The sequence below is a fragment of the Ailuropoda melanoleuca genome, chromosome 19 (genome assembly GCF_002007445.2).
Source record: "Ailuropoda melanoleuca isolate Jingjing chromosome 19, ASM200744v2, whole genome shotgun sequence".
In the NCBI taxonomy this organism is placed as follows: domain Eukaryota; kingdom Metazoa; phylum Chordata; class Mammalia; order Carnivora; family Ursidae; genus Ailuropoda; species Ailuropoda melanoleuca.
The window spans coordinates 32,551,631-32,695,809 of record NC_048236.1 but is presented as its reverse complement, the minus strand read 5'-3'; the positions used below and the strand labels follow the sequence as shown (position 1 = coordinate 32,695,809).

The following is a 144,179-nucleotide window of genomic DNA, read 5'->3' as shown; positions in this document are numbered from 1 at the left end:
GATCCAAGGTTGTCAATTTTGAAGTTTTATTTATGTATGTAAAAAGAATAATATTGTGGTGCTCTTTGGCCGTCAGTAATTCCTTTTTCCAAGTTCTGACAAGGCTCCCACATTAAGAGCTCTATATACTCAAATCAAGTGTTTCTTTCAAGGGGTGGAGAGGACAATTCATCTACAATTGAGGCTGTGCCACTGGGTTCCGTGCTATGGGCTTAAAAGAATACGATGTAGCGGTCTCTTCCAGGGAGGAAACAAAAGAAAAAAAGGTCTCTCCCTTTCCAGAGGAAGATAGTTAGAGGTGGGATGTTCAGCTCCTGGAGTGGAACTTTGAGGAAAGATGCGGGTGGGACTGGCTAGAGTGGCACAAGGGGCACAGTTACACTTCACTACATGCGAGTCGGACACCACTTCAGACTAGCCACCAGGGCAAAGACCAAGAGAAAATAGTTAATAAATGCCAAGCAGTCACACTGCTAAGAGTACTTTCTCCTAGGGACGTTATCTTGAGTTTTCCTACTCAAGGAACATCCCTTGTAAGGAGCTGATCTTTAGTTCAACAAAATATTTACCTGAACACAACTGTTTCATCTGGAAGATCTTTTAATTGGCAAGTTAAAGTGCCTCTTGGTCTGTCACTATACACTTAAAAATGGTTACGTGTGTTTTACCACAATTTTTAAAAATTAAAAGTTAAATTTTTTAAAAGTGTATTGTTCTTTCACCTGACTTCCCACCGCAGTCATAGGAAGTAAAGGAGTTATCCTTCTTCACGTAGCTAATAAAACAGCTATAATTTAACCTTGAACACCCCCCCACACACACAAAGAGATATACACACAAACTTTCTATTAAAATTCATAAGGCTTTCCATCCTAGGACCCTTTTCAAACTATCCTTTCTTTTAAGAGGTTTTATAAGTGAAATTGCTTCAGGGTTTGGGGTCACACCTGAAATGTGATCTGGCCCTGGGTTTGTTTCTTCTGAGTATCCCCTCATACTCACATAATTGTATTCATTCACATCTCACTAATAAATATAAAAACAGAATTGGGCCCAGGCCTGTGCTCAGGCTTGTTCTCCCTACAAATCCCCAAATCTAGAGTCTCTGAGGAAGTGAGATCTTTGAGGAAGTCATGTGTACATATCCCATTCCAAAGGGAACTTTGCTGGTGGTTGGTTCCACAAACTGTTTTGATAATAATATAAAATGTTCTCAGTATTTCTCCATCCCTAATATATACTGGTAGCCAGCTTCCCGAACTCCTGCTTTTTTCACATGTGGAACTATCGCCATCTGTGTCAAAAACCTCTGTCCCTTGGGGCACCTGAATGGCTCAGTGGGTTAAGCATCTACCTTCTGCTCAGGTCCTGATCTCAGGGTCCTGGGATGGAGCCCCGAATCTGCTTTTCCCTCTGCCCTCCCCCAGCTCATGCTCTCTCTCTCTGTCATATAAATAGATAAAATCTTAAAAAAAAAAAAAACCATCTATCCTTAGATAAAAGCAAATAAAATGAACTGAATGGGAAGCCAGGTTGAACTGTACCATTCATGAACTGTGTGACTAGGCAATTATCTCCTTGACTTTTAATTTTCTTCTTCATAAAATGGGGATAATTCAAACTTCTTGAGGGTTGTTGCAAGGATGAAATAAAATAATGAATACAGAGTGCTGAGTGCTTAGTCAGTCTGTGTTGCTATTATGAGTATCTCCTGAGCCCCTCATTTCTATTTCTGAATTATAAAATACTTGTAAATAAATTCCCCCATACATTCAACATTTTTTTAAGTCCTTTTCGGAGCACCTACTAATGTCCTTAGAGTAGCAGAGAAGACAAATGCTGCAGAAGCCCAGAATGGGGAGCGGTCAAGTCTGCCCAGAGTGGAAGGAGGGTGAATGAAGACATTTTAAGAGAAAACACTTGAGTTGCACAAAAGGGGAGAGTGCAGGCAGCTCATGGTGTGCTCCTCGGGCCTCTTCCTTATGAAGAGGGTGCCCAAGGTATCCATGAACCTCTGGGCTGGAGGTGAAACCCTGCTTCCTTCGGATGGACGGAAACCCCTCTGTGATAGGACTAAAATACAGGGTGTTTCTCCTCCTTTGGGGAAATAAAATTGTTGTTGTTCCCTCATTCATGCATGTTTCTCCATGCTTTTCTTTACTCACCAAACATTTATAGAGCATCAGTTAAGTACCAGACACTGTGATAGATGCTAGGGACGGAAAGAGACAAGAAACTCAGCCTAGTAAAAGCGACAAACAAGAAAATCAAAGATTATAGTACATTGATGAGAGCTCCAAGAGAAATGCACTCAGGGGTACTGGGGGAGTAGTGTTAGGGTGATCAACTATTCCAGTTCACCTTCTGTCCCCATTTTAGCGATGAAAGGGAAACCCCTCAGTCCTGTACAAACGGGGATAGTTGTTCTGCCTAGTTCCAGGCCAGCGTGGGCTCCCCTCATGCAGCCTGGGGTAGGACATGGGAGTATAGTCATATTAGAATTGACGTCCAGCATACGTTGAATAAAATACCAGATGGACGAGGACATTGAAACCGTTTGTTAAGTGAATTAATTTAGCACATGGGAACTACATTACATTAAATGCTTAGGAAAATCCTGGTGCCCACAGTTCCTAGAGCTGTATGAAGGTTAGGTGATTTAAATACTTTTGAGCACCTGTTATCTGAAAAGACAATTCTGACAAAGTCATTGCCTACAAGAAGCTTACAGTTCAATAAAGGATAAAGCTGTGTATAAAAATCATGATAGCGTAAGGTAGAGAACAACCTGAAATCATATCTAAATTTCCAATAAGGAGTACCTTTGGAGGGCTCAGGGATGACTACCTGGGATGAGTGTGGGAGAACAAAGGAAAATAGCAGAGAGGAGCGGAAAGAAGGCTCTCAGGCCAAGAAGCAAGAGCTCCTCCACAGAAGCAAAGCAAAAAACTCACCTGACACCTTGGGCCCCAGCAGAACCACTGAAGTGTGGGACAGAGAAACGGTCTACACTCTCCTACAAGCTTAACTTTGTCTCCCTCAAAATCTCTCACTCCTGCAAAAGATTTCCCAGGAACTCAGAAAATATGCTCTTTTGGAGTTAGTTGGACTGTGGTTACACTTTTTTGTAAGTAGAGTCAATTTACTAAGGTGTTTGTTACCTGAGAGCTTTCTTTACAGTGCTAACGGGGGTTTAGTTGAACAGGCTATGGTCGCTGTAGTAATTATCCCCAATGTGTCTGTTAACCAGTTTATTTTTCAGGCTGATTCTGCATGATAATTGGTAGCAAAATCCAAGCTTCCCGATTTCTTTTTCCCAGTTGCTAGTGCTCTGAACTCCCATAAATTCAACCACCCCATTCACGGTTGCTTCTCTCTTGGTTCCCCTCCTCCAACTCTCGCTACCACAAAACATAGTTAGTGTTCATGTCTCATTTCTCAGCAAAACGATGAGATGTGTAGAGTGCATTCACATTAATAATATTTTAGCTAACAACACTTTGAAGAGTCTACGGACCATTTACCAAGGAAACTAAATTATTTCAAATACTTGTGTCAAAGTAAATGAACCAAGGCTTTCCTGATGTAATAGCCCAACATTTTATTATGGGTATAACCACAACTCCCTGATCTCCAAAATTCAGCAATCCTTATTAGGTTCTTTCTTCATTAGTGACAGTAAAAAATGTCCCCCTATAGATTTTTCCATAACTGTTAGTACTGGAATAGGGCATTTTTTTTCCCTAAAGTAATCCAAACTAATGTGAAATCCTTTCCTAATAATACAAAATTGTCTTTAGAACACCTTAGAATTATTGTAAACAATAAGTAGAATTTATTAAAGTTATGAATCAAAGAGAAATGTTGTGTGCTCTGGTTGTCATTAAAAAAAAATTTAGAGGTTAATCTTTTCCCCATTTTTGGGCTTAGCCATGACTCTGGGGTTTTGTTGTTTTGTTTTTTTTTTTTTCTCTCCTAATAAGTTCTCTTTGGTTCCAAGGTATTCCCAACCGCTGAGAGTCACAAATTCTGTCTGAATAGGAGGGTGACCTTTTCAGACAGGAGCCAATGTTTGTAAGCTAAAATACGAAGGAAGGGGAAAAGAGTTTACTGAATGACTGTGTGCTGGAGGAAGACCGCTCATTCCAAGCAGCCCCCCCTCCAGCCCTATTCCTACCGGCGTCCAAGTGTCCCAGCTCCATCTCTCCATTCCTCCCTGACCTCACTGGCCTAGTAGAACGCCAGCTGCAGACACGTCGTCTGCTTAGGCTCTTTGATGTCTAAAATTCTGCCTCAGTGTCTGCTTGTCTCTTGCAGGGAGGAAGCAGCATCTGGCACCTCAGTTCTGTGAAACATCGCTGACTGCTCCTGGGAAGGGGAGGCAAGAAGCAGCCAACCTGCCTTAGGAAGGCAAGTGACCTGGGTTACTCCTACCTCCTGCCAGTCACACAGATTACATTTTTCTGGATATGACCAGATGTCCTCAATTCCCTAGGCCTGAATGCACTTAACCTTCCTTCTCCAGACTGCTTTATATTCCTTACCCACCCCTTCTCTCCTCCATTCTTAGCTCTTAAAGAAAATATCACAGACACTGCAGGTGTCACACGTCTTCTGACTTTTCATCACAGCTTTGCATACCCGTTTCACATAGTCTCTTCCTTTCTCTCTCTCTCTCTCTTTTTTTAACCTCACAATTTTGCTTTCTGGCAACCAACCAAAGATTTCTCTGTGTGACTTAAAAGAAATATTACAAGAAAAACCCTCTCCTGGTACAAGAGCTACAAAATTATTTGCATATGTAATCTCTCCTGTGCCTCCTGCTAGCCTGGGACTCTTCACCTCCAATCCTCATGGAGTACCAAAAGAATAAATTATGGTACTACTGATAGAACATTAAACTGACAATCTTCTGAAGCGCTGGCAGTCTTAATGGAAATCAAAGAAAATTCAAGATTATACATTTTCGTGTAAATGTATTTCTTTTTCCTGTCTGCCTTCTCACATATTATCGGTTTTCTTGCCTTCTTATTCGGTTTCCTCTCTGAAATAGGAAACAACACATCTAAAGCTGACTTTGAGCCAATCTGCTCATCAATTGAACTATATGTGCTGATAGGGATTAAGGTATGGCAAATCCATTACAAGGTATTTAGGCTTATAATTTAAAGATTTAGTTAAATTAATAAACTGTAGCAATTTTTAAAAGACTAAATGGATTACCTTACCTAATGTTTTGCCTCCTTCCTGACTACTTTGGGAAGATGGGAAAAATGAAAATAAAGGTGTTTATATAGTGCCATCTAGTGGCAGATACATCCAAAAAAAAGCCCTGTTCCCTCTTGGGATTGTTTAAAGGAACCCTTTCACATAGGGTTCCTACCAGCGTCCAAGTGTCCCAGCTCCATCTCTCACTGGCCTAGTAGAATGCCAGCTGCAGACACGGTCGTCTGCTCAGGCTCTTTGATGTCTAAAATCCTGCCTCAGTGTTTGCTTGTCTCTTGCAGGGAGGAAGCAGCATCTGGCACCTCAGCTCTGTGAAACATCGCTGACTGCTCCTGGGAAGGGGAGGCAAGAAGCAAATGGCAAATCAGTTACGAGGTATTTAGGGTCTGGTCCAGGTTTAATTCTAGTTTTGTTTTGCCTCCTGTGAGGAAAATGCAATCCTGGGGCCTCTTTTTGGTGCCACTGAGAGTTTAAAGTTTTACTCTGGTTTGTGGAGAGCCAAAAAAGATGAAAAATCTGAACATCCAGAGCAATTACGGCTTTAGTATTTTAACTAAGTTTTTCCTTGCCATCCCACCTCTGACTGTCTTGCTAAAACAAAACACTGATTCTGCTAAGAATAGGAAATGTTAACAATCTAAGAAAACTGCAATGATCATGCTACTTAAAATAGAACTCTGCTCCCCTCTTCTGTCTTAAATCTGTAGCTCTGAAATTTTAAATATTATGAATATGAAGAAGCAAATGTTTCTTCAGTTACATTTATTAAAGAGATGCACATCTATAAGGACAATTAACGGAACTTTCGAAGTTGGCCCACCGTTAGCAAAGTTCAGAATCAATAAAAAATCCTCCCCCTCCAAATGAAGAAGGAAAACAAAAAAATTTTTTAAAGATTTTATTTATTTGACAGAGAGAGATACAGTGAGAGAGCGAACACAAGCAGGGAGAGCGGGAAAGGGAGACACAGGCTTCCCGCTGAGCAGGGAGCCCGACAAGGGACTCGATCCCAGGACTCCGGGATCACACCCTCAGCCAGAGCAGACGCTTAATGACTGAGCCACCCAGGCGCCCCAAGGAAAACAAAATTTAGAAAAACAATAGTCTAGTCAGAAACTACTATCTAATTGTTTTCCAGAATCTGTCTTGTCCTTTCAAAGACCTGTCTCTAACTTGTAGTTCTTCTGACTGTGACATCCTTCCAGGACCAAGTCTCTTTCCTGCCCCACACTTACCAGCTGCGGTTTCCAACGCACTTCCCCATTTCTTAGCAGGGCTCTCCTCACCTGCCTGTGGCAATCATCACCTGCTTCCCAAGTGGCAGTGGGGACGGAGGTGGAGTCTTAGCATGTTGACCTCAGAGATTTGAGTTTCTTAGGACCTCTTCCTGTTGTATATTCTTTCATTCTGTCATGAGCATGTGGATAAACTAATAGTCGTGAATTTGAATTGAAATATAAAACATGCTGAGCAAATCTAAAATGCTTTGAATAGTAGGAGGTAGTTAAAAGGATGATGCTCAGACATCATATGATGTTGGCTGAGATATTGTTGTATCTGCTGAGTCGAGGGGCTAAATCTGTAATTTCCCAATGCGACCCATCATCTGGAAGTTTCTCCGTAAATAAATGTGATCTTCTCGTGGCTCCCTGACACTTAGGAAAGTGCTTCTTTAGCCTTAATTTTTTCTTCATTAAGATACTCATAACTGGGAAAATGAACATAATTTTTCAGGATGGCTGATTTAAGCATGCTACACTTTTACCATGTTAATTACAAGGAGGGCAATTTAATGAGCTACATCTGCCTAAAGCAGTTTCAATTCAAAAAGACTCAAAACCTCTGTTCTTAATTTCAGCTCAACTACCATAGAATTTTCCATTCAGAAACAGGATAGTGACCTCTTGATCTCTATGGTTTCAGTATTCCCGAAGCCCTCAATTCAAAGGCTCCTGTTTTAGTGGTGGCATTAGCAGTGGTTTTATAATTGGTACTTAGAGTTGACATGCGGTGAAATTTAAATGGTTGTTGAGATCTTTGTTGATTAAAGATTTTTAAATTAAATACCAGTTTAGTATCTGGTGTTACTTGAAAGGGCCAATCTTCCACAGCAGGAATTTTAGTGGAAGAATGCCAAGCAATGCTCACTTTATGTCTCACTTCCAACTCTCTCTAGTGGTGCCAAGTTTATTATAGGTTAGAAGCTGAACAGGATCTAGCAGCCCACTTCTAAAATGTAATCTTAATTTTCATATAATTTCATGAAGGCAGTTTAATTATTTTATAATTACATAACCAGAACATGATGTGATGCAAGGTTGTGATGAATGTCTATCTTACCACCTTACCTATGGCAAAAAAATTTAATCAAATCATATACAGAGATTCAATTAAAGCAATACATAATCTGTGTTGGCATCTCTTTCTCTCCTTTTGAGGTGATACAGTAAGAAAAGCCTTCCTTCCATATTATTCTGATTTCTCTTAGTTCTTGAACTTTCTAATTACCAGTACAACACTCTTTCGTGCTGCTCTTGAAAGTAGAATAATGAGACCCAGTAGTAGGATAGAATAACAGCCGGACAAGAGAAGACCCTCCTCAGCACGTGTCTGCTCATCTCTTCTCCACTCTTGTTAATGACACACAACTGCAACAGGCACAGACGCTGGGCAGTGGGCTTCGTGCCCTTACTCCACTTCAAAATAAAAAAATAAAAGCATGTCTGTGATATCCAAATAATATTTCTAGAATGTACAGATTTCCATTAAAATTTCATGGATTTTTATGGACATATTAAGAGGTAAAAGAACATTTCACCTTATGAGACAACCTCAGAGAACTCTAAGGTGCCCATGATTCCTTATTATATAACAGTTCTCCTTATTTGTAAAGGGGTTTTTAATGCTTCAGGTACTAAAGAGACAGTGACATGGGGATGAACATAAACAGATATTTTTCTCTTGGCAGTCTAGAATCCATGGTTTATAGTTACATTGTTGAAAGGCAATATAACTGTATGTTTTTTTAAAAAGGGGTTAAGGTGATTTTTCTGTGTGTTAGGGACAGAAGTGAGAGGAAGGTACATGGGTAGGAACTGGGAAGGGCAGATATTATGGGCTTCACTGGGAGAGAGATCAGAACCTGCTTGGACACAATGTTCTGCAAGGAGAGACCTCAGTGAGAGAGGACACGGAAGTGTTGCTGACAATCTGGGTGCTAGGGCTGTGGCACCAGGATTCTATATGAGGTGTGTGGGCTGAACATAGGTAATGGGAGGAGGGGGGACTACCTGCCAGAAAACAGATTTGAATATCTATGAACAGGAGTCATCTGCATTGCCTTTGATTATCTGCAAATTATAAAATGGTAAAATAGCTCAAGGATAATGAAAGGCTCAGTGACCCTACAGAATTAGCTGATTCACCTAGTTTTCCATTGAAGTCATCCAGTAATCTTTTTAGTCCATTTCAAAGTCTTCTGTAATTTTTCCCTGCATTGGCAATCATGAAAACAAGAGATTGCTTTCAGATGCTCTACAAAATCCTATTCATCCCTAAATTTCTTCATAGATAACTCGAGTTTTTTTTCTGATCCTCTCAACTAATTGTGATCTCCCCTTTGTAGCTTCACAATGCCCTTGTCTCTCTTTCATGGCGGTATTTCATTTTACCACTAGTGATAATATGTATCTATCTAATTCCCCATAGTGGATTTTAAGTTGCTTTTTAGAAATCCTCTTCAGTAGCTGTCAGAGTGCCTAAATATGTCATGTGCTCAATAGATATGTTTCATTGATTTTAACGGAATTCTAACATCCATTCAGCTAGTCCTGATCGGCTTTCTTATAGGTAAAGATGGCAGCTTCCTGCAAAGTAAGATCTTAGGAGCTGAGCTTTATATGGAATCATCTTCCACAGCATTAATATAAATTGAATAACTCCAGGCCATGCTTGCTTTGGATCCAGTCTATTCCCAAATCTGTCTCACAAACTACGATGAGTGCCTAAAAACACTCCCATCATTGGATTTACTAGTGAATTTGGTGAATTAAGACATCATCTTGAAAAGGCTATCTCAGTACTGAAAACCCCATTAGCCATTAGCTCCCATTAATAGTTCAACATCGAATAGTTTGTTAATTTGATAGGTCTCAAAAGAATGGTAAAGAAAAGGAAGGCTTTTGTCCCTCTTTCTTTTAAACAGTAAGTGAAGAAATAGAACACCTGTGGTTAGGGATGCACTGGGTCTGCAATGACTGAAGATGAACAGAAGTCCTTCACAGTCATCCTTATGATAACATGCTATTCTTTTCTCCAGTGAAATTAGAAGTTTAGAAAAAATATTTCCATGAAAAGTGTGAATGAAAAATTTAAAAGACATTTTAAAGAATGTGTCTTATTTTTTTGAAATATACAGGTTAGCTCACAATCGTCAGCTAATATTTATAGGTTGGTATTACACTGAAATCTTTTTTATGACTTTGGGTATGTGAACAGATTGAGGGAATTTAAAATACTGCCTTCAAAACTAGAAATGATTGCATTGAGACCCAGAAACAGTTGGCATCCTTGCATAAAAGACACTTGATACCAATTATTTAGGCACTAAATGGGTCTCGAGTTCCAGATTAAATTATCCACAGTTTTGATTCAATTAGCTTTTGATTCAGTGCCTATATCTTTAATGACAAAGTTATTCCAGGAAAAGTTGAGCCCTGGAAAAGTTTTACCCAGCTAAGATTCCCCCGAAGGGAGGATGTGAGTCACACAGTACTTACACTGGCAAATAAAACCACACTGCATGTCTGTTCCCTGTGGATTTTAATTTGCAGCAACAATAAACTGCAAGTAATGGACTTTGGGTTAAATGGTTAAATATAAAGTTCAAATCAAAATTAAGAGATCTTGTCTTGAAAGGTGAGGTAAATGCCATAGGCCAAATGATCGAAGAAGCCTTACAGAAATGCCTCCCCTCTCACATCTAGTTTTATCTCCCACCTCACATATCTTCATATGAATCTGTTCACTTTGATTAGTGCTTTCAGCTCAGGTTGGACCTTGTACTCACAACCGCAGGGGAAAGGGACAGTAATTATGACCAGGAGAAAATTTTAAGTTGTCAAATATGAATTTCCCAGTCAATACCTCCCCTTAGGGTATACTCACCATGCTCAGGCTGATTTCTCCCTCTTTATTTGTTCATTATCTTATTCTTTTATTTTTACATCATTCGTGTTTATTCATTCCTTCAATAAGCACACACCTACTGAGAACCTGTGGTGTTTCTTAATGGAGATGGTATAGACATTTGGGGCAAAATAATCCTTTGAGATAATACTTTGTACAGGATTGTCCAATATATCGCAAAACAGTTATTATTTCTGGGCCATATCCATAAAGTAGGTCTAATCCTGAGCAACCTAACCCTACTCCCCCCCCTTCCATTTCCAAACATCACTAGAGAAGAATCCTGGGTATGACCCACTACCAGAGGATATTGGGAAGAATAAAATAAGATTGTAGACTTCAAGAAGTTGGTTGCCTTGTGGGGAAAACAAGTAAGCACGTACAGTACAGTGTGATACATGCTATGAGAGAAATAAATACACAATAATGACACTCAGGGATATTGAAGAAGGTTTCTCAGAGAAGAAAATGATTGAGCCAAGTCTTTAAGAATAAGTAAAAATTAACTAGATGAAGAAGGCTTCTAGGCATGAGAAGAGGTCCAAGGGCCATGACAGCATTCAAAAAATGCTTTAGGAGAACTGCAAGCAAATTTACCAAGACTGTTGCATGGAGCTGGATTTGGGGAGGTGGTGACTAATTGTACAGGAGGTGAGATTGTAAGGAAGGTGTCACAGGCCAGGCTAAAATATTTAGACTTTATTCTCAGGCGTATGGGGAATTGGAAGTGACATGATCCTATTTGAGTTTCAAAAAGATCACCCTGGAAAGGACGCTAGAATGTTGATCAGAGGAAATAAGATGGGGGACAGGAAAAACCATTTTGAGAATGTTGAAGTAATTCAGAAGAGAAACGAAGGATGTTTCAATGGACTCCAGTGGCTGCAGTAAGGACTGCCAACACGCTCTGGCCAAAGACCACCAGAAACACACCTTTGATTGACCACCTTGATTTTATTACTCAGTTGCAAAGGGGGAGAACACTCACCATGAGAAACCGAGAGGTGTTTCAGTAAGAGGGCTTTAGAACCCTGTTTATCAGATTTGAGCTTTAGTTGGGTAATTTTGGGGAGAGCCTAACAAAATGGGGATTTACTCACTATCAAAAAGGGCAATTCTATGGCAAGGTGTATCAATAAATATTACCTATAGGGAGGGCAGGCTAGAGGGAGGATTGGTAGAAAAGTAGCAATCACTCACATTAGCTGAGAGAGGAAGCGTTCCATATTTTGTGGGTTTCAGTGGCCTTGTTTTTTTTTTTTTTAAAGATTTTTATTTTTATTTATTCGACAGAGATAGAGACAGCCAGCGAGAGAGGGAACACAAACAGGGGGAGTGGGAGAGGAAGAAGCAGGCTCATAGCAGAGGAGCCTGATGTGGCTCGATCCCATAATGCCGGGATCACGCCCTGAGCCGAAGGCAGACGCTTAACCGCTGTGCCACCCAGGCGCCCCATCAGTGGCCTTGTTTTTGTCTCACTTTATTATGTTTTACATTGTGTGTAGACTTCATGTACTTGGTTGTGAGGGGAGATAAGCAAGATAGTAGTTAAATCTCATTGGTTTGAGTTTTATTCTTTTTTGTGAAGAGAGGTACTTCATCAAGTTAAACTGAGGAAAAGCACGTAATAGTGTAATGTGAGGGAGGGAATACTTAATGTAATAATCCTGCAGAAGTTGGACAGCACAATTTTCATGTGTGCATTCCATGTATTTGTTTGGTTTCTTCTATTTACACCTATCAATCAAGACAAAGAAAATTGCAGAACATTTTAGTTCTATAATATCTATTTTCTTCTTTCCAGTAGCTCCTAATTCCCACTGGGAATCCATATGATCCCAGGAAAATTGATTCCATTTCTAGCTCTAATATGGAACACAGAACTGAGTTTAAACTTTTCAGTCCATTCAAGTTACCTGGCTAGAGTGATTGGTTCAATGGTTGTACCTAACCTAGGACCTTACTGTGAATACTGGGACACATATTTGCTTTTTCTTGCTGGATATGAATGAAGAAGGATTATTTTGAAATTTTAGAATCCTAAGCCTTCCAATGGGGAAAAAAAAAAAATAGGTCACATACCAAGAACTGGGAACAAGAATGGCATCAGAATTCGCAATAGCACTACTGAAAACCAGAAGGCAATGGAGCAATGCCTGGCCTGAGCATGAAGCCAACTCTGAGGAAGGCAGAGTGAAAAGACAAAAAGAAACTCGGTCTTGCTCACATCATTTGAGCTGCGAGATCAAGCCTCATTTGAAGGCAGTATTACATTGATTGGACTTTTCCATCCAAATACCCTTTATTATTGAAGGAAGTATATGTTAATCATTCTATTCCTTGTAAACTTGACTCTAGCCTCACCAAAGTAAAGAGTGAAGAAAGCTGATTTGTGGGTTGATCCAGGGTTATGACTGAGGTGAGCATGTACAATTAGGTCAAGGGAATTAAATGTCCTGGCAAAAGAATGATTAGACTGATCATTTGGGGATTGACTCCATAGCCATGAATGTACCTGGTTGACCCCTACTAAAACTGTCCTTTTTTCTATCTTACTTTCCTAGGGCAAAATCTGTATTTTCCGTGCTGTTCTCTAATCTAATTAAACTCGAATAAAAAGTTATTTATAAGCATTGCATTGTGCTAAATTTTGTGAGAATACAAAAGTCTAGGTTCTTGTTTCTAATGTTTGTACTATATAATTATCTAATATTTGTACTATATAATATTTATACTATATGATTTAGTACAAATACATGTACTAAATATATTTGTACTCTATTACACACACACACACACACACACACACACACACACACACTTCATCCATACATTTATTCAACTCTTAAAAGCAAGACAAGGCAAAATATGAAGAGCTCAAGTGAATTTTACAGATGGGAAGTGCAATGGGATTTGAGAAGAAGTGGAAGGCAATCTGTGCTTTTCAGCTAACGTGGGGTGATTAGAGAAAATTCCCTAGGGCTCTCTTTTCTCTAATTTAATCCCCTAGCATTAGAAAGGGCAGCAGGCTTACTATTTCTGATGAGTGATGAAGGATCTCTTTACTAGCTCTGTGACCTTGAGAAAGTCACTTAACCCCTTTGAGCATCATCTTTTTCATTTTAAGCCTATTGATAATAGTTTAAGTCCCTACTTCTTTCTCAGGATTGTTGTAGAGAAGCAAAGTCATAATGGGAAGCAAAGGATGTCAAAATACCTTCTCAACTGGAAAGCACCAAAGAGATGGAGGCGATAATAATGATTAATAGTGGAATGGCGGCCCTTGGCTGACTCAGAGCTACCAACTTCCCAGTTGTTTGGTTTTTTGGTTTGTTTTTGTTTTTGTTAAAAATTTAAATAGGGGCGCCTGGGTGGCACAGTGGTTGAGCTTCTGCCTTCGGCTCAGGGCGTGATCCCGGCGTTGTGGGATCGAGCCCCACATCAGGCTCCTCTGCTGTGAGCCTGCTTCTTCCTCTCCCACTCCCCCTGCTTGTGTTCCCTCTCTTGCTGGCTGTCTCTCTGTCGAATAAATAAATAAAATCTTAAAAAAAAATTAAATAATGAATGGTAGAAATCTTAGGAGATATAAAAGGAACAGTGACAAAGCTAAGAAAAAGAAATTGTTATACACATCATAAAATGTATACCAATGATGATCCTATCCTCTCCATTTGGGGGAGCCTCATGGGGCAATGACATTAAATTTTAGAGAGTGCTTATTTGGCTTCATTTTACCCACAAATGTAAAACTGAGATCAAGAGACAGATGTAAAATAAAACTGGCCGTCTCCATTTGGGACCAGATAAAAATTCCATTCAAATGAAGTTGTCTGTATGGTTCTGCTCTTGTAAACTTTATAAATTGACTTCTTCACATTATAACCTAAGTAAATTAGGTACAAAGTCCCAACACTAGCAAAGATCCAAACCCACATACGCATTTGATAGAAAGCAATAAAAAGGGGAAATTGTGACCATGAGGTCCCACCCTGGTTCCCTTCCTCCTTTTGCTTTTACTTAGACCAGGATCATTTCTGTCAGTCTTATTCCTTTTTTCAGAACTCATTGCTCATTCTTTTCTCTTGCTTTCTTCTCTGGTCCTTTGCCTGTCCTCATGTCCATTCCTGACCTGCTTACAGTATAGGGTAATTGTAAAGCCCTCAACATCCCCTTCGCAGAGCACTCATTTAAGGTGTGCTTGAAGCAGGAGCATTTTCCAGGGTTTTCCTTCCATCTAAGAACCAGTATGAGCCACTTTTAGGGGGGTTTAAAGGGCCAGTGCTGCCTATCATCAGTGAAGTATGGAAGAAAAATCCAAGTTCTGGACACAGAAATACACACAAGAGTTCTGGCTTCTTAGGGATTTCAGAACAACAAAAGACCTTAGAAAGAGAGGGTCATTAACAATTGCAAGGCAACATGAGCTCCAGTTCTCTCTGCTTCTCGAGGTAACCAAGCATCTATAATCAGGCTTATAACAAAGACATTCTTGAGGAGAATCATATGTCCATTTATTAATGTGTAGCCTGATAGTGATTTCTCAGTGGGCTCAGTGTGTAGAGACACATTTTAGCTTTATTTATCACTCCTTTAAATGCCTCAGAAAATTCAGATGCAATTAAAGCGATGAGAATAAAAATCAGCCAGTGTTCAAAGCTGTAAACACAGAGCCCATATTGTCTAGTTAAAGCAGAAAAGGAATGTGTTAAGATGTTGGATACCTTACCAATCTGGAAGAGGGCCTTATCGCCAGGCTTACAGGCTACACGGCCTGCAATAATTAGGCTGGGCTTTCCAGTGAAGGCTCTATGCCTCCTGCTTTCTGGATGAAGGAAGGAATTTTGGACTTTTTGCATTGTCAAACACAGGATAGGGGCCTCAACCTCTAGTGCCTTCATCCTAGATACCTTGGAAACCTGGATGCAAGGGGTGCCTGGCTGGCTCAGTTGGTAGAGCGTCTGACCCTTAATCTGGGGGTTGTGAGTTTCAGCTTCACACTGGGTGTAGACATTACTTAAAAAAAAACTCTACATGCCTTTTTAAAAAACTTTATTTCCATTTCTTTACTTTTTAGAAAAACTTTATAATTTGTGATAGAGATTCCCAGAAAGTTGCCAAAAGTAGTTCAAGAAGGTCCCTTGTACCTTTCACCCAGTTTCCCTTAATAGTTACATTTTACATAACTATAGCACAAATTCAAAACAAGGAAACTGATTGGAGCAATCTACAGAACTTATCCAGATTTTGCCAGTTTTACATGAACTCATGTATATGTGCGTGTATGTCTGTGTATACAGGTCTATGCAAATATATGGATTCATATAACCACCACCACCATCCAGATATGAAACTGGTGCATCGTCACAAAGATCTCCTTTCTGTGACCCTTTTATAGTTATACCTACTTCCTCCTGTCCCTGACCCCTGGCAATCATTAATCTATCTCCATCTCTATACTTCAGTCATTTCAAGAATGTTATATAAATGGAATCATATTTGATCTTCTGAGTTTGGCATTTTTCACTCACCATATCGCCCTTCAGATCCGTTCAGGTTATTATGTGTTACCAATAGTTAGTTCCTTTTCATTGTCCAATAGTATCCCCCAAGGTCCAGATAAATCATTGTTTAACTGTTCACCTATCGAAAGACATTCTGGTTGCTTCTAGTTTGGGGCTATTATAAACAAGGTTGCTATGAATATTCTAGTGTAGATTCTCTGGTCAACTTTTAAACCAGTATCTTCCTCAGGTGACTTGGCTTGTTAAGCCCAGACCAGAGTTTTGCTCCAGCTTCTCAGTAGATCTCCTTTTATCATCATTAGCCCCTACAGGTCATTTTCAGTATAATTTCTTTTTTTCTTTTTTCTTTTTTTTTTTTTAAGATTTTATTTATTTATTTGACAGAGATAGAGACAGCCAGTGAGAGAGGGAACACAAGCAGGGGGAGTGGGAGAGGAAGAAGCAGGCTCATAGCGGAGGAGCCTGATGTGGGGCTCGATCCTGTAACGCCGGGATCACGCCCTGAGCTGAAGGCAGATGCTTAACCGCTGTGCCACCCAGGCGCCCCTTTTTTCAGTATAATTTCTAAAGTTTACAAAGTAGACAGTAGTAAATAATGAACACCCGTGTCCATCACTGAGCTTCAGTGGTTATCAGCAGTCTGCCATTATTTCCGTTCCTACCTCTGCCTACTCTTCCTACCAACACTTAATTATTTTGAAACAAGTCCCAGATAATGTTATTTTATCTGTGAATATTTTAATATGTACCTCCAAAAATTAAGAACTCTTTAAAAAAGATAACGAAAATGTCATTATCCCAATGTCTTACTGTGGGTTCCTCCAAAAGCCAATACTGAAACAAAGGCTTGAAGGCAAATAATCTGTTTCAGGGAGGAGACATCAATAGGGAAGTGAAAGAAAAAAGGGAAGGTTGGAAGTTAGATGTGGGCAGAAGGCTGCTCTGGAAAGCATGGACTCCTCAGCACTTGCAGGCAGCCATATAAGCAGGCAAAGAACGTCCTCAGGCAAGGACTTGTGTGTGCTGGCAGCTGCATTCTGTGTCGCACGCACCGAAGGGTAAGGGTGAAGGACTGTGGGGCCCAGGAACTGACAGCATATCCTACACAGGCTGAAAAACTAAACAAGTAACTAGTCAGTGTCCACATTTCCCCCAGTGTCTCATAATATTTTACAGTTTATGTGTCCAAATCATGATCCAAATAAAGTCCAAAGAGCATAATTCTATTTATATGTTTTAAAGTCTCTTTCCTCTAACTTTTAGTTTGAAATTTTTAAGCATGTAACACATTTGGAAGAATTTTACTGTGAACAACTATATATCCATCAAGATTTTAGCATTGATATTTTATTATTTTTATTTATCTTTTTCCTTTGCTTGGAAAGGAAATTTCATGTATGAGTGAAATCATATGGTATTTGTCTTTCTCTGACTGATGTATTTCACTTAGCATAATACTCTCTAGTTCCATCCATGTCATTGCAAATGGGCAAGATTTCATTCTTTTTTATGACTGAATAATATTCCATTGTATATATTTACCACTTCCTCTTTATCCATTCATCAATAGTAGACACTTGGCCTTCTTCCATATCTTGGCTATTATAAATAATGCTGCTGTAAATATAGGGGTGCATGTATCCCCTTGAATTAAGGTTCTTATGTTCTTTGGGTAAATACCTAGTAGTGCAATTGCTGGATCATAAAGTACTTCTATTTTTAACTTTTTGAGGAACCTCTATACTGTTTTCCACAATGGCTATACCAGTTTGCATTCCCACCAACAGAGCCAGAGGGTTCCCCTTTCTCCACATTGTCACCAGCACCTGTTGTTTCTTGTGTTGTTGATTTTAGCTATTCTGAGACATGTGAAGTGATATCTCCTTAGGGTTTTGATTTGAATTTCCCTGATGAGTAGTGATGCTAAGCATCTTTTCTTGTGTCTGTTGTCCATCTGTATGTCTTCTTTGGAGTAATGTCTGTTTATGTCTTCTGCCTATTTTTTTTATTGGATTATTTGTTTTTGGGTCATGAGTTGTATCAGTTCTTTACATATTTTGGATACCAACCTTTTATCAGATATATCATTTGTAGATACCTTTTCCCACTCAGTAGGTTGCCTTTTAGTTTTGCTGATTGTTTCCTTCACTGTGCAGAAGTTTATTTTGATGTAGTCCCAATAGTATATTTTTGCTTTTATTTCCGTCGCCTCAGGAGACATATCTAAAAGAAGTTGCTACAGCCGATGTCAAAGAAGTTATTGCCTGTGTTCTCTTCTAAGATTTTTTTGGTTTCAGGTCTCACATTTTGTTCTTTAATCCACTTTGAGTTTATTTTTGTGTATGGTGAGAGAAAGTGGCCCAGTTTCATTCTTTTGCATGTTGCTGTCAGTTTGCCAGCACCATTTGTTGAGGGGCTGTCTTTTTTTTTTTTAAAAGATTTTATTTATTTATTCGACAGAGATAGGAACAGCCAGCGAGAGAGGGAACACAAGCAGGGGGAGTGGGAGAGGAAGAAGCAGGCTCATAGCAGAGGAGCCTGATGTGGGGCTCGATCCCACAACGCCGGGATCACGCCCTGAGCCGAAGGCAGACACTTAACCGCTGTGCCACCCAGGCGCCCCATGAGGGGCTGTCTTTTTCCCATTGTATACTCATTCCTCTTTTGTTGAAGATGAATTGACCATATAATTGTGGGTTTATTTCTGGATTTTCTATTCTGTTTTATTGATCTGTGTATCTGTTTTTGCCAGTACCATACTGTTTTGATTACTATTACTTTGTAATATAATTTGAAGTCTGTAATTGTGATGCCTCCTGCTTTGCTTTTCTTTTTCAATGTGATGACTGCTTTTTTGTATTCCTGATACTAGTAATTGAAATTCTTTTTGAGACACAACTACCCATGGGTGTCTTCACATTTCGTCACATTTTGTGAGCTCAATCACTGACAACTTTGTCCTCAACTATCTTCTCGAGGACATTGTTGCAGAAAAGAGCCTTGGTAAAGAGTGACTGTGGCTCCCTCCAGAGCATAGGATAGTTTTGTTTATTGTCCAGTGTAATAAAGAGAATTGTTACTTCTGGGGTAAAAGACAAGCAGGTTTGTTTGCGGTCTATTTAAAAATGTTAATTTTCCTATGTTTGGAGTTCCTCAGCTGGTTTGCCAACCCACATTTGCAATGTCTACCCAGGCCACTGTGTGTCATTCTTGAGGGCCTTAGGGGCCAAAAGGAAGTGATGCAAACATAAAGCTCATGTTGCTTGCCGCACCGTGAGTAATGAAGTCCTATCTCTGACCCAGGAATCTCTGTTGGTTGACCAGCATCCGTGAAACTGGCAGGCTAACTTGTTAGCTTTGCAAATAGGGTACAATCTTAAACCGTTGAAATTTTTGACACTCCCCAATTTTCATTTTTTTCTTGACAACTAACTCTAGCAAGGAGTTTATGAATTTTGTTGATCTTTCCAAAGAAAAACTTTCAGCTTCATTGATCTTTCCAAAGAACAACTTCAGCTTTCTTTCCAAACAACAACTAGCTGATTTTCTTTATTGCTTTTTTATATTCAATTTAATTGATTTTTGCTCTTTATTTTTTTCTTCCTTCTGCCCACTTTGAATTTACTTTTCTCTTTCTCTAGCTTCTTAGTGTGGAAGCTTAGGTCATTGATCTATCTCTCTTTCTTTACTAATGTAAGTATTTAAAGCCATAAATTTCTGTATATAACCACTGCTTTAGCTTCATCATAAAGATGTTGATATATATTTATTTTCATTCAGCATAAAATACTATCTAACTTCCTTTGTGATTCCAATCCTTTTAAATTTATCAAGACTTGTTTTAAGATCTACAATATGATCTATCTTACTGAATTGACCATGTACACTTGAAAAGAATGTGTATTCTACAGTCATTGGATGTAGGGACCTATAAACATCGATGAGGCATTTGTCAGTGTTCTCTAGAGAAACAGAGCCAATAGAACAGAAATTTATATATACACATATATATGCATATATATGTGTATATATAATTTATAATATGCATATATTAAGCATGCATATTTTATATGCATATATATAATTTATATATATTATTATTGTATATACATACTTATTTATTATAAGAAATTGGCCTGCATGATTACTGAGGCTGATAATTCCCAACATCTGCAATTGGCAAGGTGGAGACCCAGGAGAGTGAATGGTGATCAATACAAACCTTGTTTTATGTGTGTTTCTGTTTGAAGACACTTTCTTTAATGTATATTGTTGATTCATTAACATTGAACTGGTGGCCAGTAGCACAACTCATGCTTGAACAAAGCTATTTAACACATGCATTTTCTCCAAAAAGATATTATAGCCTCGGGCTTAGAAACACTAGACTACGTTTGAGAGCCATTTCAAAGAGTGAAATCATCAAGAAAAGCACACAAATGCAAAAAACATGGCACTAAATAGACGAGGAAAAGATACCTATTTGCATGACAGCTGAAACAAGGAGGCAGAGTATTCTCTTGTAAGAACTCAACTGGGAACATGCTGTGTGTGCACTAGGCAACTCAAATTTTTCGTTGTTCTGCGTATGTCCCTGAATGACTGCAAAAGCACTGTGAGTACTGACTTCAGAATTACAAATAAATTTCAGCAAGGGGGATAATTCACAAATATGTAATCTGTGAATATATGCATGTTATTTTATTGCACTTTCCTTTACTGCATTTTGCAGACATTGTGTTTTTTATAAACTTAAGGTTTGTGGCAACCCTTCAGGTCTATCAGCACCATTTTTTTCCCCACCAGCATTTGTTCATTTTGTGTCTCAGTATCACATTTTGGTAAATCTTGTAATATTTCAAACTTTATTATTATTATTAATATTATTATTGATGATGATGATGATGATGCTTGTTATGGTGATATGTAATCAGTGATCTTTAATGTTATTCTGGTAGTTCTGTTGGACACCATAAACCACACCCATATAAAATGGTGAAGTTAATTGGTAAATGTTGTGTATTCTGACTGCTCCACCAGCCGGTCATTCCCTCCAACCCTCTACTTCTCCTCAGGGCTCCCTATTCCTGGAAATGCAAATTATTGAAATTAGGCCCATTAAGAACTCTGCAATGGCTTCTAAGTGTTTAAGTGAAAGGAAGAGTTGAATGTCTTCTCACTTTAAATCAAAAGCTAAAAGTGATTAAGCTCAGTGGAGGAAGGCAGACATAGGCCAAACACGAGGCTTTTTGAACCAAAGAGTTAGTCACTTTGTGAATTCAAAGGAAAAGTTCTTGAAGGAAATGAAAAGTGCTACTCCAGCGAACACACAAATGGTAAGAAAGCAGAACAGCCTTCTTACTGGTATGGAGAAAGTTTTTGTGGCCTGGATAGAAGACGAAACCAGCCATAACGTTCCCTTCAGCCAAAACCTAATCCAGAGCAAGGCCCTAACTCTTCAATTCTACGAAGGCTGAGAGAGGTGAGGAAGTGGCAAAGAAAAGTCTGAAGCTAGCAGAGGTTGGGTGGTTCATGAAGTTTACGGGAAGAAGCAGCCTCTGGAACATCAGTGTGCAAGGTGAAGCAACAGGTGCTGATGCACAAGCTGCGGCAAGTTATCCCAAAGATCTAGCTAAGATCGTCCATGCAGGCGTCTCCGCCGAACGAGACTTTTAATGCAGACAAACGGCTTTCTATGGGGAGAAGTCAGTGAGGGGCTTCAGAGCTTCAGAGGACAGGCTGACTGTCTTGTTAGGGCCTAATGCAGTTGGTGACTTGAAGCTGAAGCCAGGGTTCATTCACTTAACCATACTAAAAATCCTAGGGTTCTTAAGAATAATGCTAACTCTCCTCTGCCTGTGCTCTAAAACTGGAACAAAGCCTGGACAGCAGCACATCTGTTTACTGCGTAGTTTACTGAATGTACGTTTTAAGCCCACTGTTGAGACCTAGTGCTCAGAAAAGAGGGTTCTTTCCAAGTATAGCTGCTCACTGATAATGCACGTGTCCACCACTGAGCTTTGATGGACGTGCACAGTGAGGTCCATGTGGTTTTCACGCCTGCTAGCACAACAGTTACTTTGGGGCCCATGGATCAAGGAGTCATTTTGACTTCCAAGTCTCATAATTTAAGAAGCCACATTTCATATGGCTATAGTGCCATAGATAGTGATTCCTCTTATGGATCTGGGCAAAATAAGTTGAAAATCTTCTGGAAGGGATTCAGCATTCCAGATGCCATGAACGTTCGTGATTCATGGAAAGAGGTCAAAATAGCCACATTAGCAGGAATTTGGAAGCAGTTGATTCCAACCCTCATGGATGACTTTGAGGGGTTCAAGACTTCACTGGGGAAAGTACGTGCAGATGTGGTGGAAATAGCAAGACAACTAGAATTACAGTGGAGGCTGAAGATGAGACTGAATTGCTACCATCTCATGATCAGACTGGATGGGCTGAGGAGCTGCTTTTCATGGATGAGCAAAGGGAGTGGTGTCTTGAGCTGGACTCTACTCCTGGTGAAGATGCTGTGAAGCAAATGACAACAGAGGATTTAGAATATTTTATAAACTTAGTTGATAGAGCAGTGGCAGGGCTTGAGAGGATTGACTTCAATTTTTAAAGAAGTTCTTTTGTGGGTAAAATGCTATTAAATGGCATTGCATGCTACAGAGAAATCATTCCTGAAAAGTTAAGTCAGTTGATCATTGTTGACTTGTTTTAAGAACTTGCCATAGCCATCCTCACTTCCAGCAACCACCACCCTGATCAGGCAGCAGCCATCAGCACTGAGGCAAGACCATCAACGAGCAAAAAGATTGTGGCTTGCTGAAAGATCAGATGATGGTTAGCATTTTTTAGCAATAACACATTTTCAATTTTTTTTTTTATTTTTTAAAGGAAGTTCTATGCCCAACATGGGGCTTGAACTCATGACCTTGAGATCAAGAATTGCATGCTTTACCAACTGAGGCAGCCAGGCACCCCAATAAAGTATTTTTTAAATTAAGGTATGTACATAGTTTGTTTTTTTAGACATAATTTCATACTCAATAGACTGCTGTAGAATGTAAAAATAACTTTTATATGGTCTTGGAAACCAAAAAATTATTTGACTCTTTTTATTGTGATATTTGCTTTGCCGCAGTAGTCTAGAAGTGCAGTATTCTCTGAGGTGTGCATGTAATGGAGATTGACCTTATTTCCTCAAGTGTTTTCCATTTCTTATGTTCTTCCTTCTGCATTGAAATTTTGAGTTTCCATCTGCAGCATTCCCCTCAGGCTGAAGAACTTTTTTTGGGATTTCTGGTGGGGGCAGTTCTGATGGCTATTTCTTTTAATTTTTGTTTCTCTGAAAATATCTTCATTTGCCTTAAATATTGTGGAAGATTTTCTGGGTTGACAGTTTCTTTTTTTGCTCTTTAAAGGTATTGATCTACGGTCATCTTCACAGTTCCCATGTGAACTCCATACTGTTTTAAATCATTCTTCCTTACATAGTATTCCATTTTTTTCTCTGACTGCTTTCAGATTTCTCTTTATCTTTGGTTTTCAGCAGTTTGATTATGATGTTTCTAGGCATAGTTATTTTTTAATTTATTGTGCCTTGGGTTTGCTGAGCTTCTTGCATTTGTAATTTTGTGTCTCTCAGTATGTTGGCCTTCCTCAGATATTTCGTAGTTCTTGCTTTTGTGCTCATCTGTGTACTGAGATTCTTTTTTGGTTCATTTATTTTGGGAGGAAGCTTGTTGCACACTATCTCTGGGGGGAGGATTAATACCTGTGGCCACTGCCTGAATACCTGTCTTTTCTTCAGATGTATGCGGAAGGGGTGGGGCATGCTGCAGAACAGGAAGAGCTAGGAGCTGGTGTTCTGGGTTTAACCGCTGACTGATTGTTCCAGGTTTCACCAGCCACATGGATTCTGGCCTATGTATTAAACTGAAGGTCCTCTATATTCTACCTATGGATAGATAGCCCTGTTGCCACATGGGATGGGGGATGGGGGACTTCATTGGCTCCCCTGCTCCTGCTGTGAGACTCTACTTTGTGGTTTAGTCTGGACTCCTTCCTGCTTCTGAAGGTCACCTCTAGATGTGGAACACTTTTGGTGCTGCTTTTACCTTTTGTAGCAGTTCTGTCTTGTTGTTTGGGGCTGTTACTCCTTTCTTCTGTCCAGTCCAGCTTCCTATCCATTTTTCAGGGAGTTCTTATAATTTCTGGATCATCAGCAGCTAACCTTCTTGTTTTCCAATGCATTTATGAATTTAATTTTTAAAAATATGTGTTTTCTGCCAGGTCTAGGGGTTTGTGGCATGAAGAGAAGGTTGTATTATGTGCCCACTTTGCCATTTTAAATCAAACTTGCTTTTCTTCTCCTTTTTAAAAAAGGAAGCAGTGGTGTTAACAGCTTGATTTAATTATGTAGTTAGGTAAAGAAGGAACACAAGCAATTCCAAGGAAGGAACACTATGAATTCTTAGTCATTGTAAAGGTGAGAGAGAGTTTAGGGAGTTCACATTGTCCTGGTTATGAAATGATGCTAACCTTGCCAAATTCACAGGTTTGTTTGTTTCATGTAGGCTTTGAATTTGCCTTGAATTGTCTTAAGTTTTAGATTCATTGGTGGACTCTGCTTTCAAGCCTATACAGTTCTAAAGTTATATTCAAACACTGCCGCCTTGTGGGTCATTCCTTTTGTCTCCCCATCCCACCCCTCAAATGCTTCCTCACACGAGTACAACCAGAAGAGTTGAGATATGTCAACTTTTATTAAGTGCTAAAAGCTCTCCTGAGAGCTTGACAGATATCTCATTTAAACTTCATAAAAACTTCATGCATCAACTATTATTAATTACACGGTAGAGATGAGGAAACTGAGGCCTACATGGGTTATGTAACTTGCCTGAGGTCTCACATAAGAAGAGGAGTAAAATTTTATATTCAGGCAGTATGCCTCTGGAGTTTCTGCTTTTACTGCATCCACATGTAAATAATAAATTTAAGAATAATACGGTGTGACACAATAATATTAATAAGTTACAGAAGTTAAAGATCACGGGATAACTGTTAGGAAGGGGCATCGGAAAAGTCTTCACAGATTTTTAAGGAGGTAACCTCCTCTACGTGAGGATTTGAAGGATAATCATTGCATAGGAAGAATGTAGCTGGCACCATATCCCCTGGATCTAATAGTAGAGAAACCCCCTATTTGTCTGTTATTTTGCCTGCCCCGTACCCTGCCTTCTTTGAGGGGGCTAGCTACTCATTACTCTGCTTCAAACATATGACTCCCATAGAGGCTGTCAAGCATTATACCCTTGACTCCCCACCTAATCTGAGCCAATATGAACCCACCAGGGGCTCTGGAATTTTTGTGCTGAAGACAGGGGGCACAGTGCTGTGTTCCCTAATGGAAAAGCTGAGGTGTGTGTCAGAAAGCTGCAGCCAGCCAAGTGTTCTCACATGGAAAATGGTCTGGAGCAGAAGAGAATGGGGCCAAACCATAAGGTTCCAGTCATCTCTAGGCCAGCTGCACTGCTGACCTTCTTATAGTAATAACCATTTTTGCAAAACCTCATCGGGTTTGGGTTTTGATCCACTGCAACCATACAAGTTCTAATATTCTTGTTACCAACAGACATAGGGGCAGCACTACCTATATACAACTTGAATGACAGCACAATATATTTTGATTATGAAGGATAGCACTGTTAATTTATTTTGGAAAAATGGCATTTAAGGAGCATTTCAAATGCTGTGTTGCTTAAAAACATTTCTGCAGTGCTCTATTCTGGCTTCATCTAAAACTCCATTCCTGATGTTTGGACTGTTCTCCTTCTTCTCCCCATTCACTTCACTGTACTCTTCTAAAGCCATCTCTGGATGTATTTCTTGCTTTAAGTCTACTTCAGAAATTCCAGTCAATTTTTTTGGTAAAGTTTGATTTTCTAAATCAACATTTAATTATTGCAAAGAAAAATAAATTATAAAATTGGAAGAGATCGAAATTAAAAATCACCCCTAATTCCACCACACCGAGATAATCATTGGTATATTGCTCTTCTTTCTTCTATGTGTAAACACAAACATGTTTAAAAAGCCCCACAAAATGGCTAATTTTGATCTCTTCCTCCCCTAATAACATCTGCAATGCATTTTTCATTTAATTCTATTTAATTTGCATTAATTCCTAATCATTTCAATAATTCTTGCAAATAACCAATATCTTTGAAGGCATTCAGCTTTCTAGAGAAATTAGGAGCAATTCCACATCATTTGGACTGGAATGTTCTTTCTTTCCTGCTTCATCTAGTTATCACCTACTCATTCCTAGGAAAATAGTTCAAGCGTCACTTTTTGGGAAGTCAGATTAAACTGATAATATTCTTTGTAGTACTTGTAAAGGTTGCAATCTATTCTTAAGTTTGGGATTATCTGGGCTTGACAATTGTTAAAATGAATGAATGACTCCTTGGAATAATTCTGCTGCTATGGAAATATGCTTTTTTTCTTTTAAGATTTTATTTTTAAGTAATCTCTACACCTAGCATGGGGCTTGAACTCACAACCCCTGGATCAAGAGTCACACACTTTCCTGACTGAGCCAGCCAGGTGCTCCCAGAAATTTTGATTTATAAAAGGAAGATTTCTTTTTCATGAAGTGCTAGGCACATTATGTGCTGTATATTTGTATCTATACAATTTTTCACAAATGTGAAAAATTTGCTTCTAAAATACATTATTTCTCCTATTTTACAAACAAGGGTAGTAAGTCTTCAGAAAAGCTAATTAACTTGCCAAATAAAAGAGATCAATAAAAGATTTGAACTCAGGCCTATGGATCTATTTACATTATTATCCTTACTTGCCATTACTGTTTTCTTTGTTCATTAATATAAAAGTCATCATATATAGCTCATTCTCAAAATCACTTAATTTTTTACATTACAAGCTGGTTTTTGTTACATCAAAGTAGGATATAGGACACCTTGAAAAAGGGCAAAGAAACAGACCATTGTATTGGGAAGGGCAGCAGGGGAGAGCTATTCTCCCTTTCCCTTTCACTAACCAGCTGTAGGGCTTTGAGCTTCCACAAGGAAGCTACAAAAAGACAGTAAAGCAGAATTGGCTGCCCTTAAGCCGACACGTAGTCCAACGCCTTCGTTTTACAGATGGCAGAGACTAAGTAGCGTGTATAACTGACAACGTGGCTGAGTGTACAGCCAAATCCTAACTGCTAGTGTTGTTTGTTCTGAGTCAAACTACCCCTCCTTGAACAAACATTTACTGAATGCCTGCTGTATGAGGCATTTGGTCGCAGGGATTCCCATTTGGTATGCTAGCATTGATTTCCTCCTCCTCCTCTTAATATTGCCACTCCCCCCCGCCCCCGGCTTTTTCTTTTTTCACTCCAGCACTTTTAAAACCGCCTTGGAAGCGGAGTTAAATGGGGGAAAAGCCTAGTGCAAGCCTGGCGTCAGGCACTGACTGACGTGACCCTAGTGGGCAGCAAGTCCCAGTAGCAATCTAAGAAGGCAGTGCCGCCTTCGGACCAAGGGAGTGACTCTCAGACAATCCGGGTGTATGAGCCGGAAGGGAAGGGCGATGCTGCGTCTCTGCGGGACAACGCCTTTGGCTTTCCAGTGACCCTACTGGTAGGGCAATGGGAGAACTCCTCCGTGCAAGAAGTCTAAGCTTCTGCTGCATGGTGACCGGCTGCCCGAGGCATTCGGCCAGGTCTCCACGGTTCTCTCTCCACCCGTGTTGATCCGGAATTCCAAGTCTGCAGCTGACGTTTCTACCTAGGCCACAGCTGACCCTGAAAGGGACGTTTCCACCACCGCTGTTGGCTGAGAGCCCTCAGCTGCTGCGTTTCCCCTCCCCCGGCTTGCGCCGGTGGTCCGAAGGCCGGCAGGGTCAAGTTCCCTAAGGAATCCCGGGCAAGGCCATAGCTTAGGTGCTGCCACGCGAGGCCTTCTGGGCAGACATCAGCCAATCCTCATGAGGCGTACACGAGCCCCAGCCAATCAGCGCCTGTCTTATTCCTGGGTACCGCCCGCACCGGCCTTTTCTCCCTGCCCCCCTTCCCGTGCCTGTAGTCGCGGCTGAAGGTGCAGCCGCCGTCACAGCTGATCCGGCTCTGGGGACCCGCTTCCCCCTGGCTCTGTTCGGTTTCTCCAGTTGTCTTCACTGAGGATGAGTCCGTGCGCAGTTGTGCGCCCGTCTCGCGGAGTACACCGGCGCACTTTCATCTAGCGACTGGTGAGGGAGTGCTCTGCGCGGCCTCACCGTGCGGAACGGCGGAGGCGGCGGTGTCTCATCAGCTGGCCGGGGGTGTGGGGTGTGGGGGGGGCGAGGGGACAGTATTCAGTTTCCGGAGGGTGCGGGTGACCGGGGACGCCATGGCGCGGATGGACCGTGGGGAGGGAACCCAGGGGCTCCGAGACTGCCGCGCTTTGAGCGAGACGGCGCGGAGCGGGCCAGGTGGCCGGGGTTCCAGCACCCGCTTTCCCGCAGCCTTGCTCAGCTTATGAATGGCCTGTTCGGCGACGTGCTACGTTGCTGTCGTGTCCGACACGCCCTCCAGCGTTGCTGCCTTGCTAGTTTCAGTAGTTGTCGGTGTCACTTCCCTTCAAGCCTTGAATTTGGAGCCGTTCCTTGAAGCGTTATCCCTTCGTGGGGTCACACAGTTTTACTCCACTATGGGGATACTAACTCTGAAATTCTGTGTGAACTGACCGTTGTGTGAAAAGGGACCTGTTCTTTTTGGGGGTGGGGGAGACAGGATAGAGGCTTTTTATTGTATCACGTTGTCTGGTTTTTAAAAAGTTTTAGTTCAGCGGCGAAATAGGTAAGCCCGGACATCCTCGACTACTGTTCTCCAACATAGTTAATAAAATTTCAAGGAAGCAGAAGTTGATGTAGCACTCCCCTTGCCCCCCGTCCCGCCATGCTTCGAAGTAGGACGTTTGAAATTCGAAATGTATCAGAATTACTGAAAGAATGTGACTTTTATGAGTGGTAATGTTTCTCCGCCCATAATGTACCAGTTGACATCCTTGCATAGCTACTTCTTGATCTTCTCCTTTTTCTGTTTTGAATTCCTTGATTTTTATTGGTTTTAGAAACAGACATAGGTTAGATGAGGGCAGAAAGGCCTGTTTTCTAAAAAGAATTTGTTACAGATATTTGCAGAAACTTGAGTCAAAGCAGAGTTTACCTCAAGAAATTTTTAAAAAATGGCTGTTCCATTATTTAAATTAAAAAGAACCAAACACTTGTATTGAGGGTTTTTAGGATGCTAAATTATGTGAAGGAACTTACTACATTCTTTTACTCTCATTATGCTTTACTACCATACAAAGTTCAATAGACCAAAAATAAATTTATCTATTATATAAAGGAGCTCAGTATTATTTGGTTTATTATTATAAATAATATCAAAGTCAGTTTACTATTATTAATAGGTCATTAATTTTTCCCTACATGTAGAGCTGTGCCTGCCCCCTTAAATTTGCAGAATTTTTCTATTGTGAAAAAAGGTATTGCACCGATAAAGTATTGAAGTTTCTATCTTTTGTACCAAGAGATTATTTGAGATAACGTTTGACTAAAATACAACAGTGATAAAGCAAAATTACTAATTTCCTAAAGAAGTAAGTGCTTGTGTCTTAAAATTGTTATGTGAACTATTTTCAGGGCTTACAGAAGGAATTAAAATTTTTTTAAACTCAATTATGAGTTATAATTTGTAGCTTTGTAACAGTTAATTTAATACAGATACAAGTTTAAAAGGAAGATATTTTGGTGTTAGTGTTTTTACAAATCTACTTATTGAATATATATATATATATAGTGAGAAATATGAAGAAATATGACTTCCCTGTCCCCCTCCCCCCTCCGCCATAACTTAAAATCTTTGTGTAGGCAAGGTACATACTAACAGGGCAAGTTATTATCATCAACTTTGCAGATGGTAAAATAGGATTAGAGAGGTTAAGTTATTTGGCCAAGGTTTTAGGTAGTAGGAACTCAATTCTTTTGACTACAAATAAGGGTAATTTTTTTGTACTACACTATTCTAGTTCTCATTTAAGATTTCCTAACTGCTTTTTTTTTTAATGATTTTTTATTATATTCCTAACTGCATTTTGAGAGAGAAATTTGGGTAGAGTAGAATAGATAGAATCTAGAGTGTATTTTTTGTATTTGTAACTTCGGCTAGACTACTTAACCTTTCACATTTCCTCAATGTAAAATGAAGGTGCTCATACATAAAGGGGCAGTATGAGGCTGAAATTTATGTTGGTTGTCCATATCAGAATTTAAAAGATGACAGATACTCTGACTCATGGACACATTGGCAGTCTTGTAAAGGTTTGGGTGAAAAGCTTTCCAAGCAGAAAGGACTCTAATTAAAGTTATGCCATTTTCTGACCTATACACCAATATACCGCTTTCTCTCCCCCCCCNTTCTCCCCCCCCCCCCCCCTCTTTTAAACATTTGTTGGATGCTTACATATGAATGAACTGTCTCGTTTATTTTTCAGAACAACTCAATAGCTAAATAGTTGTTACCACTTTTTTCTAAGTGAGAGAACTGAAGCTTAGAAAATTGTGATGTGCCTAGGATCATTTAGTTAGTGGTGTACCTGGGTTCCTACCTCTGGTGTTCTGAATTTAGAGTCTGAATTTTACATGCCACATGGTCTCCAGGCTTAATTGATATCCTCTTTCTGAAGTCACAAAGCTAACCTTAACACACGGAATGTAGATATTGGGCTTGGATTTGTCAGAGAATGAATGGCATGATCAGATTTGTGTTTTAGGAAGATACCTAAACTCCTAACCAAGGATAAGTGGAACAATTATGAGTCATTGTTGAGGGCTCAACCTCTACTGGCTAACGCCTTTGTGGTGGGCCAGTTCCCAAGGTTGAACAATTGCCTGTAGCTAGCTGTACTCCTACAACTCAGTTTCCCACCAGCATTTCATATTCATCACATATAAAACAACTTTTCACCTGTAATTTTTATTTGTTGCTTTTTAAAAAGTTTGTTTTGTTTTTCTAATTTCCAAAGTATTTACTCCCTACTCTACTTCTTGGCTGCCCTATATATAATCAGGCTAGAAATTTGGGAGTTATCACCACATCTTGTCAATTCAAAAGCTTAAATATCTAAATGTGTCTCTGAATTGCTCACTTTCTTTATCCCTAAAGAAAGGCAAAGAAAGCTGTCCATAATCTGGCCAATGCTTGTGTATATGTTAGGCCTCACTGTTTTCTGTCTTTTGAATTACTTGGAATTTTCAGAATAGACTAAAATGATTCTAATGCTTTTATTTATATTTATTCTTTGCTCTGCCTTGAATGCTCACCCACCCTGTATTTATCAGGCAAACATGTGCTCATCCTGATGTGGGAAATCTTCCCTATCTCTCTCTGGTCAACTCTGTTATTTCTCTGAGTCACTTGTTTTATCTTTACCATAGGTTTATAATCCTATGTTTTTATTACTTGCTTAAATAAAATCAGTCTCCTCTATCAAACTGTGACCCTTTGATGGTGGGGAAACTATAATAATAAATTTTGTTCATTGAATACAGATGTTAAATGAGCTATAGTTTTCACTTAAGTATTACCCATGAACCTGTATTTTTATCATGTTATCTAAAATATTTATGTCATTTATTTTGTATTCCTAGTCCCTTGTGATACTGTGGATGTACTAGAGAGGCAGTGTAGTATAGTAGAAATAGCTTGGATTTTGTTATTAAACAGATCTGCACTTGAATTCTAACTCCTCTTTTAGTGGTGCTATGATTTGGGTTGCTTACTTAACCTCTCTGTGATGTAACATATCCAGTATATATTAGGTGCTTAATATTTATTTCCATTGCTTTCTTTGCCTTCAGTAAGCATATGTTGAATGCATAAATATTTACACCGGTAATTGGAAATATAGGCTGGAATTTAGGAAAGATGTGAGGGTACAAGACATATTTTGGGGTGATGAGCATGTAGGTTACAGTTAAAAGCTAGAAAGAGATTGAAATTATCCGGGAGAATATGAAGTAGAGAGGAAGAGAAGACTGAAGATGGGACATTGAGAGAACCACAAAATTTGAAGATAAGGGGAAGAGATAATGTCTTTGGAAGAAGGGGTGAGAGAGAGCCCATGCTTAAATGCTTTAGTAGTTCCATATGCTTTCAGTATCCCTTCCTACATACCTTAGGAGAATGCGGTATTAATGAACAAAAGCAGGGAAGTAAAGTAAAATAAGAACTGAAAGTATCTAAAAGTATTTGTAGGTTTGGAGATCATTTTGGTCACCTTAGTGTATATGGTTTGATTGGAGAAATATGTATGGAAACCAGGTAGCAGAGACAATGAAACTCAAATGTGAATTTTGAGATTAAATTTGTTACCCTTTTGTTACTGAAGAAATAATAGTAATAAAAGCTACTGTATGTTGAATGTCTGTTTTGTGCCAGGTACAAGGCTAAGCAATTTCATTTATCATTACAGTAATCCTGTGAGGTTGGTGACATTGTCTCTGTTTTCAGATGAAGAAATGAGACATTATGTAATTTTTAGAGTTACGTAACTAGTAACAGCCGGCATTGCTGTATTTGAATCCAAATATGTAAGACTCTAAGAAACACTAGCTCTTAGTCACTCCATATTTATGTTCATAGTACTCTGTATGTTTCTCTATATGTTATAGTATGCTACCGTTTTTACATTTCATATTCCCCCTTTTTTCCATTTTAATTGTTAATGTATAGTAACAATTAGGGAATTTTCTTCAGTTTACCTTAATTCTTTCATGTAGTGTTTGAGTTATTTGCTAGTAAATAGTTCTTTCCAAGTATTATGAATACACTGAAAATACAAAGGTGGAAAAATTTTTGAGCCTCAAAAGAATGAAATTAAGTACAGTTGACTATTTTGCCATGTATCTTGTTTTCCAGTTTTCACATATTAAGCTGCTTGAGGCTTTCATACGTTTTTCTTTATGTCAACTAAGAAACACTTTGTTTTTTATACCAATCAACAGTTTAAGGTGGCGATAAATGTTACAAGGCTTATATCAAATTATAAAACATACAAATTAGTAGAAACAACTGGAGCTAACTGGAATCCTCTAATTCTGCGCTGTCACCTGTAGATGGGGAAGTCAGAATAAGGAAGAATTAGTTATATTTAGGACTTCTGACTCTTAGAGTGGTTTGTAGTGGGAGTTGAAAGCAGATCTGCAATGTTTCATATCTATGGTGTGCAGAAGTTTCCCCTACACATGTAGTAAACTCATATATGTTCCTGTAATAGCCTCCTCATAACTGTTTTTCTTTGTCATTCAAGGTATATATTTAAAAAATTGAAATGAAAAAAGTTTTTTGGGAATTTGTATTATTTTTAAAATTTATTCAATTTATTTAAAAGAAAAACCAGTTCATCCATTTCTGCCCTCCCACCCCCAATCTGGTATAATAAGAGAGTAATATGCTATTTGCTTTCATCTGATTTATTTCACTTAGCATAATGCACTGGAGGTCCATCCATGTTGGTGCACATGGCAAGAGTTCATCCTTTTTAATGGCTGAATAATATTCCATCGTGTGTAACTTTTTTATCCGTTTACCCATTGATGGACACTTAGGTTGTTTCCATATCTTGGCTATTGTAAATAATGCCTCAGTGAACATGGGGGTGCATATAGTCTTTTCGAGTTAGTGTTTGTTTTCTTTGGATTAATACCCAGAAGTGGACTTGTTGGATCATACGGTAGTTCTATTTTTAATTTTTTATTTTAATTTCCATAGTGGTTATATCAATTTACATTCCCACCAGTAGTGCACAGGGTTCCTTTTTCTTCACATCCTTGCCAACACTATTTCTTATTCTTTTGATAATAGCCATTCTAAAGGAGTAAGGTGATATCTCCTTGTGGTTTTGATTTGCATTTCCCTGATGGTTAGTGATGTTGTTTTTTATATACCTGTTGGGCATCTGTATGTCTTTGGAAAGTCTATGTAGATCTTTTCCCCATTTTTTAAATCGGGTGGTTTATTTTTTTGCTCTTGAATTGTATGAATTCTTTGGGTATTTTATATAGATTAGCCCTTTATCAGATGTATGATTTGCTAAAATTTTTCAGGGAGCTTACTGCCTGTGTTTTCTTTTAGGAGTTTTATGGTTTCAGGTCTTACATTTAAGTCTTTAAACCATTTGAGTTAATTTTTGAGTATGGTTTAAGATAGGTGTCCAGTTTCAAGCTTTTGCATGTGGCTGTCCAATTTTCCCAATACCATTTATTGAAGAGATTGTCTCCTTGTCATTATATATTCTTGGTTCCTTTGTTGTAAATCATATATGCATGGGTTTATTTCTGGGCTCTCTATTCTGTTCCATTGATATATGTGTTTCTTTGTCTGCCAGTATCACACAGTTGTAATTACTAGTTTTGTAATATAGTTTGAAATCAGGGGGTGTGATGCTTCCACCTTTGTTCTACTTTCTCAAGATTGCTTTGGCTATTGGGGTCTTTTGTGGTTTTAGGATTGTTTGTTCTATTAAGTATTAATGATCAATACCTTGGAGAAGAGAATTTACATAGAATTTCTATTATAAAAGCTTTAAAATTTAACCATTATGAAATGGATTGACTAGTTATATAAAATCCAGAGGACTAAAATTAAATAGAATAAAATGCAGAGTACAAAAATACTGAAAGAAAAATAATTAGGAGATGATAAATAAAAAGATGATAGGGAAATGTTGAGTGTAAAGTAGTCTACTCTAGATATAAAATTTCTAATATATAGGTGGTTAGTTTTCTAACAGGAGGTAAAAAACCTGAAGAATAGTAGTTCATCAAATAGTTGACAAATTGTATTTCATTTCTCCAGATCTGAACAGGGCAAAGCAGACAGGGTAGCATATTGGAAAAAAGGAAGCTAGAGGCTCTTATGTGGTGGCTGAGTTTTCTATATTTTCCTATCACCTCTCTAATCAATATATTAGCATTTATTTATATTTTTTAGATATTTATTTTTGAATAGGTATTCATGCTCATAGTAAAGCATTCAAAAGTGGTTTGAAGTAAAATATAAGTAAGTTTGCCTTCCATTTCTGTCTCCAACCATTGGTGCTGTTCTCCAGAGGAACCACTCTTAACCATTTTCTTGTGTATTCTTCTAGATATCTTTCATGCTTATTCAAGCATAAACATGTAAATACATATACAAATTTTCCGTAAATGGTATTACATATACATCTTATTTTAAAGGACATGGTACAATGTATCTTGCAGATGATTTCATATCAGAAAATATATAGCTGCTTCATTCTTTTTGATACATGAATAATATTCTGTTGCATGGACATAATTACTCTATTTAGGTTTTTTTCCACTCTTTACTGTTTCAAACAATGACTCAGTGGATATTCTTGTACTTATGCCATTCCCCACATAGGTATGGTGTTCCAAGATAAATTCCTAGAAGTAAAAATGCTTGGGTCAGAAAAAAGGTGTATTTTACATTTTCATAACTATACTAAATTGATCTCCAAAGAAATTGTATGAGTTTATATGCTTACCAGCAATGGAGTAGAGTACGTATTTTCTTACAATCTTGTTGGTACATAGTAATATCAACTTTTTTGATCTTTGCTATTTTGATAGATAAAAAATGATATCATTATAGTTTTTTTTAAAGTTTTTATTTTAATTCCAATTAGTTAACAGTGTTATATTAGTTTCACGTGTACAATGTAGTGATTCAACAATTCCATGAATCACCCTTTGCTCTTCATTGACAAGTGCATTCCTTAATCCCTATCACCTATTTAACCCACCTTCCCTCTGGTAACCATCAGTTTGTTCTCTATAATTAAGAGTCTGTTTCTTGATTTGTCTTTCTCTTTTTTCCCTTTGCTTATTTGTTTTTTTCTTAAATTCCACATATGAGTGAACTCGTATGATATTTGTCTTTCTTTGACTGGCTCCACTTGGCATTGTACTCTCTAGCTCCATTCATGTTGTTGCATGGTATCTCATTATAGTTTTAATTTACATTTCTTTTGAGTGAGGTGAGTCTCTTTTTAAAAATCTGTTTAAATTTCCTTTTTTTTTTTTTAAAGAAATGTCATATTCTTTGAGTTTTATTCTGTTGGTCTCTTATTTGTAGAGACTATATGTTAAGGAAGCTTTTTCTCCTTTTTTGTCTTAGTATTTTTTTAATGTAGGCTTTAAACTGATTAAATTTATTAATCTTTTATAAGCTTGAATTCCAGATCATACTTAGAAAGGCCTTTTGTACTTTGAAATTGTAAAAAAGGGTCTCCCATCCTCTCTTCTAGTACTTTTGGTATTATTTTTGTTTGTCATTGACCCATCTGGAGTTTATATTCGTGTAAGGTATAAAGTAAGTATCTAAAGTTATTGTTATCCCAGATTGATACCTAGTTATTTTGATACCTGATACTTAATTATCATCTCCTCCTATAGTCCTATGGTGAAGGACTTTCCAGGCGCAGAGAACATTATCACAGTGCCTGGCTCTTAGTAAAAACTGAATGATGAGAAGATTGGTTATTGTGGTGGGTGGTGGTGGATGGTGTTGGGCAGTGGTGGTGATGAAATAATTTAGAGGGTAAAGGTTTGAGATGGGATTGCTATAAAGATGGTAGATTTAAGGGGTGCCCGGGTGGCTCAGTCGTTAAGCATCTGCCTTCAGCTCAGGTCATGATCCCAGAATGCTGGGATCGAGCCCCCCACATCGGGCTTCCTGCTCAGCGGGAAGCCTACTTCTCCCTCTCCCACTCCCCCTGCTTGTGTTCCCTCTCTCGCTGCCTCTCGCTGTCAAATGAATAAATAAAATCTTAAAAAAAAAAAGATGGTAGATTTAAGTGTGCTTATATCTTGTGGGGACATAGCTAGCAGAGTGTAAAAATATAAGGGAGAAGGAATGAAGCTTTTGGATAGAAACAGGTGGACTCCAGAGTACAGGTACAGAGGTTAACCTTAAGCAGGAGAATGGAAAAAAGGATGTGAAGATGATTAGTATAGTTCTAGAATACTGTGGATATGAAGATGAAGAGTTGATACACTTTTATTTATTTTTTTGAAATAGGAATTAGAGGCACTTTATTTGATTTTGGGGGCACTTAAATATAGAGGTAATTGTAAAGTACTTGAGGAGAGCAAGAGGTAGATTTTGTGTTTTTTACACTCTCTTGTTTTCCCTTTCTTTTATAGGTCACCCTTGCAATTATGGATATTTGAAAGGATCAGACAGTGTGGAGGGGGAGTCCCCTCCTCACTCCCCCTTGGTGCTCGACTCCAGGAATAATCTATAAACTGTGGAAAGTTTTTTTTCCTTAATAAAGAACTTGTATTTGATATAAACTTTATAGAACTATTTATAATTTTTTGATTTAAGTGCCAAAATAAATTGTACAAAGATATATAGTTTTATACTATTGCCATTGAGGATTTAAATTATAATCCTAAACAGGTCATTTATTCTCTATAAATCTTTCTGAATAGCACCTTTTTGTCCTGGGTTTTTCATTTTTAAAAATTAGTCTTAACTGACTACTCCGAAGAGCTAAACTAAGCAGTATAAAAACCATTAGGATGAATTCTTCCATCCCTGACTGCACATCAAAGTGTCGATCCCTGAAGCATGCTTTGGATGTCCTCTCTGTGGTAACAAAGGGGAATGAAAACCAGATTAAGGCCTTTCTCTCCAGTCATTGTTACAATGCTGCAACTATCAAAGATGCTTTTGGCAGAAACGCCCTCCACCTTGTTTCCTCCTGTGGAAAGAAAGGAGTGTTAGATTGGCTTATTGAGAAAGGAGTGGATCTGCTGGTGAAAGACAAGGAATCAGGATGGACAGCTTTGCACAGAAGCATTTTTTATGGACATATTGATTGTGTTTGGTCTCTATTGAAGGTAAGTGTCATTTTTTATTTAAAACTATTTGGTCTGGCATATGTTTTTCTTAGTCTTTTTCAAACACCCCATTTATTTTCCAAACATTTGCGTTTGTTCTTATCAGTTGTTTGATATCTTTTACTATTGTAACTGACTCATCTTTAGAATTCAAATCCCATATATATTTCATTTGGACTTTTTATGATATAGAATTTTAAACATATACCAAAGTTTACAATACATAATGGACTGTTGGCTAATTATGTGTTATATATGTCCCCACTGCCTTTGTTTATCTCACACTATTTTGAAGTAAATCCCACATATTTTATCATTTAATCTGTATTATGTATCTTTCAGTATTCTTAAGAAAAATGGTTTGCTTTTCTGTAACTTTTATTAGCTACTTTAAAAGGCACTGGTTATTGAAATACAACATTTAGGGACTGTCTTTTGTATAGTATGTTTATTTCTTGTTTGGCTAGGATAAAGTGTTTATAGTTGTAAAAAAATTAATAATTACAATCAGTTTAATTAATTTGAAATTTCTCATCAAGTAGATTCAGTCTTGGTTTGTTGTAGTGTATAGTCAAATAACGAAGTATTTTGAGGTACACCCCAATGTCATTTCACTAATGAATGCACATTAAAAACTCCCAATCAGAAGTCATGAGTTTTAAATTGAATTTTTTTTTTTTTTTTTTGTACAGGCATTTTATCATGTTTGTAGAGGACACAGAGAAGAACAAAACACTTCCTGTCCTCAGGAAACTTATGGTCACATTAGGGAGCTTATCTTCAGTATCTTCCATCTATTTTTGATTTTTAAAAAGTTTACTAATAGTACTGTGAATTCCTCTTACATCTAAAACATTTGATTTAGATGGTTTAATTCTCTTACTCTAATCTATTTTATACAGAAAGCTAGGTTGGTAAGAGTTAAAGCATCTTATCAGCTCTACTCTTAACCCTTTCCCACACCTAAAACCTCAGCTTTTTTCCAGTTTCTGCTAGAAATTTGGATGACTGCCAGTCCTGTCAATCTTGAGAGCATCCTTAGATTTTCTGTGGTCATAGGAGTTGCCATTCAGGTGTCAGGATTTGGGGCTTCAGTTTGAAATAGGGTCTGGTCTGAATTTTGAAACTTCCTTCCCTGGGGGTTTCATTTCCCTTTAGAAATCCTCAGTCATTCTTTCCTCCTTGGCTAAGAGAAGCCAGGAAATTTGTTCCTTTGGCTTGACCGTCTTTTATTATCATCAGAGTCCTACTGATCAATGATAGATACCTGACAGTGGATGCATTGCACTGATAAAATTTCCACACAGAAACCTTTTCCTATCCATTTAGTATTCACATCTCAACATAGCATATCCTGTTTTTCTTTGACCTTTCAACATCATTTAATTGGAAGAGCTGCACTGATTGGAGTGTGCATGTCAGTTCCACTTCTGGACAACTGTAGCATATAAGATATTATGACAGCTATAGCCCTTAAGGTATTATGGTTGGCAGAGAGAGACCATACACAAATACACATTTTAAATAAATTGCAGTTGATAACTTTATAGCTATAAGACTTTTTAATTGCCAAAACAAATTGTACAGTAAATATACACCTACACTGTCAGTTCCTAATTGCCAAAGATTAAAAAACAAAACAAACAAAACAAAAACCTCAGCAGAAACTACTTGTCTACCAAAAGCTGGAGGAGAGACAGCCTATCTTATGCATGTCTTCTTTGGCTCCTCGATTCCATGACAAGATGAGTGGCTGGCAAAGACTATGTTTGTAGGGTCCTGCTGTATCTGTTATTGCTATACCATTGTTTTTTCATACTCATGGTTTACTTACTATTCTGGAAAAACTTGCTTTAATTTTCTTCATTTGTAAATAGAACTAATTTAATCATAAGGTTGTGTGGATTAAATGCTATACTATTCATAAAGTATTTGGAACAAATGTTTTTTTTTGAGTGCCTGGTGTGTGCCAGGTGCTAATCTAGGTCCTAGGGATACGTAATGAACACGACAGACAGAATCCTTTTTTTTGTTTGAGTTTTTATTTTAGTAGAAGGAGATAGACCAAAACCAAATAATTAAATAAACAAATAGAACAGTAAATGTTGGTGTATTAGAGTTCTTATTTCATAGAAACAGAAGCTAACTAAGGTTCCCTAAGCAAAAGCTGTTTTATTAGGGGGCTATAAGATACCTCACAGAATAGAACAGGCTGTGAACCAGAGCAATACAGTTAATTGTCAAATCATAAACATGAAAAATCTCTTCAAACTAAAATGGAACAGTTATAAACTAAGTAGAACTGATCTGAAGTACCCTCCCACCTTTCTGCCCCAGGATAGATAGCAGGACCAGTTTACTAAAACTATTCCTAGTTCATAATGTTAAAACCATGTTATTTGAATAGAAGAGAATGCTTATTTTTCTGTTTTCTCTAGTATGAAGGCATCTAGCCAATGTATCCAAAAGTACTATCAAAGCTTTAAAGAACAGGCTTGAAACGTCCCAATTTACCCTACTGGAAATTACAGTCTCAAGGTCTTTTGATTCTGACTTTTTGGCAGTATATGGGCAGCAATAGTGAGAGAGCCATATTAAACTCATTCAATTTAGCTCATAACCAGTTTGGAAAAATTAGTGTATCTTGAACCACTTCATATAATTTTGGCCTCAGCTGTTATTCTAGCTAGTTGTTCAGAGGCTTCTAGCAGCTTTGTATAGGTATAAATCTGCACCTTGTTTCTAGCATCTCCTGCTTACCTCTTATTTTATGCCCCAGAGCTTGGCATTCAGCATGACCAACCAGAAGTACAGGAGAGTTAAATCCCTTTTAGAGTGACTCTTTGCTACTGAAGAATGGGAACTCGGGGGTAAACCCTTACCCCTTTGATTCCTCGACTGGAGAATTATTCTGTCGTATATTGTATAAGGTTCCCAGAATTTCCCGGCAGGATCATGCACAAGCCTTAGCAGTGTCCTACTCGATAACACATCCTTGTATTGGTTTTTCCTCCTTTTATTTACTCTTCTGGTCCTCACTTTGTAGGGTCTCTTCCCAAGGAAATTTACCTGAATGCCAGTTGTTATCTTATGCTTTGCTTTTAAGGAAGACAGTCAAAGCAAACAAAAACAGTTCTCTGTATTTGCAGGCAGACCTATCCAGTAGTGTTACTAGTGGTTTGTAGTGGAATAGCTGTGTCTAAAGTGCATCTGCTTCTTGTTGTAGAGCATTCTCACGAAACGCTCAGGCTTATAAGCCTGGTATATACTTAGATGCTATTTAACAAGGTAATGAATTTACCTACTATTTTGAGGATATGTAAAGAGTTGACCTTTAAATAGGATAGACTACATACTGGTCCTGCAACCTTTAGAGTTTAAGATGAGTAGAAAATGTCAGAGTCTACCGTTATCTATGGAGTGCTAATGGCCAAACAAAGGTAGTCTTACGCAGTTGGGGCTACGTAGGATAACGCAAATGTATGTAGTCTTACTAGGGTCCAGTTGGTATGTATAAAGTTTAGGAAAATTTATAAAACTGGCAAAATAAACTGTCTAGGGTTCTAAGTTTCTGGATCCCATTTGTCACCTTCATAGCTTAGAGCACTTTGTCCTGGAAGCTACCTTTGTTTCTCTTAAAAGGTTAAGCATCTTAGATCACTTTTTTTTTTTTTAAACTGGTTAGCTCATTTGAGTTTTTTTTTTTTTTTTTTTAAAGATTTTATTTATTTATTCGACAGAGATAGAGACAGCCAGCTAGAGAGGGAACACAAGCAGGGGTAGAGGGAGAGGAAGAAGCAGGCTCATAGCAGAGGAGCCTGACGTGGGGCTCGATCCCATAACGCTGGGATCACGCCCTGAGCCGAAGGCAGACGCTTAACCGCTGCGCCACCCAGGCGCCCCATCATTTGAGTATTTTTTGCTCATTGACAACCGTTGTGAAATCAAGTGTTATAACCATCTGGAACACAGTGAACTCAGAATTGGTTTTAGTTTATTAGGAATCCATTGTTACAAGGTAAGAGGAGATTCTTCTTTCCTAAGTAACCTAAAACAGAGGATTCCAACACGTCACAGAGTTTAATAACTTCATAGTTCTCTACCTGTGACTACCCAAGTGTACAGACAGGCAGTGATGACTTGCACAGGTTAAAATAGAGATAAATCTAATTACTGGATGTTTTATTAAACTATCAGGAAATACCAAAAGTTACTCTTGAAAAGAACATTTTATATTTACTTATTTATTTATTTTTTTAGATTTTATTTATTTATGTGACAGAGAGACAGCCAGCGAGAGAGGGAACACAGCAGGGAAGCGGGAGAGGAAGAAGCAGGCTCCCAGCGGAGGAGACCGATGTGGGACTCGATCCCGGAAAGCCGGGATCACGCCCTGAGCCGAAGGCAGACGCCTAACGATGCGCCACCCAGGCGCCCCAGAACACTTTATATTTAAAAGCTGTAGTTAAGTAACAGCAATATGAATTGAACATTGCTCTCTGTCCCTCCTGCCTCCCTTCCATTACATTTTAAAAGATAGAAAAGTATGGTGATAAGGATAGGGTGTGCTAACTGCCTTAAGTAAGTGAGACAGAAAATGTCCTATTTCATGTTTGATTCTGAACTGTGAAGGTATAAAGATTACTTTAAATTAATCCTTAAAACACATACACACACACATTCTCAGATTTTTTAAGGATACCATTAATTATATGTGATTTATAAGAAGCCACAATTAAACAATGCTATAAAAAATTTAAATACAAAGATGAAAACCTATATCTTACAAATAGAAATAAAGGAATATAATTGTCTTAAATATAAATACTAGATATAACAAAGTTCAAGGCAAGAAGAGATGGGGATTACCTGATCACATTATATTTATAAACAATAAATTCTGATATAAATATTGTTGTGCCATTACCTTGAAGTCTTTATAGCCTTTAGCATGGCTCTTTAAATACGTGAAGTATAGTGCATGCACAGACAGAGAGACCAGAGCTAGGGCCTTCTAGGTAGCCAGACTTGCCTTAAACCGTAGAAAATTTTCACGTTTAGTTCATTTTGATTTTAAATGTTACTTATTTTATTTCTTCAGGTTTTCTGGTTCTTATTTTAAGAATTAGATATTTGGGGGCGCCTGGGTGGCACAGCGGTTAAGCATCTGCCTTCGGCTCAGGGCGTGATCCTGGCGTTGTGGGATCGAGCCCCACATCAGGCTCCTCCGCTGTGAGCCTGCTTCTTCCTCTCCCACTCCCCCTGCTTGTGTTCCCTCTCTCACTGGCTGTCTCTATCTCTGTCAAATAAATAAAATCTTTAAAAAAAAAGAATTAGATATTTGATTTTTCTTAGTTCTCGTGTGTGTGTGAAAAAAATGTGGGTGGGCATAGAAGGTAACGTATATATATATATTTTTTTTTTCCTTTTTCTTTTCTTCTTTTTTTTTTTTTTTTTAGCATGGTGTTAGTCTGTATATTCAAGACAAAGAAGGCTTGTCAGCTTTGGATCTTGTAATGAAGGATAGACCAACTCATGTAGTATTCAAAACTACTGGTAAGAAAATTCCACAAATATATTCCATTAAGGTACAGCTTAGAAAATTTTAATGAAACTTTGTTCTTATTAAAATACCTGAGAAAATTTGTTTGTGTGTGGATATCTGCAAAGAACTTTTACCTTGGTGTGTGCTATATGCTAGCTGATAATTTTGGGTTTTTATTCAGAACACTGATTTATTTTGCATTTTCAATTTCAATCTATACTATGTCTGTAAGAGTGAAAACACACCCTAAGTGGGAAGACAGAATTGTAACTACCGTAAAGTAATTAATGTGCCTCCGGAAAGTAACATCACTACTTGAGGTAGAGGGGAAAAGGAAGTGATTCTTCTATCCTCACATCCTTCTGATTTTATTTATTTCTTTAATTTGTTTGCCTTTGAACTTTGGAAATGGAAATTGGTGGAAAAGGAGAAGAGTTTTAAATGACGCTACTCTATAATTTGTATTTAAGCAGTGAGCAAGCTAAGTAAGGACACATTTCTTCATTTTTATTTCTACCTTGGATGCTATATTGCAAGTTACAGTTATAATTCCATTCAAGAAATTTATATGCCTTCCAGAATAAAATGAAGACTTAGATCATAAACTTAGCTGTAATTAAGTTTTATCCCACTTTAAAATATTTATTACCCTGAACATGAGGGTGATTTTTGCATCTATCAAGAGCAAACTATTGAAGTTAACGTTTCTGTAGGAACAGTAACTAATATCAGATTTGCTTCATCTAGAACCCTTACATGTATGTATATAGTATATAAATAATATTACTATATATATTACATATCTATTAGTAACATTCTATATTTAAATAACTAATTATTATTTTCATGGAAACTAAGTGGATACGGCAGGTGGTGTTTTACTCATTTGGCTGTTAAACTAGCTGCTGATGAAACAAGGAACAAGTGTTAGATTCCTAACACTGAGATAGCCTTGTGCTGATTTGGATTTTCAGGTTTCTATTCCTAAAATTAGATAATATGTTAATAGTTTCATAATGTAAAAGATAATGTTTGCAGCCTCTTTCTAAATATGCTGGTAAAATTAGTTCCTGTAAAGAGTCTATGTTTGAGGTAAATTGATGAGTAGAGTATATGTATAATTGAACTCAACTGATAATTTTTACACTTTTGTACTTTAAAACAAATAATTTACATTTTTAGATCCTACGGATGTCTACACTTGGGGAGATAATACAAATTTCACCCTGGGTCATGGAAGCCAGAATAGCAAACATCATCCAGAGTTGGTGGATCTGTTCTCCAGGAGTGGGGTTTATATCAAGCAGGTATTTTGAAGTACAGTCTGAGTACTTTCAGAGAGTAAAAAGAACTTTTGTGTTTGATAGTTTATCTTTTCATTTGGACTATGTTAACTTTGTTGAAGGGATAATAACATTTTAATGAAGAAATCAACAGAACTTCACGAATTCTACTTTAGATTTTGTGTTAGCTTTAATCATATTGAGATTGTGTTAAATACCATAGAACTATGAGATGTTTGTGCAAGCAGTGTTAGAAATTAGAAGGCACTATAAAGATACTACTTTTAAAGGTAGAGCTTCTATTGATTTTCTGATATTTGTTTTCATTTCACAAAAATTAGAGTTCTTATTTGTTGTTGAAACTCAGTGTTACTAGTTTTAGGTGAGCGAACCTGAGTTCTTAAATATAAGTAGTTATAAAATTTTAGTTGATATAATTGGAAGTTTTGGTCTTTGGTCTTAGTTCATTATGTAGGATGATGTCTTCCACTTCCATAGATTTTGCTACTGTTGACATACTCATCTTTTCCCATAATGCAGTGTGTGTGCGTGTTCACCTGAGTTTAACTAGGTCCTTAGAATCCTTAAAGTGCTCTTCCACCCATTAGCAGCTACTAACGGTTGATCACAGTTGGGGTGCTTATTTACAAAAGATACCTGTTTTCCTTTTCTGAGTTAATACATGATGTAATCACCTTTCATGAGCTGAGATTTTTCAGGAGCAAGGATTTTTAAACAAGAGTGAAAGGAATAACTGATAGCATTAGGAAACCAGAGACTGATCATACCTTCTGGTCCTCAGAAATACGTGCTGTAAAGGAAATGAGCATATACATCCTTGGTTCGGATGAAATAGTACACTTAAGGAGAAAGCGACACTTAAGGCAGCGAAGTGAGTATTCTGTGAAGAGATTAAGGATATAAGGAATTTTATTTGCCACGGACTGAGGGTTGAAGCAAGCACTATGGATACGTAAGGAAGGAAAAAGTGTAAATTACAGTCGGAAAAGAGAAGGCAGGTTTTATGGGAATATTTACTGAGCACCAGTTATATAGAGAGCCCCATTAGTCACTGAAATGGGCTGATTCTGTATTGCCATGGTGCAGAGATTATTAATCTCAGCATAATATATTCAGAGAATTAAGATGAAAAGGCATAATCACTTATCTCCTTAAAAAATTCAGAGGTTTTAAGGTTGGAACACTTAAACTCTGGTATTGGTTGTTGAATATAAGTCAGAAATTATAGAATGGCATTCTAATATTGAATATAAAATTGAACAAAATGTATTATTTCTGGCTTTAAAAAATGATTTTTCCTTTACAAATTCTATGTTTGTATTACAAATATGAATATAATTTGGGGTGTTATTTTTAGGTATTTTTGGTGTAGTTAAATGAAATAGTGACTTTTTGTATTACTTATGATAAGTATATGTATTCACAGTACTTACCAAGTAGTTAAAGGGTATGTATAAGTAGAGCTTGTAATTCAGCTTCTAATTTCCTTATTGTCCACAAGAGCTTGATTTTTGGGAAATAATTATAAGATTTCTTTATTTAGTAATCATTTTTTATATCCAAAGTTAGAAATATTTATAGATGATGTAAGAAATGTGAATGGGTGTGCTTTTTAAAAGTAAGAAAAAAGGATTAAATAGTATTAAGGTAAAATTAATATACTGAGTATCAGATGCTTTGAAAAATAGCAAAGTGTGGTGTAGAGGTTAAGTATGTACATACGTGCAAACAGGTATATTTCGTTTTATTGCACTTCACTTTATTGGACTTCATAGACACTGGATTTTTTACAGATTGAAGGTTTATGTCAGTTCTGCATTGAGTAAGTCTTTCATTGCCATTTTTCCAAAAACATTTCCTTACTTTGTATCTCTGTGTCACATTTTGGTAATTCTTTCAATGTTTCAAACTTTTTCATTAGTATTATACAGTTGACCCTTGAAGGAAATGGGGGTGGGGCGCTTGACACCCCCGCCCCGCAATCAAAAATCCGTGCATAACTTCTTACTCTCCAAAAACAGCTAATATTGACTGGAGGTCTTAATGAGAACATAGTCAATTAGCACATACTTATATGCATTATACACTGTATTCTTAGAATAAGGTAAGCTAGAGAAGAGAAAACGTTATTGAGAAAGTCATAAGGAAAAGAGTATACATTTAAAGTACTGTACTGTATTTACTGGAAAAAATCTGCATATAAGTGGATATGCACTGAAGTTCAAACATGTGTTGTTCAGGCATTGACTGTATTTCTTCTGGTAATCTGTGATCAGTGATCTTTGATATTACTATTGTTAATTGTTCTTGGGTACCACAAACTGCATCCATATAAGATGGTAATTGTGTGTGTTCTCACTGCTCCACTGGCCATTGTTCCCTTATCTCTCTACCTCTTCTTGGGCCTCCTTAATTCCTTCAGACACAAATTATTGAAATTAGGCCCGTTAAGAACTCTGCAATGGCTTCTAAGTGTTTAAGTGAAAGGAAGAGTTGAATGTCTTCTCACTTTAAATCAAAAGCTAAAAGTGATTAAGCTCAGTGAGGAAGGCAGACATAGGCCAAACACGAGGCTTTTTGAACCAAAGAGTTAGTCACTTTGTGAATTCAAAGGAAAAGTTCTTGAAGGAAATGAAAAGTGCTACTCCAGCGAACACACAAATGGTAAGAAAGCAGAACAGCCTTCTTACTGGTATGGAGAAAGTTTTTGTGGCCTGGATAGAAGACGAAACCAGCCATAACGTTCCCTTCAGCCAAAACCTAATCCAGAGCAAGGCCCTAACTCTTCAATTCTACGAAGGCTGAGAGAGGTGAGGAAGTGGCAAAGAAAAGTCTGAAGCTAGCAGAGGTTGGGTGGTTCATGAAGTTTACGGGAAGANCAAGTCTCATAATTTAAGAAGCCACATTTCATATGGCTATAGTGCCATAGATAGTGATTCCTCTTATGGATCTGGGCAAAATAAGTTGAAAATCTTCTGGAAGGGATTCAGCATTCCAGATGCCATGAACGTTCGTGATTCATGGAAAGAGGTCAAAATAGCCACATTAGCAGGAATTTGGAAGCAGTTGATTCCAACCCTCATGGATGACTTTGAGGGGTTCAAGACTTCACTGGGGAAAGTACGTGCAGATGTGGTGGAAATAGCAAGACAACTAGAATTACAGTGGAGGCTGAAGATGAGACTGAATTGCTACCATCTCATGATCAAACTGGATGGGCTGAGGAGCTGCTTTTCATGGATGAGCAAAGGGAGTGGTGTCTTGAGCTGGACTCTACTCCTGGTGAAGATGCTGTGAAGCAAATGACAACAGAGGATTTAGAATATTTTATAAACTTAGTTGATAGAGCAGTGGCAGGGCTTGAGAGGATTGACTTCAATTTTTAAAGAAGTTCTTTTGTGGGTAAAATGCTATTAAATGGCATTGCATGCTACAGAGAAATCATTCCTGAAAAGTTAAGTCAGTTGATCATTGTTGACTTGTTTTAAGAACTTGCCATAGCCATCCTCACTTCCAGCAACCACCACCCTGATCAGGCAGCAGCCATCAGCACTGAGGCAAGACCATCAACGAGCAAAAAGATCGTGACTTGCTGAAAGATCATAGTATGGTTAGCACTTTCTAGCAGTGAAGTATTTTTAAAATTAAGGTATGTACATCATTTTTTTTTAAAGACAGCGCTATTGCATACTTAACAGACTACAGTATAATTTTAACATAACTTTTATATGCTCTTGGAAACTAAAAATTAATTTGACTCACTTGAGAAATTTCCCCTATTGTGATCTGGAACCAAACCCACAATATCTCTGAGATATGCCTGTATTTAAAACTGCTGTTGGTTTTCTGTTACTGCATTCTGATGAAGTTCAGTCATTTAAGTAGGAGTATGTGAACATACAGTTGTGTGTGTCAAGAGGGTATGGGGGTTGTTGGAAAGATGGCAGGTAGAAAAGGAAATGGAGAAGAGTAAAACTTGGAAATAAATATAAAATTATTTAAAGCCATGCAATGATATTAAAGATATATTAGACAAAATCAGAGATTTTAAAAGGACATACTATTTACCAATCCCTGTATAGGTGATGTTTTTAAAAAAGACGCTTAAGACATTTCCATTATTTTCTTTAATAACATATATCAGTATTCATTAATCTTTGTGTTTCATGTTGCACTGCCTAGTTCTTGTTGTTTGAGATTCTATAAAGTTGGGAAACAGGTGGCTACTGCTTTTTGTAGTTGAACATTTGAAATTTGCATTTCCTTTCTTCAGCCTATTTTGTGGGAGACATAGGCTTAATTTCTTTTTTGTTCTTTTCCCATTTGTCAGTGTTTGTAGACATGGTTTTAAAATAAAGCATATATATTTTTAATTTTTATTACAGAACATGTTTCAAAGTAGAGAGAACATATAATAAATCCCCATGTACCCATCATCTAGCTTAAACAGTTAGCAGTATTTTGTAATTTTTTTTTTTATAAAATAAAGGATATTTTATTCAGAGAAATTTAATATTCTTTTGTTTTCTCTTAGGTGGTGCTTTGTAAATTTCACTCCGTGTTTCTGTCTCAGAAAGGGCAGGTTTATACCTGTGGTCATGGTCCCGGAGGACGTTTAGGCCATGGAGATGAACAGACATGCTTGGTAATTGAAATGTTACATGTTTTAGGTAACTTCAGTAAAATTTCCATAAAATGGAAACTTCAGTTAACTAAGAAACATTATTTTTAATCTACCGTAACCAGAGGATAATATAGTAATTGATAGTAGAGTTAAAAAATCAATTAGTTGTGTCACTTAGGTGGCTCAGTTAGTTAATTAAGCCTCTGACTCTTGGTTTTAGCTCAGGTCCTGCTCTCCATGTCAGGGAATAGAGCCCTGATATGGGCTTACTGTCAGCAGGGAGTATGCTTCCTCCCCCCTTCTCCCCCCGCCCCTCCTCAACTTGTGCATGTTCTCTCTCTTTCTCTCTCTCTGAAATAAATAAGTAAATCTTTAAAAGAAAATCAGTTTCTTGGTATATCATGTTCAAATTGAAGGATTTAGATATGCTGAATTCTAAAGCATCAAAGGAAAATTATATTTTGCATTTGGCAAATATTGAGATGGGAGAGCATATAAATAAGCTTTAAAATATTCCATAGTTGAAATTTTAAAAGTCAGACTAATTGTTTTTTGGTTTTTTTTTTTTTTTTAAGATTTATTTATTTGAGAGAGAGAACACACACTCGTGCGCAAGCAAGGGGAGTGCAGAGGGAGAGGGAGAAGAAGACTCCCCATGCAGGGAGCCCAACACGGCTAGATCCCAGGACCCCAAGATCATGACCTGAGCTGAAGGCAGACACTTAACTGACTGAGCCACCCAGGTGCCCCATAAGTCAGACTATTTGCAAAACCTGATGTTTATTTATTTTTTTTAACTTCTCATGAAGGTATTTGTGGTCTAAAAGTTGAGCCAGGGGGCGCCTGGATATCTCAGTAGGTTAAGCCTCCAAATCTTGGTTTCAGCTCAGGTCATGATCTCATGGATTATGAGATTTAGCCCTATATAGGGCTTTGCACTCAGCGAGAAGTCTGCTTAAAGATTCTTTCCCTCTGTTCCTCCCCACTCTTGCGTGTGTGTGTGTGTGTGTTCTCTCTAAATAAATAAATCCTAAAAAAAAAATTAAAATTAAAGTTGAGCCCGTATTTTCATTGTATAATCACTAAATTGAGTCTTACGGTACTGAAACGTAGTGCTAATTAGAAGAAACCTAATAATTATTGCATTCAATAAAGTTGCCTCAGTAGGTTATTTTAAGGTAAATTTTTTGGACAGGATTCCTGGTGTATTTATCTATTAAAGGGTGCTTTAAAAAGAAGAGAGCTATGACAACAGTTTCCATTTTTCATGGATTTATTATGTTCTAGGCGTCAGTGATGCTTTTCATACAGTATCATTACCTTGACTTAAGCCTCATAGCAACCCTGTGAGATTATAGACATTATTCTCTTCATTTTATGCAATGTCAGAGACTGTTGTTTTTTATACTTACAAACTCATTTACTACTCACACCTGTATTTTCCTGTATTTTTATTTTTCAATACATCAGTGAATACTTCGGCTGAAGAGCTCCCTTTTTTTTTATACCAACCAAATTTGCACTTGGTGTATAATAAAGGCTCAAAAATCATTTGTTGGATTGAATTATTTTACTGAAATGTCGTACTGGGGTTTTGTATTTTACTCATAAACCAATGTCCATATCCTGTTACAGTCACCTTCCCTTGCTAAATTGTAGAGTTACCTATGATAGATCAGCCATTTATTAGTCATGTCATTTTGGATATAGTATCACCAGATTCTACTTATATTTTTTTTATAAATGGTTAATATATTACACTAAAGTTAACTTTATTTTGTAGATCCCTAGGCTTGTGGAAGGACTGAGTGGTCATAATTGTTCCCAAGTGGCAGCTGCTAAGGATCATACTGTTGTATTGACTGAAGATGGATGTGTTTATACATTTGGCCTGAATATTTTTCATCAATTAGGAATTATTCCTCCACCTTCCAGTTGTAATGTACCCAGACAGGTACGCTTCCTTTTTTAAAACAAGGTGACTATTTGCTATAAAACCTGTATGGACAAAAAGATGACACGTATTCATATGCAACTTATTTTACTTGTATTTAATGGTATATACTTTATTTTTCACAGGAGACATTAAGCATAGTACAAACTGGCGTTTGTTTGGAGTAAGAGAGAAGGCACTTGGGAAATTAGGCCCTAAAGTGCTTTAGTTTGAACTTTTCAAGTATTTACAAGCAGAGGGGGGTCCACAGTTTTGGGGTTTGAAAAAAATAATTTTGAGGCCCTCCTTTAGAAAAAAAATGAAGTTTGTAAATGCAAAATGGCCATGTAAGTGAGTTGCCCAGAAGACTAAGCTTATTGGCCTCATGGAAAATCTGCCTCTGTACCGAAAACATATGTGGCAAATTTATGTGAGGGGACATGGGTCCAAAAGCCACTGTTCTTTGTTCTGATTTCCCCATCCCATTTGCATATCCACTACCAGAAGGTATCCTTTACTCGACTTCACAGACCTAGTTCAAAGAACTAGGACTGGTGCTCTAAATTAATATGTTGATAGAACCATCACTCAATAACAAATGAGTTTTCAGCTCATAAAATTTTCTGTTTCAGAGGTGAAGTTTCTTTACTGGTTTAATCCTCTGAATTTAAAATTATTATTAGATATACATTTTTTATTAATAAGCTTTTAAATCTAATGCTTTTCCATTCTGGACTAATGAATCAATAGGAATTACTGAGAAGTTGTTAGAGGTAGTCTCCAATCTGTGGCACCTTTCAGTTGGAAGATCCATTTTCTACAGTTGTGGACTTTGTGGATATTTAACCATTTTGTAGATTTCTTTACAAATGGTAGATTTCATTCCTGTTTTCTTAGGCTATCTTGGAGCTTTAGGTTGATATGGACATATTCAGTATTTTCAGTTACTTTCGGACCCCCAGGAGCCATTTGGCAATGTGCAGAGACATTTTAATTGTTACAGCTGGGGGTGGGAATGGGAGTGGTGCTACTGACACCAGTAGCTAGAGTCAGGGGTGCTGCTAAACCTGTAGTTGACAAGGTAGTACCTACAGCAGAGTCGTCTGGCTGAAAGTGTCAGCAGTGCCACTGCTGGGAGACCCTGAATATGGCCAATATTTTTTCTTTTCTTTTTTTTTCATTTTATTTTTTTTGATACAGTAAATGTACTCTTTAATCCCCATCACTTGTTTCATTCATTCCCCAGCCTACCTCCCCTGTGCTGACCATTAGTTTGTTTTCAGTAGTTAAGGGTCTCTTTCTTGACTCGTCTTTGTCTCTCTCTTTTTTTCCTTAGCTCATTTTTTTTCCCTTAAATTCCACGTATGAATGAGATCATATGGTATTTGTCTTTCTCTGGCTGTTTCCCTCAGGATTGTGCTCTCTAGCTCTATCCACGTTGTTGCAGATTATAAGATTTCACTCTTTTTTATGGCTGAATAATATTCCATTGTACACACACACACACACACACACACACATCTTTATCCATTCATTTATCAATGGGCATTGGCCGTTTCCATAGTTTGGTTATTGTAAATAATGCTGCAATAAACAGGGCTGCATGTATCCCTTTAAATTAGTGTTTTTATATTCTCTGGGTAATACCTAGTAGTATGATTCCTAGATCATAGGGTAGTTCTGTTTTTAATTTTTTGAGGAGCCTCCGTACTGTTTTCCACAATGGCTGCAATAGTTTCCATTCCCACCAGCAGTAGAAGAGGGTTCCCCTTTCTCCACATCTTTGCCAGCACTTGTTATTTGTGTTTTTTAGCCATTCTGACAGGTGTGAGGTGGTATCTTATTGTAGTTTTGATTTGTATTTCCGTGATGAGCATCTTTTTATGTGTCGACCATCTGTATGTCGTCTTTGGAGAAATGTCTGTTCATGTCTTCTGCCCATTTTTTAATTGGATTATTTATTTTTTGGATATTAAGTTGTATGAGTTCTTTGTATTTTTGGGTACTACACTTTTATTGGATATAGTATTTGCAAATATCTTCTCCCATTCCATAGGTTGCCTTTTAGTTTTGTTGATTTTATCCTTCATTGTGTAGAAACTTTTTACTTTGCTGTAGTCTCAGTAGTTTATTTCTGCTTTTGTTTCCCTTGCCTCAGGAAACATCTAGAAAAAAGTTGCTATGGCCAGTGTCAGAGACCTTATGGCCTGTGTTCTCTTCAAGGATCTTTGTGGTTTCAGGTCTCACATTTAGGTCTTTAATCCGTTTCGAGTTCATTTTTGTTTATGGTGAGAGAAATTGGTCCAGTTTCATTCTTTTGCATGTTGCTGTCCAGTTTTCCCAGTACCATTCGTTGAAGAGACTTTTTCCCATTGTAAACTTTCATTCCTCCTTTGTCGAAAATTAATTGACAATATAATTGTGGGTTTATTTCTGGATTTTCTGTCATATTCCATTGATCTATGTGTCTGTTTTTGTGCTAATACCATACTGTACTCATTACTACTGTTTTGTAATATAACTTGAAATCTGGAATTATGATACCTCCAGTTTTTGTTTTCTTTTTTGAGATTGCTTTGGCTGTTCCTGGGATACAAGGGTTGTTCAATACTCATACAGAATCAGTGTGATATGTTACATCAATAGGAGTCATGTGGCTGAATATGTCAATAGTGCCGCTGTTGAGAGACCCTGAAAATGTCAAATTGAAAAGTACTGTATTTTCTGATAGAATGAGAATGCCTGTTTTGCATATTGCTTGTTGACAGGTTGGCTGATTTGGTTTTTCTACGATGTCAATTTTTTAAATGTTAAAACTCCTGACTAAAGTGGCTACATCAAAATATCTTGTGTTCTGAGAAGAGTTGGAATCTCAGTGTTAGTGCTAAGATCTATAAGTGAATTCTGCTATTAGAACTTAAGGGGGGGGGGGCCTGGGTGGCTCAGTCGTTAAGCCTCTGCCTTCAGCTCAGGTCATGATCCCAGGGTCCTGGGATTGAGCCCCGCATCAGGCTCCCTGCTCCGCTGGGAGCCTGTCTCTTCCTCTCCCACTCCCCCTGCTTGTGTTCCTCTCTTGCTGGCTGGCTGTCTGTCAAATAAATAAAACCTTTAAAAAGAAAAAAAGAATTTAAGGGGGCACTGGTAGTTAGTATGGCATGTATTTGCTACTCTGGTCTACTGGGTCTTTTAAAAATTGTACTAGTTCTTAATAATATAATAAACCGCTGTCTTACTTGTCTTTTTGAATAGATGCAGGCAAAATATCTGAAAGGAAGGACAGTCATTGGAGTAGCAGCAGGCAGGTTTCATACAGTGCTGTGGACTAGAGAAGCTGTTTACACTATGGGGCTAAATGGTGGACAACTGGGTAAGAAATCTTGGTGACAATATCTGAAAAATAAATTGAATTTTTAAAATGGATATTTTGTGATTTACTTGTGTAATTTTTTAGGTTATTTGCCAGATCCCAATGGAGAAAAGTATGTAACCGCTCCTCGTCAGGTCTCTGCCCTTCATCATAAGGATATCACTTTGTCTTTGGTTGCTGCAAGTGATGGGGCCACAGTCTGTGTTACGACAAGGGGAGATATTTACTTACTTGCAGACTATCAGTGCAAGAAGATGGCTTCCAGGTATGTGTATTTTTGTAAAGAAATATAACTTTAATAATAATTCAGTTGTTCCAGCAAAACTCTTATCAGCTTTATGCTATGCTCTGGAGTGTCAGAGGAAGAAAACTGGACAGAGAAAATGTAAAACTGAAAGGGAAAGTCAAGAGTTTCTGCCTTTGATGAGTTTAGTCTTTGACATGCATCCAGGGAACATATATAGAAGTTCTCTATAAATTGTAAAACAGTATTTCTGAATTATATTTAATATATGGTTAAATGTGACCTCTAAATTTCCTTCTTTTTTTATGCTTCAGGTGCATAGAACTAGATTAATCATAATTCTGGGTTTGTGATACAATCATCGTTGGTTCTTGTGTACCCTTTTTTTGTTATGCACCTATTTATTTTGAAAAAACAGTTACATATCATGGATTCTCAGTCCCTGTGTTTATAACTAACTGATATATTTTTTATCTTTATATTTGTGTAGCCTTTTGTTACCTGAAAGTAGGTTATGGTACTATGCAGTAAATTAGCAGTTGGTTGGCACATCAAAAAAGCTAGGTAATGCAGGGACTCGTGAAGCTAAGGTTCAAGTATGGATGGGTCTGCCAGTTGGAGTACCCTAGCTTTTGTGCATAAACCATGCCCATAATGTGTCGTCTGTGATTTCATTTTGAACAGTTTAAGGAGCAAGCTCTTAAAAACAATTGTGAGGTAAATTAATATGGTAAGAGTCCTTTACTTTTCATATATTTCAATCTTATATAATTGATCCATTTCTGATTTGACAGCAGTTTTTTGTTATGCATTTTTATTGTGTCATTCCAAAGTATTCAACTTTCCTAAAAAAATATTCTTTTCAGACTAGTATTTTATTAGTTTATTCAATATCTCATTCTATAATTATGGCAATAAATATAAGTAGAGGAATAGATTTTGGAACAAATAAGATGAAATCAAATACCTGGAAGAGTATAGCTCAGTTAGTGGAAGCAATAATGTGCTGGAATTCTAGAGATTAGTTATCTGATTTTTAAATAAGCAGTCAGGGTTTTAAATTGAAATTGAAATGCAACAGAATGTGCCTTTGCATTGTAAATGAGATGGTACTTGATAAAAGATACCATCCACGAAATAAGCTGAAATAAGCTCATGAGCAGAGAGTGTCAACCATCGGTTTGTCACAATTCAGCTTCTGCGTAACAATTGGAAGGGTCTCAGGTGTAGGTCATATTTTAGTTTTAGAAACGTGAAAATGTGAACATAAGTGTTTCTTAGAACTGGCAGACTAGGCTTTTTATCTGAGCATGAGGTGATTTGTGGGATGTTAGGTTTTGTTATTGAATAACATTTACACAGCTTGCCCTGATAACATTAAATTACATAAATGTAAGTTATATCCACGTTTTAAATAAGAAATTTTTTTGTTATAGATTGTTATCTTGAAAACTAAAAATCTTTTAATGCAGGCAAAATATCTGAAAGGGAGGACAATGATTGGAGTAGCAATAGGCAGGTTTCTCACAGTGTTATAGGCATATCACATGTATAGGTATAATGAAATGGCTCGTGGATGAGTTATTAAATTAGTAATATTACTGATGATTTTCCTGATAGCTCTAGCAGTTTAGGGTTGCCCATATTTGAAATTAAGGATTTCTATTTCATTTTGAGGTTTAAAGTTTTTCTTGTCTGTTAATATGCAAAAAATACACTTAGGAGTTTTTAGTCTTAATCACTTATTTCAAGTAGAGTAAACATGTGCATTCTCAAGTGGGGCTTTAGGTGTCAAAAGTGTGTATACATATGGGTAGAGGCATTTGGGAGGAAAGGACTTGCTGTAAAATAAACAGCGATTGTATAGGCGAAACTTACAGAAGGAGGGGACTAAGGTTGCCACAGGTCAAATCATCTTACTTCACCTTTCATAATAATCACCCTAGATTATTTTTTGATTAGTCATTTCTTTAAAATTGAGCATGTGGGAAAAAAAATTGGGCATGTGTATTTTAGAGAACATATTAATGAAAAATTTTCTTTTCCACCTAGACAACTGAACTTGAAAAAAGTTCTTGTTTCTGGGGGGCGAATGGAGTACAAGGTTGATCCTGAAAATTTGAAAGAAAATGGAGGTCAAAAAATTTGCATTCTTGCAATGGATGGAGCTGGAAGGGTGAGTGTATATTTATGCCAAAGTGTATTAAAGTAATTTTGTTCTGAGTTGATAGCTATGAGGGACCTGATAATGTGAACATGCATTACTACGATAATGATGATTCCTGTTGACTTTGTTTCTCTACTTATTTTTGACATCCAGTACTAATTAGTGTGGAGCTGGTACTTCAAAGAAAGTTTGATGACATTCAACTCATGTTACACAGTGCAGCTTTGTTAAATGTAGTTTAAAATTTCATTTTCTGTGCTTAAAATGGAAATAAGTAAGGGGCTTTGATGGATTATTTGGTATGTATACTGAGTACTGATGAAGATATCGAATTGCATAGATAGGAGATATTTTATATAACTGCTCCTTAAAAAAATTAAAAGCTAAACAGGCGATATTAAAAATCTGATGCATAAATAATTAGAAAATTTTTCCCAGATTTAGTTTTGAGCAAATGTACACATAATGTATATTTTTAGAGATTATAGCTGTCATATATAAAAGATAATACATTCCTAGATCACTATAGGAAGAATCTCTAATCTCTTTTCATTTAAGTAGAGTTCAGTTTTAGTTCCCTATGCAAATATATCAATACATTTCTCTAATGAAATTGTTAAATTAAAAATATATTATACATAGTAACACAAAGAATTTTACACTGTAGCTAGAAAAACAGATTGCCTTCTGCTTTTTGCTTATCAAATAGAAACATACAATGAGAATGTTTTCTGAGGTTTATAAAGTGCTATAAAATTTGACAATTTGGAAATTGAAGAATTAATCATAAAGCTCCACCTACTGGTACTTAATAGGTATAAATCTGTAGTTGGTCATTTTAATATAGGGAACTATAGTAGAATTAGACCTCTAATTTTGTACTAATGGAAGCAGTGGCATGGGATTACATAAAATAGTGGATATAAAAAACATTTGACTCTAGGATGTTGTTCCATTTATATTAATATGGATCTAGTTTATATCTCTGGATTGTTACTTTCTGGAAAATTAGAATTTTATTACGAAAACCAATCTCTGAAGCAATCAATCAGTATAGTCTTTTTTTTTTTTTTTTACACATAACTTCTGAGTGACCTTGGCAGATACCATTTTGTGTTTTAGTATTCTTAAATTTGAGGGGAATTGAACTTTTAAGAGTCAGCAGTATTAATTTTTCAAATGAAATCTTTCTTGGAATGCAAATATATGAAGCAGACAAGAGTTACTATTCTGGATAAAGCTGGATTGGGAAACTCAACACCATACCTCTCATTATTCTGTCCATCCCTGAGCAGCAGTTCTAAGTCATTTCTCAGGAATACTAAGGTTTGCAGAACCCTTTGAAGCCATTGAACTCTATTATGATTTTTCTGTTAAGATTTTGTTTTAGTTGTATAATTGGGTTATTTTACATCTCCTTTTTTTCTTGAGAGTTGAAGTTTGGATTTTCAATAGGGTGATTTTCATTCTTGCAAACAGATGGTACTACAGCAAGTCTGATATCTAAGTTTTAGCTTTTATATTTTTTTCTCTAGTGTTGTAGCAGATCGGTACGTGAAAAACAAGTAGTACTGAATATTACTTCTTAAGAGGAGTGTCTTTGAAATATTTTTAATGCTTCATGTTTGCTTGATGTAATTTTTCTGAAAGATAGAGTTCTTTAAAAAATAAATTGATTTTTATAGTAATCTTTTTCTGTGAAAGAATGAACATGGAAACATACTAATCAAAGCTTTTATTTTAGAGATATTATCTCTTGATTTCAGTTTTTGGTTGTTCTGATGCTGTATGGGAATATATATTCCAATGTAATTTGGGTTTATTTTAGGTATTTTGCTGGAGATCTGTCAGCAGTTCTCTGAAGCAGTGTCGATGGGCCTATCCACGCCAGGTCTTCATTTCTGACATTGCTTTAAATAGAAAAGACATTTTATTTGTCACACAAGATGGAGAAGGATTTAGAGGGAAATGGTTTGAAGAAAAAAAAAAGAATTCTGAAAAGAAAGGTCAGTTCATATATATGAATAGTGCATAAAGTACCTTTCAGTTGACCTTTAATTTCACAAGTATTTATCATTAGGTTTGACAAGTGTTACTAGGTTTTACCCTTAAGTCTCCTCTTTTGATTTTGGTTTGTGTGTGTGCAGGTAAACAATGAATTCAATTCACTTAAATCTGGTTTTCCACTGTTTATCTGTCTCAATATCCTGAGGTCATGGTGCATACCTATCAGTAATAGTAGGTCACTATTAGGCTCTAGGGCCAGCGAAGTGTAAAATTTAAAGAAGAAACTTCCCAGATGCTTTTGAACCATCTTTCAAGCTCCATTTTTTTCTCTTCTTCCCTAAATTGAGAATTGAGTGGCTTATACTATATATATAAATTTTTTTACCCACTTGTATATATAAAATTAAAGTTGTTGAAAGGTACATTTCATGGCTTAAAGGGAAATTATGGGAAGAATAAAGTTTTTATATTAATGAGAATTTTAAAAAATAAAAGTAGTTATATTAAACAGTTGCTGAATAGAGAAGTTTTATTTCATTACTTGATGAATATAAAGGATAGCTTTAAATTAAGATGCCATCATTGAGAATAGAAGTTATTCATATATAGTTCAGTCTTAATTTTATCAGATTATAAATTTATAAATTTTTGGATTGCTTGCATTGTTTTTTAACTTAGGTTACCAACTTTTTTCTTTCATCCATAATTATTACCTGTTGATTTTTCTTCTGGAAAAACTAGAATTCATTTACCTCTTCACAGTTCATTGACCCCACCCTAACCATACTCAAACGGACTACTGCAATAAATGTTTCCTTATTTGTACTATTATTTCTTTTTATCTGTTCTTAATTGATTATCAGGATGATCTTTTAAGATCTGACTCTAATATTCCTGTGTTTAAAACTCTTCAATGGTTTCCTCACTTCCTAAACATTGTCCTGAAAGCTCCTGCTCTGACCCTTGTCTATGTCTGTCTCTGAACGCCCTGTCATTTACCACTCACCAGTCACGTTGACCTTCAGGTTTTCAATTTTGTTCAGTAGTCCCAGGGCTTTTTCTAATTTTTCACATCTCAGCTTTATTTCTACTTCATCAGAGATATTTTCACAGATTCCCTCAATCTAAATTGAAGTACCCTGTTTTACTTTTCATATTCCCTTTGCATTTTCATGATGCAAGTCATTTTTACTTGTTTTTATGTATTTATCTTTGTGATTAACTTTTCTAATGCTTGCCTCCCATCAGACTTTAAGATGACAAGGACCTTAACTGTTTCACTGTATCCTTAGCATTCAGAATATTTCCTGACACATAGTAGTCCCTTATTAAGTCATCTGTTGAATGAATAAATCAGTTATTGTATGCTAAAACATATATAAGGAACATTTATAATTATTCAGAAAATTAAAAACATACACTTCAAAATCATAAAGCCACAGTGAAGTGATTAGCGATTTGCTGTATTTCTTTTTTTTCTTACAGATCATACAAGTCTGTAAACATTTAAAATGATTTGCTATGTGTCAGATATAGGGCTACACTTTATTGATAACATATATGTAAGATGGGCCCCTATTTTCAGACATTGATAAGTTTGTAAGGACAATAGACATATATATATAACTCTTTACAAATACTAATATGCATATGTTAGGTTTTTTGAAAGCGTAGAAATTGCAATAATTGCATGTTTGGGGAAGATTAGCGAAGCCCCATAAGACTGAAATATAGTGAATTTGAGAGAGTAACCAAAATGCAGGTTTGATCTGTAAATGTTGGAAGTCTTGGAATTGTATCTTAGTCATATTTAGTGGTCTAAAACTGAATTCATGATCTCATGCTCCCACGTTTGCTTTTTAATGTTTTCTATCTAAGTAAATGGTTATCTTTGACATCTCACATCCCCCCACCTCTGTCTCCCATCAGTCACCAAGTTTGTCGCTTGTCTCGAGTCTTTCTGAAATCTCTCCACTTTTCTCCACTTCATTGCTACAACTTCAGTGTAATTTATTCTTTTTTGGACTCTTACTAAAGTAGTTTCCTAAATGATATCTTTGTCATTATTTTTAGTTATTTTCAACATTCTTCCTATTGCAGCCAGAATCATTTCTTTGCATGCACGTTTCATACTTTTGTTTCATAGCCTTAATCTGACTTGTAATGATATAATCATTTGTTTAAATGTCTGTCTTCTCTGCTAGGTTGTGTACTCCGAGACGGTAGGGACATACCTATCTTGTTCACTACCGTATCATTAGGGACAGACTGAGGATCACTATAGTATAGTAGCACAGTGTGGTCACCCACATGTTTGGAAACAAGTGAACACGCAAAGAAATTATGAAAATGCTAAGTTTACATATTTTTAATGCAAGCTGAGGAATTTTAGAAGCCAGATTTTCTTTTTAGAAAGATAACTTTTGTTGCAATGTGGAAGATGTTTTTGTTGAAAGGGATAAAACCATGGATAATTTAGAATTGACTAACAAAAATTTCCTGTACAATACCTGTACATAGGGTGCAAATTGTGTTCAAGAGAGAGAGGATATAATTTTTCAAAAGGACCTATTATATATGAAAGATATTTCCATATTTTTAATTGTTTTTCTATTTTCTTTACTCCTAAACCATTTTAAGAGTTTCAGTAATGCCTCCATTAATGGAAGTTTATTTTTCTTTTTAGCAGAGATTTTATCAAATCTTCATAATTCCTCATCAGATGTGTCTTGTGTCTCTGATATAAATAGTGTATATGAAAGAATTCGACTTGAGAAACTTACTTTTGCCCATAGAGCTGTTAGCGTCAGCACAGATCCAAGTGGATGCAACTTTGCAATCCTGCAGTCAGATCCTAAAACAAGGTACACTTGTATATATTAAATTTCATTTTTAGAAGGAATAATCCCTGGGTTTTCTTTTTTCTCAGTAGCTTCTAGAGCACATTTAATTGAAATGCTTTTGCTAAGACTTGTAGAGGCTTTAGACATAAAATCATGTTACCTGGATAACTCAAAGGTGGAATTTGTTATAGTGGGAGTGATAAGTGTTTCTCTTAGTTTGTAAACTGGTATTTATTGAAAATATTGAAGATATATGTGTATATGCACAAATTTTATATCTTAGTACTTTATGATGTATTCTAGGTTCTCAGATTCTGAGAAATATAAATATTAAATAGTTTGCAAAAATTTCTAACACCTGAATATGATAATTAACAAAAGAAGAGGTAGTATAGAGTGATCTGTAGGGTGGGTAATCTCAGTGCAGATCTTTTCTAAGTCACATTAGTAGAGAGATGACAGGTTAAGATAAATATCAAGGGTCCTGTTGGAAAGAAGTCCTAGAAGTAGGGTGACCATGCATACTGGTTTGCCTAGGTCTATCCATATTTAGCACCAAAACTCTCATCTCCTGGGAAAGCTCTCAATCCAGAGCAGACCAGGAGAATTGTTTCCCCTACCTGGAAGGGTGAAATGTGGATTGGGAAGGTGTGATAACCATCTTACAGTACTGAAGAACCAGGGTCATGGACTGATTGTATGTCTGTATGTGTATTTATCTTTACTTTCCGAGTTTCTCACCTATTCTGAAATTGACTTGAAGTATTTGCTCAGTTCTTTGTATATTTGGTTTTCTTCAGTTAAAATGAAAAGATACAAAAGGTTGAGAACCGTACTCTTTTTTGGATGTTTTTATTTTTATAATCATTTATGTTTAGTTATAGTCATTTAAAAAATTTCTATGAAATGGTCATTTGAATTTATATTCTGGTGTTTCCTTGTAGAAATAGAAAACACTGCTTTCAAAGGAAAACTTAAGTCTTGCCATTTTAGTTCAGGAGAAAAATATAAAAAGGAATATACATTTTAAAGTGTGATACAGTATCTAAGACTTCGCAATATTCTTATATTTTAGGAAATGCCAGATTTAAAATCTTACAAGTTTAATAACTAAAAAAGAAATTGTACTTTAAAAAGAGAATTGATTAAGGATGCTTTTTTTTTTTTCTTGAAAGTAAAAATGATTTTTGTTTCATTTCTAGCCTTTATGAAATTCCATCTGTATCCTCATCATCCTTTTTTGAAGAGTTTGGCAAACTCTTAAGGGAAACAGATGAAACGGACAGCATACATGACGTGACATTTCAAGTTGGCAATAGAATTTTCCCTGCACATAAATATATTTTGGCAGCGCATTCTGACTTTTTTCAGAAGTTGTTTCTTTCAGATGGGACCTCTTTAGACTTTACAGATGTTTACCGGAAAGATGAAGATTCTGCAGGGTGCCATCTCTTTGTGGTAGAGAAGGTTCATCCTGACTTGTTTGAGTACCTTTTACAATTTATATACACAGATACTTGTGACTTTTTAATTCATGGCTTCACACCAAGAATAAACTTAAACAGAAAGCCAGAAGAATATCAGGGCACTATGAATTCTCATTCAAATAAAATGAATTGCCATGAAGATAATCAGAAGTCAGCATTTGAAGTGTACAGAAGTAATCAAGCTCATACAGTTAATGAAAAGCAGAAAAGCAAACCAAAATCTTCCAATAAAGGGAAAAGTAATGGGGAAGATGATCCTGTAAGAATGTTGCAAAATGTTGCAAAGAAATTTGGTTTCAGTAATTTGAGTAGTAGGTATGGCTCCTTAATATCTATTCTTGAACCTCATTATGTCCTCTTAAAAATTCTTATCTTTTTCTTTGCTACTCTTCTTCTCCCTTCCCTCAACTCCATCCCCCACCTTCCTTTTTGGATATGTTTTTTTTCTCCATTCTCTGCTAAAACTATTTCTGTAGGACTCCCTGGATTAAAACTGTAGGCTGTTAGTGGGTTTGAACTCTCTATGGTGTTTGTGTAACAGGGATCTGGAATGGTAGGCAGTGTGGTACTGGAAAGAGTACTGTCTTTGGAGTTAGACCTATATATATGTATGCCTCTTAGCTCTACTATGACTAGCTGGGGCAGACTTCTTCGTTTCTTTGAAATTCAGGTTCTTTATATATATACAAAAGGGGAGGGAGAATAGTGATCGCAAATTGTTGGTGTAGTTCTGCCATATAGCACATGTGAAGTGCCTAAGACAGCTTTGTCATATAAATCAGATTCTTTGAAATTCGCTTTTTTTAAGGTATGTATATTGCTTGTGGCACTACAACCTAATGTGTGGGGCAGGAGCAAAGGAGGAGCATGTATCAGGTTTCCTATTTAAAAACACTGAAGGGCTTTGTGCTATGGCTTTCATATGTTTTCTGTCAGTACCTATATTTAATGTGCTGTTGACCCTTGAAAAACATGGGCTTGAACTGTGCAGATCCACTTGTATTAAGACTTTCTATGATAAATTCAGTACAGTACTGTAAGTGTATTTTCTCTTTATGATTTTCTTAACATTTTCTTTAGCTCCCTTTATTGTAAAAACACAATATATAATGCATATAACATATAAAGTATAAACATACAAATCTACTGTTTATGTTATTGGGAAGGCTTCCAGTCAACAGTGGGGTATTAAGTTTTGGGGGAGTCAAAATTATATGCAAATTTAAGCTCTGGGGGAGGGGTTGTAATGGTGACTCTGACTCCTGCATTGTTCAGGGATCAACTGTACTTCTTTATCACAGAGTAGAGTTTGTTGAGATACTTTTCTAGGCGATATAAATTGTATAATTATGTTCAGGTGTAAGGTAATTTGTTGGATTTCTGTTGTTTTTTTGGTCCATCAATTGTTAATTTTTATCTGTTCTTGAATAGGTTAGATGGAGTTAAATTTGAAAATGGAAAAATCAATGTTATTGAGAAGAAAACTGGTAATAAATCAAAGCTAAATCAGAAAAAATGGTAAGTTAGGAAATGAAGATAAACTTTTCATCTCTAGATTTTGAGACCTAAGTATGATAACAGAGCTCTTATTAACACATGAAGCAGAATATATGAGTAGATAACCCTTTTATCTTTACTGGTCTTCATTTCTAGAAATGTTGGAGAGATGTTGAGGTAAATGGATAAAATATTAACTGCTCAATAAGACATTGAAACAGTTCATTTTTAAATTTTTTAATGAAAAAATTTTTTTTTATTTTTCCTTGTCCAAATTTTGTATTTTTCAATATACAGGAAATGATATTAACCCAAAACCAAACTAATTATGCCTCTTCATCATTATGATGATGATTTTCTTTAGTATAAACTTTTTCAGTAATAAATATACTATTCTAAATATGTTTGTGATTAGAAGTTTTTGTTTCTAGGTATTTGTATTTTGTAGGGTAAAAGTTTTGGAGAAAGAGAAACTGGAGAGATCTAGACTGTGCTTTAGCAAATAGGTTGAAAAAGAAGTGAATTAAAGACCTTTGACTGTGATGTCACTTACTATCAATATTATTAAATACCTGGTCTGTAACGCAAAAGGAAAATTAGAAGACTTTTTGAATATTTATCTGTATTCAGTTCCCTTTAAATATTACCTTTATTGTAAGGCCCTGACTATCTTTCCTCAAGTGGAAGAAGACGAAGTACTTTATTTGTGTGTATACCCTCAAGTTTTTTGTTCTCTGCTATCTTTAATTAAGAGAAAATCAACTTAAGCCAAATCCTATAACAAATTTTCTATTTGCTAAATATGTAAAGAACTCACTCTTACTTCAATTAAAAAAATTTTTTTTATTCCAGTTCATTTCTGTGTGATGTGACCATGAAATCAATGGACGGAAAGGAATTTCCTTGTCATAAGTGTGTTCTTTGTGCTAGACTTGGTAGGTATACTTTTTGTTAGTTGTTGATTTATTTGTTTTGGTATTGTTTCACTTTTTTAATGAATTGTACTTTTTCTTTTTCCAGAATATTTTCATAGTATGCTGAGTAGCTCATGGATTGAGGTAAGATTTAAGTTGAAGCCACATGGCTGGTAATCACACTTCTTTTTATTTTGGGGAAATTACATATGAAAGAAATTTAGAATGGGAATCTGATATTTTAACTCAGTTTTACTTTTGTTTTAAACTTTATGCTGAAGCCTGCTGGAAAATAGCAACATTTAGAATTAAAAATTGTTACAGAAAAGCTTCTTAGGTCAGAATTTCCCCTTTATTATTTGGACATGTGTTTGGAATACCACCAGTGTGACTGGTTTTTGCTTCAGTTTTTCTTGATTCTCCATGTTACAAGGCATTTTAAAATTAAATGTATGTCATTTTAGATTTGTGTTTTATATATGTTACGTTCTTTTGCATTTGATGTGATTCCTATTCAGAGTTTTCTGATCCAGTCAGAGTGCAGTATTTTTTTGTAGTTTAAAATTAATTATTTTACTCTATTTTTTTCAGGCTTCCACTTGTACAGCTCTGGAAATGCCAATACATTCTGACATACTGAAAGTTATTTTGGACTACCTCTATACTGACGAAGCTGTGGTGATAAAAGGTATTAATAAGAGGACATTTTAGATATTTAAGATGTAATTGAGTAATGGCAAAATCAACATGAATCTTCTACTCTAATTGAAATAAGCCATCAACAGAGGCTTAATTTAGAATCAGCAATAGGGATGTTTACTAATATTAAAGGAGTGGAAAAGAAAATTCTCAATACCTATGTGAAAATGAACTCTGTAAGGATTATATATAATGGTTGAGATTAGATTTAACAGTTTCATACCCAGCTACTTCTATGATTGAGATGAGGAACTGACAGTAGGGAATAGTTTTGACAAATACTTTACAAAAGTTTTTTCTTGTTTGTTTTCCCCCTTGTCATAATATCTCTGAAGTAAAAGAAACAGACTAAGAATTGAATCCAAATTTATGGAGAGATTGCATTTATATGCTTTTTCAAGTAATTACACCAATGCTTTAGTTACAAAGTGTCTTCAGTCAGGCATGATGGACTATTGTGTTTACTTGTATGTGTATACCACATTTTTTTTTATCCATTCATGCGTCAGTGGATGTTTAGGCTGTTCTATATCCTCACTGTTGTTCATTATGCTTCAGTGAACATGGGAGTGCAGATATGTCTTCAAGATTGTGATCTCAATTACTTTGGTTAAATATCCAGAAGTGGGATTGCTATATCATATGGTAGTTCTTTTTTAATTTTTGGAGGAACCTCCATACTGTTGTCTAGTGGCTGTATCATTTTACACTCCTACCAACAGTGGACACGAATGTTCCCTTTTCTGTACATCCTTGCCAACACTTGTTATCTTTTGTTTTATTAATAGCCATTCTGACAGGTGTAAGGTGATATCTCATTGTGGTATTGATTTGCATTTTCCTGATAATTAGTGACATTGAGCACCTTTTCATGTACCTGTTGGCCATTTGTATGTCTTTTCTGGAGAAATGTCTATTTAGCTCTTTTGCCCATTTTTTAGTTGAGTTATTTGTTTTCTTTGCTATTGACTTGTAGAAATTCCTTATATATTTTGGATATTAATCCCTTATCAGATGTGGTCTGCAGATATTTTCTCCGATTCTGAAGGTTGCCTTTTCATTGTGTTGATTGTTTCTCTTTGCTTTGCCCCACATGAAGCTACACTACAAAGTTTCATGTAATTCCACTTGCTTATTTTTGCTTTTGTCGCATGTGGTTTTGATGTCATATTCAAAAAATCATTGGCAAGACTAGAATCTTTTACCCTATTTTCTTCTAGGAGTTTTACAGTTTCAGGTCTTTTGTTTACATCTTTAATCCATTTTGAGTTGATGTTAGTCTATAGTGTAGGTCCCGTTTCATTTTGTTGCCATGTGGATGTTCAGTTTTCCTAGCACTCTTTATTGAAGAGTGCTATTTTGTATTCTTTATATCCTTGTTGAAGATTAATTGACTGTACAACGAGAGTTTATTTCTGGGCTCTCTGTTCTCTTTGGCATATATGTCTGCTTTTTATGGCAGTAAATTAATATTTGATTACTGTAGATTCGTAACATAATTTGAAGTCAGGAAGTGTGATGTTTCTAGCCTTGTTCTTTCTTAAGATTACTGTGGCTATTGAGGATTTTTGTGGTTCCATGTAAATTTTAGGATTATTTTTTCTATTTCTGTGTAAGATGCCTTTGTAATTTTGATAAGGATTTTATTGAATCTGTAGATTGTTTTGGGTAGAGTGGACATTTTAACAGTATTCTTTCAGTTCATGAACATGGGATATCTTTCCATTTATTTTTGTCTTCAATTTCTTTCATCAGTGTTTTATAGTTTTCAGAATACAGATCTTTTATCTCCTTGGTTAAATTTATTCCTTAGTGTTTTATTATTTTTAATATAATTGTGAAAGAGATGTTTTCTTAATTACTTTTTTGGATAGTTCATCGTGTATAGAAAAGCAACTGATTCTTGTGTTGATTTTGTATCTTGCAACTTTACTGAATTTGTTTATTCTAATAGATTTTTGATGGTGCATTTAGGGTTTTCTATAAGATTTTGTCATCTGCAGAGATAGTTATACTTCTTCCTTTTCTATTTGGATGATGTTTGTTTATTTATTTATTTATTTATTTATTTATTGCTTCATTACTCTTGCTAAGACTTCCAGTACTATGTTGGAATAGGAGTGACATGAGTGGGCATCCTTTTCTTGTTCCTGATCTTAAACAAATAGCTTTCAGGTTTTTACTGTTGAATATGGTGTTAGTTGTGGATTTGTCATAGATGGCCTTTATTATATTGAGGTACATTCCTTCTCTACTTAATTTGTTGAAAGTTTTTTTATCATGAATGGATATGAATTTTTTCTTATGCATTTTCTGCGTATACTGAAATGATCATATGATTTTTGTTTTTTATTCTGTTAAGGTAGTACCACATTTGTTGCTATGCATGTATTGAACCATCCTTTCATCCAGCCATAAATCCCACTTGATCATGGTGTATGATCTTTTTAACATGCTATTGAATTTGGTTTATTAGTATTTTATTAAGCATTTTTGCAGGTATGTTCATCAGGGATATTGTACTATGATTTTCTTTTCTGGTAGTGTCCTCGACTCCTTTTGGTATCAGGATAATCCTGGCCTCATAAAATAAGTTAGGAAGTGTTCCCTCTTCTTCAGTTTTTGTTTTTGTTTTTGGACAAGTTTGAGAAGAACTGTTGTTAATTCTTCTTTAGATGTTTGGTAGATTTCATCCATGAAGCCATCTGGTCAAGGGCTTTTCTTTTATGGGAGATTTTTGATTACGGATTCAGTGTCCTTACTCTGTTATTGGTCTGTTCAGATTTTTCTGTTTCTTCATGATTCGTCTTAGTAGATCATGTTTCTAGGAATTAATCTATTTCTTCTAGGTTATCCAATTTGTCAGCTTACTGTTTTTGATAGTAGTCTCTTATAATTTGCATTTCTGTGATATCATTTGTAATGTCCTCTTTCATTTAGAATTTTATTTTGGGGGGGATCTTTTTTCTTAATCTGCGTAAGGGTTTGTTAATTTTATCTTTTCAAACAAACTCTTAGTTTTGTTTATCTTTTTTGTTTTTCTAGTGTCTCTAGCTGATATATGTCTGCTCATTTTTTTTTTTTAACATTTTATTTGAGAGAGACAAAGAGAGCACGAGTTAGGAGTGGGGCAGAGGGAGAGGGACAAGCAGACTCTCTGCTGAGCGCAGAGACCAGTGCTGGCTTCAGTCCCAGGACCTGGAGATCATGACCTGAGCCAAAGTCAGATGCTTAACCGAGCCACCCAAGTGCCCCTCTGCTCAGTCTTTACTATTTTCTTCCTTCTGCTGACTTTAGGCTTTGTTTCTTCTTTTTATAGTTCCTTGTTGTATAAAAACCCTCAATTGTTCTTTTGAGATATTCCTTTTTTGTTAAAGCATTTATCAGTATTAACTTCCTTGTTAGTTCTTTTGCTGCATCCCATTAGTTTTGGTATGTTGTATTTCCATTTTTTCATTTGTCTCAAGATATTTTTTGCTTCCTCTTTGATTTCTCCTTTGACTTACTGTGTTAATTTTCACATATTTACACATTTCCCTATTTTCCTCCTGTTACTCTAGTTTTGTGCCACTGTAGTTGGAGAAGATACTTGGTATCATTTAGTCTTAAATTGTTAAGACTTGTTTTGTGGCCTCATATATGATCTACCCTGAAGAATGTTTTATTTGTGTTAAGAAGAATATATATTTTGCTGTTGTGAATGGAATGTTCCATATATGTGTGTTAGGTTCATTTGGTGTGTAGTGTTGGTCAAGTCTGATGTTTCCTGGTTGATTTTCTGTCTCCATGGTCTGTCTGTATTTGAACATGAATATCCATATTCAAGTTCTCTTATTACTGTCCTGATGACTATTTCTATTTTATGTATTTAGGTGCTTCAATGTTGTATGCTTATTGTATGTATATGTACAACTGTTGTATCCTGTTGATGCATTGACCCCTTTATTATAATGACCTGTTTTTCTCTTCTGTTTCTGACTTGAAGCCTATTTTGTCTGATAGAAGTGTAGCCACTCCAGCTCTCCTTCTGTTACATTTGCATGGAATATTTTTTTCTGTCCTTTTACTTTCAGGCTATGTGTATTCTTAAAGGGAAAATGAGTCTCTTGTAGGCAGGATATAGTTGAATCTTGTTTCTTTATCCATAGCCACTTTGTCTTCTGATTAGAGAATTTAATCATTGATAGGTAAGGACTTAATGCCATTTTGTGAGTTTTCTGACTTTCGTAGTTCCTTCTTTCTCTCTTATTGCCTTCCTTTGTGATTGAATGATGTTTTGGTAGTGATATGCTTTGATTCCTTTCTCTAAATCTTTTATGTATCTACTGTTGGTTTTTCCTTTGTGGCTGTCATGAAGCTTACACATAACATATAAAACAGTGTGCAGATGACAGTCTATTTTGAACTAATCACAACTTAATTTCCATTGTATATAAAACCTCCACATTTTACTTCTCCCCACTCTGCCGTTATTTCTTAAAATATTCTTTATACTCTTTTTTTATTTTCCCATGCAACTCGTATATGTATCTTGATATGCTATATGGTGTTCCATAGGTCTCTTATGCCCTGTTAATTTGTATTCATTGTGGTTTTTTTTTTTTTTTCTGTTCTTCAGATTGGAAATTTCAGTTGACCATAATTTCTGTCTGTTCATTGATGTTCTTGATTTCAGGAGACATTATCCACATACTTTCTCTTTATTTTTTAGGCATAATTTCCTTTAATTCTTTGGACATATTTAAAATAGCTGATTTAAACTCTAATAGTTCAGTATCTTGGCTTCTTCCGGCTTCCTTTTAGTTGCTTTTTTCCTATATGTGGGCCATACTTATATTTTTTTTTTGCATCTTTCATAATTTTTCATATATTTTAAACAATATGTGGTAACTCTTGAAATCAGATTCTCCTCTTCCCCAGGGTTTATTGTTTGTGTTTGTTCATTGACTTTTCTGAACTAATTAATTCTGTAAAATCTCTATTCTTTGTCTTGTGTGACCACTGAAGTTTCTGCTGTGTTAGCTTAGTGGTCAGCTAATAATTAGAAATTTCCTTAAATGCCTAAAACCAATAAATTCCCAGCCTTTGCCACGGAGGTCTTTGTGTATGTTGGGGCATGCCTTCATTTCTCAGGTGGGCAATTTATGACTCTGCTTTAGCTCTTACTGCCTGCTGTAGCAGAGCCTCACATCCAGCCAAAGGTAACAATTTAGGGCCTTAAGTTTTTCTTTGGCAGTATATAGTTGTCTATATGTGTGTGACCTTCTAGATTCACAGCAGTGTGTTGAACTTTTCAGAACCCCCTATGGACATCCGTGTTAGTTAACTGGAACTGCCATAACAAAATACCATGGATTAGGGGGCTTGAAGAACAGAAATTCATTTTTTCATAGTTCTGGAGCTTAGAAGTCCCAGATTAGGGTTTGGCAAGGTTGGTTTCTGGTGAGGACTTTCTTCTTGGCTTATACATGGGGGCCTTCTTGTTATGGCCTCACATGGCCTTTTCTCTATGCATGTGTGTGTATGTTTGTGTGTTGGGGCGGGGAGGGAAGGAAATAGATATCTCTTTGATATCTCTTTTCGTAGGAGGACCCTAATCCTATGGACCCTAATCCTATTGGACCAGGGCTCTACCCTTATAACTTCATTTATCCTTAATTCTTGAGAGGCCCCGTCTCCAAATACAGCCACACTGGAAATTAGAACTTCAACATGTGAATTTTCAGGGAACACAAACATCCAGTTGTAACATCTCTTTTCCTACCATTTTTATTTTTTTAACTTTTTTTTAAAGATTTTATTTGATAGAGCACAAGCAAGGGGGGTGGCAGGCAGAGGGAGTGGCAGGCAGAGGGAGAGAGAGAAGTAGGCTCCCCACTGAGCAGGGAGCCCAAAGTGGGGCTCAGGCTCAGGACCCGGAGATCATGACCTGAACCAAAGGCAGACGCTTAAGGGACTGAGCCACCCAGGTGCCGCCTACCTTTTCTTAAAAAAAAAAAAAAAACCACTTCTTTGATCTGCTTGTTTTTTGCTCCATCTGTTATCATCCTCTCAGTCAGCTTCAGTGTTAAACAATTGCTACTGATTGTTTTTAATAAATGCCCTGAGGGAAGAGGCTGTTCAGACCAGTAAAGCTTTGAGTCTGGTCAAAATAAAGACAAGCCCTGCAAGGGGGATTTCCAGGGAACTGCCAAGCATGTCAAATAATGACAGTTCTTTGATAGTGTTGCCTCATAACTCTTGTGCCTCCTTCAGTGGCTGTAGTTGTTTGTTTCCACTGTGATTGCAGAGTTATTGGTTTTCAAGACTATTGTGAAGGAGGGGAGAGGAGGATTTAAATAGAAAAAGCTATAGTGTTCAATCGCTCGCTGTTTCTACCAAGATTCAGCCATTTTTCTTGAGTCAGCACTCCCCAGATTATTGCAAGCCTTTGGCTAATTTCTCAAATTCTGAAAAAGTTGATTTTGACAGTTTTCTTAGTATCTTCATTGCTTTTGTGGAGAAGAGGAATTCTGGAAGTAGTCCTTAGTTTGCCATTCAGTGACTTCACCTCTTCCTCCTTGTTAAAAATGGTTTTTCTACATTTTTTCTTCTTAGTCTTTTTTTCCTTCCTATTGTGGTTTTGTTTTTGTATTTATGTTGTTATTCTGGCAGTATGTCAGGGTGATTGCTCAAGGCCATTAGTAGTACTCAGGACTGAGGTTATTTTAAATTAAGGAACTCCTGCAGTTTAAAAAGAAAATGTACTCTTAGGCTTCTTTATTTAAAACAAAAATGATAAAGCATTATTCACCTCTCTCTCTCTCTATATGTGTGTATATATTTGTTCTTAACATATGTATATGTATTTAACATATACCTACATAATAATTTTGATGCTGAGATTTGAATTTCCCCTCTATGTATTAGATTGAGAAATGTTTAATATCTGGGAAATTTTAAGTTGGTCAGGCATACTAGTAGCCTTCTAGACTAAAAAGATAATTCAGGTTGCCCATTTTATGTCCTAGTGTGAACCAGGGCATTTTGGTGTGTTTCTTTCCAGTCTTCTACTTAAAAGGTAGAAAATTCTCTCATTATTACTATTTATCATAATTGCCATTGCAACATTCTGAAAATAGTCATAATCCTCTTCTTTGTGTCTTCATTACTTGGAACTTTTTTCATAGGTATAATGTTTACAAAGTAATAGTTTTGCTTGTTTTCTTTTTTTTTTTTAGAATCTCAAAATGTGGATTTTGTTTGTAGTGTTCTTGTGGTGGCTGATCAGCTTCTTATAACTCGATTGAAAGGGATTTGTGAAGTAGCATTAACTGAGAAGCGTGAGTATGTTTGAATTTGAATATTACTGTGTTTTCAGGTTAATACAGGATTATTCACTGACTTTATGATTCCATTTGTGGGAAAATGCACCATTATTTTTTTGAATCATGAAAAATGTTAAAACATTTAAACTATTTGGTGTCATTGTAAGCACATTCTTATTTCAGAGTGTTAATATGTGAAAATATGTATATAATTGAAATATGTTTTTTGAAATGTAAAGCCTTGAATAATGATAGGAAATTTATTTGGAAATTTCAAAGATGAGTGTTTGAAAGAAATTTTTTTCTTTTGCCCTGGTCTTGACTATATGTCTCTGTTTAGCTACCTGTTAGTTACTACTTGCTGGAATTTTTACATAATTGTCTCATTTATGTATTTTATCAAAACACATCTCTTTTCTCTTAAACTCTTACTTCTTTCTCTGTTCATTATTTCGCTTAATGAATACTTCATTATTTCAGTTAATCGCATTGCTGTCTTTTGAACATTCAACTTTTGAAACCCAAAGCTGTTCGTTGTGTTGTTTTGTTTTTTTACATCCAAATTCTTTCAGTTGCCAGAACAGATGTATCTTAACTATATTTATTGACCACATTTTCTCCACCTTTTTATTCTGTCACTGTGCTAGTTGAGGTCACTGATATCCATCCCTTCTGTGTAGTGTCACAGTGATCTTTTAAGTCCTCTGTATCTCTACTTCTTTTTTTTTTTTTTTAATCTTTCTGGTGGAAGTAATGAATGTCTTCCTCTCTTTAGGTATTTTTAATTGCTTACTCTAAGATAAAGGTTAGGTTTTCTTAGCCTAATATAAAAGATTCTAATTTTATCGTTGTTCATTTTCATTGTCACATTGCCACTTTAGGAAGTATGAAGGAATTTCCTGTCAGAATTTTCCAATTTGTACTTGCTGATAGTTTGTCTTAGTTCTAGTGTCTTACTTACTTTTCTTGAGCTTTATGGTATATCTTCTCCTTGGTAATCAATAAAGAACAACAGTTAAGCTAGAAAATGGAAATGTTTGTTGCATCCTTTATTTTAATAATATAACAGGAATAAAGTATACATATTGGAGATATTTTCAGCTATTCAGTTGAGTTTCCTGGCACTGCTTGGGTATTGTTTTTTGGCCCATGCTGCACAACTGTCCTATAAATGAATATCTTGATCATCCTAGAACCCATCAAGAGCAGGGTTCAACAGAAGTCTGGTCTCTTAGTATTGGGCAGTCCTTTTTCCCAACTGAACAGCTCTAAAATTTTTGTATGATCCATTTTTGTGAAGTGGGAGACTTACTTTGGGTTCATAATTAGTTGAAACTTTAGGTTTGGGTAGGAACGGGACAAAGACCATTATTTATTGCAGTTATACTTTTGACAGAGTTACAAGGAAGAAAGAAAAACAAATGTGGAGTAAGCCAGGTATAGAAAACAGTTGTGTTCCTCTGTTGGTTAGAACTCACAATAAATAAAGAATAGAGGGGTTTGGGAAGCCAAAGTTATAGCTAGGTAAGTAGAATATTCTGAGATGGTCTCTGGCAAAATAGGACACGTCAGATATAAATTTACTAGGATAGTAATAAAATCCAGAATCTTTTATACAGTATGGCAGATTGTGCACTGGCATGAATAATAATACAGTGATATCTAAATGTAATTATTTTCCAAATACATAGTGTATGTGTTTATGTAAATACACCCACATAAATTCTGATGGATTACTCAATGTAAATATATGTAATAGACTGATGTAATCAGATTCTCTTAGTCGTTTTTAAAAATTACCCTTAATGTTACCCTTGACTTTTTAAAAATTTTTTATTTTTAAACATATTTTAATTTTTAAAGTAATCTCTGTGCCCAACATGGGGCTCAAACCACCCCAAGATCAAGAGTTGCAGGCTCTACTGACTGAGCCAGCCAGGCACCCCTAGTTTCTCTTAGTCTTAAGATCTTTTTAGTTTTATAGAAGAGAGAATAACTATTCTGTGCTATATAAATGAAAAAGAAAGTTGTTTATCGATGGAAGTTAAAACTATTCTAAAAATGTTAGGTGGAAGATTGTCAATTCTTACATGCTTGCTTTTAGGTGACACTGTAACACGCCATCTGTATTTTCTTTTGGTTTGCTTATTTCTCCTCATAACCAATCATTTAAAATTACTTTGGCACACTGGGATGGAAAATAGCATTCTGAATTTGCCTTAGTATAAGTTATTTTGGCAAAAAGCTACTTTCAGTTTTCCTTGTTCTTAATGTTCAAACCTGACAACTTTAAAAATAAGTATGTTTTATTTGCTATAGTGACATGGCTTTCATCTCATTTTGAGTATCTTTTCTTTGTAGTTACCCTTAAGAATGCTGCTATGGTACTGGAATTTGCAGCAATGTATAATGCTGAACAATTGAAACTGTCTTGTTTACAGTTTATAGGACTGAATATGGCTGCTTTACTTGAAGCAAGGTAGGTTGGGTGCATATATTATATGACTGTTGCAAAAGCAATTATATATAATAGCAGATATGTTACTAATTTAAAAAGGCATAATGATAAATTACAGCTTTGTAGAAAATAAAAATGTAAGGGGATTCAGTCATTCCATCAGTGTTTGAGTGCCTAATAAATGCCAGCCACTGCTAAGATAGAACAGTGAACAAAACAGACAAAATTCTTGCCCTCAGTGGAGAGCTTCCATTCCTGTTGGAAATTTGTGGGAAAATATTATTACAAGTAAATTTATACATATGCATATCTCTTTGCTTGTCTAGGCTCATTTACAACTATGTAATTGTTACCTAGGCTTTTAGAAACTATATACAGCACATAATTATTTTACATGTAAACATGTGAAAAATTTGTTACTGGTTGATTTCTTTTTCTCTTTGGATATTTCTTATATTCATATTGCTTCTTTAGTCAGACTTAGACTGCAGCAGATGGCCTGAAAAATTTAGTTGGTTTAGTTTGTTATAAGCTGGTATGAATATTCAAGTCTTTATGTTGAAATCAATGAGTGATGAAATGATTCTTTGAAAAATGACACATTTTATATAAAAAAATCAGCTAAATATATACACCCTATTTTATAAACTAGTATTTCATATTATTGATGTTTATGTGGATTGAAAAAATTTGATAAATGCTAATAATCTAGGAGTTGTAGGTATTTTAGAAGTAGAGGGATCTTGGAAATTTCATCCCATTGTTTTCAACCATCTTAGTGGCATTGTTTAATGAAATAAATTTACAGATTTATTTTTTAATATAAGGTCAAATTTTTATTACTATAAAGTCAGAGGTGAGAAAAATGAGTGTTTTGGTGAATACGAGGAAGCTTTAGATGAGACTTCTTCATGTCACTTGGTTTGAAACTTCAGTATCATTTTTTTCTTTATTTTGTTTTAGTCATAATAATGGTAACTAATACTAGGTGCCAGGGAGCATTCTAAAGGTGTTATGCAGATCTCAGTTATTTTCATGGAAACTTTCTGATAGTAGATTCTGTTTATATCGTCATATTACAGATGAGAAAACCCAGGAACCCCCCCTTTTTTTTTGTCCTAAGAATGAAAGTTTGATCCATATAATTTATTATAAAGGGTAACCGATTTTGATATCTCACCTTTCAAAGTTGAGATAATCTTTAATGAAACTAATTCTAGAATGTGATTGAAATAAAAGTGTTCTGATTTTTAGAGGTGAATCTTAGAGGTGAATCACTAACATTCTTAATAATTGCTACTTAGGGTTCAATTCAGAAGTTCTTTTGGCAATATGCTTTGTTATTTTGTGAAAATGCTTTTCAAATGCAAATTAATGTTATGGGATATTAGATACTGTGATTTTATTTCATTTTCATTTTTTAAAAGATTTTATTTACTTACTTGAGAGAGAGAGAGAGAGCGTGCACACAAGTGGTGAGGAGGAGCAGAGGGAGAGGGAGAAGCCGACTCCCCACTGATCAGGGAGCCTGACGTGGGGCTCAATCCCAGGACCCTGAGATCATGATCTGAGCCAGAGGCAGATGCTTAACCAACTGAGCTACCCAGGTGCCCTAGATAATGTGATTTTAAAATGCCTCTGGTATTTTAGTATCAGAACCTGGCTAGGGTTTCAGAATAAATTTCTTCGCTGACATTACATTAATAATTGTAATCAAAGCAGTTTTTTTTTTTTTTACTTTGCCTTGCCAAATTAAGCTCAATCAGTTTGTCAGATAAGAATTAACCAAAAAGCAAAACAAGCACCAAATCTAAAATATGATATTGGAAAACGATGTGTCTCAGTACCATTGTTCAGTTATGTTGTGACAGGTGTGTCAGGTGAACTATTAAGAATGGCACATGTGCTGTGATAATGTCTACTTGTGTAATTTTACATGAGTAGGTATGTGTAACTTTCATTAAAACAAAGATTTGTACAAATTTAACCATTCCTTATCAAATATGTGTTTCCTAGGAGCGTAAATAAATATGTACAGAGATGTTAAAAACAGAGAGCTACACCAAAATTGATATAACGTCACAGGTTAATTGTCAAAATGTTAAAAACTGGTATGGTACAGGTTTGAATAGGCAAGCTGTTTTGCATTTGTAAAAAATAGTTTAAAATATATTTTAGAATGTAAGCTTTGATTCAAGTTTTCCACTGATGCCTTAACAGTATCTCTTTGGAACTTGAGAGTTCCTTGAAATTTACTTTGAATACAACCGATCTAGTCCAAACATTATTTTATGCGTCATGAACATATTACAGTCCAGAGAGGTAAAGTGAGTTGCTCAGTGTCATGCAGATAACTGGTAGCAGTGATAGTTCTAGATAGAACAATGGCCCATCAAGATACCTTAATTCTATCAGTATAATGTTACTTTTGTAGCTAAAGATTGGAAAGTTGGAAAATGAATACATACACGTTGTCCCTGATTTATGATGGTTTGACTTAGGATTTTTCAACTCTACAGTAGTGTGAAAGTGATACACATTTAGAAGAAGCTGTACTTTGAATTTTGAATTTTGGTCTTTTCCCCGTGCTAGTGGTAAGTAGTATGATACGGTCTGGTGATCCTGGGCAGTGGCAGTGAGCCACGGTTCCCAGTGACATACAGGAACACAAGGATATAAACAGCTGACTCACTTGTTTTTTACTTTCAATACAGTAATTAATAAATTACATAATGTATTCAACACTTTATTATAAAATAGGCTTTGTATTATTTGATTTTGCCCAACTGTAGGCTAATGTATGTGTTTTGAGCATGTTTAAGGTAGTTTAGGGTAAGCTGTGATGTTCAGTAAGTGGGTATATTAAATGAATTTTTAACTTAAGAGATTTTTAACTTTTGATGGATTTATTGGGATGTCGAGGAAGAACTGTAGTTGCTATTTTGCTACAATATAAATGATAGAAAAATCTTCTCTAAGAGTTGAGTTTTATTGAAGATATTTGTCTATATGTATTGCTGTTTATTTGAAATATATAACTATACATGCAAAAAGAACTTGTAGCAACTGGCATATTGATTTAAAAAATAACTGTTACTTATTCAGCAGTATAAAATGTCTCTACATATTTGAAAATCTTGGTAAGTATTAAGTTACTTAAGTCTTAAGATAGAATTTTGTATCTTGTTTTTTAGGTCTCTTGATGTTTTAAGTGATGGTGTTTTAAAGGATCTTTCTGTGTTTTATAGAAAAATGGTAAGATTTATGTTTTTTTCAATAATATGATCAAAAGTAAAGTACTGTTAGGTCAGACTTCTCAGTGGAATAATGTCCTAATGAATTCTTATATATTAGGATCTTTCAAAAAGGACACGTAAATTTTTTTACAGATCCCATGGATTAGTATGATAATCAAAATTGAAAATATTTAATGATATAATTATCTATTTTAATTCCTTTATAAATGAAAGTTCTTGAAAAGTTTTTGAGTCTTTCATTACTTGTTAATTTACCAAAGGTCAGGACAGTACAAAAACATGGATTTACATGATCCCTAAGAAATGGGTTAATTTGTATTTGATAATAAAGTAGAGCTTTTTTGAAAAAATTTTTTTTTTGACAGTTTTTTGGAATAAATGAATGAAACTAATCAGTTTTTTCCATTGTTGTAAACTTAGGAAGTCATTAGGCATTCTAGACTTTTCCTTGTTAATGTGACCACATATCAATATAAACAAGTGGAATATACCTATTTTTTTAAAAAAGTCTTTACACATTTTATATTTAACAAGGGACACCTTTTTTTTTTTTTAATAGATTCCAGCAATGGATAGAAGAGTCATTACACCGTACCAAGATGGACCAGATATTAGCTATTTGGAAGTAGAAGGTGGAGATATCCTTTTGAAAGAAGAGATAAATTTGGAACAAAATTATTCGTAAGTTCTGTTTCTCTTTTTTCTTTTCTTTCTTTTCTTCCTTCCTCCCCTTCCATCTCCCTCCCCAATCTTTTACACTATTAACACTTTTATGCTGAAAGACAAAAATTGGAGCGTCGTGACGTAAGAAGTATGTATTTATGTTTGTTCTTAGCCTTATTATAAGAAAGTAAGTGCATAATTGTTTGCAGATGTAACAAAATTAACTGTAAATATAAAAGGAATACAACCTTCAAGTTAACATATCTGGTTAAATATGTGCATTTATCTTAGCTACTTTCCCAAACTCTGCTGAAATTATAATAAAAAAATAAAGGCATATTGCACTAGAGAGAACAGGAAAGGAGAAAACAGCAGTAAGGAGATGTACAGTTTTGGAAGTTGGAAAGCAGTTGCTGGGAGTAATGACTTAGAACAGAAAAAATCTAAAACAGCATCCCAAAGAGGCTTAAGAATTAGAGGTAGCAGGTTTATGAAGATCAGGTGAGTGGTTAGATTTGGAGAAGAGCGTTTTTTTAAAATTCTTGCAAAGAGCATTGACCTCTCTCTGAAACCCATTCACCCAAGTGATTGCTCCTCCCATCCATCTTGACAGAATGATTTGCCCTCTGGAGAGTTTGAACCTAAGAGGAGTGCATCCCCACTATGGATTTTTTTTTCTGTAGAGAACCTGACTGGTTCAAGAGATAGGACCTATAGTGACTGACATTTGGGAATCCTCCAATAAAATATCCCAGGGTCTACATTATCTCCCTATAGTGTGGCCAACCATTTAACAACCCCTATTTAGAATTTCCAGTCTGCATCTTAGGCTTACTTATCAACTGGTTAGAGAATTACTTTCCTTCTACTTGATAAATGACTTGTCAAACTCTTGGGCATTCAAGTCATTTAATATACACACACACTATGTATACTAACTATGTAGCTCACTGAAAAACTGGTCTTGGGTTCCAGAGGTTTAAACCCTTTTTCTAGAGTTTGTTAGCATTTGGGTCACTCGAAGTTTCTGATATCTGATTATTTTACTTTTCAAAGTATTTCCCTATATACTATCTTTTTTCTAATTTTCACAGAGATAGTAGGGTTAGAACAAGTAAGACTATCACATTGAATTTCAGTGAAATGGAATAACTTGCTCTGGGCCATGTAGATAAATGCAACTAGAGCATGCATATTTTTTGTGTTCTCTGATTAAAATGCTATATATATATTCTTTTGCTCAAAATACATAGTTCTGTTGTTAACCTATAACTTATTTCTAAAAAAATGAATTTTGTATTTGCTTTTTTCCTAGGGAAAGTATGTTCAAGAAGGCAAAAACAAAAGCAAAAAAGAAGCCACGTAAGCGTTCAGATAGTTCAGGAGGTTATAACCTTTCAGATGTTATTCAGAGTCCACCATCTACAGGTTAGTAAAGTGTCTTAGGATATATTTCCTGAGCTAATCATTCATGTCTATGTTCTTTAATTCATTTAACATGTATTAAATACTATTGTATGCCATTTGCCAGACCTACTGTAATAGAAAATAGTCTTTGTCTTAGGGAGGTTACAGAAAATGATAGTATATATATATATTTTTTTTAAAGATTGTATTTATTTATTCGACAGAGATAGAGACAGCCAGCGAGAGAGGGAACACAAGCAGGGGGAGTGGGAGAGGAAGAAGCAGGCTCATAGCGGAAGAGCCTGACGTGGGGCTCGATCCCATAACACCGGGATCACGCCCTGAGCCGAAGGCAGACGCCTAACCGCTGTGCCACCCAGGCGCCCCAGAAAATGATAGTATATTTTGACAAATATTCTGATTGAAGTTTGCTTTGGGAACACAAAAGAAGAGCCCATAGTAGTCTGAGAAGATCAGGGAAGACCTCTTAGAGGAGAATAATATGTGAGTTGCATCTTGAAGAATGAGGAGTTGGCCAAGAAAAGGAGGCAGGGTGATAGACATACTAAGCAAAGGGGGCAGTATGCTCCCAAGACTAGAGGCACTAGAAAGAGTTGCACATTTCTTATGCCTGTGGTTCAGCATGACACAGCCATATAGGGTATGTGCATATAGGTGGTAGTTGAAAACTGGTCAGATTTTGGAGGCATTTTATGCTAAACTAAGGAATTTGAATTTTATTCTGAAGACTATGGGTAGTTGATATATATATTTGGGGGAGGGGGCAGCGGAAGAGGGAGAGAGAGAGAGAGAATCCCAAGCAGACCCCACGCCCAGCGTGAAGCCTGACCCGGGATTTGATCTTAACAACCCGAGATCACGACGTGAAGTGAAATCAAGAGTCAGACGTTCCACCAGCTGAGCCACCCAGGCACCCCTAGTTGATGGATTTTTCAGGCATATGATGGGGTGGGATAAAATTTATGTTCTTAGAAAGACCACTCTGTTTAGTGGCATAGAGGTTTAGAGATACACAAAACATGACAGAGATACTGTTAACATATGGATTCATTTCATTTATATCAGTAATCCAATGCACATGCCATTCATGTACGTTAGGAGGTTATAATCCTGTAATATAATACAACACATTTCATATCTTTGCGTTATGTGAGCTCTTTGAAAGTAAAGCTTATGTAGTTTTACTAAAGTTTTTTATTTTGAAAATCTTACTGAAAAGATGAAGGAAAATGAAAATCTGTATACCCTTCATTCAGATTTATTGTTACCCTCTTACCACATTTAATTTTCCTTACAGACTTTCTGTTGCATGCTCTCTTCCCTCATCCACCAGACATTCTATACATTTTTGTATAGATGCACTTGGAAGTTGTAGGCATGACATTTTAATATAAATTAGTATTAATATGAACCTCCTAAGCATAAGGATATTCTTCTGCATAACCATGATATCCTCATCACATCTACAGTAACATCACATCTAAGACAACTGACATTAATTTACTCATATTAATATTGCAGTCTCTGTGCAGATTTCCCAAGTTGTCAAAGAATGTTTTTATAGCCTTTTTTGTTTTAACCTTAAAAAGGACCTAGTATCCTATGAAGATAGGCCTTGCCTTTGCTTATTATAATAAATGTCTCTCTAGTCTCTTTTAACTAGAGCAGTACCTCTCACACCTTTTTGTTTTGTTTTAAAAAATTCAGGCCAGTGGTTTAGACTATTCCACATTCTAGATTCATCTGATTAGATCCAGATGAAACTGTCTAAATTTTAGTAGTTTCTTTAAATGAAAATATGGAAGTGTGACCATAAAATAATGAGACTACAGTATGGCTTTAAGAAATGATATGTGTTTCTATAGCAGTAAGACATAAACAGGTGCAATTTCTATCAGTATTTTCATTGTCAATTAGCCTGATAAGATAAGTTTGAAAAATATAAGTGCACACTGTTTGTATCCCTGGGGGGGGGGGGTAAAAGAAAAAAGTTGTCATTCAGGGTAAAGAAAGAATGTCTTTTTATGTTTAACACGATCTTCAAATGAGGTACTTGATGTGTTCGGTAATGCTCAAAGGGTAAATCATGTCAAGAATAGTTGTTTTAGATAACACAAAAAGATATACAAAAGATAATATGCCTAAACATAAAAAAGGTAATATACCTAAATTGATTGATGAAGCACTAAAGATAGGTCTTTCACATTTACTACAACTCCTGATTCCTATTTTAGGACCTTTCAAAATGTAAAATTCTGTGATTTTTGTGTTCTCTGTGTTACATGAGTTACCTCTAGTCCTTAGAAGGACACATGGGTAGATTGATGGAAAGATGAATAAATGAATAGACAGTCATGAAACTAGTGATTTTCCAGTCACCTAAAAGACTTAGGGAAAAAGCAGCTATTTGGTTTTATTTATTTATTTGAGAGACCATGGTGGGGCGGGTGGGTGGTGGAGCAGAGGGAGAGGGAGAACAACAAACAGACTCTGTGCTGAGCACCGAGCCCGACGTGGGACTGGATACCAGGACCCTGAGATCATGACCTGAGCTGAAACCAAGAGTCTTATGGCTTGACGGACTGGGCCACCCAGGCATCCCTATTTGGTTTGCTTTAAATAGTGATATTATTAGCACGTGTTAGAATCTTAGCATTTCATAGCTGGAAGAGATTAATAATGAGCTGGTTTATGTTCCTTCCTTTAAACCTGAAGAAACAAGCTCAGAAAACTTCACTGATTTGAGGTAGTGACAGACAGAAATAGAATTTTTTTTTCAATTCCAGTTCTGTGTTCTTTGTGCTTTACCACTCTTTTTGTGACCAAAGCAGATAATGATTGAAAGGTCAAATTTAAACTAGGGAGCAAAGACCTGTTTTGGAAGTAAATTTATTTTTGTTGATCCTTAACATTAGACAAAAGACATTCTGTGAAAATGTTTTATACTAAAAATAATTGTTGGCTGCTTATTAAACATCATCTTTATTCATTAGATTTATTTCTGATTGACTTTTGGGAGCATTCTGGCATTAAATATACTCTCTTAGATAAAAATTTGCTGCTGGGATGCCTGGGTGGCAGTCAGTTAAGCATCCAGTTCTTGGGTTCAGCTCAGTTTGTGATCTTGGGTTCATGAGATCCAGCCCCACATCCTGCTCCATGCCCAATGTGGAGTCTGCCTGGGATTCTCTCTCTCTCTCTCTGCCCCTCCCGCTCATGTTCTCGCTCTCTCTAACATGAAAAAATAAGTCTAAAATTTTGCTGCTCTTAAAAATATTTGAAAGACTGGGGGCAGGGGTGCTGAATGTTGTTTCCAAACTATTTTAGCAGTGACAGCAACAAAGGAGGCATAAAGTGATTTACTTTAGAGAAAACACAATTATTTGAATGTGTAAGAGATGGTATGTTTTATTTATCTTAAAGTCATTTGTAAAACTTTCAGTTACTTTTAGTTATAGTTCATGTTTGTATTTTATTTTTTGCTACCTCATTTAGATTCTACTAAAATTGAAATATGTGAAAATAAACACATGAACTTAAGCAGACGTTTATTGTTTTCTCTATTTATCTTTGAAATGACTGATGTGCTAATGAATATGGATACCAGGTATGGCAGGGAGACAGGTATTTAGGTTGCTTAGGAGAAGAAATGGTATGTACATTTCATAACAACCCTTTTGCTTTAGGTGATAAGCCAATTAAAATAGCTTTAAATCCACAGGGTTTTTTTGTTTGTTTTCAGAATTAAAAACCCTCCAATAGGCCACGTTGGCTTAAGCATAGCCTCTGCCGTGGGCCAGTCTGTTGACTAGAGTGCAAAGGCTACAGTGTTCCTTCCACACAGAGTGGGGCCAGTCCCTGTTTGCATGGGTGCAGATAAATTGGTACAGAGAGATGAGAAAGGGGAGGGTCTGAAGTTTATTTTTTATGGAGAGGAAATTCTGAATCACTTCTTAAAGCAGACCCAAAGAAATGTCTTCCTCAGGTTCATTGCCTAATTGCTGTGTAATCGAAATGGGTAAAACTATTGTTTTAAAGTCTCCTCCATTTCATTTTTTTACTTTAACTGATTTTTTCATCAGTTAGCTTGAATTGTCAAGATTTGATATAGTGAATATAATATGTTATTAAATCTCTCGATAAATGGAAGTTTTTAGCTCTGTTTAGTTCACTGAATGTAATACACACATTTATTGTATAGGTGTTTAAATATTTTTTAAAATTTTACCTTTCAGGATTATTAAAGTCTGGTAAAGCCAATTCTGTGGAATCTCTTCCAGAACTGTTGACATCAGACTCTTCTGAAGGAAGCTATGCAGGAGTGGGTAGTCCTAGAGATTTACAGTCCCCTGATTTCATAGCAGGATTTCAGTCAGATAAAATTGAGGTTTGTTTTTATTTATTAATGCACTGTTTTCTTCAAATTTTAGATCTATAGCAGTTTTAGTTTTTTATTATTTTTTGCTCTAACTTAAAATACCCTCCTGGCTGGTTTATTAAAAAATACAATAATATGTGTAGTATTAGTTTTCTCAAATTTGCATGATGTTTCTAGTTTTAAAGATTTTGATGGCAGTTTGAGCCTTTGATGACATATTTCTAATCCTCTTTCTTCAGTCAAAATATAATGTTGATGTAAAATATAGCAACACTGTATAGACATATGGAAAAATGCATTTTTAGCTAAATTACTTGAAATTTATTTTGTGAAATGTAAAGTAACACCAGCTAAAAACCGTCAGAGGAAAATGATTTTGAAAGTAAGCCTAACTTCTAATTCCACATAGTCTCTTTCCTCTATCATGTTATTTGGAGCAATACAATCTGGAGTGGAGATTCTAGCCCAATTGACATTAAGCTGCAGAATTTCTAGTCTGGTTAAACTCTGAGGAGGCCATATTTTAGACATATCTTACATTTTATTACATAATTGCTAATCCACAAGAAAGTGTCTAAGTTATTAGATGTAGTCATTTTTCTCTAACCCCTAGTCCTCCACAGAACTATTAGAACTTTGAGAAATTCATGAGACAATGGAAAAGTTACCCATTCTTCTTAGTTTTCTAGGCCTCCAGAATTGATTTTTTTTAATGTGGTTTTTTAAATTTATTTTTATTATTTTTTTATGTAGGACAGAAGTTTGGGGGCAATTCATATGAACCTCAGGGTGGGCGTAGAAGACAACTGAGGCTTAAAAGGCAGATAGAGGCACGCTGTGTGACTGCCTGGCAGTGGGCATCTACCCTGGCAATGCAAATAGCCATTTTAATAACTTCTTTGACCTATTGTAATGGCGGTTGTTTTAGGGTTCCTTTTGAGCTGTCAATATCATTTCGCTTTAATTTTATTCAGAGTGAATTACATGACATTAATATGAAACAGAATGAAAGTTTGGCATGAAAGTCATAGACATTAATTTTAAAGTTATTGATTCATATCTTATTTGAATACTTTTAACATTTTTAATACTCATGTTAATAGGGATTTAATGCGCGAACTTGTTCCCCTGAAAATTATTTCCAAAGCTCATGATAATTGGGTTTAGTCACTGATAACTTTTGAGATTTGGTTAAGGCACTAAACTAGAAGAATGCTGGATAATTATTGTTAAAAGATTTCATGCTTTCATATAATTTAACCAATATTTATTAAGTACCAACTATATGTTAGCTACTATGCCAGGTGCCAGCTATTATTCATTTTTTTAATTTTTCTTTTTTTCTTTTTATCTCCAGGGGAAGATTAAACCATATGTTAATGGTACACCTCCTACATATTCTAGGGAAGATTTAAAACCATGGGAAAAATCACCAATACTTAACATATCTGCTCCACAGACCATTCCCAGTAACAGAATTGATACTACCAGCTCTTCCAGTTGGGTTGCTGGCTCTTTCAGGTAGGATTTTCATTTTGTTCTGTACCTATTAGACAAATGTTATTCATTTTTAGTCCAATGGAAATTTTTAATGAAGTACATTTAAAAAGTATTAACGTAAATTTCTAATACATAGGAAATTACCTAAATGCATACAGATTAGTAGCCCACTAAAATAAGCACTTTTTTCCCAGACAGAATTTAGTTCCCTTTGTACTGTGATTTTTGAAAACTGGTAAATACTATATAACACACAGATATCTATATCTCAATTTGTATTGACTTAGTAGCTATTTTTTGATAGTATATATTAAGTTAAAATTCCCATTTAAGAAGACGATATTGTCTTTTGTAGGCTTGCTTTTTTTTTTTTAAGCACATTAAAGGGTATTTAAGATCTCACAGAATGTAGTTATTCAGTTATTTTTCAGAGAACATTAATTTAATGTTACACTGACTTGCCTGTATTAAATCTAGAAAAAAATTTTTAATTGAAATAGATATAATTAGAATGTGGTATTCTTTTAGAGTGTTTATTGAGCTTGTGTTTCATCTTTATATACCTACTATGGTTTATCATAGGCTAAAATTGTTAATTGACTTACCAATTACATTTATGTTATTATTTTGAAATGTGCTGTCTTTTGCAAAGTCGGAAAACCAGATTATGATGTGCCAGTTTATGTTGCTTTATATTCTAAAAGTAGTTTAGAAATCAGTCTCAAATTTTTGCCTTTAAGTAAACATGTTTGTGGGAACACTGAGAAGCATCTTCTGCTCACTAGACTATTTTATTAAATGTGTTTGAAGAATAATTCGCTTGGTGTAGAGTCAGCAAAATAGATTGGCTATATCTGAAGATTGTAGAATTTTTTTTCTCATTATAGTATAACTCCCTCAGGTGGGTTTCTCATATTATTGAGCACTCCCAAGCTTCCCTGTTAAATTTTTGTTAACATTAGTAAGAATTTTGTTTAAAATAGTTTGCAAGTTCTATTCATCTTAAAGGATAAAAATTTAAGCAGAACTTTGATTACATCTGCCTGAGTTAGATGAGAATCATTCTATTGCTTGTTTTTTTGTTTGTTTTTGAGAGTTTCAGTTATGACTTTGGAGGCATTGTAGTTGTTTTATGTATATGTAATAGTAGCTTTCATTCAGAGTATCCTTTTTGAATGTGGCCATAGCTGACAAACCTAAATTATCCTCTCATTAGCAATCTTATATATAATTTATAGTTTCAGTGAGGTTTGGGGGTTGGACTTTATGGAACAATAACTGTATTGTAAAGTACCTTTTATATGTATTTTAGTCCTGTCAGCCCTCCTGTCATGGATCTCAGAACCATCATGCAAATTGAAGAAAGTAGACAAAAATGTGGAGCTACACCAAAGACAAATTTGGGGTTGGTTAAAAAAATCATAAAAAAGGAAAGACTGTGTTGTTTTATAGTTCTGTCCTAAAGAATTGGAAAGACGTAGTGGACTTTTTTTGTTTTTCTACATTTGATGTTAAACTCAAATTTATAAGCACTTTCCTAGGTACTCTAGTCTTCCTAACATTTCTTTAACATATGCTATAAGATTGATTGGGTTGGTAGTGCAGCTCTTGTAGAATATGGTGTTGATTGTCAGAAATTGGCCTCTAAAATGATCATTGTGGACTGTTTTTGATGCAAGTGTGGTGTAAATATATTAGGAAGGCTCACTTGTAGCTATAATTTGATCATTGATAGTGTACACTGTTAACTGTCACTGTTGAATCTGGTGGCCATTTTGATCCAATAATAGTAGAATCATATCAAATAAACAAAGCAATATAATTACCTGTAACCTTCATTAAGTAGAAATTAATGCTAATTCGTTTAATTTCTAGCAAAATGATTTCTCATGGAGTTAAACTTTCTCAGAAGCAACGAAAAATGATTGCAATGACTACCAAAGAAAACAATTCAGGAACAAATAGCATGGAAACAGCTTTAACTGCACCTTCAAAAACTCCAAAACCAGTGAATGCATGGTATGCTTTAAATTTTATTAAAATAGGGATCTGTGCATTAGCTTTTAAGGTAGTTCTTGGCTTCTGGGTCTCCCTCCCATCTTTTCAGATATTTCATTCCTCTCTCTGCTTTTAAGTTAAAAATTAGACCTTGTAATCTTTTTGTTTTGACATTTACATCATGATTTTCTTTATTTAGAGCATGGTTTCCATAATTTTTGTACATAGATACAATGTCTTCTTGGTGGTATTTTTTTTTTTTTTAAGTTTTTATTTATTTGAGATAGAGCACGAGCCGGGGGAGGAGCAAAGGGAGAGGGAGAAGCAAGCTCTCCATTGAACATGGGGCTCAATCCCAGGACCCTGGGATCATACCTGGGCCACCCAGGTGCCCCACTTCTTGGTATTCTAATTAGTGTGTATTACTAAAGTAATTTAAGGAAGCAGTTTTATTTTTTCATTTGTTTTTAGAAACAATATATATCATAGAAAAATTGGATAAACACAATTTTTTTTCTTTGTCCCTTTGGATACATCATGAATATCTTCCTGTTGTTATAATCATGGCTTCCAGCATCACTTTTAAGCAGGGGTATTTATTTGCTATAAGTTTTCTCCATTAGAGTTTACCTAAAATGGCAACATTAATAGGAATAACCTCCAAAAAGGTCAGCTAGCAATTTGAGGTATATAAAATAGGTTGTACCGCCTGCTTCCCTTCTAGCCTCCCTTTTCTTTGTAGTTTATATCATAATAAAAGCAGTTCTAGATGAAAAGTATATGGATAGTGTGAAGGGCAAGAAAGAGATTCATTGAACTCCATTTTTCTCATAAGTGTTGGAGACTGCTCTTTGTGGGAGGGAATCCTTTCAGTGCTTCTTTTATTACTATTATTTGGAGAGAAAGAGAAGGGGCAGAGGGAGAAAGAGTCTTAACCTCCAGGCCCAATGAAGAGCCAGACACGGGGTTCTGTCTCATGACTCTGAGATCATGACCTGAGCTGAAATCGAAAGTTGGATGCTTAACTCACTGAGCGACCCAGGTGCCCCCCTTTCATTGCTTCTAATGCCACATTTTCCTACTTGTAAAAGAATAGTTTTCCCAATTAAAATGTAAATTATCTGAAGAGAGTGGCAACTCATTTTGAGTGCTACCAAGGGGACTAAATCAATGTCGGTCAGAGCTACTTAGAGATCTAAAGCATGATCACAGAAAAGAAAGGAAGAGGTGGGAAAACCCAAGTAAAGAGGAGTAAAATTTGAGAGAATTAGTTTAGTAGAATGTTTTAATTCATCAGTATTTGTTGCATATCTTCTGTATATGAGACAATATATGGTAGACTAATTTGGTCATTGCCTCTGTAGGGTTTGTGGGATAACTGTTTCAACATTGAGTTATGTTTTCCCTAAAGAAAACTATGGAAGAGACACAAAAAAGTTCTTGGATCAGCTCTCAAGATACTAAATGCACTGCAGTTTGAGAGAATTAACTAAGCGTGAAGAAGCTTTGGGCTTAGTAATATAGTTTTAGCCATGCCATTAATCAGTTTCATTATTTAATAACAAAAAACAGAGAAAGATCCCAGGGAAGATGGTAGATTAGGAGGACCCGAAGCTCACTTTTTCCCATGATGCAACAGATAACATACACATCATTATAAATAACCCAGAAAATGATCCAGAGGCAGTGGGAAGCTAAATGGACTTCGTTGGAGGGAGGGACTTGAGAGAGAGAGGGGAGACAGACTGTCACACCAGGGAGCCTGTATGGGGAAACCGAATCCCTATAACATTTGGCTTTGAAAACTAGAGGGACGGAATTTTGTGAGTTCTTACACAACCAGCAGGACTTAAAGCATGGAATTCTAAAAATCAGCAGGGCCTTGGTTCTGGGAGAGCCTTTAGGGCTATAGGAAAAAGAGTCTGTGTACTTGGACAACACAACAAACAGCTCACCGACCTATATCATAGACACAGCAGTTTGAAAAACCCCTGGGGCATATGGGGAGGGAGAATTGTTTACTAATCCCAGAGCGTATTCCAGAGGGACAGAAATCATTGGGAGACTCCTCCAGGAACAGAGGAGCTGGCAGGTGCCATTTCCCCAGTCCCCTTCCCTGCCTTGGGGATCTGCCCCCTCCAGCCAGGCTTGCCTTAGTCCAGCACTGTAGATCTCCACCCCCAGAAGACCAGCACAAGCCTTGCCAATACCAAGTCTCCTGACAGGGCACCTTGTTAAAACTGTGCATCCCACCCCTGCATGCATTGGAGACAGGCCCAGCTGGCCTGCCTTGTGTTGGAGGCACAAGGTCCCCCTAGCAGAGGACAAGCATGCAAAACTTGTAGGCACCGTGTGCCCTGTCCACTCACATTTGCAGATTGGTCCTGGCCAACTTTGGTCAGCGGCAGCACATCCCCTCTAGCAAAGGTATGCATTTGTTAAAACTGCACCCAGCCCGTGTGTTTTACTGATCAGCCCAGATGCCCGTGGTCCTTGCAGAGGCTCATCCCTTCTCCCAGAGGACCTACTGCATGCCCCACCATGTTTTAGATCCACCCCCACCAAAACACTCTTGGCCAGAGCCCATTCAGACCAGGGCCACAAGCTTGTCAGTGTGCAAGCATCCCTGACGGGTCAGCACCACTCCAAAGTGACTCCTACCCTGGGGAGAGGAAAAGATAACCACACAAACCAGTTAAACTAGAGCCCCAACAGTGGGCTAGGGGCAGACAGCTGGTCTGATAGCAGGCCCCGCCCACCAACAAGTGTCTCAGGGGACAACACAGGTAAAGTGCCCTGTAGTTTGGTGCTACTGCATCTCTGGAAAAAGTCTGGTTTGACTCACTTTAAGCCCAACGGGGCCCTAGGCTGGTCCAGTAACACCACAGGGATCAAACATTGCCCACAGTAGGCAAAGTGAGCCACTGCAAACAACTGGACTGAAGCAAAAAGTGGTTTGGCCACAATAGCAGGGCATATGCAACACACATAGAAGACACCCCTGAAGTGCCACATTCTGGTAAACAGGTGACACTGCACTTCAGGGCACTACATGACTTCTTCATAAGGCCACTTCTTTCAAGAGTAGGAGATGTAGCCAGCTTTCCCTAAGGCATAGAAACACACAGAGAAAGTTAGATAAAATGAGAGAGAGGAATATGTTCCAAATGAAAGAACAAGACAAAACCGTAGCAAGAGACCTAAGCAAAAGAGATAAGTAATATGCCTGATAGAGAATTTAAAGTAATGGTCATAAAGATAATCATTGTATTTGAAAGAGTGGAGGACATCAGTGAGACCCTTAACAAAGAGATTTAAAAAAAAGAACCAATCAGAGATGAAGAACACAATAAATGAAATTAAAAATACACTAAATGGAATAAAGAGCAGACTAAAGGAAGTAGAACGAATCAGTGACCTGGAGGACAAAGTTACATAAAGTAATAAAGCTGAGCAGGTGAGAGAAAATTAGGTAAAATGAGAATAAACTTAGGCAACTCTGTGACTCCATCAAGTGTAATAACATTCACATATAGGGATCCCCAAAGAATAGAGAGAAAATAGGGCAGAAAATTTATTTGAAGAAATAACAGCTGAAACTTCCCAAATCTGGGGAAGGAAACAAATTCAGATCTAGGAGATATAGAGACCCCCCAATAAAATCAACCCAAGGAAGTCCATACCAAGAGTCTACACAGTAATGAAAATGGCAAAAAGGAGTGAAAAAGAACTTTAAAAGCAGCAAGAAAAAAAAGAAGACAGTTACATACCAGGGAAGAAACCCCATAAGGCTATGAGTGGATTTTTTAGCAGAAACTTTGCAGGCCAGAAGGGATTGGCGTGATATATTCGAAGTGCTGAAAGGAAGAGAACAGCAGCCAGGAATACTCTATCCAACAAGGCTATCACTCAGAATAGGAGAAAGAAAGAGTTTCTCAAACCCAAGTTAAAGGAGTTCAACACCACTCAGGTCATGATCTCAGGGTTGCGAGATTAAGCCCCATATCGCTGATGGTGGAGTCTGCATAAGACTTTCCTTCTCCCTCTGCCCCTCCCCCCTGCTCATGTGCGCGCACGCGCTCTCTCTCTCTCTCTCTCTCTCTCTGAAATCTTTAAAAAGAAAATCTGGAAAGAGGACAAATACATGGAGGTTAAATAACATGCTGGTAAACAGTGAATGGGTTAACCCAAGAAATCAAAGAAGGCATCAGAAAATACATGGGAACAAATGAAAATGAAAACACAATGGTCCAAAATCTTTGGGCTGCAGCAAAAGCAGTTCTAAGAGAAGTTTATAGCAATACAGTCCTCCATTATGAAGCAAGAAAAGTCTCAAACACCTAACCTTACACCTAAAGGAGCTAGAAAGAGAACAAGCAAAACCCCAGCTTACTGTAGAAGGCAGGAAATAATAAAGATTAGAGCAGAAATAAATGATATAGAAACTAAAAAAAAAAAAAAAGATCAATGAAACCAGGAGCTGGTTCTTTGTAAAGATCAACAAAATTGATAAATTTGTAGCCAGACTGATCCCTCCCCCCCGCCACCAAAAAGGACTCAAACAGCATCAAAGAGGAGGAATAACAACCAACACCACAGAAATACAAAGAATTGTACGAGAATATTATGAAAGATTATATGCCAATAAATTGAACAACCTAGAAGAAATGGATAAATTCCTAGAAACGTATAACCTATCAAAACTGAAGCAGGAAGAAATAGAAAATATGAACAAATCGATTACTGGCAATGAAATTGAATCAGTAATCAAAGAACTCCCATCGAAAAAGTCCAGGACCAGATGGCTTCACATGTTTGGAATTCTACCAAACATTTAAATAAGAGTTAATATCTATTCTTTTTGTACTTTTCCAAAAAAAGTAGAAGAGGAAGAAAACTCCACATTTATTCTATGAGTCCAGCATTACCCTGATACCACAATCAGAAAAAGACAAAATCCCCCCCCCTCCAAAAAAACAACCAAAAAAACTTCAAGCCAGTATCTCTGATGAATATAGATTCAAAAATCTTCAACAAAATATTGGCAAACTGAATCCAACAATACAATAAGAAAATCATTCACCAAGATCAGATGGGATTTATTCCTGAGATGCAAGAGTGGTTCAGTATTTACAAATCAATCAGTGTGATAAATCATATCAACAAGAGAAAGGAAAAAAACCCATACGATCATTTCAATAGATACAGAACAAGCATTTGACAAAGTACAACTTCTCTTCATAATAAAAACCGTCAACAAAGTAGATTCAGAGGAAACATACCTCAGCTTAAAAAAGGCCATATATGAAAAACCCACAGCTAACATCATACTCAGTGGTGAAAAACTGAGACTTTTTCCCCCAGGATAAGGAACAAGACAAGGGTGTCCACTCTCACCACTTTAATTCAACATAGTACTGGAAGTCCTGGATACAGCAGACAAGAAAAAGAAATAAAAGGCATCCATATTGGAAAAGTAAAACTGTCACTATTTGAGGATGTGATACTATATATATAGAAAACCCTGAAGACTCCACCAAAAACTATTAGAACTAATAAATAAGTTACATACAAAATTAATATGCAGAAATTTGTCGCCTTTCTGTACACTAGTAATGAACTGTCAGAAAATTTAAGAACACAATACTATTTACAATTGCACTGAAAAGACTAAAACACCTAGAAATAAATTTAACCAAGTAGATGAAAGAACTGTGAAAACTATAACTGATGAAGTAAATTGAAGATAACACAAACAGAAAGGTACACTGTGCTCATGGATTGGAAGAATTAGTATTTTTAGAATGTCTGTATTACCAATAACAATCGGTAGATTCAGCGCTATCCCTGTCAAAATAACAAGGCCATTTTCACAGGACTAGAACAAATAATGCTAAAAATTTGTATGAAACCACAAAATACCCTGAAGAGCCAAAGCAATCTTGAGAAAGAACAAAGGTGGAGGTATCACACTCCCTGATTTCAAACTATGACAAGCTATAATAATCAAAACATTATGGTACTGGCACAGAAACAGATACACAGATGAATGGAACAGAATAGAGTCCATAAGTCTATGCTTATATGGTCAGTTAATCTTTGACAAAGGAGGCAAGAGCATATAATGGGGAAAGAACATGTTTCTTCAGTAAATGGTTTTGGGAAAACCGAGTCATTATCTTATACCATATACAAAAAAAAAAAAAAACCCTCAAAATGGGTTAAAGATTGAAATTTAAGAGCCAAAATCATAAAACTACTAGAAGAAAACAGTCTGAGCAACATATTTTTTTTAAAGATTTGAGAGAGAGAGTGTGTGTGCAAGTGGGGGGAGGGGTAGAGAGAGAGGGAAAGCATCTCAAGCAAACTGCTGCACTGAGCACAGAGCCCAGCATGGGGCTCAGTCTTACGACCCTGAGATCATAATGTGAGCTGAAACCAAGAGTCGTACGCTCAACCAACTGACCCACCCAGGGACCCCTGAGCAACATATTTTTTTTGATCTGTTTCCTCTGACAAGGGCATCAAATGCAGAAATAAACAAATGAGACTATATTACACCAATAAGCCTTTGCAGAATGAAGAAAACCAACAAAACAAAAAGGCAATATACCTACTGGGAAAAGATATTTGCAAATTGTGTGATTGATAAGGGTTTAATATCCAAATTATATAAAGACTCATACAACTCAATATCAAAACAAAAACCAACCCAATTTAAAAAAAATGGTCTGAGGACCTGAATATACATTTTTCCAAAGATGACAGAGAGATAGCCAACAGACACATGAAAAGATGTTCAACATCACTAATCATCTGAGAAATACAAATCAAAACCACAGTGAGCTATCACCACACACCTATCAGAATGGCTGTTGTCAAAAAGACAATAAGAACAAGTGTTGGTGAGGATATAGAGAAAAGGGAACTCTAATGCACTGTTGGTGGAATGCAAAATGGTGTAGCCATTATGAAAAACAGTATGGAGGTTTCTCACAAAATTACAAATAGAGGGGCGCCTGGGTGGCACAGCGGTTAAGCGTCTGCCTTCAGCTCAGGGCGTGATCCCGGCGTTGTGGGATCGAGCCCCACATCAGGCTCTTCCTGTATGAGCCTGCTTCTTCCTCTCCCACTCCCCCTGCTTGTGTTCCCTCTCTCGCTGGCTGTCTCTATCTCTGTTGAATAAAGAAATTAAAAAAATCTTTAAAAAAAAAATTACAAATAGAGCTACCATATGATCCTGCAATTCCACTTCCAGTATTTATCCAGAGAAAATGTGAAAACACTAATTTGAAAAGATAGCATTATTTATCATAGCCAGGATATGGATGCAGCTAAGTACCATTGATGGATGAAAGGATAAAGATGTGGTGTATGTATGTATATATATGTGTACACATACACACACACACACACACACACACATACATTGGAATAGGAGCCTTAAAAAAGAATGAAATCTTAAAAAAAAAAAAAAAGGTAAAAGAAAAGAATGACATCTTGCCATTTGCAGTAAGATGGATAGACCCAGAAGGTATTATATGCTAGGAGAAATAAGGATGAGAAAGACAAATACTGTATGATTTCTCTTATATGTGGAATCTAAAAACAAATGAACAAAACAGAAACAGCTCATACATACAAAGAACAATCTGGTGGTTACCAGATGGGAGGAGGGGAAGGGGATTAAAAACTCAAAATAACACACATCTGGTCATAAAATAAATAAGACATATAGATACAGTGTGTAGCATAGGGAATATAGTTAATGTGTCACAACTTTGGATGTTAGTTAGATTTATGGCCGTGGTCACTTCATAATGTATATAAATGTTGAATCACTATGTTGATTGAAACTAATTTAAGACAGCTGTACTTTAATAAAATTAAAAGATACAGACTAATCAATAGCAGTTTTATGTATCTTAGGATACCAAGTAAATTTAATATAACTTTATTCTGAATTATCAAAGTGAGTTATAAAATTAATCATTTATGTCCTTCTTAATGACTTCTTGAGACTATTTTTGGTATCTGAAGGATCTTTTAAAAGTTCATTTCTGCTAAATTCTTCTGAATATGTATACTTCTTTTATTTGTACTCATTAAACAGTGGGCTGAGGTAACTTAGTAAAATACATGTATGTGAGTTATATGTGCCGGTATGTATATAAAAATAATTATATATATGAAATAAGGATATAAAATATATATATACTTTGGTTATGGAAATTTTATAAGTTAATGGCACAAATCAAGGTATTTGTCAGAAATCTTTAAAAAATGTTTATATAAAATGGTTGATGTTTGGAATTCATGAATTTTGATCCATATTTAGTGTAAATGGAAATAATCATTTGATTCTTGAATACTTTTTACACATAGGGCGTAAAAAACATGTAGTATATGCTTGAAGAAATTAAAAAATGGAATAGATTTGTTTTCCTGAAAATATCCCTTGTAAATGTTGGTCTAAAGAAAGTTGGCAGAATTTAAACTTTACTTTTCTATGAATAAATTAGAAAATTAAGATTAAATTAGCATTTTAACCTGATTTACAAATTGTTTGTATAGAGTATATTCAGTACTCTAGTGATTTTAAAGACTTTTTAACGATATTTCTCAAAGATGCATCTTCATCATCCTGAAGAATCATCTAACACAGTTTTATTTCTGTGGAAGATGTTTTTATGCTGTGTTTATCTTAATATTAAAGTTAAGATACAGCTCATTAGCAAATCACAAATTAGCCCTGTAAGTCTGCTTCTGATCGTAGGAAGGATTTTGTTCGCAGATTCACTCACCTAGTTTCTATGACTCATAATACATAGTTGTAATCCTGCTGTGGACAGTTAGGTATGGCAGTATGTTTTAAAGATAATTGGTTCTTGCATTAGAATGAAGTTCTGATCAGCTGAATTTAAATCTAATGTGAAAACACCAAGTGTATATGGGAGTTGGCTACTTTTCATTATCACCTGTTTTACTTGGAGAAATAATACATTTCTCACCAGTCATCTTGAGTGGAAGAATGCACAGTCTTTGTGGCCTGGCTTGATGTATGAATATAAATTCTTCCAAGTTCCATGTAGAGGTAACCTATAAATTATAAACTAATTCAATTATTTAACTTTTTAGAGCTGGAAATTTTATTTATTAAAGCTAAAATTTCAGGGCTGCTTTAGCTGAGAAACAAAATCTCAGTTTTTTATGTGGTTACAAATGTCTACAAATGCTTCTTCATAAAGCTACTGTGGTTGCTAAGATGGAAAATAGCCAGAGCCTGAGTTAAGAAAGCAAAATCATGGGAAATCAGACACTGTTTCAAATTATGGCATGATCAGTGGAAAGAATAGAACTCATTTAAAAAAATCTGGTAAGTCACTTTATAGGTAACCACTGTGCATGATTAATGAACATGTGAGTTTAAGATATTTTATAAGCACTGTTACTTACATTTATTCCTAAGGAGATATTATCAGTAGCTTTTTAAAAAAGTTTTGAAAGTTTTTTAAAAGTACATAATTTACCACATCTAGGAGTCCCTAAATTACTACTAGGATGAATGTGACAACTTGTGCTTTATAGATCTCTGTGAAATTTCTGTATTTAGAAACATGAATACCTACAGAGACTTTGAATGGATTCTTAGGCAAGAACATTTGCCAGCAGTGTTCCCAAATTGCTAACGTATTACTGTACACCATAGTTACCTTGTTCGCTGATAGAAACCTTTAGGTATGTGTGCTTTTGGGAGGAGGACGGAGTTGTTAAGGAAATGGGGAATGATTCTTTTGTATTTGTGTTTAACTTTTTATGTTTTATGTATGTGTTTTGGGGAAAATTTCATGGTCAAGTCATAGGTAAGTCCCTTTTGAAGGAATATTTTTAGCATGAATATGTAGGTAGATGATGTTTCTGATACAAATCTGTAAGGAAAATTGCTCTGATGTGATTTCAGGTTTTACTTAGAGCAAATGACTTTTATATGTGGACACAGCAGTATATACTGCGATTAACCCAGGGTTCTGGAGTGAGCCTTGTTTAAGTTTAAATCATGGATCTGTTACTTGGTAGCAGTGTAAACATAGGTCAATTATTTAATCTTTCTTTGTCTTACTTTCCTTGTCCTTAAATAGAGCTAAAAACAGTACCTATTTTACAGGGGTATTATGAAGCTGAAACTGAGTTAAAGCATGAAACATTTAGCATAGCACCTTCAACATTATCTAATCAATATATAATAAATGTTTGTCATTTATATTTTAATAAATTGTAACTTGATTTGTAATATGGCCACACAATTAACTGATTTCCTTAACATGTATTAAGTTTTCGGTGAACTTTTCTTTTTTCTTAGAAAAATCTTACATAAGATGTTTTGTACTGATTGATCTAATCTTTACTGAGCAAATAGAAATTTCGTAAAATTTTTTTGTTTTGATACGAACTTATGCTTAGCTCATGTGATAACAAAACAAAGTGTGAATCATCAGTATCATCTTCTTCCTATTTGTGTTATCTTTGGCAGTTCGTAAGAAGTGTCTTGATTTCTTACTGAAGGCAGCGGTAGACTAGATAAAGGATGAGTTCTGTGATCATTAAGAACTGGGTTTGTATTCCAGTTCTGCCTTCTCTCTAGTGATCCCTGAACTTCGGTTTTACTCTTCTTTTAAACATAGGAGACGATAAAAATACTTATCTTTTAGGATTGTTACTGTAAGAATTGAGTGACGTGATGCATGTTAAAGTGTTTTGCAAATATGGTTTGGTAATTAGATCAGAGTTAGGTACAAATGAGCTATTCAGACAAAATACAGGATTTTAGATGGCTTTGCTCTTTTATGGGATGTCTCAAATAGTTTATGAACTTAATCTAGGTATGGACCTTACGATTTCTTGCCAGTGTGAATTTAACTTTTTGGGGAATTATCCAGTTAGCATTTGTGTTCACTTAGTAAGATGACCACTTTGTTCTCTGAGTAAAGAAAATAGAAAAAAAAAATTAAAGTTAGTCATGGAAGTTGTTTACATTATGATCGCTTATAATTTTGACTCTGATGTTAAGGGTTCTGAAAATGATGCTAAGGATATGGTATAGATCTAGTGTATTAAATAATAACTAAAGTTTATCTTTTAAAATTAATTTTTCTAAGACTTTGGAAGGAAAGCAATACTAAGCCTATTATAACATTATATGTCTTCATGTCAGAACTTCTTTGTTCTCATTGTCTTCTTTTTCTCTTCAATCATAATGTTTTGTTAAGTGCTATGAAAATCATAGATAGTAAGACTTACGTAGCATTTCTCTGTATTAGCTACTGGTTTGAGTATTTTTTCATAAATTAACATTTGATCCTCATAACAACCATTATGATGATGGAGATGGTATTAGTATCCTCGTGTTACTGATGAGGAAATTGAAACACAAAGGTTAACTTCCTAAGATCAGAGCTAAAATTTGAACCCAGTCAGTCTAGCAACAGAGCTTATGTGCCTAACCCTATTATCCTGCAAATTGTTTTTGCATTGATTGTAAAATAAAACATTGATCGTTGAATTAAGAGATTGATATCATAAAAATCTGAGTATGAAATCTTTGAAAGCTAAATTAGTCTGTACAAACGATTTTTAATTTTTTGCCTGTTTTTTGGTGGCTATTATTCTAAAATACATTCCACTTTTAATTATCAAAGTATTACACCTATGTAGGGTGTGATTAATTTTGTGTATTTAGATCAACCTAATTTTTATTTCCTCTATTTTATTAATGTAAAATTAGGTTTACATTTTAAGTAACTTTTTATTAAAACAATATACACTTAAAAGTACAGTTATCATAAGTGTATAGGTTGAATTTTCACAAACTAAACACATCCTATGCAACCAGCACTCAAATTAAGAAGTAACAATACCAGCATCTTCTGAGTCCCTTCCTCCTGCACCAACCCACTATCTTTTTTATCATCCACTATCCTGACTTCTCTGTCCATAGATTTTCTTTTAATGTCTGTAAATAGAATTGTGTCTGGCTTCCTTTGTTCAACATATTTATGAAACTCATTCATACTTTGATGAGTACTAATTTCCACTGTGTAAATATACTGCAACTTATTCAGTTTTTGTTAGCATTTGAGTATCTTCCTTGCTTTACTGTTAGGATTAATGTTGCTATAGATGTTCTAGTTCTGGTCTTTGGTGAAGTACATTTGCCTTTCTATTGGGTATATAACTAGGAATAACTGGATCAGGATATGCGTATGTTCATTTTTAGTGGCTATCAACAAAACATTCTCATCAGTGGTATATGAGTTGTGCTTTCTCCACCTCTTTACCAAAACTTGGCATTTTTCAACTTTATTTTAGTCATTTGGGAAGGAGTTCAGATTTCCTTTTCTGTTTTTTTTTTAAAGTAACTTTATCAAGTTATAATTTACATATGGTAAATGCACTAATTTTGTGTATAGTTTTGACAAATGTATATATCTGTGTATTCACCACCCCAATGGAAATAAAAAGAAATAATTTCCATCATCCCAGTACCTTTCCTGTCTCCACCTATGCCACCATTGGTGAAATTTCTGTCACTACAACTTAGTTTTTGCCTGTTCTCAAACTTTATCTAAGTGGCATGTAAGTGTAGTTCTGTTCTGTTCTATGTCTGGCTTTCTGTCATTCAGTTCAGAGTTTTGGAGCTTCTTCCATGTTGTTGCATTTATCTGTAATTTCTTTTTGTTGAGAAATACTGGGTTTTCCAGTATATTTTTATGAAAAAAGTTATTATTTATGTGTAAGTCATAATAGACATGTTTTTATTTCCCTTGGGTAAATACTTAGGAGTGGAATTGCTGGATCATATGTTAAGCGAATGTTTTATAAGAAACTTTGTAAGAAAAACACCAAAGAGTGTTCCGGAATAGTCATGTTTTATATTTCTGCCAGCAATATGTGAGAGTTCCTGTTGTTACATATCCTTTCCAATACTTGGTACACTTAATCTTTTTCATTTTAGCTACTAGTAGGTGTGGTTTATTTCACATTACTCAAGGGCTTATTGGCCATTTTCATATCTTTGGGATGCGTGTTCAGATCTTTGCTTTTTATTGGTCATATTTTGGATCATAGGCCTTTTCCATTTTTTCTACTTTATCCTGTTAATGTATATTTTATATTGATTTTTTTTTTTTTTTTTTTTTTTTTTTTTTTTTTTTTTTTTTTACTGTTAGACCAACCTTGCATTCCTGGGAAAAAACCTCACTTTGTCATTGTCTATTATCTTTTTAATAAATTGCTGAGCATTACCATTATCCCAGGAAGTTTTCTTCAGAAAGTTCTCTTTCATCCTGGCTCTCTCCATCCACCATACCATTGTCAGCCACTGTTGTGATTTTTCTTTTTTGACCACAGATTAGTTTTGCCTCTTCTAGAACTTTAGAGAATGAAACATAATGTACTTTTTTCTGTCTGGCTTCTTTCATTCAGCATGTTTTTCAGATTTATCTGGATTGTGCATACCAATGGTTTATTCTTTTTTATTACTCAGTAGTATTCCAAGGTATGAATATACAGCTTGTGTTTATTCATCTGTTGAATAGTTTTTGGCAATTATGAATAAAGCTGCTGTTAACATTCTTGTTTGGGCCTTTTTACAATATATTTTTACAATATATTTTAATTTCTCTTGGATAAATACTAGGGACAATTGCTGGATTATACAGAAGATGTATGTTTACTTATTAAGAAACTGCCAGAACCTTTCCCATAGCATTAGTACCATTTTATCCTCCCACGAGAGCATTGGCTATTTTATATTCTTACCAACATGTGGATTGTCATTAATTATACCCATTCTTGTGGTTTTGTGTTTCTCTGATGAATAATGAGCACTGTTTTATGTGCTTATTGATCATTAACATATCTTTCTTTGTGAAGTGTCTATTCAAATAGTTTTTGCTTGCTTTTTGAAATTGCCTAGTCTTTTATTACTTGTGTTTTTTAGTTTTGAGTTCTAGGAGTTCTTTAAAAAAATTTCTATTTATATATTTGAGAGAGAGAGAGAGAGAAAGAGAGATAGAATAAGCAGGGTGGAGAGGAATAAGCAATCTCCCCACTGAGCTGGGAGCCCAATATGGGGATCAATCCTAGGACCCTGGGACCATGACCTGAGCCAGAGGCAGATGCTTAACTGACTGAGCCACCCAGGCCACCCCTCTAGGAGTTCTTTTTACTGTCTGGATACAAGTCATTTGTCACATAGGTGTTTTGCAGATATTTTGTTTTCTTTCTTTCTTTTTTTTTTCTTTCTTTTCTGAACAATGTCTTTTGATCAGAAGTTTTAATTTTGGTTAAGTCTAATTCACCATTTCATTATTTGATGATTATTCCTGTATAAGTCCTAGAAACCTTTGCCTACCACCAAGTTATGAAGATAGTGTTTTGTTTTCTTCTAGGATATTTAGCTTTTACATTAGGTCTGTGATCCACCTTGAATTAATTTTGGTATATGGTGTGAGATAAAGGTAAAGGTTTTTTCCTTCTATAAACCATTTGTTTATTATAGATAAAATACTTTTATCACTGAATAGTTTTGGGAATTTAATTATTGAAATTAAAATGACTGTATATGTGAGGATCTATATTTGAGCTATTCTTTTCCACTGATCTGTTTGTTAATCCTTATATCAGTACCACTCTGTCTAGATTACTCTTACTTGTTTTATTTTCTTCCAACTTTGTATTTCTTTAAGAATACTTTGGCTAATTTAGGTTTTTTGTATTCCCATATAAATTTTAGAATCAATTTGTCAACTTCTACAATTAAAAAAACTGGTGGGATTAATTCAATTTTTGAAATAGAGATAGATCTCTATATATTTTTTATTTCATATTTTTGTTATCTTTGATAAATACTTTTTTAAAGATTTATTTATTTCAGAGAGGGAGTGCCTGAGGAGGGGGAGTGGCAGAGGGCAGACTCCCCACCAATCACAGGACTTGATCCTACAACCCCCAGAGATCATGCCCTAAGCTGAAGTCAGACGCTTAACCAGCCGAGCCACCCAGGCACCCCTAATATTGTTTTTTCAAGATATTTGTCCATTTTATCTAAGTTGTCAAATTTATTTACATAAAGTTTCTTATAATCTTTGTCTTTTTAATTCCAGTGGTATCTTATATTAGTTATCTGTTACTTTGTAACAGATTATCCCCAAACAATGGCTTAAAACAATCAATGTTTATTGTCTCATAGGTCCTTTAGGTCAGGCTTCAGTGAGTTATTTCTTATGGGTGCCCCTGGCTCAAGTCTCCCACACTGCTGTAATCCAGGTTCATCGAGGACTGTAATCATTTCTGATCCTGGCTTGGAGAGGATCCTTGTCCAACTTTCTCATATGGATCTAGAATACTGGATTGATAGCTTTTTTCTCTACCTTTTGTCACATTAAAGATGTTCCACTGTCTTTCGGCTTTCCTTGTTTCTAATAAGCTAAGTGTTTTCATACTGTGTTGTATTTTTTTCAAGATGCTTTCAAGGTTTTCTTTTGATTTTTGCTTTTTAGCAGCTTGCTTATTATGTGCCTAAGTATGGTTTTCTTTAGATTGATCTTCTTTGGGGTTTGCTAAAGTTCTTGAATCTTTAAATTTATATCTTCCACCAGATTTGGGGAATGCTTGGCTTTTGAAATTTCTTTAAATATTTTTGTCTCTTTAAATATTTTTGTCTGCCGTATTTCTAACCTCCCCTTCTGGTGCTCCCAATTACGCTTATGGTGGACCTTTTGATATTATCTGATAAGTCCCCATGGTGGGATTTTTTTTCAATCTTTTCTTCCCTCTGTTCAGATTTAAAAATTTGTTAACTTATCTTCATTTTACCGATTCTTTTCCAACTGGCTGTGAATTTGATCCAGTGAATTTTGTTTTTTAAATATTATATTAAAAGTTCTTGAATTGCTGTTTTGTTCTTTTTCATAGTTTCTTTTCCCTGAGCTTATTCTTCAGTTTGTTCTGAGCATTTTTTTATTGTTGCCGGAGGCATAATTATAACACTTGTTTTTAATATCATTACTAATTTCAACATCTGGGTTATCTTCAGTGTTGGTCTCCATTGTTTTTTTATCGTATCATTTTGATTAGTTCACAACTGACAGCAGGAATCCAACATCACATTAAAAACTAATTATATATCATCACTGTAAAATTTTTGTGTACATTCTCTCCCTTTCTTCCTTGTGATTTCTAGCAATGACCTTTTAAAAAAATGGATGTTTTAACATGATTTCTGTTGTCTTTTGCAGGGCATGTTCTTCTCTGTATTCGGTTTCATCCAAGTCATTCCGGGATTTCTTAGAAGAAAAAAAATCTATTACTGGCCATAGTTCAGGAGATCATGTCAAAAAAGTTTGTTTTAAAGAAATAGAAAATTCCCAGGCTCCGAAAATTGCAAGGTAATAAGTTAAAGATTTTTTACCTTAAAAAATTCTGTGGTGGTTTTACATTCTGATACAGTTTTTAAAAATTTATCAGGCAGAGTTTTACACATTCTTTTACATTCAAAATTAACATGTCTACTTTTTTTGAAGCTTTATTTTGGTATAATTGCCTTATAGTAAGTTGTATATATCTAAAGTATACAGTTTGATGTTTTGGCATATGTATGTACCTGTGAAACCATTACCAGCTGCACTCAAGACAGTGACTATAGCCATCATTCTCAGAAGTTTCCTCACGCCCCTTGGTAATTAATCTCTTCCTCCCTTCCCCATTTTGCTCTTTATGCAGCTACTAACCCTCTTATGTCAGTAGAGGCTATGTTGTATATTCTAGTTTTATACCTATGGGATCATTTAGTCTATACTTTTAAATTCTCTTTTACTCAGTATATAGGTTTTGATTTATCTAAGTTGCTATGTGTATCGTTAGTTCATTCTATTTTATTGCTGAGTAGTATTTCATTGTTACAAAGCAACCCATGTATCTGCATCTGTTGCTGGACCTTCGGGTGTTTCCAGTTTTTTCTCTAGCTGTTTTTGATACTAGTTTTTAAAGTTCAATGTATTTTAAAAGATGTTTCATATTTTAAATGCCTACATGGAACATGAAAATCTAAACATAATTTAAAAGCAATTTTCTAATAAAAATAGCTTTTCTGCCATGGTATGTAAATTATCTTAATCATTGTACAAAAAGGAACATTCTTGGAGCATTAGATAGCCCAGTACTGGAAGAAAGAACTGTGTTTCAAGTTGGTTGACTAAATGGAATTTTTTTTCTTATTTCTGCTAATATGATGTCTCCCAAAGAAATATTAATCCCTAAAGTATTTTAGACAAAACAAAAATGTAATTAAAAATGTCAGCTGTGACCAGATTAATGTTGTTTTACATAATGGTAAAGCTTTTTTAACACTTTGTTAAACCTTTTCCCCTTAAACCATTTTTAATGTGAAATCTTAGGTCTAATTCCAATATTATCAAGCAGAATAATATAAATTTCTCTGATTGAATCAAGAAGAGGGGTCTGGGAACCATACTATAGTTTAACCTCATCATATCTGCCCTGTAAGCAACTTGGAGGAACTGTCAAAGTCTTCTAACAACTTTGGAAATTACGGTTTAATTGAACTCTTTAAATATTTTTGTTGTTGATATTGTGACTGGCTGCCTTATAATGTACATTTGGGACCAAAGATCTTGAGCCATTTACTTACAATATGGAAAATCAGAGATCAGAAAGAATCTGAAGAAATCATTTGGTCTCTGTCCCTATTGTGAAAACTTTTATTACTGGAACACTATAAAAATCTTAAATGTAACTCTAACATATAAAATAGATAAACTTTTTATATGCTTACTTATGAAAAAGTGAGAATATTAAGGCTGGTTTGTTAGGGTCATAAATACACAATTGGATGTAAGACATTTGTCATCTTAAAATTGACAAATATTTAGAGTTACAGTGATAAAATTAACATAGCCCCAGCCCATAGAGAACACACAGTCCAGAAGAGAAGAGAAACCTTACACAAGTAATTAAGTATATAAAACATATTGAAAAATTATATCTAGCCTCAACAATTAATAGCCTAATATTAAGAAAATTCTGACTGAAATAGTTACACATGATTTAAGATTCTCTAAGATCATACATCATTTAAACAGAGATGGCAGAAGAAATTTTCTTCTTGAATTGATATAGAAATGAATTAACCTGGCAATAGAAGTTAACATGCCAATGATCTTCAATGTATTAAAAGTATTTGAATGTATTTTTTTTTAATTAGTTTCAAAATGTATTTCAGAAAAAAAGTACTAACAAAGTTTGGTGAACATTTTAGGATACACTGAAAATGACTGAACCTAAACAATGTAAAACTATTCAGTATTTTCTAAGTTGTATTCTTAAAGATGTTGAGGGAAGGGCATTTTATTCCATTCCTAAGTGACAGGTGGGCTTTTAAGTGTTGTTAAATTCTCACAGTAAAAATGTTTATTTTCAACTACATTTGAGTGCCACTGTATGCATACACATGCATTTATGTTTATATATTTATTTCATAAATGTGTCAATTATGTACAAATATTTTAAAAAGTCATTATTTGAACATCTCAATACGTTTTTTGATTCCAGATTTTTTTAGAAATTTTTTTTAAAATTGGTTGTTATACTCGTAATGATCCTGCATCTATCACAATATTTTTAAAAATTGAATATAGTGTAGTCTTTTTATTGATATAAGAGAAACAGAAGAATACCACTGGTTTTTGCAAGTTGTGTGATGAGTGATGTAGACCAGGCTTTTAAATAGACATGTAACTTCCTTATTTTCTTACTGTGAAACACATAAATCTGCCTCTATTTTTATTCATTATTTTTCCTTTCTTGTTTTGCACTGGAAGAGTTATTTTTCCTATCTCTGGTTAATATTTATATCTGTGCTGGTATCTTTACTCCTTTCCACTTTAAAAGCCTTAAGCTATTAATTATCCCTCTCTTTTCTTGTGGATATTCAGCCTTATCCTTTTAGGTGGATACCTCCCATCTGGTTTTGTATATGCTTAGATCTCTCTCATGTGGTGTGGGTGAGGTAATGAATCCCTCAGTCATCCCCCACACTGTCTTCTAACAGTTGTCTTATCATTACCAATCCCCTACTCCCTTCGCAGCCAAATTTCTCAAAAGAGCTGTCAGCTCCCAATCACTTCTTAATCCAGTCTGGCTTCCAGTCCCATTACTAAACTGAAACAGTCCAGGCTAAGTTCAGCAGTGACCTCCATATTGCCAAAACCATGAACTTTTTATATGACTCATTCTACTTGAAGTTCAATTACAGGTCATCTTCTCATTTCACTTTATATTATTTCTACACCATTTCATGAGCAGCTTCTATTTTCAGTTATCAGCTATACACTAAAGACTCAAATATTGCCTGCCCACAACTATCTTCTGAGCTTCAGACTTACTCAGCTGTCTTCTTGGTATCTCCATCCTACTTGAATGTTCAGAAATACCTTGTCTAAAACCGAACAATGTTTTCCTCAAACCCCTTTCAAAAAATCAAAATCAAACAAAAACACAAAACAGCCCATTCTTCCTGATTTTTCTTCCAAAATTCTTCCTGATTTTTTCTTCCTGATTTACCGAAAGAAAAAACATGAATTAAAAAAGATATATGCACCCCTATATTTCTTGCATCATTTTTTTCCCGATAGCCAAGATATGGAAGCAACATAAGTATCCATCAATAGATTAATGGATAAAGAAGATAGTGTGTGTGTGTGTGTGTGTGTGTGTGTGTGTGTGTAATGGAATATTACTTAGTCATAAAGAAAAATTTGATCTTGCCATTTGTGAGAACATGGATAGACCTAGAGGGTACTATGCTAAGTGAAATAAGTCAGACAGAGAAAGATAAATACCATATAATTTCACTTCTAAGTGGAGTCTAACAAAACAAAAGAAACAAGCAGAACATTTATATCTATAAATACAGAGAATGGGTAGATGGTTGCTGGAGGGGAGGGGGTTAGAAGGATGGGCAAAATAGTTGAAGGGGATTAAGAGATACAAACCTCTAGTTATAAAATACATAAGTTATGGGGATGAAAAGTAGGGAATATAGTCAATAATATGTAATAACGTTTATGGTGATAGATGGTGACTACATTTGCGATTAAGCATAGCATAATGTATAGAACTGTTAATCTCTCTTGTATACCTAAAACAAATATGACATTGTATGTCAATTCTACTTCAATTTAAAAAATGCATATATGAAGTCCAGTTCTTCATGAGAAGAATGGAATATTTTATGGTTAGTTGGAAACAAAAAATATGTCATAATGCTTAGTTTAAAATAAAGATAAAAGTTCTCTTTAAAAAAGCCCATTCTTCCTGAGTTTTCTTCCTTGTTAAATGGCATTTGCAAATCTTTAACATTCCATCTTCCTGAGCAATGTTCAGTCTATCATCAGGACATCCCAGTTTTAGCTCTTAAATATTCCTCAAATCATATATTAAATTTTATTTCCACTGTTTTTACCCTCATTCAGATTACTGTGATCTTTCACCTGGGTCACCTGAGTAGCCTCCTAACTGGTCTTGCCATAACCTGTCATCTTCTCCTCAATATATTGAACCAGTTATGTTCTTTTTTAGAAATGGCAGATCTTACTGCTCTTAGGGTAAAAGCCAGAATTCTTATCTGGGCTTTAAGACCTACATAGTCTGTTTTCTTCCAATCTCTTATCTTTCTCTTTTAACATCTCTGGATTCTCATTATCTTGTTCTTCCCCTCAGTTTCTCAAATGCCCTTTACTTCTTGCCACTCACCTACCCTTTGACTAGTTGACTCTGATTCTTCTTTCAGTCTCTATTCAGTCTTATTCTTTGGAGAAGTCAGATTTCTCTTACTGGGTCAGTTTTTTATGATATGCTCCCATAGCACTTTGCACTCATCATATTTTTCACAGTTATTAATGTGATTCTTTGTTTAGTGTTTTCAACTGCAAGTATTTTAATGTCTGTGTAACTACCTATATGTTCAATGAAAGCATCGGAGAGGAGAGTCGTCTCAATGAGAGATTGATCTCTGCTTCTCACTGAATTACCAATGCTTAGAATATTTTCTAGCATGTAGTAAGTGCTCAGTGAGAACAAGATGAATAAATGAGGTAAAATTGTAGCTGTTTCAGTTATATTGTATGCTTTAGGTGTGTAAATTGTAAGGTATGAACATTAAGTTCATTTTCATAATATTTTTGTATTTTAAAAATATTAACACTATAGATTGAAATTTTCTTATTTGGAGAAGTCTGTCATAAAATATTGAAGATCTGTGGTTTCATAGTTGATCACTAGAGTGTGCTGTAACATCAAATCTCTTAATTGGGAAAAGTGGCTTCTGCCGTTATACTGGTTTGGAAATTGTAAAGGAGTGTCTAATAGTATACATTATACAGTTTATTTTATACAGGTAATAGAATTACAGCTGGAAGACAAATGCTATGATCTTTTAGGGAATTTGTGTGGCATGTGTAATGGAGTTCATCTTAGGAAATTCCTCAAATCATATATTCTTGTTTTAATTGTAGAAAATGTCATTTTTTTCTCCCCAAGGCTAGGGAAATCCAGGAATGGCAATGTTATTTGGGGATGTTAAAATGCAGAAAAGAGGGATTTGTGGAATTTACGTGTTTATTGTTACTTATGTGTTCTTTTTCATTTTTTCTTGTGTTTTCTTTCATTTCCTTTCACTTAAACACCCCTTTATGTAATTCTGGGCAGAAACTGATCTTGTGTTTCTTATTGGTAAGGAAAATTACTTGTAAGGCGAAAATTATTATATCAGCTCTAAACTTACATAAAAGTCTTTGTAATTAAGCTAATACAAAACTCTCAAAAAAAATTAAAAGTCAACAGTATGAGTAAGAAGTAATTTAGTTATTCTCAAAGTCTAAATTTGGTAAGATTAACGTTGTTCAGTTTGAACAAAAATCCCTGAAAAAAGATTTTATTTTAGCCATCCTTTTAATGTTGCTTTTATTTTCAGAAGGCAAAATTTTGTACAGATTGTCTATTGAGATGTCTGTTTCTGTGTTGCAAATACCTACAGCTTAATAATGCTGCATTCATTATCTGAAAGCTTAGCGTGTTTTTGATATTTTTTTTTAAGATTTTTTTTTTTTTTTTTTTTTTTTTTGACAGAGAGAGAGAGACAGCCAGCGAGAGAGGGAACACAAGCAGGGGGAGTGGGAGAGGAAGAAGCAGGCTCCCGTTAGAGGAGCCTGATGTGGCTTGATCCCAGAACGCCGGGATCACGCCCTGAGCCGAAGGCAGATGCTTAACGACTGAGCCACCCAGGCGCCCCTTGATATTTGTTTAATCATAGCTCTATTTAACAGTTTTGCTTCATTCTGAGTTGAAATTTTCATGGACTTTTGGTGGTTTGGATAAATTTATAATTAATAAGATTATCCACTGAAGAATCATTAGTGGAAAGACTTCTGGGATTACAATCTTATAAAACCGATTTGAGTTTCAGTCTAACACAGTAGCCCTCTGTGAACCTTTCTGAACCAGATTCATGACATATGAAATAAGAACAATAATGTCTATCATGCAAGTTTATTATGAGGTTTATATCTGATAATATATATGGAAGTACTTTATAAATTATAAAATGTTATCCAGGTAAGTTGTTATACTTAAGCTCTGATTGCTTAACTTTTGATTTAACAAGGCCTATATAAGATACTTTAGTCCTGATACTCAATTTGTTTTAGCCAGTACTGTACTATTTTCACAAACAGCTTGTAGCTGCTGTTTCTTAATTAAATAATTGATTCTACAGTATTTTTCCATTTCTTTGAAAGTGTGTCAAACACTTTTGGCCAATCCCAGACACCAGAGGGATTTTTGAACACCACTCGAGTCATCATTTGTGTTTATTCCATGTTATGCTTTAGTGCCCTAGAAAGCCTCTGATTTCTAGCCTTGGGCTGACTTTAGGATCTTCTCTTTTCTCTCTCTCTCTCTTTCTCTCTCTTCCTTCCTTTCATTTTCCTTTCTCACTCTCTCTCTCCTTTCCTTCTGTCGTCATCGTGTACCGTTTATTCTGGTAGCTTTCTGGTCCATCTTCTTAGCCCCATTTTTCTCCTGGCTACAAGTCTGCTTCTTCCTGGAGCCTTCTCGTAATTTGGATGCCACAGGTCAGGCATCCCGTAGATTTCAAGTCCTGGAACTTAAAACTGAGAACTTATAACTGTACCTATTTTCACTTCATTCAGTACCTAACATCTAGAAGAATAAAGTTATCAGTAATTCAAAGGAATAAGGAACTTAAAAAAAAATCTGCTTTTATCTCATACTTAAAATCCTTTGGCTTTCTGATTCTGTTATTTATTCTTTAATTCAGTTTTTACAAACAGCTGTGTTCCAGATGTTGTGTTGGACACATGAATGAGGCACAGTGCTGTACCTTGAGAGACTAGTCTGGCAGTTGAGACAGATGTGTAAACAATAACAACACAGTGTGGGAAGCTATAGTAGTTGAAATGCTGTAGGAGCAGAGAGGAGGTGATATTTGAGCCAGTCCTTAAAGAATAAGAAGACATTTGTAGTGGAATGTATTGTAAACTAAGGGGAATAATAAAAACAAAGGCAGGTTTGTGATAATGGAAACATACTGTACTCTGAGTGAAAAAGACCTGCTTTGGGTTCTGTTTCTGCTACTCCCAACCTGAGAGTCAGGCAGTTATATATAGTATTCTTTGAGTCTAAATTTCCTAATCACTGTAATGGAAATAATACATGCTTGCTTTATAGAGTATTGGAAATATTAAATGAGATAATATATATGAAAATACTGTCAGTAAATTTATTTGCCCATACATCAGTTCTAAACGTTTTAGCTTTCAGTGCATTTTGTACTCTGGCCCTACTGGTTCATTTTAACTTTGTTTCACTTTTAATCTCTTCCAAACTCTTAATCTTATCATTCTATTTATTGAAAAGAACAGCCTATCTTTACTTAAGCCACCAAAGTCTTTTACCATTACATATATTAGTACAACCAGAAACCCTGTTTCAGTGCCACTCTCCTCAGCTTTAATGTCATTTCTTCAGTGAAGCCAACAGCATATACCCTCATGTCAATTTCTCCTGTGAATCCATACCACTTTGTGCAAATTGGTACAAGTATCAATTGTTTTATCTCACATTGTTTTATCATTGTTTATAAATAAATTTTTAAATCTCTCAGAGTTTTTAGTGGGGAAGGGACTGAATTTTTTTGTTTTTAATGTTCAGTTAGCCACTGTATAGTACATCATTAGTTTTTGATGTAGCATTCAGTGATTCATTACTTGCTTATAATACCCAGTGCTCATTTACAACACGTGCCTTCCTCAATACCCATCACCTGGCTACCCCATCCCCCCACCCTCCTCCCCTCCGAAACCCTCAGCTTGTTTCCCAGAATCCATAGTCTCTCATGGTTCATCTCCCTCTCTGATTTTTCCCCCTTCAGTTTTCCCTCCTGAAGGGACAGAGTTTTAATCAGCCTGGTTTTCAGCACCATGGTGCTACACATACCTACTAACTCTACAAATGATCCATAAATGAATCAGGAAGTCAGTATTTTAGACCCTGTTTGTTCATTCTATGACTTCTGTTCTGCCTGCCTAGGGCGAAGATTGCTCATTCCTGAAAGAGGGCATTTCATTAATCCAGATAATCTCTAGGTAATCTTTCTAGCTGTAAAATTCCACAATTAGGCCAGTCTCTGTAGTACCTTTGTTAATTTTTTCCCTTACAAGAATACTTCCTACCCCCTCATCCTATACCTCTTTTACTGACGTCTCCATGAGGCCTCTCTAATGACCAAATCTTTTTTGATTTATAGTCCTTGTTAGATAGTGTCTTAAATTATTTTCTCCTATATGTCATATATCGTTTCCTCATTTTGTGAGTTCATAGAACATAGAAATCATATCTTTTATTTCCATCCTATAATTCCTGGCTTATCAAACTATGTACTATATTAGTTGCTCACAAAATTTGGCTGCTAATTGTCTGGTTTATATGTATTTTGAAATTTAGTGCTAATTTTTCACTTTTATCCATAAACTATTACTGTAAAACTTTATTTACAAAGTTTTCTGTATTTCCTAATGTATGTTTGATAATAGTAAATGGTTATATGAATGTTATTAGAAGAAATAGACCATTTCTTGCAAGATCTTCCTCTATGGTATTTTATACACAGGATTTTAAAACTGCCTATAGATTTTTTTTAAAAAGATTTTTATTTATTTGAGAGAAAGAACATGCGCGCACACACAAACGGGGGAGGGGCACAGGGAGGGGGAGAAGCAGACTCCCCACTGAGCAGTGAGCCCATGCGGGGCTTGATCCTAGGACCCTTAGATCATGACCAGAGCTGACGGTAGATGCCTAACCGACCGAGCCACCCAGGCACCCCTATAGATTTTTTTTTACTTACAATTTTAAAGGTAAGTCTGACTCCACATGTTAAGTTGTATCCTGAGTCAGGACTTATAATTATTCCTCCATATTTCTATTAATAAGCAGTTTTATAATATTAGAAGTTTTAATCTCCAATTTTGGCATTTGTTTTGCAGATGCTCCACTCATGGTACCCCAGGACCAGAAGGCAGCCATATTTCAGATTTACCACTTCTAGACAGTCACAAGTAAGCCTAATTGATTAGCTTTGGAGCCTCCAAAGCTAAGCTATTGTTTAGCAGTGAAAGATAATATTAAAAATTGGGAGTAGTATATTGAATAGAATGGGTTTTCTGACTACGGTCTGCTCTGCAGTTTGAGTTTCCTTTCTGTTTGGTTATATAATTTCTGCTCCATCCAGCCTTTCGGTGTTTTCTAAAGTTTTCTCTCCAGCAATGATCCAAATAAAATATTAGCTCTCCTTTCCTCTGTTTCTTACCTTACCATTCTGTAAAGAGAATGCAAAAGCTCCCAAGTTCCCTTTATATTGTAGGTTACTGGGATAACAATGTAACACTGTTGAAGTATATTTTAGAGAATTTATATGCAAACATTGGGCAAGATGAATGAGAGCTCATCGTTCCTATTCTTTCAGTCCCTGGCTGTCGTCTTCACCGACTGCTCCTTCCATGGTAGCCCCCGTCACTTTTGCGTCTATTGTAGAAGAAGAGCTACAGCAGGAAGCAGCTCTTACCAGAAGTCGAGAAAAACCCTTGGCTTTGATTCAGGTAAGTCATGTGCCCTTATGGTCTTGATGCAGAGAAGAATCACACTACATTTCATCTCAAGAAAATTATGTTTATCTTCATCACAAAGGTGCATATATTTATCATGTTAAAGTCTAATATAAAACTAAACTGAGGCACTCAATAGTATTAATTGAAGGAATTCAGGATAATTAATTTAGAACAAATAAATTGTCACAAGGGTAATTTTTTTTTTTTTTTTTTTTTTAGCACTGGTGATGCTTTAGACCATTTTAGCGTTTAAAAGTGATCAATAGGGGTATCTGGGTGGCTCAGTCCTTTAAGCATGATCTCAGGCTCAGGTCATGATCTCAGGCTCAGAAGATCGAGCCCCCTTTCTGGCTCCACATTGGGGAGTGGAGCTTGCTTAAGAATCTCTCTCCCTGGGGCGCCTGGGTGGCACAGCGGTTAAGCGTCTGCCTTCGGCTCAGGGCGTGATCCCGGCATTATGGGGATCGAGCCCCACATCAGGCTCCTCCACTAGGAGCCTGCTTCTTCCTCTCCCACTCCCCCTGCTTGTTCCCTCTCTCGCTGGCTGTCTCTATCTCTGTCCAATAAATAAATAAAATCTTTAAAAAAAAAAAAAAAAAAGAATCTCCTTCTCCCTCTCCTGCCACACTCGTACATGCTCTCTCTCTAAATGTATATATATATGACGAGTAAAAGTAATCAGTAATGAACTTGGCATTATCGAGTCCTTCTGTATCAGTAAGTGTTCTTAGATTGTAAGCCACAGATACCAACTTTGGCTAACTTATGGAAAAGAGAAATTATTAGGGGGATATTAAAATTTCACAGATGTAGGTGAAAGACCAGGGAGCCAGGCTTGGAAACAGATAAGACCCACAGTTGCCCTGAAGAGTTAGAAGACTTGTAGAGCAGAAAGTATCTCACTGCAATTATTGGAATAAATGGATTCCAACAACTATTTTCAGGGATTTTTTCCTTCTGCTCAAGATTAGAATTTAAGGGAGGGTGGGTATCTGATTATTCTTCTTCAGGCCTTAAGCCTTCTACTTGCTAAGGGGACTAGCAAGATACCTAATTTAATTCTGCTGCATTGTATTCATAGAAAGTGGTATTTCCGCAAAAGGAAATTGGAAAGCTAATGTAATCCTGCTAAAAGATTAAAGCAATTTTTTTTTCACCTTTTTTTCAGATTGAAGAGCGTGCGATACAGGATTTATTGGTTTTCTATGAGGCATTTGGCAACCCTGATGAGTTTGTCATTGTTGAAAGGACACCACAGGGACCACTAGCAGTACCTATGTGGAATAAGCATGGATGCTGATTTGCTGTGGAGTTGAAATGCATTTTTCATAAATTATGATTGTTCTAAAGAAGAGCTATGGAAAAGAGGTCTTACAAATTTGATGACATCATTCTAGCTAGAATAAGAAAGGATCTAATTTCTTTAGGGCAGTTTAGGTATATAATGTTTAAATGATTAAAAACAAATGCCACAGAATTATGATTTTAGTCACTTTTTATGTAAAAATGTGTGAGAGGAAACTTAGTAGGATAAGGTTTAAGTAGAATTATTTCTTTTGAACAGTCTGCAAAGGAAAACATGACTGATTGAAGTATAAAATTTAACAGTAAGACATTAAAAATAACTTTCCATTTGAGAATTTGGGATAAATAATTTAGAAGATTTTGTCAAATATCTGTTGTCACTTTTTTTTTAAATATATATGATATTGATGAGCATAAAGTAGGAGCATCAGCCATTACTTCTGATCCATTAATGGCCAAAATTTTGTGTTTGCAATAGTAGTTGTTTTCATTCTTGTGTCTCTTTTGATCAGGAGTACGGTGAAAAGAGAATGTGAATACTATTCTGAAGCTTAGTCCAAGATATGGTTCCTTTTTTAAATTTGGAGTCATTGTGTGTTGTTTTTTGGTGGGGAGGGGAGACCTTTTAAAAGCCTGATTATGAAAGAATCAATTTCTCAAAATATTAAAATTTTCCAAAATAAATGCTTAATTATCCATACAAGAATTGAATAGTTTCAAAGACCCTTTACAATATTATGTAATCAGAAGTTCTCTGATGCTGAGTTACATGAATAGACATACATAGTTTTCTTTATAGTGTGCTATTTGGTTCTGAGTGGTTAAATTTTTTAAAAACAAATGTTAAATCTGTGCTCCAATAAACTAGACAGATTGGGAAGGTTAATGTTCTAGTTTCTGAAACATAATTCTAGGGGAATATGTAGGCAATTCACTGCTATAATTCAGGTGATGGAAATATGGCTGAAACTAACTTAATACTTGAGGTTTAACTCTACCTAACACAGCAAATTTGTAAGCAAATGTGCAATAAAAAATAATCTTGATCCATTTTACTGTTAATGTGTCTTTGATATCTTATACTATATTGACATCTACCACAGAGGGAATTACTAATTATTCCTCCTGATCTACTGTATTATACCCGGTATTGTTTGCATTGATGCTGTGTGTTCATTCCTCCACTGCTTAAAAAAGTCAGTTTTCCTAAGATGCATCTGTGATAGGTTTTATATTATGTTTAACTAAATTGAGAAGAAATGGATTTTATGTTTTATTGAAATTGCAGTAAAGAGGCCTTCTGAAGTAATTGCTTTATGTCATATGAAGCTTTGATTCTTAATGCATGTTGGCATCTTTAACATTTGAAGATGCTATCAAGTGATGGTTTTCACAGTGCACTCTATGTTGCCTGGGAAGCAACCTAAAGAGCCTTTGTTGGATAGGATGTGAAGAGAGGGAGAAGGGCTGAGTCTGTGGGGCTTTAGACCTTTACTAACCTCCATTAGAGTGTTGTGTTTTGTGGCCCATTTTATATAGTGAGGTGTTATATAAAATTTCATTGGGAAACAAAGAGAATTCTTTTCCTAGTAAAATGAAAGATAAGCATGCTATACACTGTAACTTTTCATAAACAATTCCATGAAGATAGTAACCTAATACTTTACCACCAAAAAGCCCAGGAAAGTGATGGGGTGTTTTTTCCCCCCTAACAATATTGTTCTGCCTGTAATAACTAATTCATCTTTAATCGCTTGACTTCAAGACTTAGTAGAATTGAAAACAGTCAAGAAATTGTCATTTTAAAGGATCAGGGGAGTGAAGAGGGTTTTAAGATTGACCATGACAGTCCTAGGACACTTCAGCCTGGAAAGGTGATGGTTGGCGGAGGTGGAGGTGTAAAATAAGAGTACCCTGAAAACCTGCAAAATTGACAAGTCTACCAGTTAAGTAAAAGTTAATTTTTTGACAAAATAATAGGATTTAGGACCTCTCTTAAAGTTCAAAAGAGGTGGCTTTTAAAACAAGTTTAAGAGATTCCTACTTTATATAGGAATGACAGAGACAGTTGAGAAATATTTCTAGTCAATATCTAGGTTTGTTCTGTAACTCTTTTAGGAGGTTGGAGTGTATGTGTTTGCTCATGATAAGGGTGTTAATAGCGATTTCATAAAATTTAGATCTGAAGAAGCCTAATAGATTAACCTTGCATATTGTCTTTATTTTACTAAAAAAAAAAGTGAACTCCAGAGAAAGTGACTAATGAGAATGAAGTCTGTCTTTTCAGTATGATTCCCCTAGAGCCGTGCCTCTTAGAAATTGCTAATTGTCTATAGCAATTTAACCAAAACTGAGAACGTATAAAAAAGCACTTAGAAAAGATAAATGTAACCAGAAGCTTCCCGAATTGTCCATTTAAGAGAGCTTTTCAGAAGAGACTACAGCAACCTTCCACCAAAGAATTGGGGACAAGTGATCCAAGATTTACGGTACTGCTTATGTGTATCTTTTTTGCTTGAAGTGATGCTCAATTATGTAAGATACCAGAACAACCTGGTCATTCCTACATACATAACCATCAAACTGTATCTTAGTCTTTATTTAATTTTTTATATGTTTCTCTACTTGGCTGCTTGGCTGGCAATTCCTTTGTGTTAAAACTGAATTCTTGATAACCCCCAAACTTCCTGATCTTTTTTATTTCCTTATCTCTTGTCATTCTTCTAAATCATTTGGGCCGAACTTTTGGATTCTACTTTATCTCTTTCCCCATTTGCCCCCACATCTACTGGTTCTCCTACTCCTATCATTTATTTGATCTTTTCCATTTCATTCTCATTACTAGTACTGTATTTTAAGTCCTTTTTTCTTTCCAAAAGTTCTCAGACCTTTTAGTCTTAGGACCAAAGGTTTATACTGATAAAAAAATATTGAGAACTCCAAAGAGCTTTTGTTTATATGTGTTACATCTATTTGTATTTAATGTTTTCAAAATTAGAACTATAAAAATTCAGTTCTTATAAAAAATCATAAACCATCATGTTAAATAACATTTTTAATGAAAATGTAACTATTTTATAAAACAAAATTAAGAAGATTGGGATCATTTTATATTTTTATATATAAAACCATATAACTCAGCATTTCAGGTTTAGGTCTTTGCTGTGTGGGTTTATAGAGAACTCTAGATTCTCCTAGCTGCTTCTGCATTCAATGTGTTGCACTGTCACTTGTCATATAGTATCTGGAAACTTGAGAGACTGAGATAGAAAATGGCAAATGACAACTTATGAAAATGGTTTTGATCTCACTAACTCCTGAAAGGTTGAGAACATGGTTAAGAACCACTTCTTTAGTCCCATAGCTGCTCTCCCTTTTTTCCATCTGCCTGGTCCAATCCATTAAACTTGTTAATTCCCAAACTAATAGCCCCAAAGCATATGTCTTGTCCGTACTTTGAAAACTTAAAACTTAAGTTACTCCCTCTGCAGTTTGAGTAAGTAAGTTCATATTTCCTTGGTTTGGCCTTGAAGTGATTTTCCCCCCCAATTCTACATGTGGTGGGAGAGCCAAACTTGACCTGATAGTTCTCCCAAACAGATTTTGCTTTGTTCATGCAGATCTCTGTCTAAATTTTTCTTTCTCTTCGCCTATTGAAATTATCCATGATTAAGGCAACCCAAATTCTATTTCCTTCATGAACTTTTTCCTGTTTTTTTTCCCTCCCCATAGTGTCTCAAAAGAAAAAACAGTAGTATACATGGATCGACTGAGTTCCCAATTCCTTTTAGCATTTTATGCCTTATAATAGGATACTTGTCATATTCTGCCATTAGTTCTGTTTTCCTATTAGCCTTTATCTTTCACTAAATTTATATTTTTGAAAGCACAGACTAACCATTCCTTTCTTTTATGTGTTTTATTTAAAATCTTGAACCATAACGCAGATAAGTATGAAAGACAAAAATATTCAGCTCAGTGATTTACCAGTAAGTCAATAAATTGACCCAAAAGAGGTACTGGATTTGATTTGTTAATACTTGAGGATTTTGGCTTCTATAATTCATGAGAGATATTGGTCTGTGGTTTTCTCTTCTTTTGTTACGTTTTTCTGGCTTAGGATCAGTGTGATAATGGCCTTGTAGAATGAGTTGACAAATATTCCTCCTCTTTTCTCAAACTGTTTATAAATAATTGGTATTATTTAAATGTTTGCTAGCATTAACAGCTGAAGCCATCTGGATGTGGGCTTGTCTTTGTGAGAAAATCTTTATTAATTCAGTTTCTTTCATTTTCTCTATAGGTTGCAGGCTGAGATTTTTTTAATATCTTCTTGAGTCAGTTTCAATCATTTAGGTGTCTAGGACTTAATCTAAATTGTCTAGTTTGTTGGCATAAAGTTCTTCACAGTACTTCTAATCCTTTTAATCTCTGTAAGATTGGTGGTGAGGTCTCCACTTTCATTCTTGATTTTGGGTCTGTGTTTTCTCTCTTTTTTTCCTTTGATCATAGTAATTTTGTCAATCTATTCAAAGAATCAACTTTGGGGTTCATTGATATTTTCCCCTATTTTTTTCCCATTGGTTTTAACCCTGATCTTCATTATTTCTTGTTTTCTGCTTGCTTTAGCTTTTACTATTCTTTTTCTAGATGTTTAAACCTAGATTATTGATTTAAGAGCTTTTTTCCAAATATAGATATTTAAAGCTATAAATTTACCATTTAGCACTGCTTTACACTGCATTCCATAAATTTGTATATGTTGTGTTTTCATTTTCATTCATTCAGTTCAAAATATTTTTTAATTTCCTTTTGATTGCTTTTTTTTAACCATGGATTATTTAAAAGAATATTGTTTAATTTCAAAATATTTGGGAATTTCTCTAAGTATCCTTTTGTTTATTTCTGTGTTTAATTTTGTTAAATTTGGAGAACCTATTTAGTATTGTTTTGATCCTTTTAAATTTATCGAGACGTATTTTATCATCTAACATATGTAGAATCTTAGAGATTATTCCATGTGTTCATAAGAATAATATTGAATTGACATCATCTTATGAACTGGCAGCTTATAGAATTTTGTTTTCTGTATTGAGAGCAGAAATTGTTACCTAAATACAGGACAAGAATAGAGGCTGAAGATCAAAAGGTATGGACTGTGCTGGATATTATCTATTTGACCTCAGATCCATTCTCTATTTTTCTCTCCACTATACTGTCTTGTGAGGCTGAACTCAAGAGTTTTGTCAGCTAGCTCATTTCCTTCTGGTTTCTGGTTACTGTAGGCAGTTTGGAACAACTAGTATAATATTGGCATATTGAAAGGAGGAGAGACACTGAACCTCCCCCTAGCCCCCGTCTCCTACCTCCATGGTGTTGCTATGGTCTACACTCTTCACCAGAAGGTCATATCTCCTATCAGGCAACTTGCTTCCCATGGACCATTCTCTCCAGATTCTGTTAAGTGTTACTTCCTCTCACTCATTCAGATCTAGGAATGACAAAGGATCATCTCATTGTTTCTAGCTCAGGTTACTGCAGTATCCATTGTAGTCTTCCTATGTCCTGCCCACACTTTTATAGTTTATTAATAATTAACCCAAGTTGAGAGTGCTACCTCTTCCCTACTGGGACTCTTAATTGATTCAGAGATGATCCAAGTAACAAAGAAAAGAGGATGTAGAGGTTTTGGTTCAAGGATATCTAGAAATTTGGCAGTGAACAGGCAAACGCATGAGAGACAAAAACGGTAGTTAGATGGCACACTTGTTTTTTGTGTTTTTAAAAATGGAAGTCTACTCATCAAGAAGGCAGAAAGGAGGAAGTCAGTACATACAGAGATTGGAGAGCTGGGAATAGAGGGAATAATTGCAGTTAATAACAAAGACGAAGATGGAATCAACAGTACAAAGTAAAATTTTTTGGAGAGAAGTGCTATTTATTTCTCTGAAACTGAAGGGGAGTAATTGAGTATAATCATAGATCAGTGGTTCTCAGTTTGGTCTCCGGATTAAGATCAAAATTACTGGGAACTTGTGCGAAATGCAAATTACTGAGCTCTACTCCAGTTCTACCAAATCTGAAACTTGGAGTGGAACCCTGCATTCTGTGTTTTGACAGGCTCTCCAGGGAATTCTGATGCATGCTAAAGTTTTAAAAAAATGGTACAGAAGATATTTTGAGGTTAAAAAAAAAAAAAAAGGAAGATATGCTTGGTTTGATAATCTACTTTTCATAGCACAGAGAAGGCCAGTAACTGGAAGAGAATGGAAAACATACTTGCTATATAAATTTAAAAGCTTAAATTTTACTGCCAAATGGAGGGCTTTTTATTAATAGCAACAGGGGAATATTTACAAATTGCTTACAATTCCTTTAAATCTCAAATATTTAGTACAGTTTTAAAAAGATTTTTAATTTCCTTAGGTGCCTTAAAATGCACTAGTCCTAATTATAACTTGTTATAAAGAAAATAATAGTTTTTCCAAAGATCATCCAGAGAGGAAATCAATAAGGAAATAAGGTACTTACAAAAAGTGTTAAACCAGATGGACTTAACAGTTACACACTGAACATTCCATCCAGAAACAACAGAATACACATTCTTCTCAAGTGCACATGAAGCATTCTCTAGGATAGATCATAAGTTAGGCCACAAAACAAGTCTTAATAGTCTTAATAAATTTAAGAAGATTGAAATCATATCAAGCATCATTTCTGACCACAATGGTATAAACTAAAATCAATCACAGGAAGAAAACTGGAAATTCAGAAATAGTGTGGATGTTAAACAACATGGTACTGAACAACCAATGGGTCAAAGAACAAATGAAAAGAGAAATAGAAACATACCTTGGGAAAAATGATAATAGAAATACAACATCATAAAACTTAGAGGATGCAGCAAAGGTGGTTCTAAGAGGGAAATTCATAGCAATAAATGCCTACATCAAGAAACAAAAAAAAAATCTCAGCCTAACTTTATACTTCAACAAACTGGAGAAGGAAGAACAAGTGAAGTCCAAAATTAGCTGTAGGAAGGAAATAAAGAACAGAATGGAAATAAATGAAATAGAAACTAAAAAGACACATGTATCAATGAAACCAAGCTGCTTTTTGAAAAGGTAAATAAAACTGACAAACCTTTAGCAAGACCCCCCAAGGAAAAAAAAAAGAGAGGACAGAAAATTAGAATGAAAGAGATGTTACAACTAAAACCACGGAAATAAAAAGGATCCATACGTTACTATGAACAATTATATACCAACAAATTTGAAAACCTGTAAGAAATGGATAAATTCCTAGAAACACACAACCTACCAAGACTGAATAATAAATAGAAAACCTGAACAGACTAATTCCTATTCCGGAGATTGAATTGGCAATCAAAAACCTCCCATGAAACAGAAGTGCAGAACCAGACAGCTTTACTGATGAATTCTACCAAATATTTAAAGGAGAATTAACACCAATCCTTATCCAAGTCTTCCAAAAAATAAAAGAGGGAACACTTCCAAACTCATTTCACAGGACCACATCATCCTAATACCAAAACCAGAAAAGGACACCACAAGAAACTAAAATTACAGGCCTATATCCCGAATGAACATTGATGCAAAGTCTTCAATAAAATATTAGCAAATCACATTCAACAATGCATTAAAAGGATCATACGCTATGATCAAGTGGCATTTATTTCAGGGATGGTTCAGTATCTGTAAAACAATGTGATACACCACATTAACAAAGGGAAGGACCATCTTTAATAGATGCAGAAAAAGTATTTGACAACATGCAGCACCAATTTATGATAAAAACTCAACAAATCGGATATAGTGGAGATATACCTCAAGGTAATAAAGGCCATATGCAAGAAGCCCACAGCTAACATTATACTCAGCTGTGAAAAGCTGAAAGATAAGAAACAAGATGCTCACTCTTGCCATTTTTATTTAAGATAATATTGGAAGTCCTAGCCAGAGCATTTTGGCAGGAAAAGAAATAAAATGCATCCAAATTGGAAAGAAATAAGTAAAACTGTCACTACCTGCAGATAACATGACACTATACACAGAAAACCCTGAAGACTCCACCAAAAAAACTGTTAGAACTAATAAATGAATTCAGTAAAGTTGCAGGATACAAAATACACAAAAATCTGTTTTGTTTGTATATACTAATAATGAACTATCAGAGAAATTAAAATGATCCCATATACAGTTGCACCAAAAAGAGTAAAATACTTAGGAATAAATTCAACCAAGGAGGTGAAAGATCTGTACACAGAACTATACAATATTGATGAAAGAAGCTGAAGAAGACATAAATAAATAGAAAGAGGTTCTGTACTCGTGGACTGGAAGAATTAATGTTGTTAAAATGGCCATACTACCGAAAGGAATCCTTATAAAAATTCCAATGGCATTTTTCACAAAAATAGAACAGTTCTGAAATGTGTATGACTCTGAATAGCAAAAGCACTCTTGAGAGGAAAACAAAAAAACAAAAAAGCTAGAAGCATCACATTTCCTGATTTCAGACTCTATTACAAAGCGATAGTAATCAAAACAGCATGGTATTGCCATAAAAAAAAAAAGACATATAGATCAATGAAACAGAATAGAGAGCCCAGAAATAAACCCATACATTAATTTACAACAAAGGCATCAAGAATATACGATGGGGAAAGAAGAGTCTCTTCAACAAATTGTGTTGGAAAAATTATACACCATGTATAAAATTTAATTCAAAATGGATTGAAGACTTGAATAAAGACCTGAAACCATAAAACTACTCAAAGAAAAAATAGGTGGTAAACTCTGACATCAGTCCTGGCAAGGATTTTTCATATTTGAAAACAAAAGCAAAGGAAACAAAACAAATGGACATCAAACTAAAAAGCTTCTGCACAGCAAAGGAGATCACCAATAAAATGAAAAGACAAACTACCAAATAGAAATGAGCTAGTATTCAAAATATATAAAGAACTCCTAAAACTCAACAGACATATGAAGAGATGCCCAACAAAACTAATCATCGGGGAAACGCAAATCAAAATCACAATGAAACATGTCATACATGTCAGAATGGCTAAAATAAAAATACAAGAAATAACAAGTGTTGGTGAGCATGTGGAGAAAAAGGAAACCTTGTACACTATTGGTGGGAATGCAAGTTGGTACGGCCACTGTAGAAAATAGTTTGATGTTCTTCAAAAAATGAAAAACAGAATTACCATAGGATCCAGTAATTTCGTTATGGAGTATTCACCCAAAGAAAATGAGAACACTCATTCAAAAAGACCTATGCACCCCTATGTTTATTTCAGCATTATTTACAATAGCCAAGATAATAGAAGCAATCCAAGTGTCCATCAATAGGTGGGTAAAGAAGAGGTAGGACACACGCACACACACACACACACACAATGGAATATTACACAGCCATAAACAAGAATGAGATCTTGCCATTTGCCACAACATGGATGGATCTAGAGGGGAAAATGCTAAATGAAAAGAATTACAAAGAAAAATACTATATGATTTCACTCGTGGAATTTAAGAAACAAAGAAAAAAAGAACAAAAAACCCCTCTTAAATATAGAGAACAAATTGGTGGCTGCCGGGGGTGGGGGCGGGGAGGTGGGTTGGGGGATAGTTGAAACAGGTGAAGGGGAGGGGATTAAGAGTACATTTACTGTGATGAGCACCAAGCAATGTACAGAATTGAATTATATTGTACACCTGAAACTAACATAACACTGTGGGTTAATTATACTTCGAATTAAAAAAAAAAAAGTTTAAAAATCCCATACAATAGCAAAAAAACAAATTTAAAATTGGGAAGAGCTGAATAGACATTTTTCCAAAGACATAAAGATGGCCAACAGACATATGAGAGGTGCTTAACATCACTGGTCATCAGGGAAATGCAATCAAAGCTACAAGGAGATATCACTCAGACCTATTAGAATGGCTGCTAACAACAGCAACAAAGAGGTGCCTGGGTGGCTCAGCTGGTTGAACATCTGCTTTTGGCTCAGGTCATGATCCCAGGGTCCTGGGATCGAGTCTCGCATAGGACTCCTTGCTCAGGGGGGAGCCTGCTTCTCCCTCTGCCTACCGCTTCCCCTGCTTGTGCGCTCGCTCTCTCTCACAAATCTTTAAAAACAACAACAACAACAAAGAAATAAGTATTGGCAAGGATTTGGAGAAAAGGGAACCCCTGTGCATTGTTGGTAGGAATATAAATTGGTACAGCCACTATGGAAAACAGTACGGAGGTTCCTCAAAAAATTAGAACTACCATATGATCCAGCAATTACACATCTAGGTGCTTTTCTAAAAAAAACAAACACACTGGAAGATATGCACCCCAGTGTTCGTTGCAGCATTATTCTATAGTAGCCAAGATATAGGAACAACCTAAATATCCATTGATGGATGAATGGCTAAAAAATTGTGATACACACATACATATATATACACACACGGAAAGAGGTGAGATCTTGCGTTTTGCTACAACATGGTTGGATCTGGAGGGCATTATGCTAGTAAAATAAGTCAGGAAAAGCAAATACCATATGATCTCACATATATATGAAATCTTAAAATATGTGAAATCTTGAAATATATTTTATATAATGTATATCATAAATTATATGATATATATTATATGCTATTATACTAAATATATATTACACTATTATTACATGCTATTATATATAATATACAATTATATACTATTATTATACTATACTATATACTATATTATTATGTATTATTATACTAATATACACACACACACACCCTAAGCTCATAGATAGAACAGACTGACAATTGCTAGAGGCAGGGAGTGAAGGGTGGACAGAATGAGTGAAGGGGTTCAAATGGTACAAACTTCCAGCTATAAGTAAGTCATGGAGATGTAATGTACAGCTTGGGGACTATAGTTAATAATACTGTGTTGCAAATTTGGACACAGCTAAGTGTAGATCTTAAAAGTTACCTCAAGAAGAAAAAAATTTACTAATGATATATGGTGATGGATGCTAAGTAGACTTATTGCAGTGATAATTTTGCAATATATACAATTATGTTGCATACCTGAAACTAATATAAGTCAGTTATACCTGAATTAATTTTTTTTCTAGTTACATTCTCTGTTAGAAAATAAAAGTTAAATTGTAGATTATAACTGTGTGGGAAGAATTATAGGGCCAAACTCATTTTTCAGATATCCAAGACAGATCATCATTTCCTAAGTAATAAGGTGTTTTGTTTTACAAGCTCTCCCTCTACCCATCCTTTATAAACTAATTGTGTGCATATGGACTTTTAACTTGGAGTTTAATTTGCAGAAAATGAAGAACTGAATTGCATTTAAAATTGTGAATGTGAATTTATAGTACAAATATTTTCCAAAATACTTATAAATTTCTTTAGCTGTGGCGTTCAATTTAGGATGGACTTGGAGCTCCTAAAAAATAAAATCCTATAAATAGACTTTTTTTAAAACAGATCGCACTTGAAATTGATGGCAAATATATATAGTATTCTTTTAAAGTCAGGCTAAAAATTAAGGAAACCTCTAGTCCTTTCATGTGTACATGAGATGAAAAAGATTTGGAGGTGATGTAATTTTTTTTTTATTTAAAGAGACTTTGGAGGCACAATTTAGTGTACAGTAGGACTTCCAGTTGTAAGATGACAGAGAAAAGACATCTTCAGCCTCTTTTTGAAAATCACCTCTAAATAACAAGAAAAACAAGAAGCAAACACAAACTTCATCTTTGACCAAACCGGGAGTTATCCTTAACACTGAATCTCAGTAAAGGATGACAGAATGTGTATGGATCCCATCAAACTTCAAGCAGAAGAATGGACTCCACTTTTATTACTTGATTAGGACTACAGAAAATCTCTAGTTCTCTGTAGATTTTCCCCTTTACCTGGTTCTGGTTTGACCTCTTTTGGGTCCAATACATCTATCCTGAGTTGCTCACAATTTTCTCATTTCCCAAAGTAGATTTGATTACCCACTTTGATGAGTTTCGGGAATTGTGCATTAACTGATGACTTCAGCTTTTAGTAGACTTCAGCGTGGTGCTTTGCTCTTACGGTCCAAGCCAATTCAGTATCAGCAGGCTGACCTCATGCTAGCATCTCATCAGCTCATCGGTTCCACTAGTCACCTCCACGTCGCAGCCCACAAATCATGGGCTCACTTCCCTTGTGATTTTGTGTGACTGTGCTCCTTCCCTAGTTGGCCCAAAAGGGCCAGAACGCTGTGTATAAATAAGTTCTGGAGATCCACACTGCGTACCACCTGTAACTAACACTGTCGATTTTATACTTAAAATTTGCCAAAACAGATCTTGTATTTTTATCACACACACGCATTACTACTACTAATAAAGGGGGAAGGAGGAAACTTTGGGAGGTGAAGGATCTGTCTATGACCTTGATGGTGGTGAAGGTGGTGATGGCTTCATGGGTATACACTTAAAACCAAACTCATCAAGTTGTATACATTAAATATGGACAGCTTTTTACCTGTCAGTCAGACCTCGGTGAAGTGGTTTAAGGAGTAGATTGAAATAAAGAAAAAACAGGTGAAAGAGCTGACAGAGATTGCGTTTGAGAGCAACTGGGAGCAACTATTTTGACACTTTTTTTTTAGCACGGCTTGACTTCTAAGCTCTGCAAGTATATAATAATTTAAAAATTGTGAAATTATAAACTCAAAAATCTATTAGATTGATGGCTTTATAGAAAAGAAAACCAGACATAATTCTTGCTCAGTATAAATACTGATTTACCTTGTGTTTAATCTTAAAATTTGAGACTGTACAGCAAGTACCCTGAACTTGGTTAACATGAAAGCTCTAATTATTCAGCTAAGTTTCCTTCATAAAATAAGCTTCAGTCTCAGAAAATGTACACTGTAAAACATCTATCTTCATTTGCTTTACCTATCAAATATTTTAAGGCAAAATGTGTTGGAAGCATTTAGATTATATATATTAAATCTTGTTTCAGAGTGTTTTTTTAGACTTGTTAGAGCAAAAGATTTTGAATCCTATTGTGACGTATAAATGACACAAAGAGACACGTAAATTGTGTATTCTGATAAATTACCAAAATATACCGTAGAGTAGTAGATAAGCATATTTGAATATTCAAACCCCTTTCTTTTTTTTTTTTTTTTGAAAGATTTTGTTTATTTTTTTGATAGAGAAAGACAGCCGGCGAGAGAGGGAATACAAGCACGGAGAGTGGGAGAGGAAGAAGCAGGCTCCCAGCGGAGGAGCCCGATGTGGGGCTCGATCCCAGAACACTGGGATCACGCCCTGAGCCAAAGGCAGACGCTTAACGACTGCGCTACCCAGGTGCCCCATCAAACCCCTTTCTAATAAGCATGTTAATTGCTGGCTCTTCCTATACGGACTGGACTATGAGTCAGTAAAGAAAGTAACTCCAAAGCAGAAAGTTAACAGTCAGTTAAAGTTTATCAATACTTGGGGTTGGTTTTTATTAAAGCTAAACATTTTTTAAATTGGTTTTAATTTTGTGTCCATTTCAGCCTTAGATGATTCTTTGGAATCATCATTTTGAGGTTTGTATTTTAAGAACATGTGAATCTTAAAAGTATTCCAAAATTAGAAATTAGAGCTTTTTTTCAGGTAACCATAAGCTCAAAATTCCAAATTTTCATGTAATGTAATAAAAGCCTCCAAATGAGGCACTGTCTTTCAGATTCATAGAAACAGATGGCATATTAGTTTAGAATTTTTAGTTGTGAATTGCGTCAAAATCGTAAGCTTAAGAATTGGAAGTGTGAGAGTTTTTTGTATTCTGTATGAACATTCCTACAGTTGCTACTTGGGTAATGTTTAAAGTGGATAAATGTTTTTAAATAGAATTACACAAAATACATTCATCCATTTACTTTTCTGTTTTCATCTTATTGTGAACCAAATAAGCAAGCTTAAAAGACAGAAGGTAAAATAAATTTTTTTTAAAAAATCAAGTCATAAACATCAAGCTAAATTTTGCTCCACTATAGTGTATAGCTTATTTTAAAGAGTGAGTCTTAAAATTCTGTGGAACAGCATGGTCTGGAATATTACAAAAGTGTATTTTGTATACTTTAGGACAAAGAGAAAGTAGTAATGTCCACCCTCACTGAAAAAAAGTATTTAATAAGATAGAAAATAAAGGCATCATAATTAAGTTCAATTCATATACGTATGCCTGACACTATTAAATGTCTTAGTTTAGACTTTTGTAGTATTCTCTTGGTAGAAATTACAGATGATTCTATTAAAAAATAATTAAAGTATTGTGTTATTGTAACTCAATTCTTCACTTCTTGCATAATATTTAGAGGAAGTAAAACTTGTCATTTTAAATTAATTTTTAGAGGGGCACCTGGGTGGCACAGCGGTTAAGCATCTGCCTTTGGCTCAGGGCGTGATCCCGGCGTTATGGGATCGAGCCCCATGTCAGGCTCCCTTCGCTATGAGCCTGCTTCTTCCTCTCCCACTCCCCCTGCTTGTGTTCCCTCTCTCGCTGGCTGTCTCTATCTCTGTCAAATAAATAAAATCTTAAAAAAAAATTAATTTTTAGAGAAAATGAATTTATAAATGTTTTATCTCTAAAGTTCTATTTGTTACATATGTCACTGGTTTCAATTAAGTCATTTAAGGTTTCTAAAGCTTCTAAAATTTTTTTGAAGTTTCTGAAAAAAATTACTAATTGCACTTATCAATAAAAAGTGAAATGGAAATAACAGTAGGCTGAAATGAAAAGATGAATTTTCTCTTGCCTTTCAAGAATAACATAGCAGTGACCAGTCTAGTAAGTAATAAAATAGTGTATTTGACTCATTTTGCCATCACTAGACATGGAAAACTTCTAGGAAAAAGAGGCATTTAATATGATTTTATGTTAGATGCATGTCTATAACCAAGTATCTAAAACCATCACCATCACCATCACACTCATTACCAAGCATTTGTTTCCATAACTATGGTCCAGAAGGTAGAAGAATTCACGGACAGGGTAGCAGCTGTACCCCCTCCTATCTAGGGACAGACATTGGAGCTGATCGTACGTTTCTAAGAGCCTGTAAGGAGAGATAGGTAACAAGCACCAGAATTAAAGGTAGTAACTGAGATTAAAGAAAATAAATTTATTCTTTGTATGTTAAACAATTACTTTGCATTGGTTAGATAGAGCCCTCAACATGACCTTCTCTTGAAGTTTTCAGAACAGTACACCATTCAAGGTGAAAAGTCACAGGCTTATCAGGAAGGAGATTTATGTTCTCCTTTAATACCATTTGCCCTCAGAGTTGTTGGTGCTACTCTTCTGGGGTTTTCTTTCTAAATCCAAAGCATATATATTTCATCAAGTTTGCCACAGGATTATTATTGTCATTGGTAAGATGCTATAATGCCATATAAGTGAACAATCTATGGAGTTCTTGTGAAGCTATATTAGAATTAGTTTACAGAAATATCAAGCATTTTAAAATAGGGCAGAATTTATGTTCAGTGTGGGCTCCCTAAAATGTTTCCATGGAATGTTAATTCTGAGCAGTTCTAATAATGCTATATATTTCTTAAAAGTCCTGTGGTAAAGTTAACTTGGGAAATGCTGGGCTTAAGACTATAAGATGCCTCGGAACTTTTAATTTGTGATTATGCAATGCACTCTCAAGAAGGGAATTTTTCAACAGGACTTATTTTAAAATTTATACTACATTCATTTAACCAATGACTTTTTTTTTTTTAAACAATATCCTTAAGGGATTGGAGTTCTATGGATAATATTCTGGATTATACTGGCATCAAAGTTAGATATAAGCTGTTTTGGGTTTTTTGTTTTTTTTAAAGTAGGCTCCATGTCCATTGTGGAGTCCAATGTGGGGCTTAAATTCACGACCCTGCCATCAAGACCTGAGCTGAGATCAAGAGTCAGGACACTTAACTGACTGAGCTGACCAGGCGTGCCATAGTTAGTTAAAAAGCTCTGGAATTAGACAAACTACCAAGTCACTTTACCTCTCTGAGCCCTGAGTTCTCACCTATTCATTAAGAATAAAAATTTCTACTTAATGAGAGTATTAGAGATTGCTAGTTCATGTAACGAACATAGCTTATTATAAGCACAAATAAAGAATGCTTACTTATCAAAACAGCATTAACTGGAGCAGAGTCCACAAATGCAACTACTGTAATTCCTCAGCAGAATATACAAAGCCTAGAAAAACTGAGCAGCATGTCACCAAAGATAACTATGAGACAAACTGAGGGCTTCGGGGGCGGGGGTGGGGGAATGGGATAGACTGGTGATGGGTAGTAAGGAGGGTACATATTGCATGGTGCACTGGGTGTTATATGCAAACACTGAATCATGGAACATTGCATCAAAAACTGAGGATGTACCGTATGGTGACTAACATAATAAAAATTTTTTTAAAAATTAAAAAAAGATAGCTATGAAGCAATAGGAAAAAACTGAACTATTTTATATTAAATATAAATTTTACTTTGGTTTATGATTCATTATTCCATCTCATAATTGGTTTACTATTAAACTATTTTCACATAATCTTATTTAATCTTCATTAAAATGACTGATACTATGCCTATTTTTACATTTAATTTTACAGATGAGAAAACTAAAGTAATAAATAACTTTCCAAACTCTTAACAGCTAATCTGTGGAGCCTGTATTGAAACTGATCTTATCCCAAAGCTCATGCTGCATTTTAATAATATTCTCATAGAGTTAAAAACTTGAATATGAAAAGATGAAAAGTCACATCTCCTATCCCTGCCTACATCCTCCAGTTCCCACCTTCAAATGCCCACACTTTAATAAGATTAGGTGTTTTTCCAGTTCCTTTATGCAGATTCAAGCACATACAAATATATATTCTTAGTTTCTCCAAAAATATGTAGAGTTCTTAGGATGTCAAAAGCATGATAATCAAATAAATCAAGATATTTTAAAACTTGTGTGCTGGGAAAGACCCTGTTAAGAGGATGAAAGACAAGCTACAGACTATATCTAGAATAAGGAATGACATCTGAAAAATGAATTATAAAATACGCAAAAGATATAGAGATTTTTTCACCATAGAGAAGATACGGATAGCAAATAAGCACATGAAACCACATTCAACATCAGCCATTAGAAGAGTGCCAATTAAAGCCACAGTGAGAGATCATCACACAGCTACTGCAATAGCTAAAATGAAAACTAGTGATAACGCCAATTGCTAGTGGGGAGGATGTGGAGAAACTGGGTCTCATTAGCTGGTAGACATGTAAAATGGTACAGCCTCTCTGGAAGATAGTTTGGCAGTTTCTCGTAAAACTAAACCTGCGCTTAGCAGGTTGCACTCTCGGGCATTTATCCTAGAGAAATGAACACTTACGTTCACACAAAACCTGTATACAAATATTCATAGTAACTTTAACTATAACAACAAAATACTGGAAGCAACTGAAATCTTCAACCCAAATCTACATTGTGGGTGAAGAGTTCTCAGTCTTTGTGCCAGCATTTTACTCAGTTACCTACAGAACTGTGTAACTTGTCTCCAAGATGGCAGCAATAATCCCTCTTTATCCTGCATTCAACGGAACAAACTCGTACATCCATACAATGCAATACTGTAAGAAAAAGGAAGGAACTGTCGATAAAAGCAACAGCCTGGAGAGACCTCAAAGGTCTTAGGCTTAGTGGAAAAAATCAATCTTGAAAGATTACATGCTCTAAGATTTCATTTATGGAACATTCTCAAAATGAGGAAAATATATAGATGGAGAACAACTTAGTGGTTGGCAATGGGCAGAGACTAGAGGTGAGGAGGGTTTGGTTGGGAGAGAGTGGGCATGGATACAATGAGACAGCATGAAGGAGTTCTTTTGTAGTGATGGAATAGTTCTGTATCTTGATTGTGGTGGTTGTTACACAAATCTATACATGGTATAAAATTGCATACAACTATAAGCACACAAATGAATAAAGGTTTAAAAATGATGTAAAGACCTTTAGTTAGCACGGATATACTAATGTCAATCTCCTGGTTTTGATAGTGTACAATACATTGTCCAATAATCATGATATATCAGCTATACTTTCGATACCAGCATTTTGTGAAGTTGGGTGAAGGCTACCTGGGACTCTTTGTACCATTTTTGCAACTTCCCGTGAGTCTATAATTATTTCAAAATGCAAGTTAAAAAAAAAAATGTGCCTGTAGGATGGGAGGGATTGTTGCCACCATCTTGGAGACACGTCACACAGTCCTCCAGGTAAGTGAGTAAATAGTGACACAGAAACTGAGAACTTGGGCTCTAGGGGCCGGCAAACAAAAGTCATGATTTTGGATGACTGGTCCCTATTTGAAAGGACAGGAGGCAAGAGTCATGGGTTGGTGAGAACCATCAGGACTCAATCTCCATCAGTTCAGGTTCAGGATGTACCACCTGTGTTTGGGAGTAAAGAGTCTACCAGACAGGGCAACTAACCGGCAACAATTAAAGGGAAACGTAGGCAAAGACCTAATTCTGAAAATGAGGCCAAACTGGAGAAAGGAATGGGCAAGCTGGGGATTAGGTGGACTTGCGGAGTTTTGGCAACAGGGGGCATCTGAGCCCGTAGGTGCTGTGCTGGCCGTGTGACTCATCACCCAAGCCTGCAGTGCTGGGTTTGAGGCAGGTAGAGTGCACAGACTGTTCCAAGACTTCTGGAACTGGGACAGGCCCAAGCGCATACAGGACACCGCAGTGAGGAGCTAGAGAATGTGGACAGTGGAAATCAAGCAAAGGTCAAAGCTTGAAGAGAAAATAGGCACTTTCCTTTTGTAAGGGATCCTAAGTTTTACCTCCTTTCCTTCACCATTGCACTTCTTGCACATGTTTTTAATTAGGAAATGACTGCAAAGTACTACACATCTTTTTATAGAACTAAAATACTGATTAGCAAGGATTGTTAGGGTTATACTTGGAATCAAACCACATATGGTGACGGAAGTCATTCTATTTCTTTGCTGGGGGTGGTGGGGTGGTGGTGGTAGTTCGGAATGGCAATGTGCTTTCTGGACACTGTCCTTGCTTTTTTCTTTGAATGGAAGGAAGAGCTTTCAAAATAATCTCAGTGTAATTCCCCTGCCCCAAAGCTATGTGAATACATTTAAGTGTTTGGGCTTAAAATTTTCCCTGACCAAATAGCTCTCTCTTGCTTACTTTGCAAGATAGACAAAAAGGCAAGTTGCTCTTTTTTTCCATCCCTGCATCCCAGTCTAATGGGAGTAGATCAATAGGTTGAGTTCTTGTTCCCATTGTGAATGGTCATGTGAGTAAATGGTGACTGTCTTATTCAGAGTCTCTCTGCCTTTCCACCCCATCCTTGAGAAGAATGTTTTACATAGAACTAACTCCATGCTTTTTATGCCCATAGACAGCTGTAACTCAATCCCCTAACTGAAAGTGAGAAATGTGGAGTACGAGACACACACTTCAAGTGCTTTCTTAGGACCTAATTTGATTTCTAAAGATAATCAGAATGCCTAGGATTTACACAGAGTACATTTTTAAAAACCAATTTGATAGCCAATTATTTTACATTGGCTGCTGAATAAACCGTGCTTCAAAATCTCGGATTAGTGGAGGATACTATTTAAATGCACGCTCTCAATTAAACAGAACATACGGGATAAAAAAAAAAAAAACCTGAAGCAATTGTGAATAATAGTTTTGGTGATAAAATCACTTGCTTAGTTAACCCTATGACTTAAATTTGGCATTTATTTCATGCAGGTTTTTCTCTCAGAATATAAGTCCATGTGGTACCAAACATCACAATGACTGTATTTAACAAAGACAGTAGTGGCTCTAATGACCAAGATTTCAATTACCAGAAGTTTCATACACTAACAAGAAGATGATTCTGAATTTAGTTCCACATATTGAATAAATGTGTTGCACGAAAGCATGAAGAGATACTTCTGCAGGGAGCCAAGTGCAAAGATGTTTAACCCCAATGTTTGGTGGTACCACAGCCTGCTTGCTGGCATACCACGCCCTTCCCTGCTTACGATTGCAATCTCCTAATAAGAATCTGGTTAGCACCTGTTCCTTATCTCAATGGGTTGCCATCAAAGTTAATTTTTTTAAAAAACATAAAGCTCTTTGAGCTTCTCTAACATAAGTGGAAATTACCTTTCATTTTTTGTGCTAAAATAGGCTATTCTTAGGAAAGCAGAACATGGCCCTAGGGAATGACTCATAGTCCCCCTTACACATTGTCAGTGGCCATCATGTTACCCTGATTGCTCTGTAGTATGCACAGCCCAGCCTTGACCAGGAACACTGGAAACCCTGAAGGGACAGCCAGTATTATAGACTGCTATTAGAAGAACCAGAACTATTTCCTATGTCAATAGAGAGATCTGCAAATATTTTTTAGAAAAGGACTATTCCTAAGAGTTGTATCTAGTTTCATATTTGACTCTGAGTCTTGGTTTCATGACTCTTGCCTCTGAAGCATCTTGTGATGCGTTCAAAAACTTAAGTGACTGAATATGTATTGCCAAGCTCCGCTAATCACTGCATGTTTTAATCAAAGAGGAAATATGGATTATGTGTGCATTCTGAAAGTCAATAAGGAATTGATCGAGCTTTGTTCTGAGCACTGAGTAAAGATTTAAGTAAGAAGCAGGAGTGAACTGGCCTTCATTAATACACCTTCATTGAGGTAACTTTTCCTTTGGGCTGACTCCACCCAGAAGGTGTTTATAATCAGCAGTCCAATTGAGAGGACAGAGCCTGTTTAGCACGTTTTGGCCCGATAATACAGCCAGATCATCTTGTCACACGGAGGTGGTTACATTCTGTAGATGACTGCAATTGATCCTGTGAGTTCACAGATCTTTCATCACAAAGTAATATGGTGATACAAAACAGTAATTTGCATTCAGCAGTATATACTGACATTCACTAGGTTGTCAATAATGGATTGGCTTTTTATACTCCTGAGGGCAAGCCCCACATCAAGAAATGTTGAGGGGACCGGGTGTTTCAGCAATACTTAATATGGATGAAAAACATGATAGAACCCCAGGAAGACTAATGCTCTTAGCTGTGGTAGTGAGTACCACAGGTGGTGTTCCTTGAGTTAAGGCTAGAAGCATTGATGATATGGCTTCAGAAAAGGACATTCTCACACTTGAAGTGATGTATGACATCGGACTTAAGGACTTCCTATGAAGAACCACTTTTCCCCCAGTGCCTTTATGCACCTTCCTTGAAATGTCAAGTGGGGGCTTTCAGCCACATTAACTCTTTGAGCAACATAATGTCACAATGCATGGTGGCCCCAAGATTTTTGGTCAAATGCCTTGATAGAAAACCCTGGAAACTCAAGAGACCCAGCAACCCAGGCAGTTTGGCCTCTCTGAGGAAGTATTCGGGGGATCGACTGCCTTGAGCATCCTACAATCACAGCCCTTCCCTAGGTCTTACTGAACCACTGTTGGTTCAGGGCTGCTGGTATCCAGCCTGTCTGCTCAGCTTAAGAGAGGGCCGTAGAAACCTGCTCTTTCTGACCCACACTGAGGGGAGGGAGAAGGTTACTGAGACAAAACAAGGCCTGCCAGCCCTTTTCTACACTCGCAGACGTGTGTGAGCCCTGCTACACACTGGGCACGATCCTAGGCCCCCTCACAATAGCATCCAAATCCTCGGCTAACTCACGCCAGATGCGGGGAAGACCTACGTCACGCGGTGTAGCATCTTCCTCATGCAAAACCAGGCCATATGGGAAAAGCGAAGACGCGGTGTTCTCGTAACCGCGTCTTAGGGTCATCCGTGACGTGGGCGAGGCTCCTCTCTACGAATAGCAGAGAATACGTGTGTTTGGGCTTCAAACTAGAACTCTTCCCGAGCTCTGCTTAAAGTTGGTTCTTAATGTCTTGAAACAGTTTTGGAATCTACAGTTGAGATAAGGATAATAATGTTCATAAGTTGATTTTGCCTTTAGATTGCATCAAGAAATATTGGAAGGTTTAAAAGCTTACTTCAGTGTTCAAGCATAGAATAGGATAGACTCAATCAGACGATGTGAGCTTTCCCACGGGCTAGCGAGTCACGTGTGGGGGGGCATGTTTTCTGCTGGGTGTCTAGGCATGCAGGCATATCAGCTATTGACACCACAGCCTAGCGAGCGGCAGGGCAAGCTTGCGGTTCCCTTGGATCCGGGAAAGCGGTGATTCTGTGGGAACATTTGTAATACCACGTTTTTGGTCTCTCTTCTAAAGGGCGACTGAGGGAACCGATGATCCCTCTGGGGCTTTCGCATGAGTCATTCGCTGCCGCTGTTTGTGAGTTATTGGCAGGCGCCAGCCACCCCCTCCTTCTCCTACCGCCATCCTGGGAAGCTCATCTTTATCACTTCCATGCATTCCTCCTTCTGTTCTGAAATTCTAGGGAGAAAGAAGTAAGGCTGAGCGTGAGTGCGTGTGTGTGCGTGCACACATGCGTACAGGGTGAGGAAGGTGGAAGACCGGGTGATTCATAAGTTTCAAATTCCTTTCCATTTTAGGGGGTTGGGGGTTGCATGCTGTTTCCAAGACAGACATCCTATGAGAAACAGATTTCATTAGAGAGTCTGAAATGACAGGAATGGTTTAAATTTAGCACTGGGGAGGGAATGCTGCCTCTAGGTAACGTACATTTAAAATGATTCCAAATGTCTAATCTGATGCCAGCTGTGCAGCCTTCTGGATAAATCATTTCACATCCTATACTTCCCGGCACTTAGTGCAGATGTACGGCTCAGCCACCAGGATCCCTGACTGGACCGGCAGCCGTGACAGGGCGGCCACCTCAGAAGGAGCTCCTGCTCCCGCCACCTTTCCAGCACCAGCACCTCTCCCACCAGCTTCGGTGGCGGGGCTCAGCGTGAGGCCGACCAATAAATTCTGCCCGCGGAGACTGAGTTTCCCTGGGCACACTGGCCATTCACTCCTATTTATTTTCCTTGGGACCCAGTGAATCATCTTTTGTACCGTCTCTTACGTTGTGTGACTCATTTCAGGCTATTTTCTGCTCAGCCTCGGCGGAGAGGCTCATTTCTGGAGAGGGCCCTTCCTCATCTGTTAAATGTCATGAATCACAACACTGCCCTTCGTAGAAACTCCACGCGCGCTTTACCGGAGATAGTGTAAACAATAAGTGCAGCCTAGCAAAGAAGTCGCCTTCATGTGGGTGAAGCCCAGGCCTCTCCCAGGCTTATTTTAAGACCATAATTTGCATATTGCTTTTCAGCAATGATAATGTTGGCCTTTGTAATTTTGTTGCCTTTGCTTTTATCAGGAAGCATGTATGTATCCAAAGCACTGTTGCAATTGACATCTGCTGTGTTTTCAGGACAAAAGGGGTTGGTGGTCATTCCCACTTCTTAATGGCCTCCTTACCCGTCCCCTCTTCTGTATTCTTTTTCTCCTTGTACATTTTGGAGCCAAAAAAAAAAAAAATTAAATTTCTCCTTCCATGCCCTTTCTAACTGATGACAAAATGGTTTTTCCAGAGGAAGCACTACTATTTTAATCAGAAAAATAAGAGTCTGTCCAGTATACCTATAATTGATGAACTTTATGTCCTATGGAGATTCAAGAACCTTCTGGAGTGTCTCTTGATATTACAGAAGCTAATAAAAACAACTGCTTCCACCGAACCGCCAGGGAGAAGGTGCAGAACGTCTGGTATCTGGTTCCGGTGCTTGGGGCAGGTTTGGCCGCCTTCGCTCTGCTGAGATTCCTGATAGCTGGCTGTGGCCCCGGGGGCAAATGTTGAATTTTCTCCACAGAACAAAGGAAATCTTTTCCCTATTATTTTATTTAATTGCTTTCATTTTTTAGGGCAAATTTTCGGTTTATACAAGGGTAAGACTCAGCTTTTCCAGGATTAGGAAACAGATTGTAAAATATTTTGCTGGGTCAGGACACAAAATACTTCACCCTGAGAAGAGCTCAGGGTCTTGCTTGAGGCGCAAATGCCTCGAAAGTTTAGGTTCTAAAGAAAACGTGCCAGGAAATGGTTGCATCCGTGCCAGACGGTTACCTAGTGAGCAAAGAGGCCTTGTGTAATCTATGTGAGGTCGTGATGAATGGAGAGTGCACTGCTGACACCGTGTCCCTACCGACCCAGCCTCCCCCAGCTGCGACTTGTGCAGCCGCTCGCTCCCACAGCTGCAGCCCAGAGAGCGCAAGGCACGGCATGCTTTTGCTATGTGTTTTAAATTAGCTTAGTCAAGCTATAAATATTTTTGGTAATTTCTAAAAAAACGAAATGTTTCTGTCTAAGCCAGAAGACTGGGTTGTGCAAGACAAATTAACTTCTTACGGAGGTGGGGTCTGGAAAACCGAAGGGAGGCGTGCGTCTCACTGTGGCTGTTCCAGTGGGGTTGCAGGTAATGGGTCAAATCTGCTCTGAGGATTTCTCAGGCATGAAATCCAAATTCCTGCCCGCCCCTGGACTCTGCTAACACCCATCACATGCCAACACCGGCCCCATGTCTGTGTCCCCATCTCTTGCTGCATACCTCCTCATGAACGGCCTCTACATGGACTGGTTCTCCCTGACTTTCCTAAGACAGAGTAATTTCTGTCTTCCTTTCTGCGAGGGATTCTCCGTTTCCCCCGTCAATACCAACAGAAATCCTCTTATTCCAAGAACTTTGTCTGAAGAAATTTAAACAGTTTTTAATCACTTTTGATCACCTCTTCTGATTCTGTAAGCCACACTGATTATATACAGAGCAGACTCTGCATTCGCCGGAGCTCCTGATGGTCCTTAGAATGGGAAAATGATCCAAAGAGCACGCTGTATTAGAATGATGATAATGTTTGAGAGGGTGGAAAGCAGATGACATATACACAGATTTTTCTTCTCCTCCTCTTTCTCTTTCTGTCTCCTCCTTCTATTGCTTCATAGCTTGAAGGAGACAAGGAAATGCTAGGTAAAGCTGGAGTTCTTAAGACAGACAAACCTGGGCTGGAAATTCTGGGCTGAATTGGGTGATGCTGAGATTTTTTAGACTTTGGAACTAGTCTGGATATCTTAACTGGAGCTCTGGTCAACCAGACTGCTGTGGGGGCTATCCAGAAAGTAATGCTGGCACTAGGGTGTGTTGGAGGGATACAAAAAGGAAAGGCTTAAAAGAAACTTATAAAATGCACCATACTCCAGATCATCAAATTTTATCATCACTTGGGTTGTGTCTTGTGTGATGAGGGTTACCATCCAGCAATAGTTTCACACAATATTCTTTTAGTCCTAATGACTGGAGGAGGCACAGAGTAGCAGGAATTGGATCATAGAGGTGGCGTTGGGTATGAAAGTCAGATATAAAAAGATGGGGACATGTTGACAGCTTGAGCTGATGGCTGGCAGGGAAGGGGAAGGCCTGGTCTAGAATGACATTCAGGCTTTGCCTTTGGGAGATGGGGTGGTGTATGGTTCCAGTGAATGAGGAATGTTGGTCTAAGCGCAGCAACAGAACCTCAGAGGTTTGCAGTTCACTTGGACTACTGCAGACATTGCAGAGTTAGCAGGGCCAAACTAGAACTCTTTTTCCAATCCTCATCCCCAACCCTATTGCTTAACCATCTTTCTGTTGAAATCAATGGCATCCATCATCCACTCAGTTACTCAAAAGAAAAACCTCAGGGAAATTCTTGTGGGTTTTTTTTTTGTTTTTGTTTTTTTTTGTTTTTTTTTTTTTGCTATTACCCCAACTGTTCATCTACTACCAAAATGTATCCCAAAGACATTCCTTTCTTGGTACTACCTGATTACACAAAACAGAAGGTTCACTCCGTGAGTGTTTTAATGGCATAATCACAATTATTTTCACCTTTTAAAACAAAAATAGGAAACTAAAATTGAAGTGTGAGATTACGAGGCCTTGGGGCTCTCAGCACATCCTTGCTCAGTCACTAGTGACCTGTCCTATGTATGTGAGATCTCTCCTTGACAGAGAGAAAGAAGACACAATGATATGGTGTAACTTTGGGCTGGGTGTAATTTTTTCCCATCTATTATGATAGGGTTTAAGGGTTTATGTCTGTATTTTATGAGCTTCTAGAGGAGTCTTTCTTTCCCTCTTTTCCTCTCTCCATGCCTGTCTCCACTCGACGCAAATTCTTCGCTATTGAGCCCTCAATAAGGAGACCCTCCATGGGCAAATCCTATGGTTCTTCTATCTGCCATCGGAAGATACCCACCGGGGGGAGCTCTGCCAGAAAGACAAGCTTAACTAACTCTCCCGTCTTAGGGGGGTTCAGCACAGAGACAACACAAAGGGTCAGAGCCATATTTTTATCTGATTCCCTTCTTGACTATAGTAAAATTTTGTTAAGATTTTTTTTATTTCGAAGTATCTATAATTTAAAAAACTCTCTTGATAAGAATTCCACACATTTCATCTATTTAATTGTAATTTCAATTCTAATGAACTTGAAGACTGTTTTCTGAGATGACCCCAACTTAGGTAAAGGAAGCCAAAATGATTTCTAGTCAGTTGTGCTATTAGCTTTTCACCAAGTAGATTAGCAATCAAGAATTTTTAAATAATATGACTGTAAACTCCTCTTAAAAGATTATATATATATATATATATATATAGGCAAATATGTGAAGTGTTAAAAAAAATTAATACAGCTTTACAAAATTAACCTAGCTTCTGTGTAAATGCCCAGGATTCAACTCTTGCTCCTTATTCACTCCATTAATACAGTCTTTCTGAGTTCAAGATAATTTGAAGACACTTTTTCTGTATTTATTTAAGGCTAAACTTAATAATTATAATCTTTGATGTATACTTTTTGAGAAAAATAAAAAATCTATTCATCACTTCATAGGCAGTTATCTCATTGAGTCACTATTAATGTTTATACACAAAAAGATTCTGATTTTAGTTATAAAACTTATTCAGGGGCGCCTGGGTGGCACAGCGGTTGAGCGTCTGCCTTCAGCTCGGGGCGTGATCCCGGCGTTGTGGGAT

General features: G+C 36.1%; 1 protein-coding gene across 3 annotated transcripts; it reads left to right on the top strand.

The window, feature by feature from the left end:
• The first annotated feature begins 27,876 nt into the window (after positions 1-27,876).
• IBTK (inhibitor of Bruton tyrosine kinase) lies at positions 27,877-118,144 on the top strand. Of its 3 annotated transcripts, none has more exons than XM_011221109.3 (29): positions 27,994-28,199; positions 37,203-37,904; positions 43,364-43,460; positions 44,632-44,756; positions 49,288-49,398; positions 51,161-51,331; positions 54,560-54,677; positions 54,762-54,942; positions 56,974-57,097; positions 58,917-59,094; positions 61,785-61,959; positions 63,141-63,740; positions 64,857-64,943; positions 65,775-65,857; positions 65,943-65,980; positions 66,428-66,524; positions 73,756-73,857; positions 76,204-76,321; positions 79,495-79,555; positions 80,117-80,238; positions 81,536-81,648; positions 85,884-86,035; positions 87,384-87,547; positions 88,839-88,931; positions 89,402-89,545; positions 105,823-105,972; positions 115,168-115,239; positions 115,647-115,779; positions 116,957-118,144. In XM_011221109.3, the coding sequence occupies exons 2-29, from the start codon at positions 37,584-37,586 to the stop codon at positions 117,086-117,088; spliced, it is 4,062 nt and encodes a 1,353-aa protein (XP_011219411.1). In that variant the 5' UTR covers positions 27,994-28,199; positions 37,203-37,583; the 3' UTR covers positions 117,089-118,144. The 3 variants fall into 3 exon arrangements, with proteins under 3 accessions (XP_034503819.1, XP_011219411.1, XP_011219410.1); XM_011221108.3 differs by having other exon boundaries at positions 61,782-61,959; XM_034647928.1 differs by lacking the exons at positions 115,168-115,239; positions 115,647-115,779; positions 116,957-118,144 and adding an exon at positions 111,731-113,914 and having other exon boundaries at positions 27,877-28,199; positions 61,782-61,959.
• The last annotated feature ends 26,035 nt before the right edge of the window (positions 118,145-144,179 follow it).

Excerpts from the sequence above, each read along its gene's own strand:
- IBTK (XM_011221108.3), top strand. The coding sequence starts at position 37,584 with ATGAATTCTTCCATCCCTGACTGCACATCAAAGTGTCGATCCCTGAAG. Across the intron at positions 51,332-54,559 it reads GTTGTAATGTACCCAGACAG|ATGCAGGCAAAATATCTGAA; the intron begins GTACGCTTCCTT and ends CTTTTTGAATAG. Across the intron at positions 57,098-58,916 it reads CAATGGATGGAGCTGGAAGG|GTATTTTGCTGGAGATCTGT; the intron begins GTGAGTGTATAT and ends GGTTTATTTTAG.